The sequence below is a fragment of the Taudactylus pleione genome, unplaced genomic scaffold (assembly GCF_031769625.1).
Source record: "Taudactylus pleione unplaced genomic scaffold, aTauple2 ptg000571l, whole genome shotgun sequence".
NCBI classification, from domain to species: domain Eukaryota; kingdom Metazoa; phylum Chordata; class Amphibia; order Anura; family Myobatrachidae; genus Taudactylus; species Taudactylus pleione.
The window spans coordinates 591327-697309 of NW_028284973.1; the positions used below are offsets into that span (position 1 = coordinate 591327).

At 46.2% G+C, this 105983-nt stretch overlaps 2 protein-coding genes across 3 annotated transcripts in view; one reads left to right on the forward strand and one right to left on the reverse strand.

Moving 5' to 3' along the window:
• KLHL40 (kelch like family member 40) overlaps nt 1-1787 on the forward strand; it is a 20037-nt gene extending 18250 nt beyond the window's left edge. The window contains exon 6 of the mRNA XM_088453076.1: nt 336-1787. Coding sequence (XP_088309202.1) covers nt 336-447 — 112 coding nt within the window. The 3' untranslated portion in view covers nt 448-1787. The remainder of the gene's footprint in view (nt 1-335) is intronic.
• Nucleotides 1788-9413: 7626 nt separating this feature from the next.
• Nucleotides 9414-76970, reverse strand: ZBTB47 (zinc finger and BTB domain containing 47). Of its 2 annotated transcripts, none has more exons than XM_088453135.1 (6): nt 76829-76970; nt 44349-45755; nt 20336-20483; nt 19626-19741; nt 17571-17715; nt 9414-13048 (listed from the first exon to the last, which is right to left on the reverse strand). In XM_088453135.1, the coding sequence occupies exons 1-6, from the start codon at nt 76829-76831 to the stop codon at nt 12642-12644; spliced, it is 2226 nt and encodes a 741-aa protein (XP_088309261.1). In that variant the 5' UTR covers nt 76832-76970; the 3' UTR covers nt 9414-12641. The 2 variants fall into 2 exon arrangements, with proteins under 2 accessions (XP_088309261.1, XP_088309260.1); XM_088453134.1 differs by having other exon boundaries at nt 17562-17715.
• Nucleotides 76971-105983: the final 29013 nt, after the last annotated feature.

Here is a 105983-nt window from a genome sequence, read left to right on the forward strand (position 1 = left end):
ACTGGTCCCTCATAAACTGATCGATTGAAGTCTTGTTAAATAGGTTTAATGAAATAGATACATCCACTGTGTATAGAATATACATCAGAATAATAACACTCAGATCCTAGCTATCATATACCACTATATAAAATGCGAGAGAGGATCTGATTGGTTGCTAAGGGTAACACTTTCACTTGTCCTCTTTAGAAGGTTTGAGACATCTCCCCATTAGCAGTTATAATTAGTATGCTGCGATATCATTATCATTCCGTTATATGGACAGGACCACCTAAGACCATCTCGTCTGCTTTATTCTCACGCATTGCCCTGTTCTGTCTCACTTGCACCCTCAGGTATAATGAAGACGAGAAGACCTGGGAGGGGATCCTCCGGGAGATTCGTTACGCTTCTGGAGCGACTTTTCTGGCAGCACGTCTCAATATTCTCCGACTAACAAAAATGTAATTCTGACAACAGGCCAAAAGCTGGGCCATGATGTGTCCTGCGACACAGGGCAGGGAAAGAACACGGCTAGGGGCAAATTATTACATAACCTAAAAGGTTCAGCTTGAGTAATGAAAGTAACGAAGGACAGAGGAATTGTACAGGGCTAAAGGATGTTGCTTAACGTATGGAAGTGTAAACTTATGTCCGGTTATACTGCACCACATTCATGGTGAGAGGTCCAACAGAAATACATAAGTAAAGGTTTCCAGACATTGAGGGGTTAATTCTCAGACAGGAAATAATTTCAGTGTTTATCGCTGTACGGGTTACACACGGTTCAGAGCTTTTCTGTTACGTCCTTTTCCACCATTTGGCAATCACTGGAGACAGGGCCGTAACTAGGGTAGTGTGACCAGTGCCATGGCACAGGGCACCGCAGGGCAGGGGGCGCTGTTTGGGCCTGTCAGTTTTCTGTTATTATCATTCTCACTTGTAGCTTCCTCTTATTTTATCCCCAGCATTTCCTGGCTTCCCCTATCTCTTCCCTGGCGCTTCACCTTTTTTGGGTCGGTTAACTCCTTATTTAAAAAAATAGGGTAGGCGCCAATGCTCGTTCTGGCAGAGGGCAGCAAAAAGTCTAGTTATGGCTCTGACTGGAGACACACCTGGTAGACCACACAAAGACGACAATGGGTTCCATTTAGTGAATTGTACAATGCAGTCGCTGTTCAATCACGACGCGTGACATATTCTGCAGCGCAGGGGAAATATTTATTTATTCAAACATGTTCCCTGCTATAGCCTGTTGGGGTCAAGGCTCAAGAATGAGCCCCATTGAATAACGGACGTTGGCCCCCAGCTCTGGGAGGTCACGCAGAGACTATGCTGTGTGTGATGTAACCCTGGTCTAATGACACAAATCAGCTCGGGCCAATCAGAGGGGTCAGATTGACAGTCTAGAGCAGGGGTTCCCAACCACGGTCCTCAAGGCACACTAACAGTCCAGGTTTTGAGGCTAGCCATACTGGAGCACAGGTGACTTAATTAGTACCTCAGTTATTTTGATTAACCATCTGTGCTCAAGCCTGGATATCATCAAAACCAAGACTGTTAGTGTGCCTTGAGGACAGAGGTTGGGAATCACTGGTCTAGAGCAATGGCTTGGTATGGAGAGAGAATATGCTCAAAGTTTCATTTCCTTCCCAATATATAAACGAAGAACATGTCTGCTAATAGCATTGTGCAGGTTCTAACAAATACAAGTGTATCAAGATAATTTTGTGGCTGGGTTGGGGCACGGGGTGTTTGTAGATTTTGATAGAACTTTTTCTGCTAATAAAAGATGTTAAAAACCCAAATATGTTTTAACACCTCATTTCTTCTTAAAGGGCCACTGAATCCTAATATGTACATTTTCAGTTATGAACCGTGAAGATGTGAATGAAATGTAACAATTCTCCTCCCTCTGCTACCTTACCGGCAGCTGAAGACCCCTACCCACCTCACCATCCTAATGGGGTCTGACACAAGTCTGTGTGGCTGCCTTGTCAGAACATCCCTCCATTTTCTCTTTAAGCAATGTGATCAGAACCAGAGACGGGCAGTATACGCTTTTCTGGGCTCTCTATGGGCCTTATTGATAGTTGTATGCAAGTGCAGCAGTATTGAGAGCTTGGAAATAAATGCAACTTCACCTGCATTTAGTGGCAGATCCCGGGGTGAGGGTGATTAAGGAAATTGACCCCCGAAACACCCAAAAATAAACCTCACCATAAACACTTTGGGTGACCGCGACCTCCCTCTCCTACCCGGAGTGGGCTAAGTGCTCAGAGGCGGAAGCCGACCCAAAGTGTTCATGAGGAGGGGGGGGTTGGGTGTTATGGTGGGCAATCACTCACCACTCCTGGATCTGCCACTGCCTGCGTTCATACTGCTCATATCCATCCACTTATGAAAAGAGCCGTGATCATCAGCGTGGCAGCCCTATACCTTCTGTAAGAGATGCGGCTGAAATCAGACCATTCCGACGACGTGCCCTCAGAACACTTAGCCTATGTAAAATGATAAACAGAGCGCTATTAAACTAAAATGTGTATGTAAAAAAGTTTAAATGTATATAAATAATGAAATCAATGCCATAAAATAAATAAAAACAAGACTCAATGTTTATAGTCTTTAGATAGAATATATGCGGTTCCAGTGTACTACTTTATGCAGGATTCCAATTCTATGCCTGATGGAGATGGACACCTGTTGGGAGCTACCTAACTGTCCTTAACTCCTATCTTCCTATGTTCAGACTTCTCTTCTCGGCTGGTCTCCTCGCACACGGGCGTACACTTCTGGTCCGGTGTTTCTGAACTTCCGGTTCCCGCTTGACGCTGACCAATGCCTTTTGAGCTGACACACTTTTTCAATGTAGCTGGTATTGGTATTAGCTCCTCTTTTTATACTTAAAAACTTCAAACAACTTTATTTAAATCTATGTTAAAAACGGAAGTTCTAACCCAGATATGGTAAAAATTGGAGGCAACCTCATGGTTTCTTTACTTAGAAGTTGGTCAATGTTTGATTAACTGTTATGTTAACACACTTAGCCTATGTGGACCCAGCTGACAGCCACAAGTGGACATGCCACTGAGATTCGTATGACTTGAAATCACCTGTAGTCGCTCTAAGTTGCATATGTTAGGCTCAGCTACATGCACAGTGCAAAACAGATTTCAGCGCAATTCTGAATCAGACCCAACAATTCTAATAGCCACAGTGCTTCTCATTATCCATGGTATGCAGCGTTGTACAGATACTAGATGCAGCATAGCATTCCAAGGATCTTACTCCATGTTACTCATATCTAGTAACCACAGTGCTTCTCATTATCCATGGTATACAGCATTGTACAGACACTAGATGCAGCATAGCATTCCAAGGAACCTACTCCATGTTACTCATATCTAGTAACCACAGTGCTTCTCATTATACATGGTATACAGTGTTGTACAGACACTAGATGCAAAATAGCATTCAGAGGATCCTACTCCATGTTACTCATATCTAGTAGCCACAGTGCTTCTCATTATCCATGGTATACAGCGTTGTACAGACACTAGATGCAGCATAGCATTCCAAGGATCCTACTCCATGTTACTCATATCTAGTAACCACAGTACTTCTCATTATACATGGTAAGCAGCGTTGTACAGACACTAGATGCAGCATAGCATTCCAAGGATCCTACTCCATGTTACTCATATCTAGTAACCACAGTGCTTCTCATTATACATGGTAAGCAGCGTTGTACAGACACTAGATGCAGCATAGCATTCCAAGGATCCTACTCCATGTTACTCATATCTAGTAGCCACAGTGCTTCTCATTAGCCATGGTATGCAGCGTTGTACAGACGCTAAATGCAGCATAGCATTCCAAGGATCCTACTCCATGTTACTCATATCTAGTAGCCACATTGTTTCTCATTACCCATGGTATGCAGAGTCGTACTTACTAAAGGTGGTAGTTCCCACCATTGAAGTCAATGGTGGGAATCACTCATTGGCTAAGAGAGGCGGAGGCTCACCTCTCTCAGCCAATGAACGCTCAGCCAATGTATTTCTATGCAGAGGCTGAGCCCTCATTTGCTTCCTTAGATGACGGTACATGTCCGTGGCTCGGTTATTGGCGGTTTGTTGTTTTCTGAAGACGATGTATGCCTACATGGACCAAAGAGGACCGGGACAAGGGGTAGGCAAGTATGGATATTTTTATTTTTTTGCTTAGAGGTTGTGTGGATGCGACATGGATAAGAGGACATGAATGGCTACAGGGATTGTGAGTTTGTGTGCGTGTGTAATAAACATGTACTTTCACTGTGTGTGTCCTGTGTTTATTTTAACATTTCTTTTGCAGGTGAACTAGAGGTACCAGCATTAATTCCTCACATGCTGGCACTTGTGGTTCTCCAAGTACCAGCAGGCGGAAGAGGCTTGCTGGGACCTCTAGTTCTACTGTAAAAGACATTATTTAATCTATTTTTATACAATTAACCTGGCACCCACCACCCAGGGGTGCCAGGGATAGCTCCAGGCTATCAGCCCAGGCTGGGGTCCCCACCTCTCCATTGATCCTCGGCTGAAGGCTTTGGCCAGGGGGAACCCGGTGAAAGGGTCCCTTGGCTGCAGCATTACAACCCCGCTAGAAAAAGTACAGTTCTAGTTATGGAAAATATGGGGGACCCCCTACTCATTTTGTCCCCAGTGGGAATTAAAAAAAATGCTTGTTTGCATGTTCTCACCCCCTATCACAGAGGATGAGTTTTAAAAATGTGCGAGTATAGCGCTATACTCGCACATTTGCAAAGCTTGAACCCTATTACATTTTGCCCTTATTTTTATAGTAAGACAGAAATTCAATGCACACAATTAAAATGTCCTCGAATATAAGCTTGGCAACTCCATCACGGAATCTAGGGAAAGAGCGATAAAAGCAGGTTATGCATTTATTTCTAAACATTGCCATTGAACAAATATACTATAAAAGGGGAACACATTTTTATTCGCTAATACCTAGTGACGAAACACGTAGGGTCAGTGCTTGTTGCAGAATAAGCGTATACTCCTGTGGTGGTATTGTATATTGCTGTCTACATGGTGCAATTTCATTGGGACTTCAATTAAGATGGAGGCGTCTGTATTTTAAAAACCTTTTACTTTGCCGTAAAACTAGAGAGTGCAGCAGCACATCGCGCAAAGCTTCTTCAGGAAATCACAGCTAATTGAAGCGTTATCATATTTCAGTTTTGATCCCACAATAAAGGTCTCAATTGAAAACTTCTTGAACAGTAGCTGCCACCCCCCCACCCAATCCCAACACCCCCCCCCCCCCCCCTCCCTCCCTCTCTCTGGGATGTTGTGCCATGGAGAGTAACCAGTTATCAGTGCACCCGTGCAGAACAGCAGGATTCCAAACCATGGACCCACAACAGTTCTGCCACTTAAAAGGGAGGTAGGTAAGTTCATGGCTAAACTAATGGGTTTAAAACACATTTTTTTCTTTGAGATGAGAGAGCGAACAAGAATGCATGCATAATAAAATCTTAAAAAAATGTAATAAAAAAAAAAAAAAGGTCAAAAACAAGACTTTCATTGAAAACTTAAAATAACCTCACAGCAGATGTTCAAATGTAGTTTTTATTTTTGTCAAAGAATTTTATAGCTATTTAAAAAGGAAAGAACATTTTGTTGTTTTTTTATTTTCAGATCGGCAATAGGCAAGTGGTTTAGATTTCATCATCCCCACAAACATCTGTCTAAATTGTGCTCTGGACAATAGCTGCTCACTAAATTTCTACAACTACACTGCTGATCTCCTACCGCCTCTAATTAACGTCTTTCCACTTGAAAGCACTAAAAAGACATGAAACCATTAACGTCCAATAATACAGTGAGACAGCAAAAAGCTGTAAAAATGTAAGCAAACAATATAGTGAAAAAAAACAAAACTTTTCATACATTAGGGAAATATTGACAAAATGTCTCTTTCCAACAATATCTAGTGTTGTTGAGAGTTATCTACAGAAGCTAAAACATAACGCCATTGCGCACGCCTTCCAAACTCCCAGAATGCTTTGCATTCAGTTACGCCAAGTGTCCTGGGACCAACTTCTAAAAGGTTTGCGCATGTGAATGATGACAAAGTTCTGAACTGCCGAAGTTACTTTGTACGTCCATGGATGTGAAGAGATATTTGGATTATGGAGACTTCTTGCCCTCCCAAAGTGGCCTGAACTGGGAAAGGCACAGTTAAGCTAAATAGGGTTTAACCACCTCAGAAGTTGACCTAGTACACGTTCACAACTGTCCTTTAGTCCTTGAGAGCACAAGATGGCAGCTTTCACTTGAGAAGTCCAGGAATGTCCTTTGCCAGCTGAAGGACATATTTTGTCTTTTCTAATGGTTTATACCATGAAGAAACAAACCACTGTTCTTACAATGTCTTCAGACCTTTACGCCGGAGACCAGAAGACAGGTGAGGTCACTTGACAGGTCCGAGTGATAGGAGCTGGTAGGCTGTGGTGCCATCCTGCGTAGAGATGAACTGAAGACATGATGATATTTACATAGGAAAAGCCAATGTTTCCTCTTATAAAATCCATAGTGAGGATGGAATTAAAAAAAAAACGAAAAAAAAAAAAAACTTTTGGGTCATCCATATACAATAGTGCAACAGAGACTAGAGCCCTCCAAGAGAGATAGGAGCTCAAAGCAGAGGGAGAAACCATGATCATAATCCCCATCTGGCTTCAAAAAAAGGTGTCAAAAGTCTAATTTAGCTGAATAAAAGTGAATTTACAGCTTTTGTCAGAGTTAAAGAGGGAGAGCAGGGGAGGGTATTCCAAGTACAGATTAGTGTCATGTGGAGGTTTTTATACAGAAAAAAACCAACATGTCAAAATAGATCATTTCACATTTTCAATTAGTGTCCATTTAAAACGCATTGTAGGGGAGGTGGCTAATTGGAAAGCAAACATTACTTCTGCAGGAGGGTAAAATCATATAAATAAGAGACTACTTCATGTGAATGAATGGAGCGTATTTCTTAAAAGCACCAGGTTGATGGAGGACTCAGTAGGGTTTATTTTAATTATTTGCATGTGACAGAATCCTACTGTTTCACAAGCACTTTCTGTTCTTGTGCAGTACCATCAGCACACCTGTAGATGGAGCAGTGCACACAAGCAAAACCTCTACATTAGCTGCAATTATAGCTCTGCTCCACATACAGACAGGCTGAACCTGAAATGCCCAATAAATAAAATAAACAAGCTCATTAGTTATCTTTCATTGTGCACATAATGTCAATTAAGCTTATTTGGATGAAGCTTCGCTTGTTAACAGACAGACAACACAGAGTTCAAAGCGGACCAGTGAGAACCAGGCAGGAAGTTTGCACCCTCTCTTTTCTAAAGTGACACGTGACAAATGCACTGTGGTGATTCCTGTGGCCGCCCCCTGCCCCACTCCCTATGTCATACCAGATCACACAGGGGGAACTATAAAAAAAAAAATTCTTAAGAAAACGAATATAAAATAAAAAATTGTTGTACAATAAAGACGTAATATCCCAATTCATGCCAATGTCACATAAAACAATCACGCCAGCCAGAAGCCCTATCACCATCTTATTTAGAGTGCAAGCTGCCAGGAGCATCTATTAAAGAGCAACTGGACAGTGAGAGCAAAGCAGTTTCTATGACGACAAAACATGTAGGCTGACATTTTAAAATGGACGTAAACTAGTTCTGCAAACTGTACCTTCCAACATGGCTCATTCCAGGGTGGGACAAAATGCTCTCTTCCTGGACTTCCCTCTTCATTTATGATTGCCGTCACCTGTGGTGAAGTGGTTAATTGATAAGAACAGTGTTTCATCACAGGTGATGGCAATCATACATTAAGTGGGACGTACAGGAGCAGAGCATTTTGTCCCTGCTGGAATGGGTCATGTTGGGAGGTACGGTCCTTATTTTGTGTGTTCACTCAATTTTATTCTCCACCTCGTGAGATGAATTTGCCTTGTGATATATTTTATTGTGGTTCGCGGAAAGGTACAACATTGTTGTAACCAAGTAAATTGCTCTCCCCTCGTCCATAGTAGTGAATAGGAAAGGGTGAGGCAGGCTGAGCTCAGACACTGCATTTTAACACTTGAATGAAATGGGATGCAGGCATGTGACCGGCAGCCACAATACCGGCAACGGATCTAACATGGTCGTCGAAATACAGATGCCTATGTTAATTCCGACGCCGGGACCCCGACAGGATGCCAGACCAATCGTCCAACACCAGGGGTAAGTATCCACGTAGCCGGGAGTGTTAGGCTCCCCCCCGAGGAGGGCTAGGCTAGAGGAAGGGGGGGGGGGGCTAGGGTTAGGCACCCCCCCCCCCCCGGGAGGGTTAGGGTGAGAGAAGGAGGGTTAGGTTTAGACACCCCTAGGGGTAGATTAGGGTTAGGCACTGGGGGTAGGTGGGGGTTAGGTTTAGGCACCCCTAAAGGAGGGTTAGTGTTAGGTGGGGAAAGGGGAGGGTTAGGCACGTTACTTGCCTCCATCGGGATCTGCACTGTTCGGCCTGCCGGCGTCAGTATTTCGACCGCCGGGCTCTCGTCCGGGGGTCATTCATACAGATTCCGAATGAAACAGATCGGCTGAAGCCACGAGCTCACAACTACAGTTTGGAACATTAATATTGGTTTCACTTCCTCTCCACAAGCCAACAGGAAAGTGAATAAAATGTAATTTGCCAATATCAGACGGGATTACAAAAAATAAAAAAAATTGGAGCAGAGGCTAGACCAGAGGTTCCCAAACTCTTTGAATAAGTACCTCAGTCAAATTGATTTATCCACCTGCACTCAACCATGGATCTCTCTACAACCTGAACTGTGGGGGTACCTTGAAGACCACGTTTGGGAACCTCTGGGCTAGACTCTGAAATGAATAAAGCCAATCATGATCTTACAACAAAACAGTGAAATGGTATATTCCAACTAATAATCCCTTTAATCCTCATTAGATGTCAAGGCCCTCCTTCATCAGCCTCCCACTGCCGTGAGCAAATTAATACTTTTTACTATCTAGGGTTATTCAACATGCGGCCCTCCAGCTGCTGTGGAACTACACATCACAGCATGCCCTTCCACATCTTTGCTATTAGGGCATGCTAAAGCTGTGGCAGGGCAGGAATCTGTATATACGACCGCCGGACGTCAGCCCAATGGGTGAAGATCCCGACAAAGGAGGCAAGTAGGCTATACCTACTCCGTAGCCCCCCCCTCCCATAGGGGTGCCTAACAAATCCCTCCCCCCCCCCCCTAGTGCCTAACCTCCTCCCGGGTTGCCTAAACCTAACCCCCCCTCCCCTAACCCTCCCAGGGGGGTTGCCTATCCATAAGCGCCCCCCCCCCCCCCCCCCCCTACCGCGGCCAAGAGGCCCCGACTGGCTTACCTTCGCTCAGTATGCCGGGCGTCAGGATTTCAGATGGGTGGATAAAGATAGACGTCGGGATTTCGACGCCTATCCTTAGTCCCATGCCGGGATTTCACAGTCGGGAAGCCGGCGGTCAGCATTTCGACCGCCCGCTTCCTGACTACATACCGGCAGGGCATGCTAGGATGTGCAGCTCCCCAGGAGGGCCGCACATTGAATATCCCTGATCTAAGGACTGCAACGTGTCTGTGGCTACAGTACCTCCCCCAACTTCTCTCTATTGCCGTTACGTAGCCTGAATTATTTTAGTGAATTCCACCTATAGACCTGCAACAGTAAATAGAGTAGAAAATTTGGGAGCACAGCATTTTGTACTAGGTAGTGGGGGTCATGTTGAGGGTCTGTGTTTGCAGTGTAAATATTGGTAAATGTAATTGCAAGTCTATTTTGCATTAACACATTTCCATATCTGTCTCCCCCCCCAAAAAAGGAGAACTCTATACAAATAGAATACAGAAAAGAAACGTTACAGGACTTCCACGTTTACCTTCATGCATTAAACACAAAGGGGAACAATATAAATAAGTTGGAGACTGCCATGATTTTTTTTTGTTTTCTTTTTATGAAGATTAGGATGGAGCGGGGCCTATATAAAGAGGACCATTTACCTACTGAATGTCAAAGAACAGGTCAATCCCTTCATTGCTGCATACACATTGAACATTATTACAAAGGGACAAAATGTACTGTGGGAGTTTCAGCACTAGAGCAGGGGCACACTTTTGCCCTGTACCAGTTCCGCCCCCTGAACACGTGATGTCACATGGGCCTTGGGCGCTCGGGGCAGCGCTACTGGCCGCAGGGTACTGTCCCAGGGGCACGCCCCTCTCTCTTCAGCCCTGGGGAGTTTGGTCGGTGACAGCTGACTATGGGCCCCATTTACAAACGAAGGGAAATACCAGCGGGAATATTCGTTTAGTATCACAAACGAAAATTCCACTTGTATGTAGTAATACTTACCCCTCTGGCGAGGTCCCGAGAAGTCCAGCGGAATCCTCGTCCTCGACGAGGTCCTCTGCTGGGCTGCTGGCAGCCTAACGCTGCCAGCGACGGGGCTCCAGGGTCATGCGCGACGGTCCGTCTGCGCATGTACATGACAGGGAGACCCGGCAGTGCCTGGAAGGCTTCGTTGAAACCGGAAAGGCACCTCCGGGTCTCCATTGCCGGCAATGGGGCCCGCATCGCTCTCGCCATCTTTTAGATGGAGAGAGCGATGCTGTACAAACAGCGGTAATCTAAGGTAATCTAAAATGGCTGCCTCGTGCATTGAAGATGGCTACACATTATAGAGATTAGCAAATGTCAAAGTTAGCCATTCCCAGAATAGTGTACATATACAAACAGAACAGAACCACTAGCATTGAGATAACTGCTTTAATATTGTGTCAATTATTACAATAATTAAAGCAAATATCTGGTTTCTGTGGATTGCCATCACCTTATGCAGATATAAATAAATAGATGCATGTGTATTCCACAGCAACCAATAGCATATTAGCTTTAACCAACGTGAGACCATTAGACAATTAAAAGCAGATTCTACTGGCAGCTGCTTTTTGCACTCGATGCTGTCATATGTGCAGTAATGTAAGGAACTCATACTGCTATATTTAGCAGTAAAAATATTAACTTTATGAACTAACAAAGATAAGAAACTTCTATTAAAGGGCCACATAGGGTAAAATAACAGGACACCCAATATAAAAGGCATATATCTAAAGTTCCCACATAATAGGAGTTAAAGTGCACCCATCTCCACAATCAATGGAGGTAGCCATTTTGTGTGGCGAACCAATATCTGGCCAATCAATCCGTTCGTAATCAGTGACATCACTGAGGCACCAATAGCGGTAACAGGAAGTAGCACGTGCATAGCAAAAACACCTCCCCCATGTCCCCAGCCTTACCTAAAGTATTTTTAGTCTGACAAGATTCTTAAAAAAAAAATAAAAAATTAATATATACTTATAGACAATCGTAGCAGCTCACACATACGAAGCAACTTACATTTTAAGTTTAGTAGTATTTTAAAAGCAATGTTACATGAAGGAACTGAGTGTCTAGGGTTGTAGACGGGTGTCTTCACCTATAGTTTTCTCATAATCAAGCCACAAACCAGCAGCAACTATAATGTGTTCAACATCTCAACTACACAGTACAAACATTACAGATGTGCTGCCCATTGCTCTGGCCTTCCTGCAAACATTCCGTGATGCCCCCTAGTCTAGACAACTATTGGACTAACATGACCCAAAACAGCATAATGAAATGCATAAAGTTACAACAAAATTAAACAAAAAAAAAAAAAAAAAACATTCCTACTGATGTAACAGAAAATATCCTTTCCCCTTCATAAATCTGTATTGGAAATGCTATACCACCACATGTAACTATGGTGAAATGATGAGGACAGGTAGTTGAATAGAGGTATTTTTTGGGGGGTGGAGGGCAGAGAGAGTTTTTTTTTTTTTCTTAAACCAAATCAATTGTGAGTAGGGGCTGCATTCCTGGTCTGTACATCACTCTCGTCCACTGAAGTGTGATCAGGTCATGTAGCGGAGAGTAACCACGGTTGTTTAGAATCTGTCCACAAGAGACTTAAAACACCTTTTTCTGCAGTAGGTTTATATGGTCTGCAAGGATTCCTCAGGTCTTCTCCAAACTCAGCGTAGAACCACATTTTCCCTCATTTGTTGTATAATCCCAGAAGGCCAGGGAGGAGAACCATATTCATCTAGGTTTGAGTCTATCACCTCTTTAAACAAGGCTTAACCAGGGTGCAAAACGCGTCACGGACAGGTATAACCGTTTAACATATATAACGAACAGAAAATGACCAAATAAAATAAAAAAAATAATAAAGTCAGTTAAAGCAGGGATTGACCATATTAAAATTAATGTGCCTAAAAAAAAAAAAAAAAAAAGCACTGTACCAAGGATGCGGCTGGTAGCCCTTAGTCCTCACCTTCCTATTCCGGTGCTGCGAGCAAGTTATGTGCAAGAGGAGCAAAAGTAGGGTGGGAGCTGCAGAATTACACAAGGTGTTTTATCTACACTGGAGACTGAGCCACAAATGTAGAGAGCAGAAAACAAAAACGAATGACCAGGATTCAAACGCGTTTCCTTGGTGGGAGCACTTCAGAACGTTCAGGCCAGTCTTAGGATGGACTAGTTGGTATTTGAGTTTATGCGACCAGCAGGGAATAGAGGAGGTGGTGGAGGGAGGTGGTGCGAGGGGGGAGGCATGCTGTGTGGTAGCGAGTGGAGGAGCGGCAGAGAAAGAGGGTGTTGTGGTAATGTGGGGGACAAGCCTGGGCTGGATTGACCTGGTGAATTGCCGCTTTGCGAGGAGGCGGAGAGACTCGCTGCTGTTCCAGGACTGCCGGGAGTTGGGGGATTGCCGCCCTGGAAGCACTTTTCCCTGTGCGCTTTCAGCATGTTGGAGAAACGAAAGCGCTGGCCGCACACGTTGCAGGGATACGGCTTCTCACCGGTGTGCGTCCGGCGATGTCGCTTCATGTTAGGCCGACTGGTGAAGCTCTTGCCGCAGATTTCGCAGATAAAAGGTTTCTCTCCTAAAAAAAAAAAAGTAAAGGGAACAGGAATGGGGCAGACACTGGTCACTGGCAAGACTTATACCCAACATACATGTAAAACTTGCAATAAACAGCCGGTTAAGTGCCTGGACCTATGGAAACAGACTATCCCCCCTACCTCAAGCAATTCGCAGCCCATCTCAAATTGTAAGAGGGGAGTCCTGGAAAAAGCACTGAAGATACTACCGACCAATTGTCCATGCATTGAAGAGTTCAAACAATAATCAAGACAACTCCCCCAACCCCCGCCCCCCCCAAATAAAACTCGCACTACCCGAGCACACGGGTCACCTTGGCCCTGTAGCAGAACACAAGGAAATCCCTATATTGTATTCCCAGAGTTATATAATGCATGTCACACACCCATAGGCTCATTTCCCTGATAGCGGAGCTCGGACTGTACACAGATGTAGTGCTCTGTATCATTATAGCGCTGTACAGTAGTATCCCATGCCACACACCCATAGGCTCATTTCCCTGATTGCGGAGCTGGGACTGTACATAGATGTAGTGCGCTGTATCATTATAGCGCTGTACAGTAGTATCTCTCATGCCACACACCCATAGGCTCATTTCCCCGATTGCGGAGCTGGGACTGTACATAGATGTAGTTCTCTGTATCATTATAGCACTGTACAGTAGTATCTCATGTCGCACTGCGAGCATTCAGTTCAATGGTCAATTTTGAATGATTAAAAGTCCGTACTTACAGCACATTTCCTCAGATAAGACAAATAACATGATTTCTTTTTTTTTCTACTGTTTTATTGTATTGCACAGATGTAATGGATCATGGAAAGCCCTTTTACATGCTGGGACAGAGGTTCTGTTAACCCTATAGGCCAGGGGTTCCCAACCACGGTCCTCAAGGCACACTAACAGTCCAGGTTTTAGGGATAGCCATACTTGAGCACAAGTGACTTAATTAGTACCTCAGTTATTTTGATTTAACCATCTGTACACAATCATGGATATCCCTAAAACCAGGACTGTTAGTGTGCCTTGAGGACCGAGGTTGGGAATCTCAGCTATAGAGCATTAAAATTGCCCATTCACATTACAGACTTTTTACTTTACTTTTAAATTATTTTTTTGCCCTCACCGAAAAGGAAGAATTAATGTATTTCAAAAGAATATTACAGCTGGCATAGCCTCTTTATAAGATCACTGACCGTTACGACACGAACTAGCTGATCTCTCCCTGGCCTATTGCTTACTGACCCCTCAGACATTAGAATGCTGCACAGACTGGCAACTGCTGTCATACTACAGGAAATCAGCGCAAAGCCTCGTGCCAGCCTCAATGTAACAGAAGTGTTGCAGGATGGAGCTTATTAAAATCATATTTCTATATAGAGGTCAGTCTAATCCCGCCCTCCGGCTACTCCCTGCCCTCATTAGACAGATGCTCGCTATTAACTCTCCGCACAGAACTGTACCATCCTGCAGTGCTGCGGGTGGGGACACGGCAGTGCAGTTAGAGGTTGCGTCCCTTTTCCTAGCAGTCTTCCCTCCCCGCTAGATAAAGCTGAAAGTGAATGCAACTGTCTGGGTGGGTGACGACACAACAGGCTGAAATTTTGCAATAGAGCAGCAATAAATGCAGCCACTAAACCAACATTGCCAATTCTTTTTTTTTTTTTTTTTTTGAAACATATCAAAAAGAGCCTTTTGCAACATTCAGAAGACGGTGTAATGACAGAGCATGAACGCATTTAGCATTTGGTGCAAAACAGGTGCAGCGTCCAACACTAAACATACACGCAGTAAAATTAGCTAGTACCTATTTCTGACTTGACCCTTATAAAACCCCCTTTCTATACATGCTTGTGTATGATATGGATGTATATACTGTATAATGCAACTCACATTCTAGGTTTATTAGTCTCATAAAGAAGGGTGAAAAAAAGTCAGTACATCGATGAGTGAGATGCGGGTAACACGGAAGGAGATCAATGCGCGACAGTGGGATAACAACACAGTATGAGCGCAATAGAACAGTGAGCAAAGTGTGACATGGGGGTAGTAACAGAACAGCAAGAGAACTATGTGTGACATGGGGGTAACAGAACAAAGCAGGAGAGCAATGTGTGACAGGGGGTAGTAACAAAAGCAGGAGAGCATTGTATGACATAGGGGTAGTAACAAAGCACAGCAGGAGAGCAATGCATGACATAGGGGTAGTAACAAAGCAGGAGAGCATTGCATGACATAGGGGTAGTAACAAAGCACAGCAGGAGAGCAATGCATGACATAGGGGTAGTAACAAAGCAGGAGAGCATTGTATGACATAGGGGTAGTAACAAAGCACAGCAGGAGAGCAATGCATGACATAGGGGTAGTAACAAAAGCAGGAGAGCATTGTATGACATAGGGGTAGTAACAAAGCACAGCAGGAGAGCAATGCATGACATAGGGGTAGTAACAAAGCAGGAGAGCATTGCATGACATAGGAGTAGTAACAAAGCACAGCAGGAGAGCAATGCATGACATGGGGGTAGTAACAAAGCACAGCAGGAGAGCAATGCATGACATAGGGGTAGTAACAAAGCACAGCAGGAGAGCAATGCATGACATAGGGGTAGTAACAAAGCAGGAGAGCATTGCGTGACATAGGGGTAGTAACAAAGCACAGCAGGAGAGCATTGCGTGACATAGGGGTAGTAACAAAGCACAGCAGGAGAGCATTGCGTGACATAGGGGTAGTAACAAAGCACAGCAGGAGAGCATTGCATGACATAGGGGTAGTAACAAAGCAGGAGAGCATTGCATGACATAGGGGTAGTAACAAAGCAGGAGAGCATTGCGTGACATAGGGGTAGTAACAAAGCACAGCAGGAGAGCATTGCATGACATAGGGGTAGTAACAAAGCAGGAGAGCATTGCATGACATAGGGGTAGTAAAGCACAGCAGGAGAGCATTGCATGACATAGGGGTAGTAACAAAGCAGGAGAGCATTGCATGACATAGGGGTAGTAAAGCACAGCAGGAGAGCAATGCATGACATGGGGGTAGTAACAAAGCACAGCAGGAGAGCAATGCATGACATGGGGGTAGTAACAAAGCACAGCAGGAGAGCAATGCATGACATGGGGGTAGTAACAAAGCACAGCAGGAGAGCAATGCATGACATGGGGGTAGTAACAAAGCACAGCAGGAGAGCAATGCATGACATGGGGGTAGTAACAAAGCACAGCAAGAGAGCAATGCATGACATGGGGGTAGTAACAAAGCACAGCAGGAGAGCACTGCATGACATGGGGGTAGTAATAAAGTACAGCAGGAGAGCATTGCATGACATGGGGGTAGTAAAAGCACAGCAAGAGAACTATGCGTGACATGGATGTAACAGAACAAAGCAGGAGAGCATTGCATGACATGGGGGTAGTAATAAAGTACAGCAGGAGAGCATTGCATGACATGGGGGTAGTAAAGCACAGCAGGAGAGCATTGCATGACATGGGGGTAGTAAAGCACAGCAGGAGAGCATTGCATGACATGGGGGTAGTAAAGCACAGCAGGAGAGCATTGCATGACATGGGGGTAGTAAAGCACAGCAGGAGAGCATTGCATGACATGGGGGTAGTAATAAAGTACAGCAGGAGAGCAATGTGTGACATGGGGGTAGTAAGAGCACAGCAGGAGATCATTGCGTTACATGGGGGTAGTAACAGTACACAGCATTAAAGTGATGCGAGACATGGAGGTAGTAACAAGAGAGCAATGCAAGACATGGGGCTGGTAACAGAACACAGGAGAGCACTGCGTGACATGGGGCTGGTAAAAGAACACAGGAGAGCACTGCGTGACATGGGGCTGGTAACAGAACACAGGAGAGCACTGCGTGACATGGGGCTGGTAACAGAACAGGAGACCTATGCATAACATGGTGGTAACAGAACACGGTGGATGTTGGAGAAAAGGCGTCAAACTCTTGGTATGAAAGGGAAGACGACGACAATGTTTGCGACCCACAAAAACAGGAGGAGATGTACACAGTGAGCAGAGCATGAGAAAGAAACACACAGAAGAGGATAAGAAGAGATTGCAGGCATGATGTATGATACATACAAGAGAGGAGGAATCAGAAAGTCAATATGACAAATGTACAATAGGAGGACAGGGAGAGAGGACATGACACAGGCAGCAGATACAGAAGAGACACAGGGGACACGACAAAGTGAGAAGGGAGGAATCAGGACAGTGGATAAGACATGTAACACAGGAGAGAGGAGGCAGACATAGGGCATGACAGGTTACAGACAGGACAGGAGAAGCTGATCCTGGCACTAGGAATGAAGGGTTCAGGGTAGGGCATTAGGAGAGCTGATAAAACGGTTAGTTGCAGACTAGGGTTACTTTTACCTAAGGAAGGTCAGGTAGATAGGTGGATGGACACAGGTATGAAGGGTGGACGCAGGAATGAAGGGTAATAGTATTAAAATGTTTTGGATAGGGAGAGAATAAACAATATTAAATGAATGTCCTTACTTTCCTTACCGGTATGGGTCTTCATATGTTCATCAAAATACTGTTTCATGTTGAAGTCTTTGCCGCACCACTGGCACATGAACTGCTTGTGCCCAATATGGATGCTCATGTGTGATCGCAGCTGGTACTTGTACTGGAAACGCTCGTGGCAGTTCTGCCAAGAGAAAAAACAAAACAGAAGCTAGAGAAGTCCAAGCATACGTGTCTCATCATAACTACTATATAGTCTGGCCGCAGGATGGGCAGCAACGTCTCATGAGGGGAAGGGTCGCACACTGGGCATTGCCACAACTGACAAATGTCAGCAATATAGGATTGTCATGATAAAATAGCTACCAAAGATATGGTCCACTGGAGAACATGGGGGTTTGTCCGGGCATGCAAATTCTGATCATCTTTTAAGAATTCAGGGCCCCATTTAGTAATAATGCATAATCCCTTCAGCACTTCAGGTTGTGCCATCCTTTCTGTATTCAACAAACAGTGGTAATCTAAGACTAGCGTTACTTGTCACTGCATCACACTCTTTAGATGTGCAAGAGCAATGCGGTCCTTCCAGGCACTGCCAGACTGACCGTCACGTAGAGTAGCCCTTCGCTGGCAGCGACAGCCTGCCAGCAGCTGAGCAGTGGACCTGCTGACAACCTGTGGCAAATTGGTTTGCATCACTGAGATACTAAAGAAAATATGCCGCTGGTATTTAGGTTCATTGTTAAATGGGGCCCACAATTTCTATAACATACTAAAGAAATTCAAATTCTATTGCAATGTATTTAGATGATGAATAAAGTTCATACTTTATATTTATTTACAATGAGAGTTATGGTAAGAACTTACCTTTGTTAACTCTCTTTCTTCAAAGTCCATAGGGTCCACAGGGAGACCTTGGGGTGAAGGTGATGGATCTGGAATCAAGGGCACCACGCAGTTAAAAGCTTTCAGCCCCCCTACTAACCCAACGGAGAGGTATGTAGGGGGACCGGACCTCGCGCTGTCCTGAGAGAGCTGCGACTGCACCACTTGAAGAAAATGGCTGCCGGAGACCTCAGAGGGGGCGTGGCCTGAGGAGGAGGAGAACCGCTCAGAGAAGCCAAACCTCAGAGGAAAGGTGCCCTGAGTTGAGGGGAGCAGCTGCTTGAAATGGGGAAGCTGCCTCCCCTGGCTGATTGTTAACCCCCCGGGACGCTGGTTCCCGCATGAACTGTCCCTAGTGGTCTAGTGGATCGCAGTGGCTAAAGTCTGTGTCCACACTCAGCCACCTCCGGTCTGTCCCCTGAGACCGGAGGTATTGACTGCCTTACCTGTCCCCTTAGTGTGCGGTTGCAGTCTGGGCCCTCCCCGGAATACCCACAGACATCCCCAGCTCAGTACTGGCGTCGCAGCACCGGAGCGGCAGCGTAGACATCCCACGACAGTCTGCTGCTGCACGCCCTAGTTGAAGTAAAATTAAACCAAATAAATAAAAACAAGCTGAAGGGCTGCGTAATGGTGACCCGACTCCGGCCAGGCACCAACGAAACTGAGGTGCCTCTGGCTCGAGGGCGGGGTATAGGGAGAGTGGACCTAGTGCATACTGGGAGCTGAAAGCCTTTAGCTGCGTGGCGCCCGGATTTCAGATCCAACACCTACACCCCAAGGTCTCCCTGTGGAGCCTATGGACCCTGAAGAAGAAATATAATTTACTCAATTAAGAAAAGTGAAAAAAAAAACACCCCAGTAAACAAAGTATATTTTCACTTTAGAGCACATACGCTGCAGACACATATGGGATGTCGCCATTTTGTCAGCTGGAGTATTGAGACTGAGTCACTCAATTTACCTGTAACTTAGTGATACCACCAGGCCACCTCATAAACCAGTCTTCAGCCCACAAAATGTGACCCTTCCTGACTCCATTCCCTCACAGGACCCCATTGAATTACTAGGCAGTTTTCTCAACATAAAGCTACACAAAATGGCCACCTCCACTGTAGGCAACATAAGCACTTTATAGAGTAGTAATGTGCAGCTGGTTTAGTACTGACGTCAAGATATCACCACTTAGTAAATAAACCACAGTCTTACCTCACACTTGAAAGGCTTCTCCCCGGAGTGCTGCAGAGAGTGGACCTTCAGAGACATGCTTCGTTTGAAGGACTTCCCGCAGGTTTCGCACGTGAACGGCATGTCCTTTGTGTGAGCTGTTAGAAACCACAGATAAAAGTTAACATACCGCTTGCACCGTATGTAGGCCTCACTGATCTGTGTTCTGGTGTACAGTGTCCCCCTATTACACAAGGGATAAAGGTGAAGAGCAGGTCTACAGAAATCATGGGATACCAGTACTTTGCGGAGTGTTCTAATTCTTGTGGGGAAAATAATGTAACCAGTGGTTGGGATACCCTGAGGAACATTTGGACATGAAAGAGGAAAGGCTGTGGGTATTTATAGTGGTTGGTCAGAAGTAAGTAGTAGTACCCAGACAGTGCAATAAAGGATTTGCTTATAATGCTTTTGCAACTTCTCCTTCCAGAATAATGAGGGTGCTGCTGTCATTTGAGTACCGCCATTTAGGAATGAAGGACCTACGTACATTACCAACACTGTGTCCAGGATAAAAATGTTCGCTTATAATTTAATACGTTTTATTTTGAGCCTTTGAACACCAGTAATAAAGAGGACTTCCCTCAGCAGAGCAGTGCTGTTATCGCACAGTTTACCAGCTAAATAATGGATAATGGATGACAGTATGGGAGAAAATGGCGGACAGGAATAACCCAACCTCCCATACTCACCGACCAGGTGCTTCCGGACATGAGCCATAGTGTAGAATTTTTTCTCACAAATGTCACAGGAGAATTTCTTTTCAGCATAACCGTGTACGATTTTATTGTGTTCATGGAGAGACCAGAGCTTCTTAAAGGTTTTCCCGCACGTTAAACACTGCAAAGGAAATGGGCACAGAGGTTATGTATACTCCGTATAGGGAAATACCATAATATAAACCTATACAAATTCACCCAAAACCTGGGCAAAGCGTTCGGAGCAGACGGCAGTCAGGAAAACCCTGTACTGCGTGCTAAATGCCTACAAGCACACGTACTCAGACAAATGCATACACACACTTTATACAAAACACACTAATGGTAACAGGAACAATGGAATCCAACTCAACTATGAGAGAATTCTAATCGCCACAAAGTGTAGAAAAAGGAACCAGCAACACATTACATAGAGCTCTATTTATCCAACGATGTGTTTAGGTTTACTATACTAGTGACTACAGTGCAGGTGATTACATCACTTACAGGATCATTAAACATGTTTAAATAATAATAAAAAAAAAAAGTTTGCTAGATTTGCCAGCAATGGGGCTATTTGAGCACGCATACCTACAGTACAGGTAGGGGTCAAATCAATTAGGTGCAAGTTGGGTCCTGCAAGCCGCTCTCATCGCAAACAGCATTTGCAATTCAATTCCAAAAAGTGCATTAATTTTCCAAAAATGTTTTTTTTCTTTTCAAAGTTATTTTTTATTGAAGCAAACACCGTATATCAATTTAGCAAGACATGAATGTAAAAGGTCCAGGACAGAAGAGGAAAGCAGTACATACAGTGTCAAACTGTATACAATAAACATATTCCAGTGCAAGTCCATAGGCCTTTACATTGCGCACTCACACTCCCCCATAAGCAAATGAAAGGTAGAAAAAATAAATAAAAAAGTAATTTCAAGGTAACAATGTCAGAACACAGTGCGGAACCTCTGGCACACTCCTCCCAGTGAATAATCATGTACTTGGAGGGGTTTAAATAACATTTTTGGGTAATACAAAACATGTCAGTTTCCAGGTGACTCTCTCTAAAATGCTCTGGCCAGAGGCCGACCACACCTGGCTAAAATGGCTGCCACGGCACTGAAGGGGTTTTCCCTCATGCCATGGTGTCATCTTTAAAGGGACAATGTAGGTGCAGGGTGCCATGTACTGTCTGTACATGTAATAATGTTATTTTACCATGTTGTATTTAAAGCACTGTGCGCAGTTTTGAAATTGGGGAGACCTGTTTGAATGTACAGACGATGCACTTATGGGGAACGTACAAGGTATTTTGTTTTATAAGGTAGACAAATTGCTCACATAGGAAGTGATATGGTAATTGCCCTAAGGGTTTGGTGACTGAACAAGCCTTTTCTTTTAAATGCAGTTTATATAAAATACAGGTTTAGGGAAAGAAAAAATGGTTTTTAAGAAATTACTTATTGTGGAACTTTTCTAAGAACTCCCTTTTCTTATGGTCACTGACCGCCTTCTATACGGTCCTGCTATCTCAGATTTTTTTTGGGGATCCAGGATGGTTTGCCTTACTTTTTATGCACTTTTCAGGTTGCTTTTTGCAGAAATGTCATTCACCCTCGCTGCGAGTACCCTGAATTGGCATTTGTAATTGAATCTCGCATTTCTCAGGTGCGCAAATTTACGCAATGTATGCTGGTTTCAGGAAAAACTCGCTATCGCAAACTTGCTTCTGATTAACTCGATCCTGTATTGTTACTGTAATGGTGTGTACACAAGGTACGGTCAGTGATAACGATATCGCCGATGGATCGTCCTGCACCTTCCCGGTGTGCTGGATGATCGGTATCGTTCATCCAGCACACCACCGACGGGCCAGCGACCCGCTATCAACCATCGCGGGTTCCTATGAAACCTGGACGATATCAACCAGGTTGGCCTGCATGCACGGGCGATGGTAGATATCATTATCGTCCATACGTGCCGCGCATCACTGGTTGTTTGTGGGTTGGTAGGCACAAAAAAAAAAAAATTAACGATCTGAACGATAACGTAGATATAGTTATCGTTCATATCGTGCATTTTTATCGTACCGTGTGTACGCACCATAAGGTCACTGGAGACTGCTTTAAGCACAAAAATATCTATTGCAAAATCCGAACACACACACAAACACTATATGCAGCAATCAATACACATTTTTCAAACCATGCATGTAAATTCTCATCTTTTTATGGAATGGTTTTACACTGGCAAAAAAGCCGGATCATAAAATAAATAAAATATATATATATATATATATATATATATATATATATATATATACATATACATACATATATATACATACATATATATACATACATACACACACACACATATATACATACACACACACACACACACACATACATACATATACACACACACACACACACACACACTATATAGACTGCACCCATTGCTCCAACTCGTCCCAGGGGTTCTCAATGGGGTTAAGAGCTGGCCAGTCCATCCGGGTTACAGAATTTTCTGTATACCAGTCCAGTGTCGCCCTGGAAACACTAGCGTTCCAGCTAGGCTGTTTCAGCAGAGCGCCACACCCTGCCCTATTTCTAAAGGGCAGAAAGCACCCTGCCCTCTGGCACAGTGCCCCGCTGACACAGCCTACGGGTTCTGTCCACTCCCAAGGGCCTCAGTGTCATGCGGGTGGGGAAAACCACGGTGCAGCAGTCACCGCAGGTGAATGTATGCTGGGCGCATGCACCCGGCATCCACTCACAGTGACCGCAGTGCTTGGGGGCTGCCCGGCCTGTCCGGCAGTGCCGGGCATGCCCCCAAGAGTGACGGAAAGGGGACGCGTCAAAGACACGCCCCATTTCCTCTAGGTCTGGTCCTGGATCTAGAGTGAACACTAAAACATGACAGATGTCAATGTCGTCCCAAAAACAAAAAAAAAACAAAAAAAACAACACTTGTTGTTTCCATAAGACAAGTGCATGGGCAACCCTACGAAGTGTTCTTGTCGAAACCGGCACACCAGTGGACATTTGGAATTCGTGTGCAATGGTAAGCATTAGACCATTTCACTTGAACGGGGGTGTCCAGTCACAAGTGTGCGCGCGCGCGTGTATATATATATATATATATATATATATATATATTTTACACACATACACACACATATATATATATATATATATATATATATATATATATATATATATATATACACACACACACACACACACACATACATACACACACACTACCAATCAAAAGTTTGGACACCTTCTCATTCAATGGTTTTTGAATACTTAAAGTTATTTTCAACATAGTTTTGATGTCTTCAGTATTAATCTACTATGTGAGAAAACATATGCAATTATGTTGAAAACAAAATAAAAAAAAAGTGTTAAATCAAAATAGGTTTTATATTTTAGATTCCTCAAAGTAGCTTTGGTGACAGCTTTGCACACTCTTGGCATTCTCTCAATCAGCTGCATGAGGTGTCTCCTGGAATGGTTTTCCAACAGCCTTGAAGGAGTTCCCAGAGGTGCTGAGCACTTGTTGGCTGCTTTTCCTTCACTCTGTGGTCCAACTCATTCCAAACCAGCTCAATTGGGGTTAGGTCGGGTGATTGTGGAGGCCAGGTCATCTGACGCAGCACTCCATCACATTCCTTCTTGGTCAAGTAGCCCTTACATAGCCTGGAGGTGTGTTTGGGGTCATTGTCTTGTTTAAAAACAAAATGATGGTCCCAGTCAACGCAAACCAGCTGGGATAGCAAGATGCTCCAGAATGCTGTGGTAGCCATGCTGGTTAAGTGTGCCTTGAATTTTTAATAAATCACCAACAGTGTCACCAGCAAAGCACCCCCACACCACCACACCTCCTCCATGCTTCACAGTGGGAACCACACATGCAGAAACCATCCGCTCACCTTCTCTGCGTCTCACAAAGACATAGCGGTTGGAACAAATAATCTCAAATTTGGACTCAGCATACCAGAAGTACAGATTTCCACTGGTCTAATGTCCATTCCTTGTGTTTCTTGGCCCAAACAATTCTATTCTTCTTGTTGTTCATCCAAGTAGTGGCTTCTTCGCAGCAATAAGACCATGAAAGCCGGATTCACGCAGTCTCTTCTGAACAGTTGATGTTGAGATTTGTCTGCTACTTGAACTCTGAAGACTTTACATGGTCTCTAATCTGAGGTGCTGTTAAGTAGTGGTTTCTGAGGCTGGTAACTCTAATGAATTTATCCTCTGCAGCAGAGGTAACTCTTGGTCTTCCTTTCCTGGGGCGGTCCTCATGAGAGCCAGTTTCATCATTGCGTTTGATGGTTTTTGCAACTGCACTTGAGGATACATTCAAAGTTCTTTAAATTTTCTGTATCGACTCATCTTCATGTCTTAAAGTAATGATGAACTGTTGTTTCTCTTTACTGAGTTGAGTGGTTGGTGCCACAATATGGATTACAACAGTAGTCAAATAGTGGTGTCCACTGTGTACTAACCCTACCTCTGCACAACACAACTGATGGTCTCAAACACATTAAGGAGGCAAGTAATTCCACAGATTGACTCTTGACAAGGCTCACCTTTTAATTCAAAACCATTCCAGGAGACTACCTCACGAAGCTGATTGAGAGAATGTCAAGAGTGTGCAAAGCTGTCATCAAAGCAAAAGAGGGCTACTTTGAGCAACCTAAAATATAAAACCTATTTTGATTTGTTTACAACATAATTCCATATGTTCTTTCATAAGTTTTATGTCTTCAGTTTTAATCTACTATGTTGAAAATAATTTAAATATTCAAAAACCATTGAATGAGAAGATGTGTGCAAACTTTTGACGTGTGTGTGTACACACCCCCCAACAGAAGAAAAAAACAAAACAAAACACAGTTACTGTAGTAACAGACATATCTCATGCATAGCAGAGTTTATTCGCCGTATGCATGTACAATTGCAATTAAAAACGCAAAAGACAGTTCTTCCGATAAGAGCTGTCCTTTGCAGTGTGAGGAATTCCACGTTTATGACCTAGTAGTCCTACTGTGCAAGCGAGGCTGTCGGCCAGCTGAAGTGCAAGTTGCGGGGGACACTGGGAGATATCATATTCGATCCATCTCAGGGAATTATGCGTAAAGCAGCCCTTAGGCTACTGGGTACAAACTCTGGCAAGTTTTTGGAGTATTGACCACATTTCACTGTTCGTACATCCTGCTCTGTATGTAAAACAGATTATTTTTTTTCTCCAACATACAGCCTCCCTAACCCTTGTTAGCTACAGGAGTTCATCCAACAATCATCTTCTCACGTGCAAAAAAAAAAGTTTCAGCTGCAACGTAATTTGAATTATGAAAAAATTCCCAAAAATATTTAAATATACACTACCATTCAAAAGTTTGGGGATCACTTAGTGATTTTCTTTCAAAAATAAGGAATTTTCTGTTTTTATCAATGAAGACAACATTAAATTAATCAGAAAACACAATACATTGTTAATGTGGTACTAGCTGCAAACATCTGGTTTTTAAAAGGAATATCTACATAGGTGTATAGAGGCCCATTTCCAGCAACCATCACTCCAGTGTTTTAATGGTACATTGTATTTGCTAAGCGTGTTAGAAGACTAAGGATATTTAGAAAATCCTTGAAAACCCTTGTGCAATTATGTTAGCACAGCTGAAAATGGGTTTTAGAGAAGCTATAAAACTGGCCTTCCTTTCAGCTAGTTAAGTATCTGGAGCATCACATTTGCGGATTCAATTATACTCTCCAAATGGCCAGAAAAAGAGAACTTTCATGTGAAACTTGACAGTCTATTATTGTGTTCTTAGAAATTAAGGCTATTCCATGCGAGAAATTGCCAAGAAACTGAACATTTCCTACAACTGTGTGTACTACTCCCTTCAGACCCCAAACTTCTGAACAGTAGGGTACATTTAGGGTTGGTAGTAATTGCCATTTAAAATAATCAGAGCTGCAATGTACAAGTGGCTCTGTAATCTATGTAAAGCAATCGTATACAATAAAAGCAAAACAGTCGTTTCCATGACACCATAGCTTCCTATTGCCAAAAATTTTTTTATAATATATATATTTTTTTTTTATTCCCATAAACAGACATGTTCCCACAACCAAAGCCACAGATGTACACCCATCTACTGGAGTATCCAAAGTATGAACAATCCAAATACATCAGACTTTATGTCTGAAACATTTATCGGTTTATGGGCCATATCCAATTAGACGTGAAAACGATTTGCACCCTTCGCCTGAATGTGCCACTTTTCGCCGCCATGACCTGTACCAGTTTTGGGGCAATTCTATTGGAAAAGATGCAAAGCGGCATTCGCCCAAAAAATTCTCAATGTGTTATCTGCGGATAGTGCAGGTGAAATTGGGGACTTCTGCCTGTACCCCCAAATAAGTCAAACTAAGATTGGGGGCCAAAAGTAATAGGGTGAGAGTTTAGAAAATGCGAGTTTAGCAGTAACCGCTCGCACTTTTTATACTCAGCCAAAGTAATATAGCGCCCGAGAACAGGCAAACTCACATGTTTTTAGACTCAAAAAACTCAATTTAAACTCTTTCAGATGTTTTCCCACTTTGAAGATAAAACTTGACCAGTGTGAGACTTTATTGCTAAGCTCTCACCCTATTACATTGGCCCAGGGAAATAGTGTAGAAGTGTATTAGTGACCATAAAGGAATTTGGGATCTTAAATTGTGTCATATGGCTGTTATACGCATTTTTCTCTAACCGTGGAAAAATGAGAGAGCTATTTTTTTTGGGGGGGGAGGGGCAAAATAAATGCTGTAGTTAAATTGGGGGTACATTAAAATGGGTGCAAGCATATTTTTGTGTCAAAAAAGTGCACTTTAAAAATTTTTTAAAAATACTGCAGCTACCTGCAATGTTTACAACACAGGTGTCATCCATATGAACCCCAAAAAAACCAGACCCACTACGTTAAACTCATTTCCCACCACTTCTTTTTTTTCACCCCAAAATTCACGTCATTGGCCAAATTAAGCCAATTAAAAAAAAAAAGTTTGGCTAATTTGTCATTGGGGGTTGGGGCGGGGGTGTCTAAAAGGTTCTGCAACAAGTTCCCACATTTTTAGCCAAAAATAGGGAATTTGCATAAGTTTTCAACTGCTCCGAGATGGTGAATACAGTTCGCCAGTTTTTGCCTATGGAAGTATGGCAGGTGCAAAAAGTACGGCAATCGGATAGCGCGATACGCATTTTGTGAAAACTTATTGCAGCTTTTCGCATCTAATTGGATACGGCCCAGTGTGTGAAATACTACCCGCTGCAGGAAATCAATTCTTGGAGTGAGATAAAGTGAAGTTGCCCAAAGCAGCCAACCAGCTACCGTCATTTTTCTGGCACAGCCTGTATAATGATAGACAGAAGCGGATTAGTTGGTACTTTCTCTCTCCAAGATTTGATAAATCTCCCCCTGTATTTCCTATTGAGTGAGTTGCGCCTGGAGACGGAATATAAATGAATTCACAAAAGACCCAGACAGGTTTCCAGTCTTATTTTCCGTTTTAACACACGGGGCCCGATTCAGACCCGCTCGCTCGGTGCGTTCGCACGCTGCCAAAGTATGCAAATCCCGCGATCGCACGGCAAGGCATTAGCACGCCCACTATGTCTTGGCGTGCGATCGCAGTGTATTTAGACGCCCACCAGCCTGACACAAGACGCCCACTTTCCCTTAGTAACATACGTCATCTCCAGGAAGTGTATGCAACAATCTGTAACATTGAGTAACATCGGAGCCATACGCAGCACTTGTGGCTGACCGTACCCTACCGCAAGCACTGCGAGTGCTGCTGTGTGTAATACAGCCATGTGACGTATATGCTGACGATGCGTCTTAATTATGCACGCCTTTGAAATGGTGTCCAGATGCACAGACACGCCTGCGTTCGCACCACCACACCCCCGTTTCCATCGACCACCCCGTCACCACCCGATCGCATGGTCTGGTTCGTCTTATACGCATGCGCAGATTGCAAACATGGGCAGGCTACGTGCGAACGCAGCCTAGTGAGCGGGTCTGAATCGGGCCCATAGTACACTAAGAAAACAATAATAAGACTGTACTATGGGAAAGCTGCGATAATTATATACTGAGACGCAGACAATAGTAGTTAATTTTATACACAGCCTGTGGTCTGTAATTACAATTAGAAGGAAGAACAAAAAATAAAATAAAAAAACAGGCAAATTATTATTCCTTCCAGCGCTACCCAGCAAATCAGACACATCTGGAGATCTGTACGGCTGTCACATATATATATATATATATATATATATATATATATATATATATATATCCAACGTCCTGCACAAGCAGCATTAACCCTTGGCGTCTCCTTGTGCATAACACTGAAGGTCTATTCATCATGTAAACAATGTGCTGTTCAAACATTACCCTTCCCAACATTTCAGTCTAAATATTATTGTGTTGTGTACTTTATTATAGAACGCAGCATTCCTTAATTCACATGCATGCATCAGCAGCTCAATGCATGTATATGATCTTGCATAGTTAATCTGTGCTAGTTTAGCCACTCTACTGGCTATTCCCCCCCCCCCCCCCAAACAAAAAAAAAAAAAAAACGCTCAGAAGTTTTTTTTATGATTTAACTGGATCAATAATATCTATTTAAAAGGAATTGCATGGCCGGCGGTTCCAATCCCGGCAGCAGCAGGCCGACAGGAGGAAATCCTGATCGTCCCCAGGTGAGTATAGACTAACCTAATTTTACCCCCTAACCCTCCTTTAGGGTGCCTAAACCTAACCCCCGCTTCCCCGCTGCCTAAACCTAAGTCCCCCCCCGGGGGTGCCTAACCATAACCCTCCCTCCCCCTAGCCTAACCCTAACCTCCTGAAGGAGGGGGGGGGTGCCTAACCCTAAATCCCCCCAGGAGCTCTAAACCTAAGTCCCCCCCGCGCAACTGTCCGTGCCCGGCATCACTTCAATTGGGATGCCGGACGCCGGTCTCCCGGCGTCGGTAAAATGACAGGCGTCTAGATTTAGACGCCTGTCATTTAACCCTCGCCGGGATTAAGTAGTCTAGAAGCTGGCGGACGGGATTCTGACCATTTAAAATTTATCCAACAAGAATTTTTTGAAAAATAAAAAATAACATTAACATCGATTCTTAGTACAGTATATCGGCCCATCGATGTTCGAAACTTGGCGACTCATTTTCCCAGCAGCTGCTCCTCTGAGCAGCTGTTCGATACACACTGGGGGGGGGGGGGGGGGGGCCTGAGGGTTGGTCAATTTACATTTCCCTGACGGTTGGTCCTCTCTGCAGCCACTGGTTGGGGGGGGTCCTGCCATGCTGACTGATCAGCAACACGGCAGTCACTGGGACAGGGTGAAGGGATGCAGAAAGGCCGGGAGGTACCTATGCTATTATCTTCCAGCAGCTGCCCAATGCGTATTACTAACAGATCGCATAGTTTGCGACCATAAGTTGACACGCTGCCTGGCGTGGTGGCAAACGATGCGACCACACCAGGCAAATGGTTAGATACACTCCAGATATCTAAATAAACAGGACTGGTCATTCCTGGTTTACAGAAGCCGCCGGATGTTTCTTCCATAATTACATGGCGTCATTAGTGATATGTAGATTATTGGAGAGGGTGTGGTCAAGAGCACGGGGTTCCGGCAGTCATGTGACCGTCACTTCTGGCACATACACCTAATGGAGCAGCGGTTTGGGCGAGTATTTCCTGCCTCTCTCTAACCCTAACCCTCCCAACTGCGCCTAAATCTAACAGTCTGCCGACATTGGGCCTAATTCAGAGTACCACGGTACAGAAATGATTTTGCAATACCGCAATGTTTTTTGAACTGCGCAGAGGTCACACAACCAGAGCATGCCGTTTCGAGGGGGGGAGAGGGGTGGTTGGGGTTTCTTTTAGGCGTGGCCAGTCCCGGGCATGCGTAATCTGATGCAGATTTCCCGGCCCCCGGCTGAGGAGTTCAGTTGCCCATTCTGAGTAAGCTTAGACTCACGCAGATGGGCGAAGACTGCGAGCATCGTGCCCAGCTGCTGCGGCTTACCATGACACTCTGAAGCAGGCAGCTTGTGAACATGTCGACATTCCGAGGGTGTCAGCAAGGTGCCTGATGACATCATAAATTTCAATATAGTAACAGTCAACTATGTAACTGAATCCCAACTTGGAGAAGAAGGAATAAGTAAAGCGGGATTATTTCTGTGTGGGGATTTATATATCAAACGAGACCTTTTGAGATCACCATTATGGGGCTGATCTTGAGTTGGGAACAATTTAAAAAAGGAAGTAGCTTTACACCTGGACAAACTTCACTGCAAGGGGTGTAATTACATTTACATGTATAGTCCATAAATGCTGGACAGCTTTTACACTGCAATTTAGGGACAAATATCTGATGCAGTCCCAAAGTGGTACATCCAGAGGATGCTTAACATTTGTGGGTACCTTCCTGATAACGGGTATTTTCGGGGGATATCATGCAAATATTATTTGATAAATAGGATCCTAGATGTCCCCAAACTGGCGCCTGTGTACACCGTACGGTTCAGCGATTAGAACAGATTAACAAAAAGGGAATCGACATTACCTGCAGGATTCCCAGGAAAATCACTTCCTATTGGGCTCCAATATGGGATGTTCGTCCTTTTAATCAAGTAATCCTTCACTGGTAGTAAATTAATTGAAATCACTGAGGCCTTATGCTTTAGTAGATAAAATATATGAACAGGTCTAAAAACTACACACTGGGATTAGTAACAATATTAGAGCCCTTAACGATGGTCATTGGGTTAGAATGAATTAACACTTCAGAGACTTGACCTAAATAGCAAGTGCTGGCATTGCTACAAACACAAAATTTTAATTGGGATCTAGATCTATATGACCCTTCTGGTTTGTCACAGTTTTTAATCATTTAAACGATATGGGCCGAGGAAGATGGTATATATCTGCTCTTTAAAAATAATAGTCTGCTGAGATCACGGGTCTTCGCTCCTACCTGGGTGAAACGTGTCTGCATAAATTCAATTAATAGCCATATTTTACATATTGCATATTATGCACATTTTAAGTGTTATATTAAAAAAAACAACATTAATTTTATGTTGTAATTATGGTGCATTACTTGGGAACTAAAGTTTCCTCATTGATTAGCAGTCATAGGTTTTCTCCATCTGGAGGAGGAGCCGGTTGTGTCATTGCAAACACGTAACAGGGAGCAAAGGAGCCTGGCAGGCTCGCCAATTACTGCTTACACAAGAGATCCCCTAATTGCCATTTACTACGGAGATAGTGTGTGCGGGGTTTATAGATCGTTCCTTTATAAAAAGAAAATTTGATTTTATTCAAATCAAGAAGAGTTGCAATTATAAAATGTAACATCTCAGTCACTCTAGAAAGCAAAAAAAAAAATGGAATATCAGCATTTAAAAATATATCAAGTGAAATATAATTAGAATATATATAAAACAAATTAATTAGGTCAAATTGCAATTGTAACACATTCGTAGCAAAAGGTTATAAATACAGTTAATCCATGCCGCGTATGCCAAATAATGCTCTATTGCGTAATATTGTCCCAGGTGGAGGAGATCGTGAGGGGACATCATTCCAATTATAATGCAAATAAAATATACAGATTGGCCGCTATTGGTCCAAATGGCTTCAACGATGAACATGCACCACTATCTAAGAATGAGCGACAGACCTGCGACAACTGCACGGTTACTGATAACATAGCGGATCATGATGTGATGACTAATTATATGGGAGATTCCAAGGAACTAGTAATACTACTGAGGAACAAAAGGGACATCACTGGTCCCCAGAAGTAAATAGGCAGCTGCCTCGACTTGTGGCAACATTATTTGCAGCCAACTGAAGACAAACATTTTAAATGTAGTTCTTTCTCGAGCCTCACCGAATAAAGAACGAGACCGTGCACGGAAAACACTGGGGTCTGTGCAGTTAAGACATTTTGAACGTCTGCACACATGATGAAGAATTGTGCCCCTTTAATAAGTTTCCTTCAATTACATATGGACATCCTTTATGGGATAAGAAACCAATACATTATAAGCACCATACAATTCAGTAAAAACAATAAAGTGTAAAACCATAGGTTTTACTTATCAGTCACTGAATGTTTCTACTTGTACAGATAAATGAAAAAACAAAACAAAAAACAAATAAGACAAAAAAATAGCATGGTAACCAATGGATGGGCTAAACCGCAGTATTATCACAACACACACACAGAAAATGAGGGCAATATAAACATTCCAAACACTAAACTAAACAAGGCTTCCAAGATCTCAAATGACCTTTGCATACAATTACAATGTATAAAGTAAGGACGGCCATGGAACCTTCGATTGTCAATTCCTCTTGCAATTGTCACAAAAAAAGAAAGAACAGAGAGCGATCCTGTCATTTTACCACTAGTGATATAAAACTAGTAAGATAAAACCACATGTATAAAACCTGTTACTAGGAAGTGGCAAGTTCTCAGACCCTACAAAGCTGGTCTCCTAGAGTTTGGTGCATCAGATCACTCGCTACATTACATTGTCATTTGTTAGGTTTTTATGATTGAGATAAACAAGGAGCTGGTTCATCAGGTGGAAACATTGATGAACATATAACGCACGTGGTTTTATACTGTATTAATTATGGGGGTGCTGGTGTTTATACTGCTTTTCGCTGGTCATTTGATTTGGTGGCACCATGAGTACAACAGACAGGGCTGCACTTCGTTGGAGCACTTGGGATATTAGCCGGATCCCCAAAAATAGTCGGGTTGCCGGTGCCGGAATCCTGGCACCTCTCAGAATCCTGACGCCGGCATCCAGGCGGTAAGTACTGCGGCTGGTTTAGGCACTAGGGGAAGTGTTAGGTTTAGAGTCCAGGGAGGAAGTTAGGTTCATGCACCAGGGAGGGAGGGTTAGAGTAGGGAGAGTGTTAGGATACTGACAGACAAGTGTCAGTATCCTAACCCTGTTGGGTTCCTGAGGGCCGGCAGTCTGTACCCAACCTGTATTTTTTATATGCAATTGCACTTGCATGGTGTACTGGAAACACTTTTCTTTATTAAATAGACAACACAAACAGCGGCGCATGCATCTGTTACTGGCTGAACCAGCAGGTAGCACTTAATTTGGCATAAACCAGTGGCATCACCGAGGCTCTGAATTTGCATTGAGGTCCTGGTTTCTGGTGAATTAATAGGCTGTGTTGTCATAAAACAAGAGATATGGTAAGAACTTACCTTTGTTATCTCTGTTTCTACGAAGTCCATAGGGTCCACAGGGTTGACCTTGGGGTATAGCTGGATCTGGATCCATGGGCACCACGCAGTTAAAGCTTTGCTGCTCCCAGGATGCACTTGGGTCCGTCCTCCTCTATACCCCGCCCCGGCCACAGGCACCTCAGTTGGTAAGCAGCTAAGGCCGGAGGAGGAGACTAAACAGAGAGAAGGAAGACTGGAACACACAAGAAACCATACTCACAGAAATGGGAGACGGAAAACCGGTGACCAGCCACACAGCCCATTTGAAGCCAGGTGCGTCAGGGCGGGCGCCCTGTGGACCCTATGGACTTCGTAGAAACAGAGATAACAAAGGTAAGTTCTTACCATATCTCTTGTTTTCTACTTCAGGGTCCATAGGGGGTCCACAGGGTTGACCTTGGGATGTCCCAAAGCAGTTCAACTAAGGGCGGGGACGCTCCTGTGCTGAAAGGAGTACCCGGCGCCCGAAGGATGCATCCTGAGAGGCGAAGGTGTCAAACGCATAGAACCTCAAAAACGTTTGAATTGAAGATGTGGCCGCCTTACACAGCTGAACAGCGGAGGCGTCACGTCTAGCAGCCCAAGAGGGACCCACAGAACGAGTGGAATGAGCCTTAACAGAGGCTGGCACAGGTAAACCCTCCTGTGCATAAGCCTCACAAATAACGGAACGAAGCCAACGGGCTTACGTTTGCTTGTTGGCAGGCCAATCCCTCTTGTGAAAACCGAAGAGGACAAACAAAGAATCCGACTTCCTAACCGAAGCAGTCCGATCCACATAGATTCTAAGTGCCCGGACTACATCTAAGGAAGCCTCACCAGCTGAAAGATCAGGCGACTGAAAAGCTGGCACAACAAGTTCCTGATTAATGTGGAACTTCGAGACCACTTTGGGCAAAAACTCAGGACGAGTGCGGAGCACCGCTCTGTCCTGATGAAAAATCAGAAAAGGAGGGCGACAGGAAAGCGCCCCCAACTCTGACACCCTCCTGGCAGAAGCAATTGCTAGGAGAAAAACGGTCTTGAACGTCAGCCACTTGAGGTCCACCACCTCAAGAGGCTCAAAAAGATGACCCTGCAAGACCCGTAGCACCACCGCCAAGTCCCAAGGAGCCACAGGAGGCACGAAGGGAGGCTGTATCCTGAGAACACCCTGGAAAAAAGTGTGAACATCCAGTAGTGTAGCAATCCGTCGCTGAAACCACACGGACAATGCAGACACATGAACCTTCAGAGAGGCCAGGCGTAAGCCGAGGTCCAAACCTGATTGAAGGAACTCCAAGATTCTGGAAACCCGGAACACCTGAGGATCATAGTTTCTGGATTCACACCACTGAAAGTAAGTGCGCCACACCCTGTGGTAAATCCGTGCGGAGGCAGGCTTGCGTGCCCTAAGCATGGTACCAATGACTGAACTGGAGAAACCCCTAGACCTCAAGACGGCTGTCTCAAGAGCCACGCCGTCAAAGACAGCCGACCCAGATCCGGGTAAAGGCAGGGCCCTTGAGACAACAGGTCCCGACGCTGAGGAAGAAGGTACGGAGCGTCGATGGAGAGACCTCAGATCGGAGTACCAAGGACGTCTGGGCCACGCCGGAGCAACCAGCACGAGCGTGCCGCCGTCCTGCTTGAATTTCCGCAGAACCCGAGGAAGTAAGGATATCGGAGGAAACAGATACGCCAGGTGAAACGTCCATTTCACCGACAGCGCGTCTACCAGACTGGCGCCTTAGTCTCTTGTCCTTGACCCGTAAACGGGCAACTTGTGATTGTGACGGGAGGCCATCAAGTCCAGCTCCGGCAGCCCCCACCTGTCCACAAGTAGCTGAAACACCTCTGGGTGAAGCGACCATTCCCCGGGATGGACGTCGTGACGGCTGAGGAAGTCCGCCTCCCAATTGAGGACTCCGGGAATGAAGACTGCCGAGTGGAATGTGACACTCCGCCCAAGCAAGGATGCGAGACACCTCCGACATTGCTGCCCGACTTAGAGTTCCTCCTTGGTGGTTGATATACGCCACCGTGGTGGCGTTGTCGGACTGCACCTGAACCGGCCGTCCGTAAAGAGCGGGACCGGACGACTGCAGGGCCCGATAAACCGCCCGCAGTTCCAGAATGTTGATGGGAAGAAGAGCTTCTTCCGCAGACCAACGACCCTGAAGTGACAACGAGCCGGTCACTGCCCCCCAACCCCGAAGACTGGCATCCGTCGTGAGCAGGACCCAGTCCGGGATCCAAAAGGGACGCCCCTCGACCAGATGAGCTGTCTGAAGCCACCAAGCCAAAGACTGCCGAACCTCCGGGGACAACACCAGTAACTGAGAGCGGATCCGGTGAGGTAACCCGTTCCATTCCGATAGAATCAGCCCCTGCAGAGGCCGGGAATGGAAATGGGCAAATTCCACCATGTCGAATGTTGACACCATGGAACCCAAAACCCTCATAGCCGAATGGACCGACAGGCGGCAACGGCTCAGGCAACTGCGTATCCGCAGCTGTAGGGAGGAGACCTTCTCCGGGGTCAGGAAGATCCTTTGCTGCCGAGAATCCAGCAGGGCTCCCAAATGAACCATCCGCTGAGATGGAATCAGGGAGGACTTTTTCCAATTTATCAGCCACCCGTGCGCTTGCAGGCAAGCGACCATCAAGTGGAGATGATGAAGCAGTACCTCCGGGGAACTCGCCAGCAACAGGAGGTCGTCCAGATACGGTAGTAGCCGTACATTCTGGTTCCGAAGATGTGCGGCCATGACCGCCATAATCTTCGTGAACACCCTCGGTGCCGTGGAGAGACCAAAGGGTAGCGCCCGGAACTGGTAATGGTGTTGAAGGATAGCGAACCTCAGATACCGCTGGTGCGAAGGTGCTATCGGAACATGGAGGTAGGCGTCCTGGATATCCAGGGACACCATGTAATCCCCCGGTTCCATCGCCAGAACGATGGAACGTAACGTTTCCATCCTGAACTTGGGAACTCTGAGGAATTTGTTCAGAGACTTCAAGCTGAGGATAGGGCGATGAGAACCATTGGGTTTCCGCACCAGAAACAGAGAAGAATAGAACCCCGTCCCTCGTTGTAATTGAGGAACGGGAACAATGACCCCTGCTGTCAGCAAGGACTCTATAGCTTCCTGAATCTGTAAAGACTTGGTCGTATCCTGAGAAGGACTCGTGCAGAAAAACTGGTGGGGCGGTCTGTGCCGAAAAGACAGGGCGTACCCCTGGGAGACCACTTCTCGAATCCAGGCATCCGTGGTGGTATTGTGCCAGCACTGGGCAAATAGAAGAAGTCGGCCTCCCACTCTGGGGTCCCCCAGAGGCAGGCCCGTCCCATCAGGCAGAAGGTTTATCTTCATGCTTGGAAGAAGGGCGCCTGGCACTCCAGGGCTGCTTCTTGGGCTTAGAAGCGGCCTTGGTCGTCGACTGCCTCGGGAAGGACTGACCTTTTGCCTTGCCCTGAACCCGAAAGGACCGAAAAGCAGAGCTCCGTACCTTGGTAGGAGCAGAAGCCGAAGGGAGGAAGGCTGATTTAGACTTAGCCAGAGTGTCCACAATTTTGTCCAAGTCTGGACCAAAAAGCAACTCCCCATTAAAAGGTAAGGCCTCCAGTCCCTTTTTGGAGTCAGCGTCAGCTCTCCAAGACCTCAGCCACAAGGACCGACGCGCCGACACAGCTGCAGCCGACACCCGAGAGGTTAGCAGGCTTGCGTCTAACGATGCTTCCCCAATGTAGGAAGCCGCATCCCTCATTTGACCTATCAACGCTCTCTGGATCTCCGGAGCATCTTCCGGAAAGGTATCCTCCAAAGCATTGGCCCAGCTCTCGATGGCCTTAGCCACCCAAGAGATGGCCATGGACGGACGGGCCACCGCCCCCGAGAGAGAGTAGATAGACTTCAAACAAGTCTCCACCTTCCTGTCCGTGGGATCCTTCAGGGAGGAGATCGACGGCAAAGGCAGCGTAGCGCTTTTAATTAAGCGGGTAACGTGGGAATCCACCGCTGGAGGAGTTTCCCACTTCCTGCAATGAGCCTCCGGAAACGGATAGTTCGAAGCCAACCGCTTCTGCGGTTGGAACCTCTTGCTGGGCAACTGCCAGGCCCCTGCCATATGATCCGTCAATTGATCGGACAGGGGAAAAACTGTCGAAGCTACCTTGGCCTTTTTAAAATTTGGGTATTTTGACCTGGGGGCGGGCACATCCTCCTCAATGTGAAGGATGGCCCGCACCGCCCTAACCAATGCCGGCACATTAATGGAAGACTTAGCCTCCATCTCCTGGGCCCCGGCATCCAAGTCAGAGTCTTCATGGATCTCCCCGTCATCCGAAGACACGTCCGTGTCCGTGAACTGAGCCGCCAGTGAAGCCGGAACGGAACGCTTGGATGCCCGTGGGGGCAAATCACTGTGCAACATATGTTGAAAAGCCGATGACGAAGCCGCCAGACTCTGAACAGAGCTGGAGAGGACGTCCACCCAAGGCGGGGGTACTGCCTGAGGATACCCCTGAAAAGGTACCATCGACTGCTGCGGCACCGTGGGGGTTTGCACGTATACCGGCAAACCCGCATAAGGACCCACAGTCTGAGACCCGGGAGGAGACTGCACCAGACGAGTCACACCCGGGGAACGGGGCATGGTAGGCTGGGGCAACGCCCTAGAAGGGGCCGCAGTCGGGACCGCAAGTCGGTCCGCCGATTGACGCCAGCACTTGCGTAAACATTGCCCACGGAGGATCCTGCGCCACCGGTACCAGCTACCAACTGGCACCGCCCGCACAGACCGTCCTGAGACAATTCTGCCCCGTCAACCCCTGCCGAACAGCGTCGGCAGGAAAACAACACAGGAGCCTCGGAGCGCTCATTCCCCTCATCAGACATGACACAAACTTTTTTGCAAAAAAGTGTCTCACCGAAACGAGGTAAGGCGTATAACACCCACGCACTCCCAAGTATGCAACCCAAACAGCCCACAATATGGTACTGAGGAGCACACAGCAGTATGTGACGGACCTCACAAATACGTAGATTTATATAAGTGAGGTACACAGAAAGAACACCCCTCCCCCACGCACCTACGCGGCCGTAGGAGAAGGAAAGGGATAGGTAAAAAGCTGACAGTAAGTAGAAAATAAGCACAGACAGCAGCACTAGCAAAAGTCACATACCATGCAGAGACGTTATACTCACTGCACCTTCCGCTGCAATCAACCTCCCAGATTCAGTGTCTGGGAGGGCTATAGCGCTGCGAACACTGTCCTTTGCAGGGGGAGAGGTACGCAGGAGGACTGGTCCACTGGAAGCCTGCCTGGGAGCTCTGCGATGCTGCCTGAGGAAGATGGCCGCCGGAGAGCTCTGAGGAGGAGTGGCCGAGTGAGAACAGCCCAGCGACGCCAGCACACGAGAGAAGGCGCGCTGGGCTGAGGGGAGGAGCGCTGAAGCAGGGAAGGCTGCCTCCCCTGCTAGTACTAAACCCCCGGGGAAGCCGGTTCCCCGCCGGTACTTATACCCCGGGGGCCAGCGGACACGCGGGGTATTCCTGAAGAGGGGGAGCCCGCCGCCGCTACTAGCGCCGCCGGTCTGTCCCCAGAGACCGGCGGCATGAAGACTGCATTTTCCCCGCGTGCAGCGCTGACAGCGCTGCACGCGGCTTACCTGGCCCCTTCAGTCCGGCAGCAGTCCTTGGGTGGTCCCGGAGCCACGCTAGCACTGACTCCGGGGTCCCGCTGCGATCCCCGGATCAGTACCGGCGTCGCAGCGCCAGCGGGGCTGTTGGAGCGGCAGCATAGACGTCCAGATGGACAGTCTGATGCTGCCGCTCTGAAGACAGTAAAAATAAAATAATAAAATCATCTTTTTTTTTTTTTTTTAAATAAAGAATAAAGCTTAGGGGCTGCTTATGCAGCCCCACTGCACAGGGTGACCCGACTCCGGCCGGGCACCAACTAAAACTGAGGTGCCTGTGGCCGGGGCGGGGTATAGAGGAGGACGGACCCAAGTGCATCCTGGGAGCAGCAAAGCTTTAACTGCGTGGTGCCCATGGATCCAGATCCAGCTATACCCCAAGGTCAACCCTGTGGACCCCCTATGGACCCTGAAGTAGAAATATGGTTTCAGACCACAAAAATAGCTGCCAATGTCATTTGTAGTGACAGTCTCACTTTAATAATCTGCCATTATTAAAAACGGCACTCTAATCCCATATTATTGGCATATATTAACATCTTTGCACAAGCTTAGAGCAAATATTGGTGCCCGTTATTGCCTTTGCCTATTCAGTCAATTTTGAACCCGTCCAGATTGCCTCCACAACTTACACCCGACCTGACTCCTACAATGTTATTCCCGAAAGGTTGAGTCAGGGGATCAGAACGAAAAATATAAGTCTTCAGAGAGATCAGGGCATTATGGGACGGCTGCATAGATAAAACAATGGTTCTCTTGATTGCTTGTAGGTGCCAATGTCAAAAAGATTAAACACAGTGTCTTGGTAGCTATGTTGTTTGGTTTTCTTTTTCATTAATATAACAAAAGGATGTGTGACTTTTAATTCTATTTCAGAGGTGTGTAATGGTACAGTGAAGGGTACTGGGCCTCTCACAAACCATTAAACAACCAGTTAAAGAAGTAGATTGCACCAACCGCTCAGGACACAGGTGAGTAAGAAGTCTAATGACCTACTCCACAGAATTAGCAGTGTATGCAGGGCCATCAGGAAGATTATATTACCAGAACATGAGATAAGGGCACATCGTAACATGTCAGACGGATAGGAGATGATGTACAAAGTTCATGGACTGGGTAGTCTACACAAAACACAGAATTTCTCCTAAAAGCTTTTCAAAACATTGCTACAGAATGATTCAAATAAGGGAAAGTAAAAAGAGGCACTAAATAGGAGCAGGGAGAAGAGGGTCCAACACCTTTAGGTGGCAGTGCAGCTTTAAATAATCAAGGGACAAGAAAACACAGTAAGAAAAATATTTGGTATTAGACTATATATTTCTAGTTATGGTCCTTCACAGCCTATCCCTATACGGATGGTGCCAAGACATGTTCAAACCAAATAACTGCAGCAGCCACCAACGTGTTAAAAAAATTCATTTATGCTATACTAAACGCAATATGATGCAGAAACGCTGCCGAAAAAGCCTTGAATTTACAAAAAACTTGAAATGGAGCCCGATTACCAGGAGACATAAGGGAACAGATGGGGCTAGTAGGATGTTACATGAGACATTAGCGATTCCTCTACACGAAATGATCCTGCTCAATGAGGCAGCGAAGCCGGGCAGCAGATTGTGACCCAAAGCAGAAAGTCATTTGTACACAGAGCCGTTGTCCTTGGATGAATCACAGACTGGAGAACAGGACCTGCCAAAGGACTGGATGTGCTGCAATATGGCAGGGCGACTGAGCCCCTTCCCCCGCTACAGACATTTTCCTATATTAAACATGGAGGAGAAACGTGGTTTCTATTGCAGATATGTAAAAAAAAATAAAAAAAAAAAGTGTACTGAAGTATTCCCTCCAACCTCCTTTAGAGCTGGGGAAAAACAAAACAAAAACAGTCTATACTGACGGCCCAAATAACAACCCATCCTTCCAAAGGTGTTGTGACATTTGTGTATTTACAAAAAGGGACATGACTACTAAACCTCTACTGAGCATTTTTGTTACCTAGGAGACCTCATTGCCGAAGAGTGGTTATAGGAAGGGAACGATGGACTTTCACAAACTGCTTTTCCATACCTCCCAACATGACCCTCTCCAGAAAGGACACAATGCTGTTCCTGGACTTCCCTGGTAATTTATGATTGGTGGCGGCTCCAGAGGTGGGGCTGCAGCACAGTCCAAAATTCAAATAGGGGAGTCACACCAACTGCCAGTGAGTCCCAGCCAGTGATGTGTGGCAGTGTGTGAAATGACAGTCGGTGTAACTCCCCTATTTGAATTCTGAACTGTGTTGCAGCCCCACCTCTTACCAGGGAAGTCCAGGACCAGAGCATTGTGTCCCTCCTGGAGAGGGTCATGTTGGGAGGTATGCTTTTCAAAGCATGAAAAAGGTCAGTTAAAAAAAAAAAATGTAACGTGCGGCATTCAAGTGGCTCAATATTTAATCACTGAGCCCAGGTACCAGGGAAACAGACAGAGATCCTGCTGCACCTCTACCTTTCATCACGGATGCAGTGTTCAGTAGACTCCTATGGGTCTACTGCACCAGAGAACCCTAAAGCAGCCATCACTGGGATCAACCGCCCATAATACACAGATGAGCCCTTACTAGTAAACAAATCAAGGGGTTGATGTATCAAGCAGCGAAAAGTGAAGAAGTTGCCCACATAGCAGCCAATCAGCTTTGAGGTAGCATTTATAAAGTACATTCTATAAAATAACTGTTTGGTTGCTATGGGGAACTTCTCCACTGGTTAATTAATTATATATATATTTTATTTTTTATTTTTTTTAAAGTGGCTTTAAGTCTAGTTTGATCCATCTAAGGCATCTTTAATCAGCACTATTTATTACAAATCAGAGGAATATAAAAAGAAGATGACATGTATATAACAGATTATGATATTTTTCCCTATTTCATGCTAAATTTACAGGGGGAAGGGGGAGCAAAAAATAAATACATAGTAAAAGACTCAATAACTCCTTTGACCTTAGTAAGCTACACATTATATAACAAATGAAATAATATAACATTGTTCGGACACATTTCTAGTGTTGTACTAGTTTGTCCAGTAGAGTTCAAAACCAAGTATAAAAAAAAAAAAAAGGGAAAAAGGGAAGGACTTTTAAAAGCACCTTATCCACAAAATAAATATAGCAATAGGAAAACCACACAACAGAATTTGATGTTTAAATAGGGCTATGTAAAACGAACATTATTTTAGCAGACTGCTTCATGAAACATTGAATATGGCATTGCAGTCTTCCTCCTGAGGGTCAATTTAAAGGACTGCAGTACCATCTCTTTGCCTGCAGAGGCCACTGTGGAGATTGCACTCTATGGATAGTCAGGAGCTAGAGATCACTATACGCACAGCAGGGGAAGAGAGAGGAGGACTATATACTAACAAAGTTCAAGGGTGATGCAATTTATTAGCCGTCAATCGGCAATTCGTTCTGATCATTTTATTGCAAGTTAGACAATGAAAGCAAAATGTCTGCAGTGTGATATTTAGTACTCCTGAGATAACTGCAGGCTGCATGTGGTACGTGTCACACAGCAATGGTTGCCAGTGGGCTAGGATTTAATTTAAGTAAACTGGTTACTAAGGTAATCTACTTCCCTCCTCTGGTATGTTAAGATGGGTACACTACACACCAGGCCGACCCATCTAACAATTGCCAAGTGCATACACACTACACTGACATCACAAATGGCCATTTAGGCTAATTCTGAGTAGTGAGCAAAGCAAAAGCAGCAAGTAAAGGCCCCCATACATCAGCAACTGATTGTGTATAAAAATATTTCCCTTTTTCAATCGATTGCAGAATTGCCACAATCGATTGAAAAAGGAAAAGATTTTTATACACAATCGATTGCAAATTGTAGAATTGCCACAATCAATTGCTGATGTATGGGGGCCTTTACTTTGTATCAGGAACAAACCATGTTGCAATACAAAAAGGTGCAAAGACTTTTTTTTTTTTCTTGCATACAGGATAAATGCTGGCTGCTTTCGCATATAAACACAGAAATACTGGCCAGCTTTATTTTTACATTGCGAGTTAAGACTGAGTTTGGACACACCACTCTCACATCTAAGGGTATATTTACTAAAGTGTAGGTTTATAGAAATAGAGGTGTTGCCCATATCAACCAATCAGATTCTACTTATCTTCTACAAGTTGCTCGATCAATAAGTGGAATCGGATTGGTTGCTAGGGACAGCACCTCCTTTTCTATAAACCCGCACTTTAGTAAATATACCCTTAGATCTCTGCACATTTCACATCTTCCCCATCTGCAGTGCCACAGGGTTATACCCAGAAGCAGAAATGACTTGCTCTTTTTGCTTCACTCCCACAACAAAATCAGCCGCTTAGTGAGCAGCGGGATGTCAGTGGAAACATGGGGTAAGATTGGGGAATTTTTAAAGGATTTTAATAGGCTTTAAGTAGCATTCCGTATACCTGCATTGTAAAGCGCAAGAAACCCAGATAAGTAGGGAACGATCGTTATTCACAGCTTAACCAAAATGTGACAGTCTGGGCAGGAAAGTGCATGTATGTTTGGTCATTATAAAATAAACCCATTATATTTATCCCACACACCAACAACATATCGCAGCCACCATCAACCAAGAAAACCGTGCCATAAAAAGCTTATTGTTAATAAAAAATGTAACAAAAAAAAGGGAAAAAAAACAAAACAAAACAAAAAAAGCATAAAACATTCATTGTGGGGCAACGTGGATGACAATAAAACCTTCAATCTCTGAGCAGAAACCTCCAACTGCCACATAAATGCTGATCAAGAACTTGCTAGAACTTCAACAAAAGGCAGAGGCCAAACATATACGGTAAGGCAACTTTAACCACACAATGTCGACTTACCTTCAATCAAAAGACACAAAATCAGCATTTACACTCCTATATCTTATTGGGAGATTCGCACATGCGTCAGGCCGGGGGGAAACTTACTTGTATATTCTTTTCACAGTCTGTCTGGTGATGAAGCATTAGCTCACTCTCCAATAGGAACCTCTTGCCACATTTGTCACATATCCTCATGCGGCTGTGGGTGACGTTCATGTGCTTTTCCAGATACCACCTATTATTGAAAACTCTAGGGCACTTCTTACATGGGAAGTGCTGCTTCTCCTCAAATTTGGCTTTTTGCCCCAAACTGTCCTGTCCTTTCTTCCGTCTCCTCCCACCACCTCCTCGGCTGCGTGATCCTTTCGCACCTTTCCTCAACTTGGTGGACTTGTTTTCACTTGGCGACTTACTTCCCTCGCCAGGGGAGTTCTCATCTTTTGCCGCCTCCACTGATTCATCATTGTCCTTTTCTTCCTCCTCTTCCTCTTCTTCCTCCTCCTCCTCCAACTCCTCTTCCTCCTCCTGTGGTTCTTCTGCATCTTCCTCTTCGCTCGGCAGGATCTCATCTTCCTCATCTTCTAATATGTCAAGAAAGTCCTCCTCTTCTTCCACCCCTCCTTCTTCTTCATTCTCGTCATCCCCATCTTCTTCTGAGCCTCGATCATCCCCATCTGATCGGTCTAGAACTGCCACAGAGTCTGAAGAACCCTTACCCTCAGTCCCTTTGGAGACATTTAATGTCTGGTTGTTTAAGTTGACCTCTACGATTATCTGTTCTCGGTTGAAGGACTCTTGACTTTCCAAGTCCTCCTCCGAATCAGCTCCTTCTACTTTACAAATTCTTGCTGCACTCCTGTCCTCATCTTTAAAATACTGTTTCGGTGACGCTGCGTTGGGTACATGTCCTTTACTTACACTGTCCTCTACTCTAACAGAGTAGGGATCATTTCCCTCCCGGGCATAAATCTTTGTCGGAGGCGCGTCGACCTCCTGCTTTATTTCCCTATAAAACTGTGGTTGCATCACAGTGGCAGTGTCCGTTCTACTGTCCTCTGTATCCAAGATATCGTTCGCCATGGACAGGTTCAACGACCTGCTGTGGATCAGCTCCTGACATGACGTCACAATTTCATTCATCTGCAACACAGCAGCGGCATTTAAGACATCCTGCACGTTGCAGCCATTGACTAATAGCTTAGAGGTGTAGATGAAGTTGAGTATCTGCTGGAAGCCTCGGGACGTCAAGGCTTCCAGGGACAGTTCCACCCTTTGGAGCTGCTTGTTCTGGGTGAAGAGAGAGTGGAAGAACTGGCTGTAGGCAGCGAGCACCCCCTTGTGAGCAGGGAAGGTGCTCTTCTGCTGGACAAGTACGATGTCCACATCGCAGAGGTCGGGCTGGAACAGGCGCTGCTCGTTCAGTCTATCCATCAAACAGGTGAAGTGAAGGGCGACATCTTCCACTAGAGAATACTCCGTGGAAGGGTAGTCCGTTGTCTTCTCAACTATCAACTGTAAGAAGAGTAAAGAGAAGACAATTAAAATAAATAGACTCAGACATCTGTTATACAAGTCACAGAGGCTCCACCGTGCTGAAAAAGCCAACATTTTTAACTATGTGGGGGAGAACTTAATAGTTTTTTTGGGCGGCGATAATGCACGCCTGACAGAGCAATTCAATGGTTTTGGTCCCTCATTAATTATCGTGCCCAAAAGCACCGTGTTTAGCCGCGTAAAGCAGCCAAACTCATGTAAAATCCTGGTTAGGGCGCCCAAACCTGAAACTTTCGCACATTCCTGCTCGCCACCTCGAGCGGCTGTGAGCAGAAATGTTGATGCCGGCGGCTCTTGCGTCTGAATGGAGCAACAACTGAACTGATCCGTTCGGGACCTATTAGTTAAGGCACTCAAAAAAGCAACTGAATTCCCCCAAGTGTAAATGACAACTAAGCTCAATATAACTTCTGACAGTAATTAAAAATACAAAAAAAGAGAAAGAAAACTTCATCAGCCCTGAATAAATGCAATTCTTCAAATGGAGAATATATATATATATATATATACACACATACATACATACATACACACACACACACACACACACACACACACACACAACAGGTATTAAACAAAGGCCATCGCCTACTTTGCAGAGACGAGTTGCAGAGACAGGGAAGCAATCGGGAAGCCGACTGCCTAAATACCAGCAGCCGGCTTCCCGACTGTCATATCCCGGCAAGGGTGAAATGCATTTCCCCGACGCCGGGAGACCGGCATCCCGATCGTAGTGATGCCGGGCCCTGCGAGCGGACAGCCGCGGGGGGGGGGGGGGGGGTTAGGGTCAGGTACCCCCCCGGGAGGGTTAGGCTAGGGGGAGGGAGGGTTAGGGTTAGGCACCCCCGGGGGGGAAGTTAGGGTTAGGCACCCCTAAGGAGGGTTAGGGTTAGGGGGGTTAGGTTAGTACATACTTACCTATCCACGATCGGGATTTCCAGCGCTGTCGGGCTTCCGCTGCTTCTAACTCTGCTCTTGCCATTGACGGGAATCGAACCAGCGGTATTTCATTTCCCTGTGAACAACTTACTGGGTGAAGCACTGATAGAGAGCTGCCATGTGATTAGCATGTCTCTGGGAATGGGTATGAAATACCACCGACCTCATGGATTCCCGTCAACGGGAGAAACCCTAACTTCCCCCCCCAAGTGCCTAACCCTAACCACCCCCTTCCCCGCTGCCTAAACCTAAGTCCCCCGGGGGGGTGCCTAACCCTAAGTCCCCCCGGGTGTGCCTAACCCTAACCCTCCCTCCCCCTAGCCTAACCCTAACCCTCCCAGGGGGGTGGCTAACCCTAAGATGCCCATAGCGTAATGCGTATCAAGCAATGCGTTCTTCAGATTCAGGTAAATGTGTCTTTGCTATAGCATATAATATAAGGGGAAGGTTAGATTAAGAAAGGATCGGTCCAATAGGAGCATATTTTATGGTGAGGAACACAGAAAACAGTGGTGACCTACGATCTTTCCAGCTGTTTAAGGTCATCTGCAGAAATCCTGGGGCATACATGTAACATACAGTGTTATACACATATGGGCCCTCATTGCGAGTCCAACACGAGTTCTAATGCGAATGCGCAATTTTGCAGACTGTGTATGCATCGCAGCGAACACACACATTGTCCTGTTATCTGCAAGAGATTCAGAGTCATCTCGGTTGTTGCTCTCCACATGTCAAATGATCGTGTAACCAGCCATCATTCTTGCACTCTGCATGGGGTAGGTGTAAGCGCCTATTCTAGCGATGATGGCTGCTGTAACGGACGGAGCGCAGGGGTCGGTGTAGTCGCAGAGATCAGTGTGACTCACAATAGGGGTGAATAATCGCAATAGACTTCTGTTTGGCTTACAGAATTTTGGCAGATTTGAGTGCGACTAACTTGCGCCCATAGGGCTTAATCCAATTATTCACAGGTGCAGCTGGATTCATGGATTTTTAGTTTGCAGCCCCATAGGACTATGTACAAAAAATTCACAAATCTGGGGCAAGATAGGGAGAGTTCCGATGCCCGCGATTACCCGCCATTGCAATGGCAACTTGCCCCCCCTCGCCTGCAGGGGCGAGTTAATTGAATTTAGCCCATAAAGTGTTGTGTGCATCTATATCTAGTATTTGTAGGAAAACCAACCTCTTGGCAAATCGGTACTTACCGAAACAAAAACACCATTTCAAAAAGATTACTGCTACTTACAGAACCCCTAACTTCCACAATATAAATGCACTGAGCCCCTTTACATTGATTATACCAGCACTATGCCCAGCATTCCCCAGATTGTTTATACCAGTTATGTGACCCTCAGCATTGCCAACATTTGTTAAATATAGAGCAATCAGCCATCATATCTTTTCTCTGTCCTGGGTCAAGACCTTTCACACTAAAAGACAATTAAATTTTTCTGTGCTGCCCGCAGCTCACGTATAAAGTGACAAGAGCAATTCAATTGATTGTGCCAAAGGGCACAAGTGCCACGGGTGCCCATTATTTCTGCTCACACCCTCCTGAGGTGGCAAACAGAAAAACGCGGAAAGTCTGTCTTTTGGGCGCCCAAATGCCGCGTACACAGTACTGTGCATGGATTTAGCCATTTTAAGTTTCTAAACCCGGTGCTTTTGGACGCGACATGCAAGATTTGTAATGGGCGCCCATTAGCTCGCCCCCGCCGGCACAATGAATTGAGACGGGAGATCAAGCACGAGAAAACGATGGATTCCCTCCTAAAATTATCATTATTTTTCTTTAACAAGGTCTCCACCCGTGAAGCCTGTATTGGTACAGGTGCCGCCCCTCTCAGGGTTAGGGGCAAACAGACAAAGTGCAGATGGTCCTCAGGCTGGATTTGCACCAAAGGCCCCCACACTGCAAGGCCGGAGTGGTAGCAACTGTAACAAACCCTATCACCGGGTCAGAGCTTCCACACATCAACACCACACAGAAGAATAGGAATATGACACTTTCTGGAGTTCTGGTCTTCGTCTGTCCCAGCACCAGAGTAAATGGTCTATACTTAGTTCAAACAGAAACAAGGCAAAGAGCCCTTTGGGCTTCAGCAGAACTAGAGAGGTTTGGTGTGTTAGATTGAATCCAGAAAGAGTGGGGGACAGTCTTACTGCTGACTGGATTCGGGCCTGACAAAGGAGTCCAAGTACCAAGCCTTGGAGAGAGATAAAAGGTGCAGATGTACTAGGCTCTGGAAAGTAATAAATTGAGAGTGATAAACTACCAACCAATCAGCTCCTGACATTTGTCAAACACAGCCTGTCACATGGCAGTTAGGAGCAGAGTGGCTGGTAGTTTATCACGCTCCAATTTAACACTTTCCAGAGGTTAGTACATCTCCCCCAAAGTACCAACCAGCTCCTGCCGCTTCACAGGCTGTATTTGAAAAATGACAGATAGGAGCAGATTGGTTGGTGCTTCATCTCCGTCCACTATCTCTCTCTCTCCAAGACTAAGTACACGGGGTCCAAGTACTATGCCTTGAAAAGATATAAAGCACCAACCAACCAGCTCCTGTCACTTTAGAGACTGTGTTTGAAAAGTGACAGGAGCCGATTGGTTGCTACTTTATCTCCCTCCAAGACTTAGTACATAGACACCAAAGGGCTGTATTTTGTAACCAACCCATGACCTGCAGACAGTAAAAGCCAGCTGGTGCAGGGAGGGGGATTAAAGTATCTTTGCTGCAAGCGACACTGCCCTGTAGCCAGACCCCAGCTCACCAAAAGTGAGGGAAGGGTTGTGGTAGAGTATTGCTGGTTTTGCACTGGGTTACAGCTTAGCCTCCATTTCTAGAAAGTCACAGTGGTATTTATACAAAAGTATTACAAGGTGCATTTCTGCAGCAATCAGTTACACAGACATCTGGGCCCAGAACGGAGAGCGCAGAGCACCTCAGTTCATTAACAGTTTTGCTGATCTAAGCAACTGTCCCAAGGTCTCACCCACGGTGTAGGTCTTATGGATTCCACCCAGGACGCTGCTGTAGCGCCCAGCTGCCATCTTTAATGGTGTTTATAAAACAGTCCACTCAGACAGCAGCTGCTTCAGAACAAACGTTTATGAAAGGTCATAAATCATCATCATCATCATTCTTTTTATGCAAGGTGCCAAAAAAAAAAAAACCCTCTACAGCAGACTTATAGTTACAAAAAGACACAAAATACAAATCGTACACAAAGAGAACACGTATGGGCGATGCGGACGTAGGTGGTGCAGACGTGAAGCAAAAGCTAGAGAGGGACCACTCGTCAGGAGAGCTTACAGTCTATAGTCTGCGTTTAGATAAGTGGAAATTCCATTTAAGTTTTCATTAACACAAACAGGAAGAACAAAAAAAGGAGCCAACTGCTGCTCATTCATAAAGGGAGAATAGTGACCTATAACTAAACCCAACTCCACAATTTTACCATTATCCTTTATACTTAAAAGGCGCCACAAAGTTTGTACAGCGCTCTACAGGATGGATGGAGATAGGGAGACAATTATATATATATATTATATATATACATACACACACACACACACACACACACACACACTAGCAAAGCATAACCATGGTACAGCAGCAGTAAGATAATCTGTGGCACATTGGGCTCGATTCAATTGAGCGCGATGTAAATAGCGCCGGGAGATAGCTCCCGGAGCTATTCAATCCATCGCGATGTTAGGTTGGGGGAGCTCGTTCTAGCGCCTTAAACAGGGTTTTCAGGCGTGAGAACGGGCATTCCCCGACCTAACTTCCTGGCGCGATGCTGTTCTCCCGGCGCTAAGGGCAGAAAACAGCCTCGCGCCGGGATCGAATTTCTGCTCGCATCCCTGGAGGGATGCGAGAAGAAATCCTTAGTCGGGGTTAGCTGCACGGTGTATTGAATAGCTCTGGGAGCTGATTCCCGGCGCTGTTCACATCGTGTAGAATAGAATAGTGCCCATTATGGAGCCATAAACAAACATACCAGGTAGGACACAAACTAGAGGCAAGGGTTGGGGAACGCTGCATTTTGCCAGGCAAGTGGAGGTGGGTGTCAGGGTGAGGAAAGCTGTTCAGCACTCAAAGAGCCTGTACCCAGGAGAAGGCGAGCACACAGTGTCAGAGTCACTGAAGGGCACAAGGAACACTGTAACCAGGATAGTACTGGGGAGGAAAATGATGACGGACCTGCCGATGAGAGCTGATCTTGGACCGACTGACTTGTAGCTTATGTTATGATATATAAAGGCTTCAGCCCTTTTCAAAATTCAGCAACCGCCAGGCAGTGCCAAAACAGAGTTACATCAACTCTATAAAACTGAAGACTGGTAAAATAAAAATTATATCACCACGATGGGACGTGCACATAACGGCTGTCTTCACACAAACACCATGCCCCGTACCAAAACTATATCATGCCAAGTACAGCACCTGGCCCCCCACCTACACCATGCCCTATACACTTACCCAGCTGCACGCACACACAATGCACCAAACAGCACCCACCCATGCGCATACATGCACACAGTGTGCACCATACAGCACCCGGCCTCCCACCCACGCTATTTCCTGTACCCAGCCACACACACGCCCCATGACCCGAACAGCACCCGGCCACACTCACACACACAGCATGCCCTGTACTGCACCTGTCCCAGCCACACCATGCCCCTTAAAACTCACATAATGCACCATACAGCACCTAGCTACCCACCCTATGCCCCGTATAGCACCCAGCCACACACGCCATGTCCCGTACAGCACTCAGACACGCTATGGGCCTGGCGCACTATAGGTGACAAGTGCACCCACCCAGTAGAGATAGACAGAGTGGCAGTGCGCCCTGTGCTGGCCCCGGCCTCATAGCATATAAAGTCATGACGTTTTGCTGAGGGGGCGTGGCTGCCAGGACGGCAGTACGGTACCGCGCGGAATGTCCCCAGGCTGTAGAGGCAACAGGGTACTCCAGGCACCACTGCAGCAGCAATACTGGCAGCAGGTGCCGCACCAGGTGGCCCGTTAGCCAGGTGCAGGGGCCGTGGGCAGTAACAGTGCCTACCCCACGGCACAGCTCGCACACCCGTAGTTATGGCCCAGCATATAGCTAAACCTAGGCTACATATCCGAGGCAGCTATACATGTGTTAACGAGAGAGTGACCAGCCCTGGTTGGGTACGGGATCCCAGCTGTCGGTTGTCACAATACAGACAGCGGTATCCCGACACTAACCGGTAAGTTCCCTAAACACTAACCCTTACCCCGCCCTCTCCAGTGCATGAACCCAACCTTCCCCCCTAGTGCCTAAACCTAAACCTCCCCCCTTAGCGCCTAACCCCCGATACTTACCTTTGGGATTCCGGCGTCAGTATTTATACAGTTGGCATCCCATCTGCCAAGATGCTGACTACACCCCGACCACCCCATGTACTGGCAGGATTATTCTCAGTCATCAAGCTGCCAGCTTTCAGAACATGGGATGTATCAAACCATCTAAAGAGGATAGGTTGCTATGGGCTGCACCTCAGCCTAGCTGCTTGTTGCTTTGGACGTTTCCATCTCTCCTCTTTAGAAGGTTTGATACATGTCCCCTCATTGGCTCTGCATGATCACATGGGATGAGCGTCACTGGATCTTCTGCCCAAACCAAACAGCTAATTTAACGAACGCCAAAAAGCACTGAGGACACAGAGAGTTGTCTTAAAGCAGATTTTCCCAAACAATGGTATGTGTATTGATTACGGCCCATTGCAGTACTAGTAACTGTACGACATGTCCGCTTTAAGCTCCCGAATCCTATATAATTAATCAAAAAAAAAACACATATATATATATATATATATATATATATGTGTTATTCTCGCACTTTTAATGAAACAATAACTAGAACTGGCCATTGGTCATTTAAACGAACGTGTGCACGCACAGCACATACAGGTCAGGAATTAATTGTGATCACAGAACAAGACTTTTGTTTCTTAGTCCAACAAAGAAGCGAAGCTCCCTCCCACACGGGATACCCGGTCCCCCCCCGGCTCCTCTAATTAGATGCTTCTCATCAAAAGGACGACCACCTCACGCAGGGGTCTAGCGGGATTCTGCATTAGCTGGTCCAGAGAGACAGAGAGGGCACTTCTACAATAGAGACAGCTTTATAACCACAGCACGGCTGCAGTCTAAAAGACTAAGTAACGTGTTGTATAAAAGCATATTTTCGGTATTAACACCTCCAAAGAATATTTTTTTGTGTGTGTGTGTGTGTGTATAATATATACATATATATATATATATATATATATATATATACACACACACATACATATATACACATACATATATACACATACATATATACATATACACACACACACCCCTCAAAAAAATACAGGGAACACTTACACAACACAATGTAACTCCAAAGGTGGATACACACAACGATTTTTTGAACGATTATCATTTAACGATAATCGTTTGAAAAAAATCGTTCACTTTGAGTCAAACGATGAACGATTATTGTTCATGCGCGTTCACGTTTGTAGTTCAGTCAGGCTTGTCAACTCAACGATTTTCATTAAGTTAATATGCAAAAATATAGTTTGTAGTTCGTAATCGTTCATTACATTTAAATGAACAACTTTAGTAAACGATTTTAGTTCATTTTTTCAAGGGAGAAAATCGTTTACTAAAATCGTTCATTAACTAAATCGTTGTGTGTGTATGCAGCTCAAGTCATTCACACTTCTGTGAAATCAGACTGTCCACTTAAGGCCCCCATACATCAGCAATCTGAAAACCACAATTAAACAATTTGAAGATTTATTGCCTGATCTTAGGATTTCCCAATCGAGCAATCTGCGCCCATACACTACAGATCTTTTTCAGTGATTTGCAGATCGATTGCAGCAAACACAGATCTGGCAATCTTGAAAGGCCCATCATTTTGCTAGAAACGGTCTGCAAATCTGCTGATCATGTCCATACACTAGCAATCTACAGCCCCAATCGATCTGTAAAATCCAACATGTTGGACAATCTGATGAAACAATTCCAATCACATTTTGGTTGCAATCTGCGATCTGTGAAGCCCATACATTTCAGATTTTTATGGTCAGTCGATTGCAAATTGCACGATTGCTGCAATCCATCTCTGATGTATGGGGGCCTTCAGGAAGCAACATTGATTGACAATCAATTTCACATGCTGTTGTGCAAATGGACTAGACAACAGGTGGAAATTATAGGCAAATAGCAAGACACCCCCAATAAAGGAGTGGTCCTGCACCACACCACAGACCACTTCTCAGTTCCTATGCTTTTTGGCTGATGTTTTGGTCACTTTTGAATGCTGGCGGTGCTTTCACTCTAGTGGTAGCATGAGACGGAGTCTACAACCCACACAAGTGGCTCAGATAGTGCAACTCATCCAGGATGGCACATCAATGGGAGCTGTGGCAAGAAGGTTTGCTGTGTCTGTCAGGGAATGGGTATGAAATACCGCCGGCCGCGTGGCCGGCAGTTCGATTCCCATCAGCGGCAGCCCGACAGGAGCAGAGTGCGACGCAGCGGAAGCCCGAAAGCGCTGGAAATCCCGATCGTGGAAAGGTAAGTATCCACTAACCTAACCTAACCCTCCTTAGTGGTGCCTAACCCTAATCCCCCCTCTAAGTGCCTAACCCTAACCACCCCCTTCCCCGCTACCTAAACCTAAGTCCCCCGGGGTGGTGCCTAACCCTAAGTCCCCCCCTGGGGGTGCCTAACCCTAACTCTCCCTCCCCCTAGCCTAACCCTAAGTCCCCCCCGGGAGCCCTAAACCTAACCCTCCCCCCCGCGGCTGTCCGCTTGCAGCGCCCGGCATCACTACGATCGTGATGCCGGGCGCTGGTCTCCCGGCGTCTACATCTAGACGCCCGGCATTTCACCCATGCCGGGCTAAGACAGTCGGGAAGCCGGCTGCCGGTATATAGGCAGTCGGCTTCCCGATTGCTTCCCGTCTGTCAGCGTAGTGTCCAGAGCATGGAGGCGCTACCAAGAGACAGGCCAGTACATCAGGAGACGTGGAGGAGGCCGTAGAAGGGCAACAACCCAGCAGCAGGACCGCTACCTCCGCCTTTGTGCAAGGAGGAACAGGAGGAGCACTGCCAGAGCCCTGCAAAATGACCTCCAGCAGGCCACAAATGTGCATGTGTCTGCTCAAACAGTCAGAAACAGACTCCATGAGGGTGGTATGAGGGCCCGACGTCCACAGGTGGGGGTTGTGCTTACAGCCCAACACCGTAGAGGACGTTTGTAGGGAGGTCATACAGGCACGTGGAGGCCACACACACTACTGAGCCTCAGTTTGACTTGTTTTAAGGACATTACATCAAAGTTGGAGCAGCCTGTAGTGTGTATTTCCACTTTAATTTTGAGTGTGGCTCCAAAACCAGACCTCCATGGGTTAATAAATCTGATTTCCAATCATAATTTTTATGTGATTTTGGTGTCAGCACATTCAACTATGTATTTAATAAGAATATTTCATTCATTCAGATCTAGGATTTGTTATTTTAGTCTTCCCTTTATTTTTTTGAGCAGTGTATATCTCATCACAGTAATGTGCAAATGTTTTAGGCAGGTGTGGAAAAAATGCTGCAATGTAAGAATGCTTTAAAAAAAAAAAAATGGAAGTGTTCTGTGTTTTTATCAATTAACAAAATGCAAAGTGAATGAACAGAAATCTAAATCAAATCAATATTTGTTGTGGCCACCCTTTGCCTTCAAAATAGCATTGATTCTTCTAGGTACACTTGCACAGTTTTTGAAGGAACTCGGTAGGGAGGTTGTTCCAAACACATCTTTGAGAACTAACCACAGATAATCTGTGAATGTAGGCTTGCTCAGATCCTTGGCTCTTCATGTTATCCCAGACAGACTCGATGTTGAGATCAGGGCTCTGTGGGGGCCATATTATCATTTCCAGGACTCCTTGCTCTTCTTAATGACATTGGCTGTAAGTTTGGGGTAGTTGTCCTGCTGCATAAGAAATTTGGAGCCAATCAGACTCCTCCCTGATGGTATTGCATGATGGATAAGTACCTGCCTGTATTTCTCAGCATTAAGGACACCATTAATCCTGACCACATCCCCAACTCCATTTGCTGAATTGCAGCCCCAAACTTGCAAGAAACCTCCACCATGCTTCACTGTTGCCTGCAGATAGATACTCATTATTGTACCACTTTCCAGCCCTTCGGCAATCAAACTGCCTTCTGTTACAGCCAAATATTTCACATTTGACTCATCAGTCCAGAGCACCTGTTGCCATTTTTCTGCACCCCAGTTCCTGCGTTTTCATGCATAGTTGAGTCGCTTGGCCTTGTTTCCACGTCCAAGGTATGGCTCTTTGGCCGCAATTCTTCCATGAAGACCACTTCTGGCCAGACATCTCCAAACAGTAGATGGGTGTACCTGGGTCCCAATGGTTTCTGCCAGTTCTGAGCTTATGGCACTGCTGCACATCTTCCAATATCGAAGGGAAGTAAGTATGATGTGTCTTTCATCTGATGCACTAAGTGTCCTTGGCCGACCACTGCGTCTAGAGTCCTCAACGTTGCCCATTTCTTTGTACTTCTTTAAAAGAGCTTGAACAGCACATCTTGAAACCACAGTCTGCTTTGAAATCTTTGCCTGGGAGAGACTTCGCTAATGCAGTAAAAACTACCTTGTATCTTGTTGCTGTGCGAAGACTTGCCATGGCGTATGACCTGTGACATGGAACAGTCTTCCACAACTTCACCTTGAGTTTGGCTGCTCCTCACCCAGTTTTAAGCCTCCTACACAGCTGTTTCGGTTTCAGTTAAGGACTGTTTCAACCTAAATATGAAAATGATGATCATTATCACCTGTTTGGTATGACTGGTTAATCATACACCCGACTATAATCCTACAAAATCCCTGACTTTGTGCAAGTGTACCTAGAAGAATTGATGCTGTTTTGAAGGCAAAGGGTGGTCACACCAAATATTGATTTGATTTAGATTTCTTTTCTGTTCATTCACTGTGCATTTTGTTAAGTGATAGTTTATTTTTAACACTTCTATGTTTGAAAACATTCTCATTCTGCAGCATTTTTCCACACCTGCCTAAAACTTTTGCACAGTAGTGTGCGTGTGAGTGTGTGTTAGTTATTTTTTATAATTATTTTTTTTATTTATTTATTTTACATAGTCTATGGAATTTCATTGCCATTTTAAAATGTATTAACCATCAGGGTTTGGAGTAGCAAACCGGGTAACCTGCAGGTGTGCGGGGCAGAGGTAGCAGCAGGGGTGCAGAGCAGTGGCAGCAGCAAACCAGTGCACAGGGGCATCAGCGGGCGACAGAGGGGGTCACTGGCGTTGGGCATGCATCTGAGAAAAATAAAATCAATAAGACCCATATGCATGGATGTATCAGTGAGATCCATCCATTCATCGGTGTTAAAAATGTAATATGTGTAAAATAAAACAAACAAGTATTTAAAGCAGTGATTTTTATTTAAGGAGCAAAGCAACTCAGTTTATTTGGCCCCCTTAAGGCTCATTAATGGACCGACCTCATTAATGCTCTTGTGATTGAATTCCGGCAGCCATGTTAAGAAAGCGGATGTAAGCCTTCCCAAAACTGCAGGGGGCTATTATGGCAGTAAGGGACCAGCTCAATTTTAATGTCCTCTGGCCCCTGACCTAAGCCATGTGGCTACAATGGCCACCATGGCAGAAAAAAGTTAATCTTCCAGTACTGGGATGCCATCAATGATAAGTTGGAGCTATGCGCCTAATGTGGACTGAATATGTAGTCAAAATGTTGGGCACAGTTTTTTTAATTTTGACATGTTATATTTAATAGGTGGTTACGCCATTCCGGAATAGTTCATGTCTAGCACCGAAAGAAAGCGCCAAATCTTGCGTCAGTATAGAAATACATTGAACTAGTGGCAGATTTTACACCCTATACATAGATGCCTACTCTCCCGAAGCTCACGGTTTTTCGGGTAAACCCCCCCACAACCCCAGTAGAGTAGGCATTTCTCCTGTATTCTGCCTACTTCTTAGTGAACTGGGCAGAATGGAGAGAATTTCCGCGGCGATCGCAGCCCCCCGTGTAGGGGGTGGGGCTTAATGACTAAAAACAGTCAGACCCCGCCGCAACCCACCTGCTTCTCCTCCCTGGGAGGAAAAAAATTAAATAAAAAAGTAGGCAAGTATGACCCTCTCTCTCTCCACAGGCCTCGACTGAAACATTGGGAAATACTGATGTCAGTTCCAGAGTTGAATACATACTTTCACCCCCCAAGTCCTCTCAGCATCTTGTGCCTATTCTCAACAACCACGGGCTCACAGTGAATTTGAAAATAATGATAACGGACTGTTTAGCCTGGATTTCATGATAAAAAAAAAAATATATATCATAAAAACTTATACCACTTTCAGACAGAAAAATGACAAAAACTCTGCTTTTACCCGGCATTTGGGTGCCTGGTCGTTTTGCTGGTCCCGGCCTGAACCACCGTTCAGACAGAAGAGCAAATTACCTGGTCAAACATTTCTACCCAGTAATTTGATGAATAACACGGGTATTTCTTCTGTCTGAAAGGTTCAACCCATGTCGAAATTCCTGGGTCTCAAACCCTGGTAAATTCCTGGGTCGAAGGCCCGTGAATTTCGACCCAGGTTAACCTTTTCAAACAGAAAAAGGACCCGAATTGATCAAATGTTTGACCCGGTAATTTCGTTTTCTGTCTGAAAGGGGTATAAGAGAAGTTAAAGGGAACAGTTAAAGTGAAGGCATGACCTGAAAGAGCATCTTATAAACTAACCACAGATCTTCTGTGGATGTAGGCTTGCTCAAATCCTTCTGTCTCTTCATGTTATCCCAGACAGACTCTATAATGTTGAGATCAGGGCTCTGTGGGGGTCAGATCATCACTTCCAGGACTCCTTGTTCTTTTTTACACTGAAGATGGTTCTTAATGACATTGGATGTATGTCACTATTGCAAGGGGACTCCATGCCACATGAGCTTCCCCCTGCTATAGTGCCTACCTGCCTAATCACCCAGAATTGCCGAGGGGTTACCGAATCTCGGGTACTCCTCCCGGCACCCCAGAAGAGCCTTTTAGTCTTTCGGTCCTGCAACGCATCCACTCAGTGCTGCCCACTTCCCGAGTAAAGTGGGCAGCCTATCACAGGATTCAAACTGAACCTCATCATAGCCCACCCCCGCATTACAATGCCAACAATCTCTGTATTGTAAAGCAAGGAGGGAGCCACATGATCGCACTTTCACACGCCCACGCTCCCCACTGTCCCTTCCAGGAGGGGGAAGCCAGAAAGTAAGCATGTTATAGTGCCCTGCCAGTCAGTGGAGATTTGGGGCTCAAAACCTACCACTTAATAAATCTGGTGGTTTCCATCCTTTTAATAGGAAAAATCAGGGTGGCGATTTCTTGACTACAGTGGTGTTTCTCTGTGTTTCTGCCACAGTCTTGATATTATTAAGTCTGTAGGACACAATCCTACTGGGAAAACATTGCAATCACAACGGGATTTCAGACTAGACATTTAGTAAATCGCCCCCCCCCCCAATGTGTCCTAAAACCAAGCACGTATTCCACACCTGGCCAGTAGGGTACTCTTCCATTTTCATGTATGGAAATTGTTTACATGGATGGCTAACTTAAGAACCCAGACTAAAGGAGCCTATCCATTACACGACTTTTGGAACGATGCGACCAAAACCAGGAGGTTTTGGTCGCATTGTTCACAAAGTCGTGTAATGGATAGTCGGCAAGGACCAGCGATGCGCATGCACGCTGGGTCCTTGCCAACCCAGACTATTTACGGAACATGCTGGTCAACCCGACGATGCTAGTCAGATTCCCCATGTTCCGCGATAGGAGGTCAGGATCCTGCACTGAAAGACGTTCAGTGCGGGCACCGCACCCGGCGACCTGAAGGACTGTACGCTAGACGTTCAGTTTTTCAGGTCGCCTAATGGATAGGCCCCATTACTGTAACCTGGCCCAGTAGAAGACTCTCTGTTCCTGGAGCCTGGTTTGTGCCACAGCCTGCTCCCTTCCTCTGTATGGAGCTCTATTGAGGTGACTGGACACATGGAGACCCCCGAATCCCAGCTTTGAATAACAGGGTGCGGTCAGGTCACATATAGAGGGCAGATGTCCGAAAGATATCAGCTTTAATTTAGCCTCAGAACATTATGGCAGATTTACACATGTATAGGAAGACATGTGTAATTACATTTTTTTTATTTTAAGGCAGAACATTTCACTTCTATAAATGATCAATAGGATATATACAAAACACACACGTACAGAGTATAAATTTCCTTTAACAGTGCAGACCCCCTGTATTAGCGGTTGGCAGTAAACAGACTTCGTAGCAGGGGTCCTACATTTCTTTCCTGTGAACGTTTTCTATTTACCGCATCTCATGAATGGATCAGTGTTACAAGCAGACCCAAAAAGTTTCCCTGCACTCACCCCGATCAGGTGGTGCAGGTCCCCAGCCACAGAGGGCACATCAATGGTGAAAAGCTGAGGCGTAAAGTCAGTTAACCCGTATGTGTCCTACAAAGAAACAATACCAATCCTTGTTTTTAAGACACTAGCAAGACCTATACAATAGGGATCACTAATCCCTATGCAGTACTTTATTATTTTTTATTTATTACCAGTTATTTGTATAGCGCACACATATTCCGCAGCACTTTACAGAGAATATTTGGCCATTCACATCAGTCCCTGCCCCAGTGGAGCTTACCTTCTATGTTCCCTACCACATGTACACGCACATACACACTAGGGTTAATTTTTGTTTTTGGAGCCAATTAACCTACCAGTATATTTTTGGAGTGTGGGAGGAAACTGGAGAACCCGGGGGAAACCCACGCAAGCACAGGGAGAATATACAAACTCCACACAGTAAGGACCGTAGTGGGAATTGAACCCACGACCTCAGTGCTGTGGGCAGTAATGCTACCATTACACCATCTGTGCTTTGTTAACACATCGCACACTTTGACAAGATATACTTTTGGCGGCCATTTGCACTTTCCTCTTAACACATAAAATGGGCTCTGGTTTCTGTGCAACGGAGGTTCATGAACATTAGATACTCCAGAGCAGGGTTTCCCGCGCTCGGTCCTCAAGGCACCTCAACAGTCCAGGTTTTATGGCTATCCATGCTTGTGCCGAGATGGAATAATCAACCTGACTGAGGTACTAATTAATACCCCTATCATACATAGCTTAAATACCCGTGTTGTTGCGGGGCACGAGCACCAACCAGGGTCTAGACTACGTGCACAAGGGATCGACCCTGGTCGAAGTCCCGAGCCAACGACCCTGCTCTGTACCAGCGTCGGGGGACTGAGAACCGGGAAACTCATGGGTTGATAAATCAGTGTATTTTCCGGGTCGTCGGTCTGAAAGAGGCACAAGTCACACGTGCTGAAGCATGGATATCCTTGAAACCTTGACTGTTAGGGTGCCATGAGGGCAGAGTTTGTGAACTGCGGTTGAGTTTAATTACGACTAGATATATCCAATGGCTTCAGTCCCCTATAGTCGGGAGAGCGCCTGGATCCAGTATGACTGAAATTGTTCCCTCTACAGTGCCTGTAATCTTAAGGCATGTTTGAACATTAATCATCACAAATTATTATGACCCATATAGCAAGGCTGAACAGCAAATAAAGCATATACATTAAATATGCCCAGAAAACGTTAATTACGTTATTTATAGGGATGTGCAGGCTCGGTTCTACTCGGTTCCGTTCGTTTTTTTTTTACCGAATCTTATTGGCTATCCAAAACTCGTGACAGCTGAAACCCAATAAGATTCGGGAAAAAAAACGAACGGAACCGAGCCTGCACATCCCTAGTTATTTATATACAAAGATTTCACCCATCCCGGCAAACTTAAATTCCTGTATAACCCAATTATCGCCCCTCTACACAGTTCACACAGAACTTGCATGTGTTCTCTACTTAAACTCAAAACGGCCCTCTGACCCCAGACAAACATTGCTGTAAGACTATCATATAGTCTGCCAAGCCATTCTAAAGGTGGGTGTGCTATATGCAATAGGGCGTTCGTACAGACAACGAAAGACAAATCGATAAGAGCATCTGTACAGACGATATGTCTGAACTACGTCATTGACAGACATATCATGTCGACCCAGTAGCACAGCGGATGCCAATATACAGAGCGTTACATTTGCCTGTGTGTACGGGTGACCCGCCAACCATCAACACAGACATCACAGCTGGGCAGTCAAACTTAAACGCCTGCTCAGTTGTGATGTCGGGCCAGCAGTTGTGAGGCGAGGTCGGGCCAGGCATACAGAGCGGCTGATAGGCAAGTGTGTATAGCTTACCAAATCGGTCTCTCAGTCGCTGGGTCAGCCAAGTGTGTACTCCGCATTACCATTATGCAATATGTAGGACTTCACCTCACGTACTAAACTAGCATTATCCTATATGCTGTAATTTTTCAAGCAGGGCCCTCTTACATCGTGCGCATGTTAATACCCAGTATTGTTTTATTACGGTTTTGTTCCCAATTCTAATGCAAAACAATATGCTGGCCCTACGTAAGTTAAATGCTTAACTGTTAGATAATAGGAAAATAAATATTAAAGCACAAAGAACAGAATTGAGTTTAAGTGCAATCACTGACCAGGTTCGCAGGTGGGGGGTAGGTACTAATTAGTGGGCCTGGTGGCATGCACAGCTGCATAGTACTTTACATTGATTTTTTGGGGAGGGAGTGTGGCCACGCCTCTCTGATTAAGCCACGCTACCCTTAAGCTGGCCACACACTAGACCAACTTACATCCAACTTGTTGATTGGTTGGAATGAAAATCTGGTAAGGAATGAAAGCAAATGACAATCAGCAATTTGCCCCAAATGCCGGGAAATGGACAAAAACTGTTAGACAAATTTTGTTAATTGTTTGATCTAAACAATTTGCTCAAACGACCATTTTCATCTGTTTTCTGGGATTTAGGAGCAAATTACTGATCATCATTTACTCCCATATGTTACCAGATTTTTATTCCAACAAATCAACAAGTTGGCTGGTTGGATGTAAGTTGGTCTAGTGTGTGGCCAGCTTAAGTACCGAGGGCCCCGTGGATGTCTCAATAGTCCAGTCTCTGACAAATAACACAAGTGTGGATATTGGTTTGGTGATAAAAGGGTAAAACACAGCCAGGCTAGATTGTGATGCCAATATATTAGACATATTCATTCTTATCCATCAAAAAAAATGATTTAATTCAGCCGTGAATGCTAAATAAAGCCAGCCAACCAACGCCCAGGGCGTGTTTTCTCAAAAGTTATTGGATGTTAAATTAAAAAAAATACAAATTTGTCAAAAATAAATAAAGTCCTATGGTTCTTTAAAAAAAAAAAAACAAGAAACTGTGGAACTTTGCTCATCTCTGCTGCTGATCGCTTATATTAGTCAGGAACACCCTTCAACAGTGCAGCACTGCGCAAATGGTATCCCAAAACAAAGGGAAGATTAAAGCAGTATTACATCCAGCAAGGTGCTCAGTGGTGTTTAATCAATCAGAAACATTCCTCTCCCAAGTCCTTGACCAAGGGGTCATTCCGCATTGATGCTCCCGTTTTATATAACGATGCATGATCATAAACAGAATGCACTTTCCAAAGGATCAGAAGGGGGGATTTGGGCAGGATTGGGGGTGTTAGGATCAAGTTTAGCAACTCTGCAGACAAGATTAATAAAAAATAATAATAATTAAAAAAAAAAAAAAAAAAAAGGATAGAAAAAAAAAAAAAAATTGCTCAGTTTCCCTCCAAGTTACTAAAATGATAATACAAAAATAACCTTCTAAACCAATATTCAGCCTGGAAACTCATGGGAAACAGGCGACATCCTTGGGGAACGAGGAATGCTGCAAATATTGTTCCAACCACTACATGGTCGCCTCTACAGTGTTCACTTTACCACGCGATGCACAGCCATTTTCACTAGAATCAGGTCAGTAGAATTTCCAAAAACTGGAAGGAGACGTTCCAAATACAGTTCCTGGTCATGAAGCCACTAGTAGTTACGACGCAGGGGAATGTCAGCTCACTGGGCTAGACAACCATTGCAAAATTTGTTAAATAGAAAATCGTGGTAATTGGTTTGAATTTAAATACAAAAACAAAAAAGGGAAAGCGACAAGACTGCAAGAGATGGAAGAATATTCCTTCTGCATCCCTTGTGAATCCAAAAGTTACAGTAACGCAGCCTGCGAGAGCTTCCACAGCAAGAGAGACAGTATATTAGTGGCATCACAGACTGCTGAGTCACACCTCTCCTACGCAAGCCATGGTTGTGCACAACGGGACAGCGATACCTTCGCCAGAGTTTAGTGACTATGGGGTCTATTTACTAAGCAGTGTTAGGAGACAGAGTGAAAAGCGATAAGAAAGTGATAAGGTGCCAGCCAAGCAGATCCCAACTGTCATCTTTCAGAGTTTGAAAAATGACAGTTGGGAGCTGATTGGCTGGCACCTCATCACTTCTTATCATATATTTTTGTGCACCTATTTGCAGATCGTTTTCACTTTCCGCAGCAAAAGTCCATGGATGAACCATGGCTATAGATGCTATATGGCAATGTAGCTGTGTATGGCTCAAAAGTGACTGCAATACCAGATAATCTCCCTGAGGCATCATTCCCATTTGCAAATTTAGGACAGGTCACACCCCTATCTAAGATCACTCTTATATTATGCCATATCACACCTGGCTTCACCTACCCCCTTACCCATATTCAGGACTGATGCAGGAAGCGACATGATGGGGGGAGATGTATCAAGCCTTCAGAAGAGGACATGTGTAGATGTTTCTCATTGCAATCCATCAGATCCTAGCTATCAATTTATAGCATGTGCTATATAATACTCCTTTTACACCAGAGCAAAAATCTGGGTTTTTACTGAGTCTACCCAGGTCGCAGCTAAGTGTAAGGGTTCCTGAAAAATAACCGGGGTCAAGTGACCCAGCAATCCAACCCAGGTAGCTACCAGGGATGGACCCAGGTGATGGTGCGACCCGGGTTATCTGACCTGGGTCATGCCTAAAATGAGCTGATTGGTGGTTGTGGAGCAGTCACCTCCCACTTTTTATGACCTCACAGGTTTAGCAGGGCAGACTCGGGTTCAGTGTGAACAGGGCTGACCTGGGAGTAACCCAGATCGAAAGTGCAGTGTAAATGGTGTCCGACCATGTCGGACCCAGGTTTTTGGTGGAAAAGAGGTATAAATGAGAGCTAGAAGGTATCTGGCAGATATTCGTGTTACACATACCCCTTATTTCTCTTACCCAATAGAAACAAGTTATAACAGGGTTCTGGCTCTCTCCATTAAACGTACCTGGACAGCACTAACCTACTATAAAGTATGGCGACATGAAATCTAGATGAATCCATCTCCTTATGCCATTGTTTTCCTGAATCCTACATTTTGGTGGGAAGTTCAAACACAATTGGCAATAAATAGATATTGGGTAGAACAATAGAAAGTGGGTTGTACGGTGCTGTATGCTGAGTTGGATTAGGGGGGGGGGGGAGCAGATGGAGAGTACCCTCGGGCTCGGTAACAGGCACCTGACCTGTCAGCCTTCGCTTGCTCCCTCCTCCAGCGGTGACGAATCGGCACACTTGGGGACGAGATGCCATGACGTCTCACGCCCCAAGATGATGAGGAGCAGGACGCTGGATTCTGGTGCTCCCGGACAGCTGGGACTCTGGGAGGACTGAGCTGAACGCAGTCCAACCCAGTCAGCAGAAAGGAGTGAGCAAAACTGGTAGGATATGGGTGAGGGTGGGTTTATTAAATGTTATACATTTATGATACCGGTGGTCACAATGCCGACCGCCGGCATCTAGACTACAGAATCCCAGCGAGGGTTAACTAACCTACGCCGGGAGACCGTCGCCCGGCATTCCAATAGAAGAGGCGCCGAGCGCGGGCAGTCGCGGGGGGGGGGGCGGAAGGGTTAGGGTACCCGGGGGGGGACAGAGTTAGGCACCCCCCCCCGGGAGGTTAGGTTTAGGCTTGGGAAGGGAGGGTTAGGCACCCCCGGGGGAAGGTTATGGTTAAGCACACCCCCCTGGGGGACTTAGGTTTAGGCAGTGGGGAAAGGGGGGGGGGGGGGGTTAGGTTTAGGCACCCTAAAGGAGGGTTAGGGTGTAGAGTTAGGTTAGTAAGTACTTACCCTCCCTTCTAGGTGATCGGGATTTCCTTCCATGTCGGGCTGGCGCTGCTGGGAATTGAACCACCGGCCATGCCGAATCCTTGTTAAATATAGAAGGGCTGGTGGTGAAGGATGGCTGGCTGGACTGGGGTGTAGGCAGGGAGGGATGGCTGGCTGGACTGGGGGGGGGGGCAGGAAAAGGAAGGCTGGCTGCACCAGGGGAGTGGGGGGGGCAGGAAAAGGAAGGCTGGCTGCACCGGGGGGTGGGGGGGCAGGAAAAGGAAGGCCGGCTGCACCGGGGGGGGGGTGGGGTGGCAGGAAAAGGAAGGCTGGTTGCACCGGGGGGGGGGGGGGGGTTGAAGAGCATGGAAGGAAGGATGGCTGCACTGGGGGGGGGGGGTGCACGGAAGGAAGGATGGCTGCTCTGGGGGGTGGGGGACTTGAGCATGGAAGGAAGAATGGCTGCACTGGGGGGGGGGGAGCATGGAGGGAAGGTTGGCTGCACTGGGGGGGGGGGGGGGAGCATGGAAGCAAGGATGGCTGCACTGGGGGGGGGCGAGCATGGAAGGAAGGATGGCTGCACTGGGGGTGGGGGGAGCATGGAAGGAAGGATGGCTGCACTTGGGGGGGGGGGGTTGGCAGGAAAGGAGGGCTGGCTGCACTGGGGGGGGGCATGGAAGGAAGGATGGCTGGGAAGGAGAGGGCTTAGGGAAGGCTGGCTGTATTCAAGTAGGTGCACAAGACAGGTCCAACACAAACAGACTTACCTGAGAAAGGGGCCAGGGTGGCAGCGGCGCGGAATGCACAGGGCGTTAGCCGGAGAAAAAGCACCTGCGTTGCGGTATTAGAAGTATGAAGCCGGCTGTGATTGGCTTGCGTAACGGCAGCCAATCAGGAGCAGCCTCTTCTGATTGGCTCACAGCCAGCTGAATACTATTGAGCTGGCCGCGAGCCAATCACAGCTCGCGGAATGGCAGCCAATCAGGAGTAGCTTCTCCTGATTGGCTGCCGCAGCCTGCTCCATTGTGCTAATGCAGCAGCAACGATGCTCTTCCTCGTCACTACCACCAGGGCCCCCTATCTCTCCGGGCCCTGGACAGGAGGCCCGGCAGTCCCCACCTGATGGCAGCTCTGTATATGAATAATACACATTTACTCCACATAATAGAACAATTTGTGTGTGTGTGTGTATGTATGTATGTATTGCATTGCAGGGGGAGGTGGCGTGCACACAGTGGGCACAGCCAGGGCTGGTGGTGCTGACAAGAGGGAGAGGACCCTGGATGTATGTACTAGACACAGACAAGCTTGTAATGCAAAGGGCACTGCTCCAAAGCTCTATAAAACATAGTGTATTTGTCCTCATTCAATATGGAATTTCCTATAGGAAGCTTATTTTATTCTGTTCAAGATATTTTCACATTCACAGGAGACTTCCCATCTTCCAGCAGTCTGGGGAGTGTGGCCTACCACTAATCCAGGAGAGTCCGCAAGCCACGGCCAACTAGCTGTATGATTAATACGAAGGTGCACCCAAAGACTATTACTGTGAGGGTCATGTCCCCCTGTCACAACACAGCAGCTCTCAATGATATCATGCCTTCACTGTACCTTTGTATTGGATATACAATCTAACCAGAGGACATGCTACTTACTGCGGGACTATCCATCATGGGCTCAGTCCTATTGGGTGCAAGCTTGCAAAGTTTGTTTCATGAAACACGCAGACACTGCACACATGCGCGCACCCGAGAAATGTGAGATCCAATTAGAAATGACAATTTGCAGGACTCGGAGAGTGTGCTCGACTTTTCTACAAAATGCTGCATGGGAGAAATGCATGAAAAAAATAAAAAAAATGGGGAAACCACCCTGGACCCCCCAAAAAGTGACAGCCAGGATAGCAAGACCCTATAGAAGGCTGTCAGTGGGCATAAAGATGATACTGGAGGATATTAAACTGTTAAATGGCTGATTTTTGCACTTTTTAATAGTGGAAAAATTATAGCAAGAAAGTGTTTTTCATCCAAGTTTTTCCAGCATTTTGGGGTACAGAAAATGTCTGCGGAGTAATTTTTCAGTGTTTTCATACAAGTTTGTAAAAAATTGGAATAAACACATAATCTGCAAGTTCAAAATCCCCTCTCCCATCAATACAACACCTCCCCGAACCCGTATCACATACACCTCCCCATACCTGTCCCACATCACTTACACCTCCCCATACCTGTCCCACATCATTTACACCTACCCATACCTGCCCCACATCATTTACACCTCCCCACACCTGCCCCACATCATTTACAGCTCCCCACACCTGCCCCACATCATTTACAGCTCCCCACAATCATTTACACCTCCCCACACCTGCTCCACATCATTTACACCTCCCCACACCTGCCCCACATCATTTACACCTCCCCACACCTGCCCCACATCATTTACACCTCCCCACACCTGCCCCACATCATTTACACCTCCCCCACATCATTTACACCTCCCCACACCTGCCCCACATCTTGTATACCTGCCCCCACATCATTTACACCTCCCCATACCTGCCCCCACATCAGTAACACCTCCCCATACCTGCCCCCACATCATTTACACCTCCCCATACCTGCCCCACATCATTTACACCTCCACATACTTGTCCCACATCATGTACACCTCCCCACATCGGTACACCTCTATATACATGTCTTACATCATTTAACCCATTATTGAGCTTTTTAGAGAAATTCAACTAAAAAATACATGTCTTTATTGTCCAAATGATGCTATTTAAACCCCTCTAAGCCCATAATTATTCATTAGGAGGGGTGTACCAGAGGTACTGCACTGTGTGTTCCCGACATTTAAAAAAAACAAACAAAAACAATGAGAGTTTGGAATTGGATTGCAAATGTAATTCGCAGAGCAAGTTCGCCATAAGAATGGCTTGCAGGGCCCAACTCTCACCTACTAGGATTGCGCCCTGTGTGGAACAGCAGCAGCTTAATGCTAATCACAGAAGCTGTAGTTGCCAGTATTACTGACCACAACATAGTACATGGGTCAAGTTTTACATACACACATATACACACAGTCAGGTACAGAAATATTGGGACATTGACAGAATTTTCATATTTTGGCCTCTATTCACCACCACAATGGCTTTGATATGAAACAAACAAGATGTGCTTTAACCACTTAACTGACAAATAATTTTTCCAAAAACCGCTCCAAAATAGTCGGTTTTTTTATGATTGAATTAGGTCAAGAACAGTTTTGTAAAACTATTCCAACACGATTTAAAAAAAAAAAAAAAAAAAAAAAATGTAAATGCTGTATACCATAAAAATGGCAATTTTTATGGTGCATAGTAGTGTTGGCAATTGATCGAAACATCAATTGAAACCACAGTATCGGTTGGGGGGCTGCCATGTATATACGTGTGTGTGTATAAATATATATATTTACACACACACAGACATATGCAAACATACAGATGCGCCCAGTTTGTTGCAGATCAAAGCACAAACATGCCTGTGAATTGCACTATTCACCACACTACGCCATGGCCCGTCCCCGTTCGCAGGAGTGCGTCTCAGTAGGATTGAACGGAGACGCTAATGCGCATCACAGTCATCTCGCACCAATGCATAACATAACTCGTTATATAATAGGCAACGATGTGGCTGGGCAAATCTGTACACACGTGTAAAGTGTGTGTGTGTGTATATATATATATATATATATATATATATATTTTAATTACACACACTTATACATACATATAATACACACTATATATATATATATATATATATATATACACACACACATACATACACTCACACATACATATATATGTACAGTATATATTTGACGGCAGAGTATAACTCGAGGGGTGGAGCTTGCTCCTGTTCCACCGGGCTCTAGCAGGGCTTGGAGAGGGAGAGGATGACAGCGCCATCAGCGAGCTGTGCAGTACATTTTCAGCTGCGGTGTGTGGGTCCCGCAGGGCTGCCACTTCCAGGGTGGGGGGGATCGGGAGAGGAGAACACAGCGCTGTGCTGTTATATTCCCGGGGGCTGCTCTGACATCTGCAGCTGCCGATGTGGGACCCACAGGGCTGCCACTTACAGGAGGAAGAGGGAGGAGACTACAGCGTGGACAGCGCTGGCTGTTATATTCCCGGCAACTGCCGGATGTGGGACCCACAGGGCTGCCGCTTCCAAGGCGGAAGGGGGGTGGGGGGGAGACAATGACGCTGCTACTCTCAGGTGTGGGAGCTGTGGGTGCCGGGCTGACTCAAGAGTGTGGTAGGGACCAGAAGGTCCCTCTGAGATAGGCGGCTGCAAGTAGATCATCTTCAAGCAGCCGCCCACTTAGCTTTTTTTACTGGTCGTATCAGATACGACCATGACAGGGAAAGCCCAGTCTGGTATGGTCGTATCTGATACGACTGTGCCAAGCAAGTGGTTAACTGCAGACTTTCAGATTTAATTTGAGGGTAATTACATCCAAATCAGGTGACCGGTGTAGGAATTACAACGGTTTCTATATGTGCCTCACACTTTTTAAGGGGCCAAAAGTAATGGGACTATCAACTCAAAAGCTATTTCATGGACAGGTGTGGGCTATTCTCTCGTTATTTCATTATCAATTAAGCAGGTAAAAGGTCTGGAGTTGATTCTAGGTGTGACATTTGCATTTGGAATCAGTTGCTGTCGACTCTCAATATGAGATCCAAAGAGCTGTCACTATCAGTGAAGCAAGCCATCATTAGGCTGAGAAATCAACACAAACCCATCAGAGAGATAGCAAAAACATTAGGTGTGGCCCAATCAACTGTTTGGAACATTCTTAAAAAGAAAGAACGCACCGGGGGGCTCAGCAACACCAAAAGACCCGGAAGACCACGGAAAACAACTGTGGTGGATGACAGAAGAATTATTTCCCTGGTGAAGAAAAACCCCTTCACAACAGTTGGCCAAATCAAGAACACTCACCAGGAGGTAGGTGTATATGTGCCAAAGTCAACAATCAAGAGAAGACTTCACAAGAGTGAATATAGAGCGTTCACCACAAGATGTAAACCATTGGTGAGCCACAAAAACAGGAAGACCAGATTAGAGTTTGCCAAACAACATCTAAAAAAGCCATTACAGTTCTGGAACAACATCCTATGGACAGATGAGACAAAGATCAACTTGTACCAGAGTGATGGGAAGAGAAGAGTATGGAGAAGGAAAGGAACTGCTCATGATCCAAAACATACCTAGTGTTCACTCTAGCTCCGGCGGCAGGCAGGGCGCCGGAGCAAGAGCGGGCGCGCTGAAGGCGCGCGCGCGGCCGAATGGGGCGTGGTCATGAAAAGGGGGCGTGTCTATAAGACACGTCCCCTTTTCATCATACTTGGGGGCGTGCCCGGTGCTTATGGACACGCCGGGCAGCCCCCAAGCGCTGCAGAAAGGGAGAATAGATGCCGGGTGCATGCGCCCGGCGTCTATTCTCCGGCGGTGACCGGGACACCGCATGTTTCTCCACCCGCAGGACACTGCGTCCCGCAGGTGAGAACGGCACCCGCAGGCTGTGAGGGCAGGGCGCCGCACCCGCTAAAACAGCCTAGCGGGAACGCTAATATCACCTCATCAGTGAAGCATGGTGGTGGTAGTGTCATGGCGTGGGCATGTATGGCTGCCAATGGAACTGGTTCCCTTGTATTTATTGATGATGTCACTGCTGACAAAAGCAGCAGAATGAATTCTGAAGTGTTTCGGGCAATATTATAAGCTCATATTCAGTCAAATGCTTCAGGACTTATTGGACGATGCTTCACAGTGCAGATGGACAATGACCCGAAGCATACTGCAAAAGCAACCAAAGAGTTTTTTAAGGCTAAAAAGTGGAATGTTATGCAATGGCCAAGTCAATCTCTTGACCTGAATCCGATTGAGCATGCATTTCACTTGATGAAGACAAAACTGAAAGGAAAATGCCCCAAGAACAAGCAGGAACTGAAGACATTTATAGTAGAGGCCTGGCAGAGCATCACCAGGGATGAAACCCAGCGTCTGGTGATGTCTATGTGTTCCAGACTTCAGGCTGTAATTGCCTGCAAAGGATTTGCAACAAAGTATTAAAAAGTGAAAGTTAGATTTAGGATTGTTTAGTTTGTCCCATTACTTTTGGCTCCTTAAAAAGTGGGAGGCACATATAGAAACCGTTGTAATTCCTACACCGTTCACCTGATTTGGATGTAATTACCCTCAAATTAAATCTGAAAGTCTGCAGTTAAAGCACATCTTGTTTGTTTCATTTCAAAGCCATTGTGGTGGTGAATAGAGGCCAAAATATGAAAATTCTGTCAATGTCCCAATATTTATGCACCTGACTGTATATATTTCACATAGAATAAGTGTAATAAGAAAATACAAATGAACAGAACGCCTGGTTGCTACATACAGCACAGCCGTTCCTGGACGGATCACAGAGACGGCTGTACAGAATATGCAATAAGGCAGGCTTCCAGGAAATCAGGACAACTACAGAAGACACACAATGAAAGGTTCACAAAGCATTTGACAACCATAACTGGGCCACCCTAAGCCCATGGAGGTTGACAGAGTTAAAATGACGATATAGGCGAACTAAGCACATGCATAAAGGCACAGTTGTTTAGAGGGGATGCGGTCAGAATACAGACAGTCGGGAAGCCGGCGCTGGAATCCTGACACCTGTCAGAATCCCGGCTGTAAGTACTGGAGTTAGGGGGAGTGGTTAGGGTGAGGGGGAGGGTTAGGATACTGACCAACAGGTGTTTGTATCCTAACCCTATGGGATGCTGGCTTCAGGATTCTGACCGCCAGTATCCAGAGCGCCAGCTTCCCGTACCAAACCCGTTTAGAGAGTAACAGAAATGGTTTAATTGAAACTGCTTTTATTTTTGTCCTTTTCATTTTTTAGTTTGATACCAGTCATGTTTCCTGGAAAAGCTAATGGAAGGGTTTTGCTGCTTAGAGTGGCACAAGCACACGTCACAAAGGGCACCTACAATCCCAGGGCAACCTCCTGTCTGACTCCCACTGGATAGCATGTTTTGTACTTCTAGGACCATTTATTTAGCTCACACTTAAAAAGACAAAATTCACATAAGCATGCAGCAGCACCGACTGTTCATACTGCTCAGTGGGTAAGAGCACCACAGTAATGGTGAAATAATTAATTAATTAATGGCATGGCACGTATGCTCACACTCAGGAGGGAAGCTAAAGGCCCGCATTCAATTTGGAGCGAAAAGCCGTTTTTGCGTGTTTAGGGCGAAAACTTTTCGCCGATGACATCATTTCGCCAGGCGGAAAAGTATCGCCATATTCAATTTGAAAGACTTTCCGCCTCAATGCAATGTAATAGGCGAAAAAGATTCGCCTATGAATAGCAGACGGACAAAAGTGCAGAATTGGGGATTTGGGGTGCAACGTTGTGGGAACCCCCGTGCAGCCTTCAGACAGTCCCCCAAAGGTAAATGGTCAAAAAATAAAAGAAAAAAAAAAAAAAAAAGACTTAAGGACACCCCAAAAAATCACTTTGAATTTGGGGCGAAAAAAAAAATAGTTGGGGGACAAGTTAAAAACTAGCGAACTTGACTCTGGGGGGGTCCCCAAGAATGCCCCAGGGTTTTTTTTTTTCATTGCAGGGGTTTGCGGCAGGAGGATTTTTCACGATTTTTTTCAACTTCACTTTAGCAACTTTAAAATATGCTGACCCCTATTTTCAAGTACCCAAAATTTGCTGGGATGAGTTAATTTCTGCAAAAAAAACCCCAAGAATACTATTCTGCAGCACTTATACAAAAACGCAATTTAGCAGCTATTGCGCCCGTTTAAACACACTAAATACCTTCAGCAAGCCAAATCGGGGGGTATCATAGCTAACCCCCATGTCAGAGCATCTTTTGGGGGGTGTCAGGCTGATTTCCCCAAATCTGACAGTACTTTCCGCTTGTTTCAGTTTCGCCGGGTCCAGTTTTCGCCTGCTTTCAAAATTGAATACCGCGATACTTTTCCACCTGCAAAACATGCGAAAAGTCCGGGAGGCAAAAAAGTATCGTGGCTCGGCTCAAATTGAATACGGGCCGAAGTTCCAATGCTGACCAAGGACAAAGGCGTGCAGCCCTGTAATATCTATCTTGCAGCTGAATTGTGTTTGCTTATCAGTGGGGGTGACTATACTGTAGGTTGGTTTAAACACAGATAGGCAGGAGACATGACAGAGAAAGAGAATAGAAGGAATTCCAACAATGAGATGCTTTTAGTTCCTCCCAGAGAACATTTCTACACCTCTGCCACAAGGGTCTATTTGCAAAGTGAAACTAAACCCAAGATATATTTATATGTACTGTAGTTAGCAGTAACATCATGCATTGCTTTAAAGTGTCAGAATGGCTGGGACAAAAAAAAAAAAAAAAACACAGTACTCATTGCCATACTTCTTTGAAAGCCTGGCCCACATCACAAGACAATGACTGGCCAAATTGCAGCGAGCAGACTACAACTCCACTACAGATGACAAATGAAGAATAGAGATAGAAAGGATATTTAAGAAAGTGAATACAAAGGGAAAATTTAGATATTACCCATTTATAGATTGTAAGCTCCTCCAAGGCAGGGACTAAAGTATTCTCTGTAAATATGTAATGTGTGCACTATATAAATATATAATTAACTTAAGAATAGCAACCAAACTGACTTTTGCTTTCATTTTATAAACTACATGTTCTCCTCATGTTTGCATGGATATCCTCCAGGTCCTCTGGGTTCCTCCCACACACCATAAAACATACTGCTATGTAAATTGGCTTCTGACAAATCAAAATTAACCCTAGTGTGTGAGACAGGGAATATAGGGGGCGACTGGATGCAGCACGCTGTTAATCGCAGCGGGAAGGAGCTCCTGGAGCTATTCAATCCAGCACACTGTTAGGCGGTACACCTGCCAAACCGTAATGCTAAGGTGAGCTCAGGGAGGACAGAAACCGCCTGTGGAGAACCCTCCTGGGGGTTCAAGCAGAAATCTGACTAAAGTGCCGGCCGGGAGGCTGTTTTCTGGCTTAGCGAGGTGCTAACAGCCTCGCTGCTGGCACTTTAGTCGGAGAACACCGGTTCTCGCAACTAAATACCCGGCTTTAGTCGCGCTAGCCGACATTCCCCGACAAGTCGGACTCAGAGCTGAATTGAACTGCCCCCATAGATTGTAAGCTCTTCTGTTGCAGGCACAGATGTGAATCACTGAAACATTCTCTGTTAAGAGCTGCGGAGTATGTGTGCTCTATATAAATAACTTAAGTAAATACCATGTTACACGTTCAAGCCCCAATGACTGACACCTAACGAGGTAAACAATCACTATATGATACTCATACATTTTCCCATGTATCGAAAAGTGACACTATATAGAAAAGCGCTATACTGTTTTTTTTTTTTGCATCTACATACAGCAGCAGCGGCCATAATGTGGGCTGAACCATTAATCCAGAGAGGGGATCTAATCTCTTCATCAGGATCTAGGAGGGCAACTTTATTACCCACCCCTAACCTCGTGACATCACTAAGGTGACTGGCTCCCAATGAGCAGATAGGCTGTATGCTGGGTTACATCAAGGTAATAATACATCATTATTCTTTAACTGGGCAACTAGTGACAGACACCAAATTTCTTTTGCGTTGTACAAGGTTGTGTATACCTTGAGGCACCTAAAAAGTTGATACCTCAAGGTGAGCGAGGGGTAGGAGCAGGGATACCGTCATATTCTGGTGACCCTGGGAACATTATTGACAAATATGCAGATAAGAAATAAACACCTATTTGTACAGGTCCCTCTATAAAGAAACCTGTACAGCACGACGCAGACCGCCCATCACTCTCCTGCCTTATTAATAATGCACATGCAAATTCTCCAGCACAACTTTAAGAAGCTACAAAGTTGCAGGGAAAAGTCTGTGATTGCTGGACACTGTGCCATTTGTAATAGACACATCCAAAGCGGTTCCAGGATTTGGTGCTAAGGAGCCCGCACGCTAGACAGAGCAACAGCCAGCATCCTCCTGGTATGTATGTATGTATGTATGTATGTATGTATGTAACAGGCCAGCACCTTACAAGTTACACTCTCACTAATAATAAAAATGAAAGGAAGTAATCTCGTGTCATATTGTTCAATACCTCCACCTATGTTGTCTAATGAAACATTGTAACACCAATGAAAAGCTGCTTGTGCTGAGAGGGACATCCATTTATAGACTTGCTAATCAGCATGAGACCTGCAAATGATGGAACACACTATTGCATCATTAGATGTGACAAATTCTAAGCTTATTCATATATTGCTCAGCGAATGATGGCACCAAAGCCTGTGTGTCACCATGGACCCAAAGATGCTGGGAATATATTAATATTATTAGCACTTACTAGTTATATAGTTCCTGCATTGGAAATATTAATAGGAATTACATTGAATATAACTAAATAATAATAATAATACAACTCCAGCATTCTGGACACTGGGTATATGGGGACCAGATGTTTCTCAGCAGATAACCTTGTGCATAGAAGATAACTTGGGTCTGGAGGAGAATGAATAGGAAACCTGCAGCACTCCAGAAGCAGAGGCCCAGCTCAGCACTCCCCCTCGATTAATCCCAGATGACCCCCTCTGGATGTGTGCAGGACTAGGAAGATGCATCATTGCTGCATGCACCCCCCCAGTGCAGGCCGCAGCCACCAGACAAATAACCCCGACTGGGGGCGCACACTCACCATTGTGCTGCCGTGCTGCAGCGGAGGCAGGGAAGGAATGACGCTCGGGGGGCTGTGTGGACGTGTAGGGCCGGTGCATGCCCCCCTGCTCTGCGGCCTCTTATTGTCCTACATGCTCCGCTCCTGGGCATCCCTCCGCCATGTTACATTCCCGGCTCTGGCCGGCCTCTCCGGCTCTAGGGGGGGTGCTGCCCGGGGATGGCATCCTATTGGAGGGAAAGGGTCACGTGCGGCAGGCGACTGGCTCCCTCCTCCCCTCCTCCTTCTGCTTAAAGAGACAAAGTAAGGAGGAGGGGGCGGGGTATTGGGGTGAGGGGGCCGGGAACCTGCGAGTACAGGGTAACAATGAGGATGATACATTGTATCCAGCGCTGCCAGGGAAGAAGCGAGGGACAACTGCACTAACTGAGAATGGCAGTGACAGAGGGGTAGGAGCAGTGACACATAGGGGTAGGAGCAGTGCCACAGAGGGGTGAGAGAGGGGTAGGAGCAGTGCCACAGAGGGGTGAGAGAGGGGTAGGAGCAGTGACACAGAGGGGTGAGAGAGGGGCAGGAGCAGTGCCACAGAGGGGTGAGAGAGGGGCAGGACCAGTGACACAGAGGGGTGAGAGAGGAGTAGGAGCAGTGACACAGAGGGGTGAGAGAGGGGTAGGAGCAGTGACACAGAGGGGTGAGAGAGGGGTAGGAGCAGTGACAGAGAGGGGTGAGAGAGGGGTAGGAGCAGTGCCACAGAGGGGTGAGAGAGGGGTTGGAGCAGTGACAGAGAGGGATGAAAGAGGGGTAGGACCAGTGACACAGAGGGGTGAGAGAGGAGTAGGAGCAGTGACACAGAGGGGTGAGAGAGGGGTAGAAGCAGTGACACAGAGGGATTAGAGAGGGACAGGAGCAGTGACACAGAGGGATTAGAGAGGGACAGGAGCAGTGACACAGAGGGGTGAGGGGGTTGGAGCAGTGACAGAGGGGTGAGAGAGGGGTAGGAGCAGTGACACAGAGGGGTGATAGGGGTAGGAGCAGTGATACAGAGGGATGAGAGAGGGGTTGGAGCAGTGACACAGAGGGATGAGAGAGGGGTAGGAGCAGTGACAGAGGGGTGAGAGAGGGGTAGGAGCAGTGACACAGAGATTAGAGAGGGGTAGGAGCAGTGACAGAGAGGGATGAGAGAGGGGTAGGAGCAGTGACACAGATGGATTAGAGAGGGGTAGGAGCAGTGACAGAGAGGGATGAGAGAGGGGTAGGAGCAATGACACAGAGGGGTGAGAGAGGCAGGAGCAGTGACAGAGAGGGATGAGAGAGGGGTAGGAGCAGTGACACAGAGATTAGAGAGGGGTAGGAGCAGTGACACAGAGGGGTGAGAGAGGCAGGAGCAGTGACAGAGAGGGATTAGAGAGGGGTAGGAGCAGTGACACAGAGGGGTGAGAGAGGCAGGAGCAGTGACAGAGAGGGATTAGAGAGGGGTAGGAGCAGTGCCACAGAGGGGTGAGAGAGGGGTAGGAGCAGTGCCACAGAGGGGTGAGAGAGGGGTTGGAGCAGTGACAGAGAGGGATGAAAGAGGAGTAGGAGCAGTGACACAGAGGGGTGAGAGAGGGGTAGAAGCAGTGACACAGAGGGATTAGAGAGGGACAGGAGCAGTGACACAGAGGGATTAGAGAGGGACAGGAGCAGTGACACAGAGGGGTGAGGGGATTGGAGCAGTGACAGAGGGGTGAGAGAGGGGTAGGAGCAGTGACACAGAGGGGTGAGAGAGGGGTAGGAGCAGTGATACAGAGGGGTGAGAGAGGGGTTGGAGCAGTGACACAGAGGGATGAGAGAGGGGTAGGAGCAGTGACAGAGGGGTGAGAGAGGGGTAGGAGCAGTGACACAGAGATTAGAGAGGGGTAGGAGCAGTGACAGAGAGGGATGAGAGAGGGGTAGGAGCAGTGACACAGATGGATTAGAGAGGGGTAGGAGCAGTGACAGAGAGGGATGAGAGAGGGGTAGGAGCAATGACACAGAGGGGTGAGAGAGGCAGGAGCAGTGACAGAGAGGGATGAGAGAGGGGTAGGAGCAGTGACACAGAGATTAGAGAGGGGTAGGAGCAGTGACAGAGAGGGATGAGAGAGGGGTAGGAGCAGTGACACAGATGGATTAGAGAGGGGTAGGAGCAGTGACAGAGAGGGATGAGAGAGGGGTAGGAGCAGTGACACAGAGGGGTGAGAGAGGCAGGAGCAGTGACAGAGAGGGATTAGAGAGGGGTAGGAGCAGTGACACAGAGGGGTGAGAGAGGGGTAGGAGCAGTGACACAGAGGGGTGAGAGAGGGGTAGGAGCAGTGACAGAGAGGGGTGAGAGGGGTAGGAGCAGTGACACAGAGAGATTAGAGAAGGGTAGGAGCAGTGACACAGAGGGATGAAAGAGGGGTAGGACCAGTGACACAGAGGGGTGAGAGAGGAGTAGGAGCAGTGACACAGAGGGGTGAGAGAGGGGTAGGAACAGTGACACAGAGGGGTGAGAGAGGAGTAGGAGCAGTGACGCAGAGGGGTGAGAGAGGGGTAGAAGCAGTGACGCAGAGGGGTGAGAGAGGGGTAGGAGCAGTGACGCAGAGGGGTGAGAGAGGGGTAGGAGCAGTGACAGAGAGGGGTGAGAGAGGGGTAGGAGCAGTGACGCAGAGGGGTGAGAGAGGGGTAGGAGCAGTGACACAGAGGGATGAAAGAGGGGTAGGAGCAGTGACACAGAAGGATTAGAGATGGGTAGGAGCAGTGACACATTAATAACGGGATCAGATGGACAGACAACACGTTATGCTGGTCATACATCAGGCATCTATTGGGCCAGTTCCCCACTCTGCTGAAGCCTGGGTTGAATGATCGGCAAAATCCAACATATTGGTCAATCTGGATTCGCCAACTCCGACCCAAAAATGATCGTAATTGTCGAGTCTGGAATTTTTAACATGTATTTTTACCCGAGAAATCACCAATCATCGGAGTCCGCCTATCAGAACGGCATCGGGGAATTTATCATCCATCAGAAGTCAACCACTGGAGCCATTGTAACAGAGGGCCTGATTCAGACCCGCTCGCGAGCGCTAAGCGCTCGCAAGCGGGTCGATGGTGGCCCAGTGTGCATGCGCACGATGGAGCCGGCTCGAACCAAAGGGGGCGTTGCTGTCGATGTTGAGTGACAGCACGCCCCGTTTGGTGGGCGGGCCATGGGCGTGTCTGCCCAGACGGAGGTATTCCCATGGGAAGGCCTACCGTCTGGGGCCGGCCCCACTGACATCACAAGTGTTAGAGCCAAAAGCACTCTTGGGCTTGCGGCAACGAGACCCTACCACAAGGGTCTCCTCCCAAGCCCGATGGTCGCGATGGTCTTGACCATCGCGACCATCATCATGGCTGCTCGCTATAGCTGTGGGTGGTCACCCACAGCTATGCGAGCGGCCAGGAGGCCGTTCTGAAAATCAAAAAGGCCGGCCCTGATTCAGAGCGAGCGCTCTGTCAGAGCGTCCGGCTCTGAATCAGGCCCAGAGTACTCAGACACAGTCACAGGCTGAGACACGCCTCTGAAACAGTCGCAACGCACCTGCGTTTGACTTGCCACCCCACCGTTACCTCCCACAAACGCTCAATGACTGCCAATCACTCTGCGACCAATTACTCACCGTGAGCGGCGTTGGTAATCCATTGGGACACGGGCCGTGCGACAGACGCATGCTCAGTACAAAAATAATCGCTCAAACATCTCCATTGTGTCCACCTCTGAATCCGGCCCCATCATCTGAGAGGACGCTGCCAGTCTGGGATTTGCACCGACGGTATTGAGGCACAGAGTATAACAGAGCCCCCGATCTTCACTAATAACTGCATTAAGGTGGTATAGGCTTCACTGCTGGGGACCCACAGGTCACAGACCTCTAGCTTGTGTGTGGCTTAGCAATTCTGTCCACTGCTGAATCAGCCCCACAGACACTGGAGCAGAATGGGATATCAAGCTGAGGTCAGGGGCACTGGCAAGAAACAAAACTGGACAGAGTTGATATAATCAGACGAGATACAATAATTATGGACAATAACATTGTCAAATGTAGCTGAGGTGAGGGCCACAGAGGACGTAGATGGTGATATTCACGCAGATTCTCGGGAATCTGCGAATCGCACTTTGGCCCCCCTATGGCTCTGCCTGACTGACAGTCAGAGACGTTTGCGGTGCGGGGGCAGGGACAGCCTGCGTTCCCATTTTCTGGGAGGGATGAGGCCAGGGTTTGTGCCCAACAGGGCTGGTGCAAGGTGTCTGGGCGCCCTAGGCAACATTTCACCCACCGCCCCTGTTCCTCCAATTCATACTATGCCACATATTAGTGACGCTAATTAATAATATGCCACACAGCAAAGACCTAAAATCATACTGTGCTTCATAACACTGCACCCAATTCATAATATGTTATGTTCCACAATTCATTATGTGCCACACAGCTGTATCCCCAATTTATAATTATGCTACACATCAATGTATCCAATGCATATGCCACACAGCTTTGCACCATAGTTATTGTATTCCACATAGCCATGAATTATGCCAAACAATGCCCCTAGTTTATATGCCACACATGTGCCCCAAATTATTTATATGCCATACAACTGTGCCCCAATACATTATTCCACACATCCATGCCCCAATATATTTATGCCACACATCTGTGCTCCAATATATGTCAGTACCCATTACCCTCACCATACACAAACACTCACCCTACCAGCACTCATCAAAACCACACACACATACACTAACCCTGTCAGCAATAAAACCACCCCCCACACACTAAACCAACCTACCTGGGACTGAAAGAGACATCCTTTTTTTGTGGCCTTTGCAGCGCCCTCCAATGGCCAGCGCCCCTAGGCAGCTGCCTAAAGCTGCCTAATGGTAGCACCCGCCCTGGTGCCCAAGGATGCAGAGTTCCTGGCCTCGGAAGCTGGCCAGCCTGCGTAAGCTGAGGCTTCCTCAACTGACCGGTAGTGCACAACATTGTGACCTTGGTTGCAGCACTGCGATCACAGATGTTGACAGCATGGATCTTTTCACTTCAGACGCATTTGAATTTTGGCAGGACGGACTTCCAAAGCTGCTTCTGTGCGGCTTTGCAATTCCGTCCACTGCTGAATCAGCCTCACGGGCACTGGAGTACAATGGGATATCGAGCTGAGGTCAGGGGCACTGGCAAAAAAAGTGGTGTACACAAGCTGGCTGCACCACCCTAGTTACAGCTATGGAGGGAACAAATGGTGCCACGGGCAGCTCGTAAATATGTGGGCAACAACTGGCGGGCGCCGTCAGATTAATGACACAGGCGCCTTTGGGATAACTGCGGATGCGCCCTCATGCCGCAGCACCTTGGCCGATAGCCCTACTTATCCGCCCCTGGAACCACCACTGACTGCAAACAAAGGAAGTCTGGAGCGGGAGACACAAAGTGGGTATATACCACACCGCTGGTCCCCATGAGCTGGAGCAGGGCTCCGTTTTGTGACACATCTACAAAGGGCCTGATGGTTTGCGTACATCTCCGATGGTTCCGGGTCTGCTCAGGCCGTAGGACCCATTCTGTGCACGTGCACCGCAAGCAGCAACCATCGTGACTGATGGTCGCGATGGTGATCTGAGGAAGCATCTACGGACACTACGCTGGGATCGCAGATACATGCAGGAGGCGTGTGTTTCCCACAGACACCTCCTGCTGCATTAGCATATTAGTTGGACGATATTGCACAGCCGCTTTCCTGTATCTGTGCACTACCACCCATCTCTGAGCCAGGCCCAAAGACATCTCTTCCCCTTATTCCTCTTTTATAGATTCTGCCCTATAGCAGAGGTTCCTAAACTCTGCCATTACAGTCCAGATTTTAAGGATATCCATGCTTGAGTCCAGATGGTTAAATCAAATTGACTGAGGTACCAATTAAGTCACCTGTGCTCATGCATGGATATCCTAAAAAGGTAATGAACTGTAATAGCAGAGTCTGGGAACCTCTGCTTCATAAAGCCCCGACCGCACGGCCGCCTCGATGTTTTGCCAGTGCGCATGCGCACAAGGGAGCCGGCTCCCTCGTGCGCATGCGTGAGACCTGCTACGACCGACAGCGCCGGTCGTAGCGGGTCTCTTTCCAAAGGGGGCGAGCTGTCGATGTTGATTGACAGCTCGCCCCGTTTGGAAGGCGGGCCGGGGGGGTGGCAGCCCAAACGGAGGCGTTCCCATGGGAACGCCTGCCGTTTGGGAGAGGCCCCACTGACATCACTAGTGATGTCAGTGGAGAGCTTCCAGCTCTGACAGAGCCAGAAGCTCTCCGGGGCTTACGACAAGTGAGACCCTACCCTAGGGTCTCGTCGTAAGTCCCGATGGTCGCGATGGTCTCTGACCATCGCGACCATCACCCGAGCGGTCGTTAGAGCTGTGGGTGTTAACCCACAGCCTAACGACCGCAACAGAGGCGGGCGGTCAGGATGCAAGTGGCCGCCCAGTTTCTGAGCGACCGCTTGCATCCTCCGACCGCCTCTGAATGAGGCCCAATGTGTGTACGGGGGGCGATGTCAGCGGCGGGCCCGGCGGGAGTGCCAGCATCGGTAAGTGCATCCATCCATACTTGCCGATGCTGGCAACAGCGAACGAACCGTTGGGTGACAACAGCATGGCATCGTTAACAACCTGCGGGAGCGCGCATTATTTGTCGGTGAGTACAATGGCCCTGATTCAGAGCTGGACGCTCTGACAGAGCGCTTGCTCTGAATCAGGGCCGTCCTTCCTGATTTTAGAGCGGCCTCCTGGCCGCTCGCATAGCTGTGGGTGATAGCTAGCGAGCGGCCAAAAAGATGGTCGCGATGGTCTTGACCATCGCGACCATCAGGCTTGCGACGAGACCCTTGTGGTAGGGTCTCGTTGCCACAAGCCCTGGAGTGCTTTCGGCTCTATCAGAGCCGAGAGCAGTCCCACTGACATCACTTGTGATGTCAGTGAGGCCGGCCCCAGACGGTAGGCATTCCCATGGGAACGCCTCCGTCTGGGCAGCAACGCCCCTGGCACGCCCACCAAAGGGGCGTGCTGTCACTCACCATCGACAGCATGCCCCCTTTGTAGCGAGACCCATAGCGACGGCTTGGCCGTCGCTATCCGGGTCTCGCGCATGTGCACGATGGAGCCGGCTCCCTCGTGCGCATGCGCACTGGGCCAACCGACCCACTCGCGAGCGGGTCTGAATTAGGCCCACTGGACGATATGAATGATATATCGTTCAACGATATCGTTATGTTTCATATCGTTCGTGTATGAGCCTTCAGATGGAGTTCCAGTGATTGATCCCAAGGATATGAAAATGGAAAGCCATTTTAAAAAAACAATGGCAAGCAGGGACGTAGAGAGCCCTACCGGGCCCAGGCGAAGAGGGGGCGTAGCCTAATCATGGGAGGCGTGGCCACGCCCCCTTGAGCAGAAAAAAAACACGTTTGCATGGGGAGGGGGGCGCTCTGAGCCCCTCAGCCCGGCGCAAAGCCAGGGGGGCACAATCAGTGTGATCGCTTCCGCCCACAGGCATAGGAGACTGCTGTGGCTGCTGCTCAGCAGGCACGAGCAGTCTCCAACTGCAGCTCAGCACATGCACACTCTGCGCCCCTGGGGGCAGATATAATTTCAGGTACAGCTGGAGTAACCCGCAGACGGAACATTGCGGTGCAGCTGCAGAAGTCACATCTCTTTCTATATACAACATACAGGCAGCAGCATGGGGACAGCTGAGCATCCAGACACCAGTTGTGGGTACAGTATGCAACCCCCACACATACTGTCACACTGAGCCTGGCACTGGTATAGTGTGCTGCAATACCTCTATCACTCAGTGTCAGATCACTCTGCAGCACACGGTGCCGGTCATCCATTTTAAGCATTGCAGTGACCGACATATAACACAGTGAGCATTGCAGTGACCGACATATAACACAGTGAGCATTGCAGTGACAGCCATGTAATACAGAGAACATAGTAGTAAGTGCAATATAATACATAGTGCATAACAGTGACTGCCATATAATACAGAGACCAACGCAGTGACCACCTTATAATGTAGGGAACATTGCAGTGACCACCAAGTAATGAAGAGAGCATCGCAGTGACCATCAAATAATGCAGTCGCAGTTATCACCATATAATAATACACACACACACACTAATACTCCCACATACACACAAAATAATAATACACCCCCCCCCCCCACACACACACACATTAATACATCCCCCAACACAGACGGTATGCAGTCGGGAAGCCGGCGGACGTAATCCCGACAGCCGGCTTCCTGACTGCTTTATCCCAGCGAGGGTTAAATGACAGGCATCTAAATCTAGACGCCTGTCATTTTACCGACACCCTTAGACCGGCACCCTGCATCCCGTTCAAAGTGATGCAGGGCGCCGCTGTGGACAGCCGCAGGAAGGGGGGGTTAGGTTTAGGGCTCCCGGGGGGACAGGGTTAGGCACCCCCCCGGGAGGGTTAGGCTAGGGGAAGGGGGTTAGGCACCCACCGGGGGACTTAGGTTTAGGCGGCGGGGAAGGGGGTATTAGGTTTAGGCACTTAGAGGGGGGGTTAGGCACTGGGGGGAAGGTTAGGGTTAGCCACCCCTAACAAGAGTTAGGGGGGAAGGTTAGGTTAGTAAATACTTACTTTGGGACAATCAGGATTTTCAGCCATGTCGGCCAGCCACTGTCGGGAGTTGAACTTGCGTCCGGCGGTAATTCATACCGAATCCGCACAGACAGTATTAATACACCCCCCAAATAAAAAAAAACTCCCTCCCCACTGCATATGTATACCACCCCCTTTAGATATCATTAAAACATTTTCACACCACCAGTGACACTTACCTGCCCAGAGGGAGGATCTGTCTGGTCCCTGCCTGCAGAACTCCAGGTCACAGGTAAAGCATAAAAGAGACAGGAAAGACTTGGGAAGGGGAGGAAACATGTGAGGCGGGCGGGGTCTTGGGCAGGGACAGGAGGGAGTAGTATAGAATAGTCAGACAGGGAAGAGAAGGAGGTGGGGACTCAGGTGATGGGGCGGGGTCTTGGCCACCGACAGGGTAGAGAAAGACAGGGTAGAGGATAGGCCGGGGCGGAGACTCTGGGTCTCAGTCAGGGAGGGGAGGAATCACTTGGGCATCCGCAGCGCAGGTTCAGAACTTCAGAGATAGACTTAGAAAGGAATCAGTGTGTTCTGCCTCTGATTGGTGCCTCTCTCAAATGTTGGGAGGGGGGGGCAAGCTGCCCGCTAGATCTCAAACCCCACCGCCCCCCCTTTTTTTTTGCGCCTATGCAATATATGGAATTAGTAGGTGAAGGCTCATTCGCTATTGAACAGAGACATAAGCAGCTGCAATCATTTTACAGGGGGGCATATATAATGGGCGCAGGGAGTATGGTGCCCCTGGACCAGGGGAGCCCACACCACACATCCTGCACCCATATTTAGCTATACACACCTTTTCTGCAAACTCTGGTGTGCTGCTCTGCAACGCTGAACCGACGCTGCAGACCAGCAACAAATTACAGGGAAATGTTGGCGGCCATTTTTCCAGTGAATTGCGCATGCACAGAAAAGATGTAATCGGAAAAAGGTGCAGATGCCATTTTCCCAGAGATTCACGTTTATGCACTAGATTCTGCCATTAAGCCAGAATCTAGTGCGCTAACAGAGAGAAGGCTGCCCAAACGGAGGCTGCACACGGGCCCCCTGGTCTCATAACCCGCCCCTGCCACTTTAGTGTCATTTTGGCGACGTCGCGTCTGCAACTTAATGCTAATGCTAGTAAGGGCCCTCCCTGCACCCTCCCCTGTGTCGGCAGAGCTGCCGATCACTGCTGATCAGGCAGCCCAGCAGCACCCCCCCCCCTCCGACAGCTGCAGAGAGAAGTAGTCCCGAGGGTAATGTAAGTGAACTAGTCCTCAGCCCCCAGTGTCTACCCAGCAGCTGCAGAGAGGAGCAGCGACAGGGAAATGTAAATGAGCCAGCCCTCGGCCCCCCAGTGTCTACCCAGCAGTTGCAAAGAGGAACAGTGTTGAGGAAATGTAAATGAACCAGCCCTCAGCCCCCAGTGTCTACCCAGCAGTTGCAGAGAGGAGCAGCGACAGGGAAATGTAAATGAACCAGCCTTCAGCCCCCCAGTGTCTACCAAGCAGTTGCAGAGAGGAGCAGCAACAGGGAAATGTAAATGAACCAGCCCGCAGCCCCCCGGTGTCTAACCCAACGGCTGCAGAGAGGAACAGCGACAGGGAAATGTACATGAACCAGCCCTCAGCCCCCCAGTGTCTACCCAGCAATTGCAAAGAAGAACAGTGCTGGGGAAATGTAAGTGAACCAGCCCTCAGCCCCCAGTGTCTACCCAGCAGTTGCAGAGAGGAGCAGTGCAGGGGAAATGGAAATAAACCAGCCCCCAGTGTCTACCCAGCAGTTGCAGAGAGGAACAGCGCTGGGGAAATGTAAATGAACCAGCCCTCAGCGTCTACCCAGCAGTTGCAGAGAGGAGCAGCATAGGGGAAATGTAAATGAATCAGGGGCCTATTCATCAACACTAAAATAACGTGTTTAAGGACATTTTCCTTAAATAACGTTATTTTGGTATTCATGTAGCCACTTAGCACAGGAGATATCACAGATATCTCCTTGCTAAGTTCCCCTGCGTTAATTTCCACACTCCCCATACATTAGTACATTAGTATGGGTACATTAGTACATTAGTATGGGTACATTAGTACATTAGTATGGGGATGTGGAAATTGTGGTATTCATCAAATTCCGAAAATTATCAATTTTCGGAATTTGATGCAGTTACTATTCGCCACTGTGAGGTGGGGAATAGCAGGTGAAACTTACCTGTATCCGCGTGTGCAGGTCCCCCGACGAGTCCCTCCAGCACTCTGCTCCGTCCTCAGGCTCCGGAGGCTGGTCGGACATGTGTGCTCCCCAGCAGAGCACAAGAAAGTTTAGACATAAAAAAAAAAAGTTTTCTTTTTTTGTAATCTGTCATGTGGTCTGCTGGGAAACCACATGACAGACCAGCAGGACGGAGCTGGAGGCTTCTGCGCGGACAGGTAAGTCAGGGGGGGGGGAGATGAGCGGAGGGGGGGGGGTCGGGGGGGTACACAAACTTAACGCATCTGTAGGCAGTGCTGCGCATGCGCTGGTTTTACAGATGTAACAGCGCATGTGCAGCACTGTTTCCAGATGCGATAAGGTAGTGTAGGCAGGGAAAAGTAGCTATTTCCCGAAAAGCTGTCATCGCAAAAATGACAGTTTTTCGGAATAGATACTTATGGAGAGGTGGAATGATGAATTCCACCTATAATTAGCTAGAACTCCATGAGAGTTCTAAAGCTAATTATCTCCAGAGAATTTTTAGGTTTAATGAATAGGCCCCTCAGTCCTCAGCCCCCAGTGTCTACCTAGCATCTGCAGAGAGGAGCAGTGACATGCAAATGTAAATAAACCAGCCTTCAGCTCCCCAGTCAGGCCCGCCAAGAGCCGTGGCGGGCCCCGGTAATAGGGGGCGTGGCCTAATCGCGGGAGGCGTGGCAATGCCCCCTTGCCGAAAAAAAAAAAAAGGATTTGTAGCACCGCAAGGCGGCGCTGCGCGCTGGGGAGAGGGGGCGCTCTGAGCCCCCTCAGCCTGGCGCAAAGCCAGGGGGACGCGATCAGTGTGATCGCTCCGCTGCACAGGCATAGGAGACGAGCAGTCTCCAACTGTGGCTCAGCACACGCTGTGTGCTGGGCTGCTGTGAGGGGGGGGAGTGGCGCCGGGCCCGGGCCCCCACCGGGCCCCTCAGGAGGCCCGGGTAATCTGTACCCGCTCCCCCCCCCTCTCGGCGCCCCTGTCCCCAGTGTCTACCAAGCAGTTGCAGAGAGGAGCAGCGACAGGGAAATGTAAATGAACCAGCCCTCAGCCCCCCAGTGTCTACCCAGCAGGTATAGAGAGGAACAGCACTGGGGAAATGTAAATGAACCAGCCCGCAGCCCCCAGTGTTTACCCAGCAGTTGCAGAGAGGAGCAGCACGGGGAAATGTAAAGTTGCAATGTCCCGATGATCGATATTTTGATATACCACTGGTCGATGTTTAAAAATCGATATTAACGTTGTGTTTCAAATAAAATTGTGTTTGGAAAAGTTTTAAATAGATGCTCTTGACCTAATTCAATCATAAAAAAACCTGACAATTTCTGAGCAGTTCTTGGGAAAAATACTAGCCAGTTAGGTGGTTAAAGAAAACCTCGCCAACAAGAAGTAAGGATTCACATATACATATTGTATATACACTTTGGATGGATTATATTTATTTATCTTAATCATGCACAAGTACACTAATGCAGTTTCACATTAAGGGCCTGATCCACAGATGGACACTAACGCCGCGGCAGCTGTGAATGTGTACGCAGCGGCTATGCGAAATTATGGAAATGCTGCAGCCGCCGGGATTTGTATTGAGACAAAGCTTGGTCACAGATCAGTTGCTTATCAGACTTCTGAGTAACCTTACGGTCGTGCAGAATGGTCGCTGGGGCTGAGATGCGGAGCCATTTATAGTGCATTCGCAATCGCAGTTGCAGACAGATGCCCCCCCATTGCCACCCACAAACGGTCCCTGCCTGTCAATCACTTTAGGAATTAGTCCTCACTGCAAGGAACACCGACCAGGGCTGGCTGGCAACTTTCAGGCTGGAGGGCAAACACAAGAACGTGGCCCCGGCTTGTCTAGGGGGGGGGGGAGTGACCTAAAACTAAAATGTGGGTGTGTGTAGGTGTGTGTGTGTGTGTTTGTCACTGGGACCTTACTTGTTCGGCTTACCTTGGCAGACTTAGATGGTTATCCTCTGTGTCGGGTCTTCCCCACAGGGGTCAGCGCCACTTCTCAGCTCCTCACTCGGTGCTGGCTTGACTCCGCCGGCTACTTGATTCTCATCAGACTTAGCCTAAGCAGCATGGAGGCTGAAATTAGCTCCTGTGCATATGAATAATATATATATAATATATATATTATGGTGCGGGATTTTTGCTATTCAATTAGATGCATTTTTTTTCTATTTTTGTGCTCCGGGAGCTTTTTATTCTCGCACCTCCAGAGCAAGTGTGATTTTTCCTAAAATCGTTAATTTTAGTCAAAAATCAGTGGGACTTGCTATGGGACCCCGGCGGCACACCCCAGAGGACTAATTAAGCAATTGGAAGTTTCCAATTAGCTTAATTAGTCCATAATTACTTACCTTCTGCATCTTCTTCATCATCCAGCGTCGGAAGCCGGGTCTTCTGCAGCAGGGTGAGTATGTCCGTGTGTGTGAGTGTTTGTTAGTGTATGTAAGTGTGTATGAGTAAGTGTGTGTATGAGTGTTGTGTGTGACCCCCGGTGTGTGCGGCCCCCCAGTGTCTATGTGCCCCCCGGAATGGACGCTGGGAGAACTACATCTCCCAGCAGCCCTTTCCCCTCCCACCAGTCCCTGGAGCCTCCCAGCAGCCCCCTCTCCAGCAAGAAGATAGAGGGGAGGCCACCGGGAGCCGTGGAGAAGTGCAGGTAAGTGCAGTTTTTTGGGGTTTTTTTACGTGGCACGGGGTTTTCAGAGCGGAAAACCTCACAACCACTTTTTTAAAATTGGATACCAGGGGTATTGGGAGCGCGCATACCTGCGGTAATCCAAAATTGGGTGCAAGGTTTTTTCCTCACTAAACCTCGCACCCAATTGAATATGCTCCATATACAAGTTTCAGTTTAAGAATAGAAGTCAAGCATCGTGCTTTACCCAACTCCTACTGAACAAGACCGTTTCATTGTTGTACAAACCCAATTTAAATAAAAAATTACATAGATATCTGCATGTAAGACACAGACAACAGTTGTTAAAATACAAATTACAATTTATTAACATAACAAATAAAAAAAAAAAGTCTGCTTGCAATGCTTATGAAGCACCTACTCCAAATGCTTCCAAACCAGGAACCAGCCCTACGATGAGCATAAACAGGAGACTCCAGTGCCAATCAGCTTTGCAATTCCTGGTCCAAGTAGGGCTCAAAACAAAAAGAAATTTGCTAGCATCAAGAAGCTGTACTTCTACTAGCGAGACTACAAATAGGCAATTGTTGGCTATAGCTACAGTCTGGATCTGGCAGGACAACATCACTGAAGTCACCACTGAAGTCATGACAGACTGACTGCCTGCTTGATCTTCTTAGTGCCTTTTGATACTGTGTTTTTCTCCCAATAGTCTGAGTTAGACCATGGGGAAATCCCACTGTAATACACTGCAGAGCTACTCCAATAGATTAAATCCATTCCAGTGTATTTTATGCTATTAGGGTAGATTGCATAAAATGCGTACCTTACATTGTTTGCAGGCATTACGTAAAATAAGATGTGGTCAACTCTGCACACCTGTAACTGGTGTATTTTAAGACTATTCACGCCTACATTTTTTGGCCTAAATGGCAAGCAACTTAATTTCATTGATTTTAATACACAGCTAATTTTTGAGAGTGGCCTATTAGCTCCAGATCTGTGGTATGGCAATGGGGACACATTTTGCACCCACCTTTGATAACACTCTACAACAAATTAATAATTTTAATGTGTTTCCTTTCTAAAAATAGTCAAACATTACTAATTTGAGGTCAAGAAAAACTAAAATGATTTCAGAATGCTTTTACTAGCTCTATTTTTTGAGCTACACTACTTGCACTATACTGTATGTACATTAGTAATATAGTCATAGTGAAAAGCTATTTTAAAATAATCTGATATTTTCTTGATAGAAAATAAATAACAGTTGTTTTAATTCAATCAATCACAACTAAGAACACAAAACGAAACAAACATACAGCATACGAAACAAACATACAGCATACGAATGTACTATCTAATATAGTGGCCTATTCATGGGGGTGCTTTCTCTTTGCTTGTCGCTTGTACTCCTGTCTGGGGCATCTCTTGTCACTGTCCAACAGTAGTGATCACCTACACTGATATCTTTGTTCCATTGCTGAAATGTCTTGGTGGAATCGCTCACTATCCTTGTCACTCAGTGCACCACAGTTATCTTGTGTGGGTAATCCCGTGAATCCCATATATTTGAATAGGGGAGGGGACAAATAACTGATTCATTTAATTGGGTCATTAGGCCCCGCCCCCCTCTGTGCGGAATGCAGATTGCTGGTAAAATTTTCTCCATTCTGCCCACTTCACTAGGAATACCCCTACATCATCATAAATGGGCTATATCTCGGAACTCAGAGCTAACTGAGAGTTTTAAATGTCATATTCATTCTTTGCATGCTGAAATCAATTGGAAGTAACTATTTTCACATCGGAAACATTTTCATTGTTGTGCAGTGTAATCTATATGTAGGAGTAAATGATGCCTGCGACTTACAGGCATCAACCAGGTCCTGGTGAGTCTGACCAATGTTTTATCATTAAAATGATTGCCTCTTTAAAACATTGGCCAGACTTGCTGGAATCTCGTTAATGTCTGCAAGTCGCAAGCTATTGCATTTACCCCTTAGGCTGGTGGTGTAATGGGAGATAACAATGAATGAGATACATTGACAACATTCTATTTAACTAATATCTATTATATATATATGCTGCCACAAGTGTTTGGTAGCACCACACATAGGGGATTAAACATAGAACAAAATTACATAACTATGTAGGTGACCAAATTAGACAAATATAAACAACACATTTGCATAATTACATCATTAAACTAAATGAGGCAGGCCCATGCTCACAAGAGCTTACATTCTAAAGGGGATATAGGAAGACACAAAGAAGGACTGTGTGAGCAGAGTTTTGGAATGCAGAGGCTGGAGAGTTAGGAGGAGGTCTTGGAGGATTTAATTAATTGTTACGGGAACACTTTAAGGTTTGCAGGCCCCCAGTAGTGATCCCCCCTATGCTGTGCCCCCAGTAGTGGGCCCCTTTATGAAGGCCCTCAATAGTGATCCACCCTGAGTTGCCCCTTATTCAGTGCCTTCCGTAGTGCATAAAACACACAGATATACATACATATACACATAACACTGACTTGACTTACCTGAATCCCCACGCCCGCCGCTGTCTGCTCCTCCATCCTTCTGCTGGGTCCCACTCAGTACTATGGGAGAGACGTCATGACATCTCTCCCATCACAAACTGCCAAGAGCCGGAAGGCGGAGCTCATGAGTGAGCTCCAGCCCGGGTCTGTCAGTGGGCACAGCAGCCAATGAGAGTCTGTCTGACTCATTGGCTGCTGAAACACACAACGCCGCCAGGTAGCACGAGTGTACAACCCAGTGCCGGCGGCGATGTGTGTGTAACAGTGTAGTGCGGACCGCACTCACTGCGGTCTGCACTACATTGGCTGACTAGGGCGGGCCTGTACCATGGCCGGCAGCACCCCCTGCACTGCCGGTCCCATGGCGTCCAGGGCACGAGCCCCAGCAGCCCTGCCCTAGTTACACCACTGATGCCTAGCCCCAATTCAGGGCACTGACTCACTTCTTCGCTCCTGACTACCTTGGGCAGCTAGTCTGCAAATAAAGTCCCAAGTATCTCTCTGCTTCCTGCAGAGTAACAGTGGGATAGTTAGCCTGGCCTGGCTTGGCCTCTGGCTTTTCAGTTGTCAGCTGTCCTGCTTCCTCTAGCAGGTTAACACAGGCTCCGGCCTGGTCTTTAGCTGGCTGGCTGCCACAGCCTTACAATTGCAGTCTTAACTCTTTTTAGAGGTTTAGTGTTCTCCCTACCTCCTGTAGGTCTGAACCACAGCTTCTTAGGCACCAGTGGCTTCCCAGCACACACTGGTCTCCAATTGCAGTCCCGCCTGGACTGTCTGACTGCTCCAGCCCTCCCTGGGCTCTGAGCAAAGGGCAGCCATTAGGTGAGCTCCCACACTCCCTTTCTATGTGTGGATGGATCTATCCTGCCCAACACAGAATCTGCTGCTCATCAGCGCCATCTCTGGTGATCCTGTCACACATCCCTCTCCCCAGCTCGAAACCCCTGGGTTGAGCGACATGGTACGAGGCATTTTCATGATGAAGTCCCTCTTCACTCTCCTCATGAAAGCCATCCACAGCATCCACGGTCATACAAACTCTTGTGATCTCTGGGGGTCTCATCCTCCAGGTTCCAGAGTTTATTTTCTTCCTCACTTTATGGTACTATTTGTACACTTTGCTTTCTTTATGCAGCATTTGAGGCTCAGGCATCAAGAACTTGAAGTAACTTTATCAAAGTGACATACTTCATCTTCATTCTCGTCAACTTCAGCAAAACCCAGCAAGTTCCTTTCCTCAAAATCTTCTCTTTCATACAAGAATGTCTTTTCCTTTGTTTCTTTTTAAACAGATATAGGTTTCTCTTGCTTAAACCTCCTAAAGGCACACCTTTTGGCCAACTTCTGTTTGCCACATCATTAACCTTCAGCCTTCAAGCCCTGTATTGATTATTGGCATACTTCACTGGCAAATAATTTTCTTTCAAAGTGCCAACCTCATCCTGAGAGTCACCAGCATCACAATTTCCAGGTTTTATGTCATCAATGCACATATGGGCACTGCCACCCTCAGATTCTGGACTCTTGTGTCCATGTAAGATACTTGAATCTTTGCTCCATTTATTCACAAACTTTATCTCACGTCTTTGATGGTTATCTGCCACTTCAATAAGGCCTATATCACTTGGATTTTCTTGAGCATCCGCCATTTGAGACTTGGAAATATGACGAATAACTTCCACATGTTCCACCAGCACAGCTTGAAGTTCACTCTCCACAGAGGTCTTTATTTTCAAATTCTGTTTAACTGAACTACTTGTTTCAAGCTTTGAAATGTGAACTCACTTCACTTCCCCACAGACAAATTTAGCAGCATTGCAAATTCCAGCCTTGTTGCATGAAGGCATTGTTTCACATACAGGAGTATTACTCTTCACAAGACTGTCATCATTAACTTTCTTTAAGGTTCTGCTTTCCACAGAAAAACAGTGAGATTGTGTCACATTCACATCACTCTGATCACATGGCGCCAAAAGAGTCTCATGTGTGGAAGCCATCAACATCTCTAGAGACTTCTGTACATCTTGTACTTTTGCTTTACAGGTCATACAATTACCGTCTATATACGTCACTTCTTTATCATCAACTTTAGACACAGTTTGGTTATCTGAACCTGTAACTCTTTGGAAGACTTCACACCTTTAGCTATGACTGTAAGTTGAAAGTCACTGGGAGGAATCTCATCCACTTTTACAAGACAGACTTTCAGGGAATTTCCCAATTTTTATACTTCTGTCCCTTCTAGTACACTGGTATCCTTACTGAGGACATCTCTATGGTCCTCCTGCTGCACAGAGACATCATCAGTCTGAAACTTCTTACTTTGTTCCTACAATTCACTGTTTGGCCTGCTGTCCATTATGCAAGACACTTGGCACTGGTACTATATCACTCTTCACGCCAGCCTCTTCAGGATCAACCTGTAGTAATTGCTGCTTGTGTTTATGTACTTCTGTCACACTGGGTTCAGTGAAGACATCAGATGCCATTTGGGTCCAGAACCCAATTTCTTCTGATTTTCCCACTATCACGTGGAACTTTTTCTGAGTTTCAAAGAGCTGCTCTTCCAACTGGGCAATTTTCGACATGGCACTTTCCAATTTGTTCTCCGCCTGCAGAAGATTGCTCTCCACAACTTCAAATTGAGCAAGTGTCAATTTTTTACAGATATTTCAGACTCTGCCACATTTAATTTATATAGCAACTCCAGCTCTTTGGTATTCCTTTCCATTTGGAAGTTTTGCAACTGGTTCTGTGTACTTAGCAGACATTTCTCAAGGTTCTCACTCTATTTTTGCCTGATCAAGTTTTTCCTTCAAAGATTAACTCTGCTCTGTTGCTTTATGCAGACTTTCCTCCAGAAGTACATTTCTTTCCATCAGACATTCTGAAACTGCTTTAGCTGCAGCCAAGTTAGATCGGAGTGTCTGTATTTGTTCATTAAAGCCTGCTTTAAGATGGACAACCTCCATATCTGTTGCACCATGCTCTTTCTGCAGCATCTGGAGACATTTCTCCCTTTCTTCCGAACATCCACAAAACTTCTCAGACAGACAATTTCTTTCTAAGTCAGACTCTGCAAGTCTTGCTTTTGTGGAGACCACTAGAAAGTCTTTTTCTTCTAACAACAAAGTTAGATCCGCCATTTTTCCTTGTGTGCGAGCTGCATCACCCTGGTGTCCCTTGACATATTCTTTTAATTCTTCCACTTTCTGCTGAAGTACCAGACACTTTTGATGCAATTCAACAATGTCTTGCTCTAATACTTCATTCTTTGCAAGCAGCACATCATTCTCATACTTTGTAATACATTTGAATGCTTCATCCTCCTCAAGGCGTTCAGACACGCTGCAAATTTGAGGTCTATCTCTTTAACAGCCTCAATTCCCAGCTCTCGCTTGTCTTGCTCTTAAGTGACATTTTTAAAGAGGACAATTCACTGAGCAACTTTTCTTCAACTTGCTTATGTACAAACATTTCTTCAGCTGACTTCTTCTCCAAGTCAATTATTTGCGCATAATAATATGTCAGTCTATCATGCATAACTTTGTTCATATGGTCAAACTCTTCCATGCTGACATAATCCGGTGGCACCTTATTACACACACTGACAGTTTTACTCTGCTTTGACAATTTAAATGTCTCTTTCTCTGGAACATTACTCGAAGCCCCAGCATTTTGAAAAGCGTTACCACAGAGGATTTTCAACAACGTTAAAACGCTTCCTTGTAACAAACTTTCTTTACATTCAGACTGTAAACTCCAGACCTGGTTTTGCAAATATCCAGCTTGAAACTGGACCTTTGTAGCAGGCCTTCTGCCTTTAAAATATTTCTTTTTATTTCCCATAATTCTTCTCATACAATACACAGGAATAAATTGCATTTTAGCAGAATAAACCACAAATTTTCCTTTAACCCTTCCAATGCTGCAGCAGGAATTTCAACATTTGTGCACATTTCTCTTCACAGACAATATTCCAGCAATTTGTGTAATACTTATTTCTCTTCTTCTCCAAGGATAAAAGGGTACACTGCAGCACTAGTGCATCTCATCTATGCAGACAATTCTCTTAAACAGTTCAACATGCTTTGTTTCCACTCACCACCTTGCCGAGCATCTCACAATGCAGGTGTAGTGAGCGTCCATATTTCCATTTAGGTTGCTGTAGTCCACCTTTTCTATGCAGATTGAGCTGCCTGCAGTCTCCGCCATATTGTGATGACTTGGAGTAATTATCTTGGTAGAGTATCAGTGGTGCAGTGTTTGGTGCTTTAATTAGGGTCCACACATACCATTTTTAAATAATAAATAAAAGAAAAGTGCTTTACTGTAAGCATATAAAGGGAAATAACAAATGTCTAGCCCCCATTCAGGGCACCGACTCACTTCTTCACCCCTGACTAACCTTGGGCAGCTGGTCTGCAAATAAAGTCCAAGTCTCTTTCTGCTTCCTGCAGAGTAACACTGTAATAATTAGTATGGCCTGGCTTGGCCTCTGGCTTCTCAATTGTCAGCTGTCCTGCTTTCTCTAGAAGGTTAACAGAGGCTCCGGCCTGGTCTTTAGCTGGCTGGCTGCCACAGCCTCACAGTTGCAGTCTTAAGCTGGCCACACACCTAAAGATTATCTGTCCAACCAGCCAACTAGTTGATTGGTTGGAATGAAAATCTGGTAAGGTATGAAAGCAAATGACAATCAGCAATTTGCTCCCAAACGCTGGAAAATGGACAAAAACTGTTGTTTGAACAAATTGTTTGGATCAAATATTTAACAAACTTGTCTGAACGACCATTTTCATCTGTTTTCTGGCATTTAGGAGCAAATTGCTCATCTTCATTTACCCCCATACCTTACCAGATTTTCATTCCAACCAATCAACTAGTTGGCTGGTTGGATGTAAGTTGGTCTAGTGTGTGGCCAGCTTTACTGTAGGTCTGAACTCCACCTTCCTAGCCACCAGTGGCTTCCCAGCACACACTGGTCTCCAATTGCAGTCCCGCTTGGACTGCCTGACTGCTCCAGCCCTCTCTGGGCTCTGTGCAAAGGCAGCCATTAGGTGAGCTCCCACACTCCCTTTCTACTCTGTGTGGGCAGATCTCTCCTGCCACACACAGAATCTGCTGCTCATCAGCGCCATCTCTGGTGATCCTGTCACAATATGCAACAAAGATATCTGGATTTCTATTATCATGTTTTGCAGTGTGCTGGGGGGAACATTTTTGCTTTTCTTTTTCCTGTCTGGATAATTGTTTGTTTGTAAACCCAGGATGGGGATACACTTGGACAGAGTATATGTGATGGTACGTTTTGTGCAGTGGTTTGGTGCTGGTGGCGATTAGTCCACACGTGATATAACAGCCAGTTTTTAGATTTATTGGACCTGGTAGAAACAGCAGGTAGCAGATAACACAGGGATATAACAGGTACAGTTGCAATAGAGTAGAAACAGCCTCTAGTCCTTTGGGGGTACTGCTGGGCATTGTAGTGAGCAGGGTGTCTGGGTGTAATGGAAGAGGGAGGGTGGTAGTGTTAATGGCCACTAAAACAGCTGCGATAGTATAGTGTACTTGCAGCAGCCTAGGATGCTGATATTGCTAGTACCTTCTGCAGAGTCTCAGGGTTTCATCCACTTGGTATGGATGTCAGCGTGAAATATGCGTTAAGACGTCAACCTGAGAGCTGTGAGACCCCATCGAACTGTAAACAGAGGCTATGATAGAAACACTGGCAGATTAAGGTGTTCCGATGATCCCCTATATGTTTACTGTTCACACTGTTTCCAGGAATAGGGCAGTTATATGTTAAACACGGGTCGGAGTCGGGTCAATGTGCACTTAAAAGTGTCTGACCTGGGTTATTCAACTTGGGACTTAGGAAAAAGCGCTGATTGGCTGCTTTTTGTATGCCTTGATGATGTCAGCAGCTTGAGCCCTGCCAGCACACTACACAGAGAAAGAGCGAGCTCTCAGATTTTCAGTACCATGGCAAATTGTCCTGATGAGGTGAAGGAGCTTTTGAGAATTAGGGGTGAGGCAGAGATTGCCAGACAGCTGACAGGAACTGTAAAGGATTCTGTTATATATAAAAAAATATAGCACAATTGCTGCAGTTCTCAGGCTTCCACAGGACTCAGCAGCAGGTAGTCAATAAATTAATATCACTTAAGAAAAACTACCTAAAAAGTCATGACCACAATAAAAATAAAAGTGGGGCAGCCAGGCTTGAGTGGGAATTTTTTGACCTTTGTGCTGGTGTTTTTGGGCACACAGCTTTAACCACGCCGTTAAGCATTTCTTCCAGCCTTGCAAAGTAGCCAGGCATGTGCCACCCAACCTGCCAGCTGTGCCACCCAAACTGTCCCCACCCCTCTCCTTTTGTTCCATTCTGACACCTCATCTTTCTGAGCCTAAAAGTCCATTTAAAATAACATCCGTGGAGTTTTGGAAAAGGGACAACCCAGCAATAACCTGGGTTGAAAGTGCAGTGTGAAAGGGTTTCACCCCGGTTTAATATCCCTGGTCGGACCCGGGTTTGAGATATGAATGGGGTATTACACTGCTACGATAACCCGAGTTATTGCTGGGTCTACCCGGGTCGCAGCTCAGTGTAAAAGGGTCCCTGAAAAATAACTTGGGTCAAGTGACCCGGCACTACAACCCAGGTAGCTACCAGGGTCGGACCCAGGATGGACCTGAGTAATAGCACAGTGTAAACGGCGCAACCCAGGTTATCCGACCTGGGTCATGCCTAAAATGAACCGGTGGTTATAGAGCAGTCACCTCCCACTTTTTATGACCTCACAAGTTTAGCCGGGCAGACCCAGTTTCAGTGTGAACAGGGCTGACCTGAGAATAACCCAGATCGATGGTGCTGTGTTAACAGTGTCTGACTTGGATCTCACCTGGGTTGGAACCATGTCTGATAACCCAGGTAAGACCCGGGTTTTTGGTGGAAAAGAGGTATCAGTGTGCTTTGAGGACCGAGGTTGGGAAATACTGGTCTAAACCCAGATTCCAGAATAGAAAGTAGCTATTGTGCCTCAATGTTGTATTCCTAAATGCCTACTATTCCTGAACTACTGACACATCCTGAAACCTCTGGCAGACGTTTGCCTTTTAACAGTCTATAACCCATTACCTGCCGTGACCGACTATACATAGATGGGCCAATTATAGAGATTTAAATCTATTACCAATTAACTACTTCCAGCTGATTTGCCAAAACTGTGCTGTTCCCTGAAATCTCTCTGGGCCATTTACTTACAAGACTGTTAAAATATTTTTTTTGCTTTTAGCCTCTGGCTAATTAGTTCCGCTAATTATTAACTAACCCACTGCATGAATAATCCCACTGCCATTGTATTAACTGAATGCTGCTTGAACCTGTGTAATACAGCAATTTGTTACAGCACCAAGCCTATAGGGGAAAAAGGGAGCTCTGTATTTTTAGGAGGACAGAATTTTCTTTTGCAGGTCTCTTTTCCTGAAGAATATACTGTATCTATACAGGATGCTGACCTGCAATGAAGACAATGTGCTCAATGCAAATAGAGATTGGATTGCTTCATCCTACATTGGTATCCAGCAAATGGTTTGGAGCAAGAAAAATATTGTCATGTTCCATTACACTGCACAACAATGAAAATGTTTCTTATGCGAAAATAGTTACTTCTAATTGATTTCAGCATGCAAAGAATGTAACATTTAAAACTCTCAGTTAGCTCTGAGTTCCGAGATATAGCCCAGTTATGACGATGTAGGGGTATTCCTAGTGAAGTGGTCAGAATGGAGAGAATCTTCCCAGCAATCTGCGTTCCGCGTAGAGGGGGGCGGGGCCTAATGACCCAATTAAATGAATCAGTTATTTGTCCCCTCCCCTATTCAAATATATGTGATTTACGGGATTACCGACACAAGATAACTGTGGTGCACTGAGTGACAAGGATAGTGAGCGATTCCACCAAGACATTTCAGCAATGGAACAAAGATATCAGGGTAGGTGATCACTACTGCTGGACAGTGACAAGAGATCCCCCAGAAAGAGGAGTACAAGCGACAAGCAAAGAGAAAGCACCTCCATGAATAGGCCACTATATTACATAGTACTTTCCTATGCTGTATGTTTGTTTCCTATGCTGTATGTTTGTTTCGTTTTGTGTTCTTATTTGTGACTGATAGAAAATAAATAGCAGTTGTTTTAATTCAATCAAGAAAATATCAGATTATTTTAAAATAGCTTTTCACTATGACTATATTACTAATGTACATACAGTATAGTGCAAGTAGTGTAGCTCAAAAAATAGAGCTAGTAAAAACATTCTGAAATCATTTTAGTTTATCTTGACCTCAAATTAGTAATGTATGACTATTTTTAGAAAGGAAACAAATTAAAAGTATTAATATGTTGTACAGTGTATATGCCAACTGGATCCCATATAGTAAATAGTTTGGGAAATACACATTTATTTAACATATTCCATTCCAACACAGATTAGTTCAATTGAGAAATCAGTGTGACAATGGCAGCAGAGGCCTATTCCGGGTTAATTAGTTTATGATGGCAGATTCGATAATTGAGACCACGGGACAGACTTGACTAGTATTGATACAAAATAAGGTTATAGTGTCTTCACCAGTATAAAATATAGCACAAATGCATAGGAGACATATTTTGAGGTTCCTCCATTATAACTGTAATTGCATGATTAGTGTTTACAGTGCCTATATACATAGCAGGTGGTCATAATAATGTGACTCGACTAATAGCCAGAGTAACCGCCGTGTGTAGCACAGACAGCAGCTAGACGGGCTGGGAGTGACTCAATAAGGTGCTGGTAGGTTGGTACAGGTATCTGGAGTCATGCTGACTGCAGTGCATCCCACAGCTGCTGGAGTGCGTTGTGGAGTATCCATAGAGCGAACACAACGATCGAGGTGGTTCCACAGATGCTCAATTGGGTTCGGGGCCAGGGAAGTACTTGGAAGTCTTGGTCGTGCTCGTCCAACTACTGCTGGATATTTCTAGTCGTGTGACATGTCGTATTGTCATGCTGTTAGATCCCATCCACCTTAGGGAAGACAGCGTGTATGGGTGACCGTGCTCTGCAAGGATGGATTCATAACCAAATCGGTTGAGGGTGCCTTCCACATGGATGAGTGGGCCCAGAGAATGCCATGAAAACATTCCCCAGACCGTAACGCTGCCACCACCAGCTTGTGTTCTTCCAGCAATGGTTGCAAGGTGTTTGTTCTCTAATGTTTCTCGTCTGACACACCAATATCAATCCGTTCGATGAAGCAGGAAAAAGTGACTCTTCAGAGAAGGAAACCCTTCACCAATCAGCGGAGGTCCAATTCCAATACAGGCGTGAAAATGTAAGCCTTTTCCGCCGAAGAACCTTCGTTAGTAAAGATGCAGTGACCATCTTTGTGCTTCGGAGCTCCATAGACAGCAGGATTTGCGTAACTGACGTTTTAGACACACGTTTGGTGGCCCCCAGGTTCATTTTGACCATGAGCTACTCCACTGTAGCATGTCGGATGGCCCTCATGCACCTTCATAGCCGATGTTCACCTCTCACATCAATGGCACGTGGTGATCCGCAGTTTCCACGTCGGTTATTCGCAATGGTGCCATTTGTCCAGTCACGATACACCTTCCCCACAGCAGCACATGAAGTTCACAAACTGCGCTGTACTACCACCCTTGGCCCGAAAGCCAATAGTCATACCTTTTTGCAACTCGGAAATCTCCCCTTTTACCCATGACAGCAATGAGTGATATGTGTGCAGATGGCCCATCGCACACCTTATATACCCATCAGGCCAGAGCACGACACGTGACGTACTTCGTGGGCTACGCGCTGCCGACGTCAAATGTAGGAAATGGTCATTATAATGTGACTCGACTGTGTATGTGAATTACCCATCTTCAGCAGACTAGAGACCATGTAACACACTCCACATACAGGGGAGCTGCCAGTTTCTAAATACATGCCCAAAAGCAGACTATGGATAGTTGCTACACTCTACATGACACCAAATAAAACCTTCCGCCGACTTGATTCCTAGCTCAGCCCATGCATTCTGCGATGCAGTGTTCTGTTGGATTGTTTAGTATCCCAGTGATGCTTTGCATTATGCAACACAGCTCTGCAATTCTTTATTTCGCCCTGAGAAGTTATGTATTATTGCATATCACTCAGATACTTATCTCTGCCATGCACTGACCCCCGATTCCATACTATGTACTATAGTGTTCATTGTTCTATATTAATTTATTCTGCCCTGTCCTGTGCAATGTTCTCACTGTGTACTTGCTGTTTTGCATGATACCCTATTTACTATCGCTCCTTAACTGCCTGGTTCTTCCCTTCTCAAACCACATATTTCTTGTTCCCCTCCTTCATGCCCTGGCTCATTCCTCCTTATCTTACCCACTTCCACTAACCCTATCCTCCAATCTACACCTGTCTCCTACATCCTATTTCTGCCTCTCCATCCTTACTTTTTCCTCTGCTCCCATCACCTACCTCACTCACTGACCTGCAGAAGCTGGAAGCTTCACAACCCCCACAAAAATTTGTTTTCTGACTCAGCTGCTTTTTACCTGGACATTTAAACCACCATGGACCTTATTCAGTCTCTCTATTCACTCTCCAACTTTCACCTACCCCATACCTCTAATCCTTCCAAACTCATCCATTTCAACATCTACAATGTATTGGGCCAATTCCCCGATCCCCAGATGTCAGGGCATTGGTAAAATATAACGTGTTAAATTTCACCGATTTGCTGATCCCGACCAAAATACTATAAGGATCAGCAAATTGGAAATTTTTAACATGAAGAATTTCACCATTTCCAACAGATTAGCGATCATCGATGGCCACCAATCGGCATTTCCAGTCTGATCAAGGAAATGGTGAAACAGTCGCCTGATGAATGGGGCCCTTAACTTAATTTACCTCCCATATTCTTGTGCACTCAGTAATACATCTGTCCGCAAACAAGCTCACATGATCATTTCTCAATTTCCCTTATTCTCGACATTATTGAAACCTGGCTTACTTCTTGAGACTGCATCCCCTTTAGTTCTCTATAATAGTGGTCTGTCATCCACTCTCTTAGACCCCGGGGGCCAACAAGGAGGTGATGAAGTAGGCATCTTTTTTTGCCCAGCTGCACCTTCCCTCTCCTCATTCAGTCCACACCATTCATCTCCTCTTCCCACACTTCAGTCATGCTGCAGCGGTCTGTTGTGCTCAATCACTCAACGTGGTGGCCCAGCTCATATACTTCCTATTATCTGACTTACCTGCCCTCATTTCACGTGATACATGCCCTTCGACAGCCTCACTCACACTGCTGCCTGTAAACTTTTCTTTTAACTCTCCTTTGCTGTCAATTGATGACGACTTACTCACTGCAGAAATTACTATCTGAAGCTTGTCTCCTATCTCCTCCAACTTCTGTTGCTCTCCAAGCCATCCTTCTCTGACCACAACCTTCTCTTCTTCAACCTTACCTTGCCACCTAAAGCCTCACGAGAATTACCCCTCTTCTATTACTGTTGTCCTGCCCTAATATAGACATTTCTTTCTGCAACACCTTATTCTCCTCCATCATAGAAGACAAAGTTCCACACAACCACCACACAAGTCTGGTGATACAAAACCCCAACCCTCCAAACACTCATAGAACCTCCAACTAGCCGAGAACCACTGGAGGAAATCTCACTCCAATGCTGCCTTTGCTGTAAATGTACAGTCTACTTGTATTAGTGTCTACCAACTCTTCTTTAACCTCCACTATTGCATCTATGCTAAAGACACTTCAGTCTAGCTCTCTTCTCTCTACCATTTTGGGTGTCCAATTGGGAAAGTCGGGAAGCCGACGGATGGAATCCCGTCCGCAGGCTAACCGACTATCTAATCCCAGCAAGGGTTAAATAACAGTCGAAATCCTGACGCCTGTCATTTTACCTACGCCGGGAGCCCAGTGACCCGATCGAAGGTAAGCTGGGCGCAAACACGCGGGGGGGGGGGGGGGTAGGAATAGGGGCTCCTGGGGGGGCCTTAAGGTTAGGCACCCCCCGGGAGGGTTGGTTTTAGGCTAGGGGAAGGGAAGGGGGGGTTAGGTTTAGGAACTTAGAGGGGGTACTAGGGTTAGGCACTTCTAAGGGAGGGTTAGGGGGGGTGGGGAGATTAGGGTTACTTACCTTAATCACCGTTCAGGATTTTCACCCATGTCGGGGTGCCGCTTTCGGGATTTCAACTGCCGGCCATACCGATCCCATCCAATTACCAATTGCAACCCCCCAAACCCCTAAAAATCTAAAGTCATTGAACATTTACAGGAAGTTCATGAACAAGAAAGCGTGGAGATATTCCAAATTCTCTCTCCCAACATTTCCTTTTTGAAGTATGGCCCAATATTTAATAATAAAGTTAAAAGTTTGTATAAACAAACACAAATCATTAAATTGTCCTTTGTAAATACAGTGTGGTCCAGCTGGTTAGTTCTTATCGGTTAATGCACTTAATTCCCTCCCATTTTATCTTTGCAACAGGGCCAGATTCCGCACGGAGTATCCAGCTCTTCCATAACACTGGGCTACAAAAACCTCTTCAATGCCAGGCGCACATGCAGAATTGGAAGGGCATCTAGTAACAGGACAAACCTCTCAGTTGTCCTAGAATAGGGACTGTCCAGCCTAAACCTGTACAGTTAAGGATTCATTATTTGCTCAACTTGTTTCTCCCCATTATGAATTAATCACAGGAGTTTATGTTTCAAGCAATGAAAAGCGTTTAGAAATGGACCAGTGGAGAAGTTGCCCATAGCAACCAATCAGCTCCTACCTATAGAATGTACTTGATAAATGCTACTTCAAAGCAGATTGGTTGCTATGGACAACTTCTCAGCGCTTTTCACTGCTTGTGTCATCAGCCAGATATTGCACAATAAACATTCTCATGAGTAAAACAACCAGGATACTAAAAAAAAATAAAATGTGCTTGTCCAGCTTCCTTTTTGAAATGTTCACATGTCAGACTCCCTT

Excerpts from the sequence above, each read along its gene's own strand:
- ZBTB47 (XM_088453134.1), bottom strand. Across the intron at positions 20,484-44,348 it reads ACTGTGAAAAGAATATACAA|TGTTTAACGTGCGGGAAAAC; the intron begins GTAAGTTTCCCC and ends TTTCCTTTGCAG. Across the intron at positions 13,049-17,561 it reads GACCCATACCGGTAAGGAAA|GAGAGAAACCTTTTATCTGC; the intron begins GTAAGGACATTC and ends TTTTTTTTTTAG.